This window comes from Melopsittacus undulatus, chromosome 1 (assembly GCF_012275295.1).
Source record: "Melopsittacus undulatus isolate bMelUnd1 chromosome 1, bMelUnd1.mat.Z, whole genome shotgun sequence".
Classification (NCBI taxonomy): Eukaryota; Metazoa; Chordata; class Aves; order Psittaciformes; family Psittaculidae; genus Melopsittacus; species Melopsittacus undulatus.
The window spans coordinates 127834784-127978962 of NC_047527.1; the positions used below are offsets into that span (position 1 = coordinate 127834784).

Here is a 144179-nt window from a genome sequence, read left to right on the forward strand (position 1 = left end):
AGCTTTGTAGAGGAGAAAAAAGGGATACACGCTTTCTCAGGACCGTCATCGACCACATCCCCAGCAGACTTCCCCCCACTGCCCTCATCCGTGGCCGCGCTGCTCCCCTAGCCTGCCATCCACCTCCCTCCGCCAGCACGAAGCTCTATGGTGATTTAAGGCGCAGGCTCGGGCTCCCCGTTCGGTGTTAAAGCAGTGCCGCTGTTTCTGAGTTAGCGCTGGCTCGACACCGTTCCCACCACGCCAGGCCAGACAGCCCTCGGCCACCCCTAACAGGAAACGGGATCCGAAACTGGTGGCGGCCGGCAGCGGAGGCGGGCAGGTGAGCGGAGCTGCCAGAGCCACAGCCGAGACGGGACGGGGCGGGGTGAGGCCGCTGCTGGGTGCAGTCCCTGGCCCGCCGCCTCTGCGCCCGTCCGCCCGCCCTCGCAGAGCCCCAGGCCCGGCCCCACAGGCGGGCGGCGCCGGCTTTGCCCCCTCCCTGTGCGGTGCGGAGCTCGCTGCCGTGCAAGGAGCGGGGCGTGTGGAGGTGATCCCGCGGCGGGGGGAAGGAGCTCGCCTCTCCCGCTCGCCATGGCACAGGGTTGCCCCGGGACATCTCCGGCAGAGGCAGCCGGCTCTGCCTGGGGAGGTCTGGGCCGGGGGAAGCCGCGCACCTGCAGGAACGGCTGCGAGCATTGCCGGAGCCTGGGGCTGCGCGGTGCTGTGGTGGAGGGCTGGGGCTGACTGGGAAGGGTGGGATCGTGAGTAACGGAGTTTGAGAAATAGAGCTGTGGGGTGCAGTCTCCGTGGCTGTCTAACGCAGTACCAGGGATTTCTGTTCTCTGAAGTAGGTGTACGTTCCCTATGGATGCGGCTGGCAGCCCGGTGCCTTTCGCACTCCGAGAGGCGGACTTCAGCACACTTCGGGCTTGTCACACAGATACTGTTATCCAGATAGGACTTCTTGTTCCTTCTGCAGTTTTTTGTCTGGGTAGAAGTTAAAGTACAGCCATTTCTCCCATGTACCTGACAACTGCAGTCAGGCCACTGGTCATACTGAGTGAGTGGCCGCAGTCCCAACATCAGCCCTGTCCCTCTGTTCATGAAGTATCAACAGGTTCAGCACATTTCCAAGTGCACCCGCAGTTATTTTAGGTATATTCAATGTACCCAGAACATTCTGGTGTGATGGGGCAGCCCATACAGGAGCCTCTAGACTGCCCATCATGCTTCCAAGCCGTTTTGTGTTTGTAAAGTATAAATTTTGTGTTTTAAAAAAAGGAAGTTTAGATTGGATATAAGGAAGAAATTCTTTACTGTGAAGGTGGTGAAGCATTGAAATGGGTTGCCCAGGGAGGTTGTGAATGCTCCATCCCTGGCAGTGTTCAAGGCCAGGTTGGACAGAGCCTTGGGTGATATGGTTTAGTGTGAGGTGTCCCTGCCCATGGCAGGTGTGTTGGAACTGGATGATCTTAAGGTCCTTTCCAACCCTAAGTATTCTACGATTCTGTGAACAGTGATCTCAATTATGTTGGGCATAAAAACTTGTGTAATAAAGCCATTGTTTTCTGATAGATGTTTTACTTTCTGTCAACCACTAATAACAGAGTTCCATAATCCTTATTGACTAGGTTTCATTCCTTTTACAAAATACAGCACACCAGTAACATACTGTGAAAATCAAAGTTCAGTCTACATTTTTGAATGTAAAATGTGCAAACAGAGTTTTCTGGATGCATAAGTTTGAAAAGTCATGTGCATGAAGTGAACTTGCATAAAATGAAGTTGCAGCTGTATGCAAGGTAAGCAGTTTTCTCACTGATCACCTGTGCTGGGTTGGCTGACCTGAGTGAGAAAACCGTTCTTCAGTCAATATACATTAATTTTTCATTTCATATGTGTGAACTATGATTCTCCACAGGAGAGGAAAGTTAGTGTAACATAATTGTTGCAGTATTTTGATCAATTTCAAATAGAGACTGCAAATTTAGTATCTATTTCTCTGACTGTGTTACAGTTTTCAAGGTGCTGTGATGCATATATGAATTTTGGTGTGCATATTAATTTAGACACTGAATGTGTATGTGTTGTAATGAGTCTACAGTTATGCAGTGTATTATGCTGACAAATGTACTATATACTGTTAGGCAGTAGGAAAACATCTGAAGAGCTGTGGCTTTAAGAGGACTCTGGATATCTTAGTATTGTACCTGGATGGATAGTGAGTAAATATGTTTCTATGTTTGGCTTTTACTAGAAGAAAAGTGCACAGTAAATGGTAACTTTTCATAGTGATTTTTGTATCAGAGAATCTCTGAATATCATCTGTATGTGAAATACCATGTTGTGAAGGAAGAAGTGGTGAAGAAAGACTGACATACGCATCAGAACTATACTCACAGTGAAACAGTTAACTGCCTCAGCCCTAGATACACAATCCCAGAATTGCTAGAGGGTCCCTAAGTTCAGAGTTGTGCGTGAACTTCTACCGCAGGGAGCAGAGGAGTGAGGTTTAATGGGCTGATCTATGCCTGTTCAAACTGACTCATAAGGCTGGGTGGAAAGAGTATCAAGAAGGCAAATCAAAAAAACACAGGACCTGCCCGATCTAAGAACTGCCAAATTTCTGACCTACCTAAAGAAAATTGTTACTGCAACAGTAAACTTGTTGGTAGCACCTTTGAAATTACCTTAATTTTTACTACTAAGAATTGAAGGAAGGGCACAGCAACATAAAATGAGTATGAGAACACTTGTTTGGGGCTGGCAGTCCTTATCAGAGAACTGATCTCCTCCAAGAGCTTTAAGAAACAGCTTAAGATGTAGAGCAGATGAGGAGAAGAAACCATGGTAAGTGAAAGAAGGCAAAGCTTTCATGACCCTGTGGGTGATCTATGTTGATAGAGGTGTATGTTGTAGGATGAGAGCATGAGAAGAGGCTATCATGGAAAGATGGATACATGACAGGGCAGACTTCAAAGTTTTTGGAAAACATACTTTGAATTTCTGGCCAGGGCATAATTCCAAGTGTTGCATACCTGTCTGAAGCCTCACAACTGCATCTGCTGTTTGTACATTTAATATCATATATAAAGAACTAATGTAGTTTAGTAATCCAGGGACAAGGCTTTCAAGGTTTCTAGGTTCTATGAATAATAAAATAAGGTGGCAAGGGATTTCAGTGTCATATAGTTTGGGTTTAGTGGAAATCAAGTGGTCTTGAAAAATCTGAATGTGTCCACTAGTATCTATAAATTCCTTAGCACATCTTCTGATTTACACAAAGTATCTGATGTTTTCCAAAAAGAAGATGTAAATTGGATAGCTACTGTCAAAATTAGTAAAATACATATTTTATAAAGAAGAAAATATACATAAAATTTAAGGGGGAAGTTTAATTAATGAGTAAATTCTAAACAATGCAAGCATATGTGAGACTCAATTAAGGCTTTGTGTACAGTCTTGATAGGCACGTTTTCTGGTTTTAAACACCTTTATGTGTGCCCTCACTGGCTTTGAGTTATTTCTTTGGTATGGCATAAAAAGAAATGTTCAGATGGCAGATATAGAAGTCATCTGTCTTCCCATGAAACTATTTTGAGAAAGATGATGCAAGCTGGCTTCTTTGATGATTGGAGAGAAGTGAATTACTTTTATTCTATAGCAGTTTATTTAAACCTTGAACCTCAGCCAATCTCTCTATCAGATCATGCCTCCTTAACTGTTGGTTTGACATAATTTTCTGCTGGCTGAAATAAGAAAATGAAAAAAAATTATAATTAAAGTCAATCAAACGGGGGGGAATGGGCTTCTATTTTAAAACTACTACTGTTAAAGGGACATGAAAAAGTGTACTTTTGGACACAGAAAGCTGTCATCCTAGGAAAATTGATTAACTTAGCAGTAGGTAGGAAAAGAGTGCTGCAGGCCAAAACGGATAAGTTTGTAAGAAAGACATGCAGAGTCTGGAAGGCATCTAGAAAGGGACAGGCTCTTTTTAAATGTTAGAGGAATTAAGCTCTACCTGGGGCAAATTAAATGCCTTCATACCAGAAAAAAAAAAAAAACAACAGATCAAGGCTTGGAGATAGTCAAGGCGAGGCTGTTACTAGAGAGGGAATAACACCAATTAAAATGTAAACCTGTAAACTAGGTATGGAACAGGAGCGACAAAGAATATGAGGAAATTTTGGCTTTGCTACCTGTAAAACAGTATTCAGAGGTATACAGGAGAATTAGTAACTCTGTAAGAGCTCTGTATGTCCTGTCAATACTCATCTGCCTGTCTTTGCTACTTGCAGTACTGTATTTTCTGGTTACATGTAACAATGGACATATAAATGTGTATTTGCAGGGTTTGGTTTTATGGCTTATTTGATAAGCCAAATAACGAATTTAACAAAGTACCAGCATGGGATAATCTGATTTTCATCGATACAGGAAAATAAAAATATAGCATCTCAAATTTGTAGGGTTTGGTCTTGACAGATTTTTGTTTTTCAAATGCAAGATAATTGCGGCCGTTCCCCCTTTGTTCGTACCTGGAGGGTTTGTTGAAAACAAAAAATTCATGGGCAATCAGAGGCTAGGCTTCACAGTTAGAAAAGAAGCAGATCATTTTAGGCTGATCATATAAGGTTAATTTTTATCAATCCTGCTAATTCTTTCTGAAACACTGGCTCTAGTCTTGTGAAGTATTAAACTCCCCAAGGAAAGTTTTATTATGTCAATTGAAGTTTGTCAAATAAAGATCATAATTATTCTACTGAAAATCAAGAATGTTTATTTAAAGAATGACAAATGAAGAACAATTAGTGAGGATGACTTAGCAGCTCACTAGTATTCTCTGGTTAGTAGGCAATTTGTTACTGAGGGTACACTGGCAAGCTCAGAGTGCTACATACACAATTAAACGCTAAGCTCCAACTGGACCATTGGAGATAGTTCCAGCCTCAGCAGATGCAGTTTGATTTAAAGCAAGGCTTACTGAATATGAGTGAATACTAAGTCTATCTGAGGACAGGAGAGGAGTGGAAAAAGGGCGAAAGATTTCACAAGATACACTAATATGAAAAATAATAAGAAATGTACATTGATGTGCTTGGCTCCTTTGGCCCTATGGCTGGACAATCCATACCACACCTGCAAAGCAGTTCTCCTTTCAGGTTTGTGTCCCTGGAATGCCAATCTTCTCCTCCTGTGTTCTGAGCAGGATTTCTACTAACTGCTGAGTACATGGGACTCACTTTTCCTGGGAAAAGAAATGCTGTAATGGGTTTAAAATAGTGTATCGCTTAGTTTGTCCCCATTTCTTTGTCACCTGCTGCTTTGTTACACTTTCAGATACATAGAATGTTTACACTATGTCTGGCATCTTTCTCATCTCAGGGTGATAAATGATTTTGATTAGTTTCTGTGATATGTTGAGGAAAACAAATGTTTGAAAGAAACATGAACACCAGAGACAATACAGAAAATAACAAAATATGGGAAACAGAAGAGAAAGTATCATTGGTAGAAGAATATGGATGGGAAATGCTGTTCAGCCTGATGTGGTGTGAGGATGTGAATGCATAGTCTGGGTCAGCCACAACAAAAATTTTTAGTGACTTTAAAATGAATTAATAATGATTTGAAATTAAACTTTTTAATAAGGATTTCTCTATTGCTTTTGGGCAAAGGTAGTATTAGGGATATACTATTGTTTGTGAGGCAAAGGTAATACTAGGTCAGGATAAAAGGAAGTAATTAATTAATCAAGGGTTACTGGGATATAGAAGGAAAGAAGAAGAGAAGATACAGTTGATGCTGATTTGTTGAGGCAAGAGTGATGGGTACCAATGGAAGGAACCAGAGTGAAAAAAGTGTGGCATATGTTTGAAGGATGTGACTAGAAAGATGAAAGCAATATTGAAATCTCCAATAATACTAACTCATTCAAGGTGTTACCAGAAGGCCCACATAGATTGATAACTAGAATATAAAATTCAGTGTGCAGTGTAACAAAATAAACCCTAATAAAGGCAGTCGTGTACGGTGATAATAATTCATTATTTTTCATTTTATTTCAGGTGCTCTGAAATACTTATGTGTGTTACAGGTTCTGTTTCTTCACGACAACCAGTTAAAAAACCTTGGCAAAACGGTGAAGGGATTGAAAGGAATGATAAGCTTGCAGACCCTGAGCAATACCTTGTTTTTATTTTACAGAACAGTGAGCAGTAATTTTTTAGTGTTTCTTATCAGGATGTTCTCTGTTTCTGCATCATTTGCCAATAACGTTTGAAGCTAATTATCAATTTTAGCCAAATTTGACAGAAGAAAGAGATCTGTAAGACATGAAAATTCCACAGGGAGTACCTCAACTAAGAAAAAGCTGCCAAATGAGTTCAGAAGTTAACTCCTTTTGGCTGCTGGCTAGCCAGTCTGCTGGATGAGTAGCTTGGAGGCAGTCAAAGCAGTTTACTGCTGCCTTTTCATCAGAGTAAGTGGGAGCACAATGAGATTATCATAGAGGTGAAGGGAGTTGAGAAATGGGTGTTACTACTGTTGAGAGTATGCATGATAGGTTATAGAACTCAAACTTCTGTCTTAATTCTGTTGCTCACAGAACTTACTTTCTGCATCTTTTTGGCAGATTGGGGATTTCTAGAGTCCAAGAATAAATACACTTTAGATATTGTTATATATTTAGATATATACGATAACAATATCTGTTAAATAATGTACAGGCTGGAAATAAAAATAGCATAGGGTCTGAAGTTTCAAATGAAGTTATACAAGAAAGTGTTGGCTCTGCTAAGTTACAGCATAAGAAGGAGTCTCCAGGGAAAGTAGGATTATATGCTGTAAGCCTATTGAAAGTGAAAATGGAAGCAGTCTTTTTTCCATGGTTCGTGAAAGAATGTCATCATAGGTCATGTCAAATGCTCAGTACTTTGAGAAAACAGGAAGCAAGTTTAGTGGTACAGTTAACAGAGGTGAATGTCATGAAGCCATACCTCCTTATGCATTCAGAAAACAATGTCTGATTGCAGGAAAGGAAAATGTGGCTTGAAGAGTAAACTCAGTCTATTTGAGAATGCAGTTGTTTGAAGTGATTAGGGGAAGTTTGGACAAACATCCATGTATGAATGGTGCAGTCACTTGGATTTAATGTTATAGCCCTACAAATTAATAGGGAGCTTCAACAAGTAACTGGGAGTTTGTCATGCTCGTTGCAACCATTTGTGGGAAGTAAAGACAAATAGCAGATAGTTAAAGCACCACCAAGTTATTGTGAATGACAGTTACAAAGGCATAGTGAAAATTGCATGTTGGACCAGTCACCAGTATAGAAAAGCAAGTGTTTGAGAGAACTATCAAACAGTACATAGAATGTACTAGTCTACTCTGATTGAAAAAAACAGGTTCTTTTGTTCAAAGATCTGAAAGTAAGCACTGATCAGTGGAAGAAACACAGTAACTTTAATAACCTTAACTTTACAGCCCTTCCCTCTGACCTTTTTAGTCAGGAAAAAAACCTGTCAATGGGTTTTGTTTCAGAGATTTCATAATAATGAGTTCTCAAATTAGCAGGACTCTATTGGTTTAATAAAATGTGCTTTCATATTTGAAGCAAATTACAGCAGTAAATTAACAAGATAAAATTTAAGTCATATCCTATATGTCATATCACTATATCATTAATATGCTTACTTGCAATATTAAGTGTGAAATGGGTACAGAACTTGCACTGTGTGCCTTTGAAAACAGCTGCACCCGTAAATCACCTCTGTAGAATAAAAACAGTTTTGGGGATGGAAGAGTTCTCACTGTTGTGAGTGGTTTGTTGTTTTTTTTTACTGCCTGACATTCTGATAAAACAAAACAAAAAAACCACTTGCTGGCCTTCAGCAGAGCTCCTGCTTGCACAATGTGGTTTATTCTTTTGTAGCTCTTGGGGACATTAGAACTATTAAAAAGGGGCTGTCTAATACACTGTTATTGTTCACTTCAGAAGTAGCATCCAGCTGCTAAAATGTTGCATTTCTCTTCCTTAAGGCTCTCTTGTGACTTTATCCACTGCCCTGCACTGGATTTGTAGCAGGACGCCATTCTTCATCAGGCATTTAGGGAAGACACTCAGCTTCTAAAGATTTACTGGATGGATTGCTCACAACTGCAGCCTTTTGGGAGATAGGGAGGGTTTCTTTATGGGCTCACCTTGTGCTCACATCCCCCTTTTGGAATCCAGGAGGTTTGTTATGTACTCTGTAAATTGCCTCAAGTGATTTATTACCCACAGCTGATAACATCTTGCTGCTAGACCTCAGAAAACTTTTTGTTCTTTACTGTTTTTCTACCGCAGTAGTTCCTTTCTGCCCCTTGTGGGATAGGCACACTGTTTTCCTGTACTCCATATAGAGAAAACAGGCAGAACTGTGGAAGAAGAAAGCATTATAACTTATGTGTGGAAGTAAAATTTCATGACCTTGACAAGAAAGCAGATAGCAGAGCCAAGAATTGATCCCAGGTGTTTTGTAAAATAAAACTGACTTGATATATATAATGCTTGGATTTATTGTAAGAACAAGCAGTAGAAAAAAATCAGATGCTCCAAACCAAACCTACAAATCATACTTTATGTAGCATCCAGGTTCAGAAGTACTTAGAATCAACCCCGGTTTGTGCCTTGGAAAAGATCTGTCTTGAATCTTCATTCCATCCCACTACCAAACATACCTGCTTTGGGAAACATTTTCCTCTCTGGAGTGCTATCATGTACTTTCTTGACTCACGGACAGACTATCACATATATACTCAATATTCTTTCTGATCCACACTTCCTAGAAAAAAAATAAGTTTATATTACTTTGTTGGGTAAAAAACAACTTTCTTTTGCTGCCACCTTGTGGGTCTCTCACTACTTCTGAGTACAGTGATCTTTAAAAAGTCTGGTGAAGAATTAAAATATGTGAAGTTCTTTGAAACATGAGCAGGTGTTTTCTGGAAGGAGATACCAACTGCCCATTCCAGCCTTACTGCACCCTTGAAATAACTGCTAAATGACGTCAAGCACTAAGCCCTCTTCAGAAGTCATACTTACCCTGAAGAACATTAAATAATATCTTATAGTTTACAAGCCTGTGTGGAATATTTACAGACATTTTTCTTTCTTCTAGTACCTCTTACGTGCTTCTGTAATGTCATCTTTCCCTCCCAAACTGCTAAATTTACCTATAACAGGATGTTTTTACCCTAGAGTGGATATTAGTCACAGCCTCTCCTCAAAAAGAGAAAACCAGGTCAGTGCAGACCTTGGTAGAAGTCAAAATTATTAATTCAAGATTTTTCTTTCTCTGCTCTGATCTCAAGCTGGCAGCATCCTGATTATTTTTACTGTCTCACAAACAGCATTTGTATAAGAAGAGAAATAGCATTATTATGTTTTTCATGTAGGAAAAAATCCCTCACCCAACACACTTTGTTTGTTAGCTGATCTGGGAAGGAGCAGTTTCTGTTTTAATCAACATTAGAGATCACTCATGAAACAAACTGATCTGGCATGCCAGCTGGGCCAATGTTTCACATCTGGCAAAGCAGCAGCACAGGACTGATGCCTTACAAAGGTTTGGTTGTTCAGGTGATGGGAACCTGAATGTATTTTAGTGAAGTTCCTAACGGGTGTTTGGAGCTTAGTACCTCAAGTCCCTGTGGAAGTTAGCGGGATGCAGGTTCTCAAGAACTTAGGCCCTTTCAAACATTTTACTCTTGGGTTTCTTGAGTTTTCAAACCCATCTGGAAACATCAGGAGACTGGGTTTTTACATTGTATATTGTGTCTGTGGCATGAAAACTTTGTATCAGCTCTGATGAAGTCTTAGGTGACCTAGGGCTCACACGGGGTTGTAAGAGCTCTCTCCCCTTACAAATTTTGTGTCTTACCTTGAAACTGTTACACCTAAAAGACTACTGTTATTTAAAATAGGTATCACCTACAATACATAAGACAATCAAAGGCAGACACTTAGTGGTTTTGTCTCTGTATCATAAAAAAATAGAAAAAACACCTTCAGAGGTTTGGAGTACACGATGGCACCTCTACTCAGTTCTTGCCTGGGGGGCTTTGCATACTCTGAAGTAAGCCAATGCTTGCAGTCCATGTTTAGATGAGGAACTCTGCATGTGTAAAAAGGCTGTGCTTTGTTTACCCAATGTAAGAACAATTTGATTGTTTTGCACAAAATTTCTGGCTAAGAGTGATCTTTAGTTTTCCTGCCTTGTGAAGTTAGTTGTTTTCCTTTCACTGGGTTTGGGTTTTTCTGATGTTGCTTGTTTTTTTTTCTGTATACATTTTGCAGACCTATTCCATAACCACCTGGCACAAGACCCGGGGCTACTGGGTTTATGTGATACATCTCCTTCCTTCAGTACAGCTCCTCGACAGGAAGTATAAGGATTGCTTTCCCCTTATCCCAAAGCATTGACAATTGCTTTTGATTTTAATCAGTTTGGAAGAATAGGTGATTTAATCTTGCCTGATCTTTTGCATGCTTTTGTTGATATAGTAAAAGATCTAGAGGACAAATACCAGTTTGTTTTTTGCAAGATTTGTCAAGGAAATAGGTTTTTCATAGCATAAACAATTTACTTTGCCAAATGCTTGTGATTTATGCCTTTTTAAATTGTGCATGTTTGTCTTGTATCTTGGTCTATATAGTTCTGGGTAAAAGATAAAAGCCTGTGCTTAGAAACATGCACCTACCTTTATGTGTTCAAACTGGTATATGCACATTGGTGAGCATGTTTACTTAGATATGGGTAATATCCTCAACTATCTATGTGTTTCTGTACAGTTCAAATATTTATATCACATTTCTTGGTGAGGTTCGTGCTGACCAAGTTTTCAAATATGTCTTCATAAATCACTAAGAGATCTTTCACAGTTTGTCTACTGTAAAGTTTTGGGGGAGAAAGGGGGGGAAATGTGTTAAGAACAGCCAGATGATAAATCAGACAATCCATAAACATCCCTCAGCGGACCCAGAAAATTGTCTTTGGTGATTTTTTCCTCTGGTGTTTGGAAAGCTGTGTGACTGGCAGGAGGACTGAAAACTACTGGAGAGCTCTGTTTCTCAGTTCCTATCCCAGAACTGCCTTATCAGGAAGTAGCAAGGAAAAACAATGTCATCCTGAAAACCTGCTCCCAGGTCTCTAGGGGAGTCAGGATGCAGGACCTGAGCAAGGCAACCCCAGGACATCTGCAGGTGCTGTCATATTGTGTAGCTTTGTTGTGAAGGAAAGTTGGTGGATGGACCACAGCTGCTGGATCTGACCGTGTGGCCATTTGCTTCCACATTCATTTTGCACTGGTACCTCCATCAGTCTCTTGCATATCTGATGATGTGTTAGACCTGTTCTTAGCAAGTCTGTCAGACTGTTTTACTAATGATTGTTTTTGGCTGGGGAGTGACGACTGAAGCTTAATGTGTTGGAAAATGTGTGTTGCATTTACAGCTCTAGAAACACTTCCGTAAAACTTCCTGGACTTATCCTTCTAAATACATTTATACTGTAATAAGTCCTGCATTAAGACTTGTGGCATTAATTTGCATCAAGCTGTACTTTGGACTTTCTATTTAGTGAGCTATTTCTCTAACATTACAAAGCTACTTCCCCATCTGTGGAATATTACCACAGCATAGTCCTGGCTGTCTCCCTTACTCAAGACATGTGCTCACACTTCTGTTACCTCCAGGCATGACTACTGCAGTTCCTTCCTAATTGGTCCCCTAGACACCATGACTTCAGAACTTCCCTGAATTCAGAATGCTTCTGCCAGAGTTGCTTGTTCTAAACTTTTAGCTCACTTATGTTCCATAGCCGAAGTACTGCATTAGTATGCAGTTTATATCGTTGAAATTAACATCGCCTACTTGACTTAAAGGTTTCAAACTCTTTTTTAAAAATTAAAAATATTTCTGAATTAAATGCAAAACAGGAAAATTCGTAGCTTTTATTTTGATTGCACTCCAATAGTTTTCTCTGTAAATGAGCAATGGAACTGAACTGGCCTTGACATGGGACTTGTTTTTGCTATTTATAACAAAGCTTCCAAATCTTTACTAGCTTCTGCAGTAGATCTCATTTAAGTGGTATGAAAAGTCTTGCTTTTTAGTTTCTTGGTTTAAAACTTCTGATCCTACTGTACTCAAAAGAACAAACATAATTCTATTGGATAGGGCTTCACCCTAAAGCCTTAGGAAGTATCAGTCCATGTTCCAATTTTGAATTGTTGTGGAATTACATAGATTTACATTGCTATTGTTGCAAAAGTCTGCACAAAAAAGAGTGAGTTGCCTTTCGCATTGCAGATGGATAGTGACAGCCTTTTCAGCTGGTAGAGGAAATAAAATGTTTATGTCCCTTTTAACAGCAGTTACACAAAAAGAAAGGGAGTTGGCATTTCATCTTTATCACCACAAAAGGTCTCGTGTCATGCAGTCCATAGCTTTTGGAAAGAGAGTAGATACATCCGTGGAGACTACAGTAGGATCTAGCAGATGCACTCAGCCATCCAGAAGAGTGATGATGCCCTCAGGTATTTATACTAACATAAAGAAAAGCATACATGTTTAGGTGACTGGAACTAGAAAAGGTTCCTCTCCTTCATCTGATAAAAGGTTGTTTGTTCTAGTAATAAAGTACAAATGAAGCAGGAACTCAACCAATTTTTTTTTTTTTTTATGAAGTAAGCAGTAGTAGCAGCAATAGGCAACAAATAAATCCTACTATGAGTATTGTAGCAAATAAGTTCTACTCTCTCGAGTTACAGAATTGTCTTTGAAGGTAGCTGAACAAACAAAATGTCATTGTTTTTCCCAACGTGTGTCTTGTGTTTACTTTTATTTAATTCAAAGCATCTCGATACACTGCTAGGCTCAGTCTCAAACACAGAGTTCTGATGCCCTCTAGTGCTTTTATAGAATAGAAGAAAGCTATTTGCTTCTAAATAATGGTTTTAATTTTACATATCTTGCCTGGTTTTGTAAGCAGATTCCTTTTTATGCTTTCCAAGCTGAGACTATATTAATGATGTCTTATAATAGCCTATAAAGTAATTTTTAAAATTATTAAAATATTTGGATCTGAAAGACAGCATGATCCTGGCACGAGAAAGTAGGTGGATACCACCTGGAACCTTGTGACTTGTACCACAGGAGATACCCAGAATAAACCCTGCAGTCCCATACAATCTTACCTGCTATCATGATGTTTTAAAGATAAGAAAAACAGTAGTGTGCATGGATGACATTTTAAACAGTAGTGTAGATGAAGTCTGGAACAGTAACAAAATACCTGTTTTTTTTTTTTTTTTTTTTTTTTTCCTAATGTATATCTCACAATAATAAACCTGAGAAAAGTGGATTTAATAGTAGTTTTGAGAAGGTTGGGGAAAAAAAGATATTTTAATCATATTGAATAATTGGCTTGTTTTGCTGGTAATTTTCAATGTAGGCGTACAATTCTCTTTATCTCTACCATGCCATCACTCATGCATATAGACAGTGGCATCATCTTTCTGTGAAAGTACAACAACAACAAAAAAGAGGCATGGAAATGTATGTCTGTAGGAAATAAGCCACAAGAACTACATACACTTAAAAAAAAACCAAAACCCTGATAGATACCTGTTTCCATTGCAATTTAATTAAATATGATCTTGAACATTTTACATCATCTGCTAGATTTGGCTCCATTTGAACAAGTACTTTAGGAATAGGATGTCCTAAAATCATAGGAGTCATAATCCTTAGCTAATGAAAATGCTGTACAGCCATTAATGTCTTCATTTGAACTTTTTTGTTACAGGTTCTGAATTCGGAAATCAGAGAAATAAGTAAGTAAATTTTTGTATTTTTTTTCTTTTGCATCTCTGAAGTATTTATTTGATTTCCTTTTCTCATGCCTAAAAAATACCCTCACCAGAGGATACGGCCAGGAAAAAGGAGCTTTTGAACAAATTTCTGGGCTTCGTATGTAATATAGTTGCAACTCTATACTGCTCTGATCAGACAACCTACCCACTGCTGTCTGAAATTTAATATTGAAAGGTATTGCACATTTGGAAATGGGTATATAAAAATGTTATTTATTTATAAGATCAAATCCTGATCACAGGAAAAAGCATACTTTAAGTATTAGAGCATCAGAATAGCTTTCTCCTGACTGGCTGTTCAACATACATACTCTGGAATATATTATGACTTATAGAATGAAACATTTTTAGTCTGTACTTGATGTTACATATATTCTGTTCAGTTTCAAAAGCCTAAAAATAAATGTAAAACTTATCTCTGTGTCTGGATTGAAGCAGCATAAATGTTGCATTTTAATGTGATGACATTTTAGATGCTATGTTTATAAGAGTAAATCTGAAAACTTCAGGTATCAGGCTTGGGTTTACATTCTAGATTTACATATGAACATACTTGAAACATTTATTAAAGGAAATAATAAAGCCTACATGGGATGATGTTCTTTAACAATTTGATTTTATATTGCTGTTCACTTTGAGTACAGCTCTTTACAATCAAGCTACTTAATGTTTACAAATTAATTATTTCCTGCTTCCAGTGGAGTTCGCTGTCCTTATTTATAGAATGGTTATACAGCTTCCTCTCCATCTTAAGTAGACGCTTAGGCTTTTGTCATGGCAAAGAGTGTTACATTCAGTGGAGATAGTTTATATTAGTTGTGTTTTACTACAGGTACATCTTTAAGAAATAAGTTCTTATAACATTGGGTTTTAATATTGCAACATCTGAGTTAAAAGGGTTTTGTCTAACATGGAGTCCTTCTCAATTCTGCATTGATGTTGTGCATTTGCCACTTTTTTTCTCCCAGACTGCAGCTGTGGTAGGATACAGGAACAACACAAGCTCACTGTCATGGATTCAGAGCTTGGAGAATGAATATTTGCATTGTGGATAGTTAAAAGATCCATGGTGAAATAAAAGTGCATTTGCATTAATGGATATCATATTGCTTTGATATAATAAAATTAGTTTTATGATTTCTGTTGAATCAGAGCATTAAAAGTGTACAGCAATTTCATTTTTTTTTGGGGGGGGGAAGAGAGAAAGCAGTGAAAAACAAAATAGCATTTTTAAGTCTACTATAAATGCATTTTAAATAATTAATAGCATGATTTTTTTTGCCCTTAAAATACTGTGATTCTGACCTTTTCTTATTTTGTTTTGCTTTCTTAAATCTGGTAAAAGAAGGAAACCTTCTGAAAATGTAACATTTTCAGATCCTCACAGTTAGGGTCACCATGACTTCTAACTTCACTTTCTACACAGGGAGCATGTAATAAATTAGCTCCAAAGTAGTTCAGAAGCATTAAGAAAATGCACATTTTCTTTGTTCTTTTTGCAGAGAACCATTTGAGAACCCTGAAGATGCCGTTTTACTTCGGGCAATGGCAAGATCTGTAATGGAATTTTCCTATGTTGACTGGAACAATGTAGCCACCTCTCAAGAAAGACGGCTTGAAAACAAAACAGCAGCAGAAGCCTGTAAGAAGCTGACAGTCCGATTTAGATGAGCGTTTGCTTCCTGAAGAAAAAAAAGTCATGCCTCTCTCCAGGGTAGAGATAAGCCCCCTAAGTAAGTTACTGTCTCTATAAAACAAGTACATTAAAACATGCACCTAATTAAATGAACTTCCAACAAAAGAAGTATTAGTGTAACCTTCCTTTTAGCATCAGATATGTAATACAGAGTGGAGAAATTAAGAAAATGAATGATAGTGCAGGTGGCTTGAAATGATATTCTTACCATACTTTTAGTACCAGAAATCATTAAAGCTAAACTGCAAGTTAATTTTTAAGAAACTAAGGTTAAATAATTTCATTCCTTATAGTTTCTACAGAAGAATTTGACTTACTGTGCTCACTAGCAGCAATTTGTCCTCCTCCATTAACATAAAGGTATGAGAAAGCTATTCTCATTTCTGAGAGGGATTAAAGTATCAATTTGTGTGCTGCATGAATGCACTCAAAGCTCTCAGTTTTATGAGGATACTCAGTGCAGTGGAAATGTGATCTCCTGAGTGCTTATACCTGGCTCTAATATTCTCCTAGGGTGCAGGCCTGTGCTTGCTGGTCCTTTTAAGAGAGACAGGGCTTGCCATACGCAATGTGTTGCTCTGAGGCTGCTGATAGGTTTTAATGCTCTTCTTTAATCACATGGGCTATACTGTGCTGTAGCACTATACCTGTCACTTTTGGCTTCTAAAGGTTACCATCACTAGGGAAGCTACTGGGAGATGTGCATGGAGATGGAAAACAATAAATTTCCTCATATATTTCTCCCTCCATTCTGCCAAATGCTTAGAGTCAATGCTATGTAAGGTATCAAAGCCTTTCTTCAGCCTGTGGTTTGTCTTCTGAGTTCCTTCTTTCCTCCCTGAATTAGCACATGACAGTCTATGTTGGCAGGGATCTCTGGAGTTTTATCTAGTCCAACCTTCCTGTTGAAAGCAGGTCTGAGATTAGGTTATCCAGTGCTCTCAAGGGGAGTTATTTCCAGTGCAGGAGGTACCACCACTTCCTGTTTAATTGCACTCCATTTTTCTTATATTTATATGGAACTTCACGTGCAAAGGCTTGGGCCTATTGGCTAATCTCCTGTCACTGTGCATGCCCCATCTTCTTTACAACTACCTCTAGGTGATCAGATCTCCCTAAGTCTTCTTTTCTATGGGCTGAGCAAACCAAATTCCTCCAAACCTCTTATCACCACAGTGGCAGGATCTCTCTTGTTATTTAATATCGCTCTTGAACTCAGCTGATGAAAAGAGGACACCTTTGACCTACTGTCTGTACTATACTTCTGTCTTTGCTGATGCATGGCACCCTTTCCTTTGGTGCTGCTAGGGCATACTCTTAGCTCCAGGTGAGCTTATTGCTCACAGGGGCACTCAGGCCCTTTTCAGCACATTCACTACACAGTATGTAATGCTGCTTGGGATTAACCCCATCCTAGATACAGAACTTCATCTTTGTTAAATCTCATAATTCCTTTCACCTTTTTGATACTGGAGTCCTTCTTTTTGATTTCAACTTCCCTATTTTTCTTGCTTAAAGTTCCATGCATTTTGTAAATGCCATTAAATTAGACTCATCTTTGAGGTTTAAAAGTTAACTGTTAAAGAATTTTACCATGCCTCGTAAACTTTTTGAGCATACAGATGAGTTATTTTATACATATATAATCTTTACTGGCAAAAAGTCCATCAAAATCTTAGTTTTGGCCTTCCCACTGTTGCTCACAAGTGTCCCAGGAATACATAGGCTGAACAGAAAAAAACAAAACAAAACAAAACATACCATGGCATCTAGAAGCTCTTTATGTTTACTACCTGTTTGCACGTGTAGTGTTTAAATGCTGGATATTGTTCAACAAGCCACAAGTCAGTAGAGTCACTGACTGCAAACACATCCACCTTACTTAAAAGGCAATGCTCTCCATATACTCATTCATTTGAGCTTGGTCAATACATACAATCATATAAAGGTTTGGGTTGGAAGGGAACTTAAAGCTCACCCAGTTCCAACCCCCTGCCACGGGCAGGGACACCTTCCACTAGACCAGGTTGCTCAGAGCCCCATCCAACCTGGCCTTGAACACTGCCAGGGATGGGGCAGCCACAGCTTCTCTGGGTAACCTATGCTAGTGTCTTACCACCTTCATAATAAAGCATTTCTTCTCTATATCTGAATCTCCCTTCTGTCAGTTTAAAACCATTCTGCCTTGTCCTGTCCCTACAGGCCCTTGTAAAAAGTTCCTCTCCAGATTTCTTGTCAGCCCCTTTAGATAGTGGAAGACTGTTATAAGGTCTCCCTGGAGCCTTCTCCAGGTTGAACAAGCCTGACCCTCTCAGCCCATCTTTGTATGGTAGGTGCTCAAGCCCTCTGATCATCCTTGTGGCCTCATCTGGACTCACTCCAACAGTTCAATGCCCTTCTCATACTGGAGACCCCAGAGCTGAATGCTGTACTCCAGCTGGGTCTCACAAGAGGAGAGGAGAGGAATCACCTCCTTCAACCTGCTGGTCATGCTTCTTTTGGTGCAGCCCAGGACACAGTTGGCTTTCTGGACTGCAAGCACACGCTGCTCTCTCGTGTTGATCTTCTTGTCAATTAACACTCCCACGTCCTTCTAGGCTGCGTCTATTTTAGAGCCAGCCATTAGTGATCAAATGAATAATATTAGCTATTTATATATGAAGAAATACTCAGATTACAAAAGTCATTTCAAATTTTGCTGAGAATTCCCTTTAGTTAGATGAAAGAACAACTTGAAAATCTACCTGCATAAAAAATCTGAATCTCAACATGCAATTTTTAGTTCATTAGAAGATGCTTTCAGGTAGTTTCAGAAGGTTTTATATATTCTTAATTCAACCAGACATCCTAGGGTGAAAAGAATGTGAAAGACCACTTAGCCTAAAAGTGAACTAGGCAGTGAGAGCCGTGATGAAGCAGGCTGGATGGATTCACAACTGCTATGTTTACATCTAGCCAACAGCAAGGGAGGTGAGAATTCAATTTTTTCTAGTGGGAGGCAGAAAAGCCTTTTGAGTCACAGACCCTTGAAGGTGCAAGAAGGTGCAAGGTCTGTTGGCTCCACTGCTGTCTTGCCATTTAAGAGCTTGCTTAAGGGATAAGTACCCTGCATGTGAACATTCATTCTACTTTCAGTTCCCTGTCATGAGATGTTTCCTCCAACACATGATTATTCCACCCAGGCTGGTGCAGGACCTGTCAACCACGACCCTCCAACAGAAGAGCCGTTACCAGCTCAAGCTGAGGAAGGCAGAGGTAGCTCTGGAGCGTGGATGCACATCAGGACTCCAACCTGGATTGCAATTGCTCTGAGACTCACTGCAAAGAGGGACATATGTCATTCTGCCATTCCAAGCCTCTGCCATTGCAAGCTAGGATGAGAACAAATGCAACTCCATAATCCCACACTTCACACCTACTTTGAGTGTTCATACTTTCTCCTGTCACTTGGGCTTTTCTTCTTCACCAAGAAGAACCACTGGCTGGCAGAATGAAAACAGGATTAGTGCTGTGGATTTTACCACACTGCTAAAGGGCTGGCATTTCAGAGAAACCTTGAAGAGCAACACACACCTGTGAGCCTGTCATGGTTTGAGCATGTTTTGAGGGTGTTTTTTGTTCAAGGTTTTTTTTCCAGCCAGGTGGAGGAGGGGAGTCTGGGAGGAAGGAGAGACAGGACACCTGACCCAGGCTAGCCAATGAGGTATTCCATACCATAGCACGTGATGCCCAGGATGCATTCTGGGAAAGGGAAGGCTGGAGGGGAGAGCTGGGGAGGAAAATGGAGGAGGGAGCACATGGTGCTCGGCCAGGCAGGGTGGAGTGAGTTATGGGTCGGTGGCTGGTGGGGTGTTGTATTCTTTTCATTTGCTGTTTGCTGTATCATTATTATTTGTAGTAGTAAATGGCAGTAGGGGTTTTGTGTTATGCTTTAGCAATTAAACCGTTCTTATCTCAATCCGTGGGGGCTACATTCTTTGGATTCTCCTTCCTAACTCTCCGGGAGTTGGGGGACTTGGTTTAAACCACGACAGAGCCCCAGATGCTCTGTGTAGATCAGGGAACCAGCAGGCCTTCTGCATTCCCAGACCCAAGAGTGGGTGGCAACTACATCACGACCCCATATCTAAGTTCCAGGCCTGCAGCTCTTGCTTGCCAACCATCATGAAATGAAACTTGTACACCCGAGCTACAGGAGGCCTGTGCGTGACCAAGGAGAATGACGCTGTATGTCCCAGCAGGTGTTACAGGTGAACAGAATTGCCAGACAGCTCCCTTCTTTTAAAAACTTTCCCTTTATTATTCACGATTTTCTAATCCTTGAAATTAAAACACAGGTACATTCCCTGCACAGATGCATTTATATATCCTCACTCTCACAGTTTTCAATATATTAAACAGTACAAAATTAATAGCATTTTTTCTCTGCTTGGAGGACAGTCCTTATTCCTATAAATTGAAGAATACTGCCATGTTCAAAATACCAGTTACTCATCCAACAATCAGAGAATCTCAAATTTTGCCATCCTTATGCAAGAAGTGATACTTTCAGTTGTGGCATTCCCACTGATTTCATGTAAGAAGTTTGAGTGAAAACAGCACAGTTAGGGGAAGCTATTTTCTAGAGGCAGTATTTAGTTGAAAGCCTAGGTGAAATCAGTTCTGGTTGTATTGATGCGCACATGAATTTTCCATGTAATTCACTAAGACCAGGTTCAGCATGAACATTATTAAATACTAATATTAAGCATCTTTTGTATTTATGAAATAAGCAACAATTCCAGTGTGCTCTAAGGCATCTTTACCCGAAAGCTGAGACTTAGAAGCCATAATTCTTGTCAGTCAAAACATTTTAAGTCATTCCGGTCTTCCCTTCATTAGACTTTCATAAACTTGGAGTATTTTTGACCAAGCCACTAGTAAAATAATTCTGTTGAAACACACATTTCACAGTCAGCTTGAGATATCTGAAACAGCACTGCCATTTAATAAATTTGCCCTGAAACAGACACTCCTGGTTGTGCACTCACTAGTCAAAAATATTTAAAGTCATGAAAAGTTAGGAATTCAGATGAGCCTCTTAAGAAACTGAACTGCTACTGAATCCTTCAGATAAAGCTTCATGAAGTGGTGTAAAAAAGAAATTTATCAATTGGCTTCCCAATACTTTTAAGTGAAGTTCTGTGTACTTTGAGAAAAATATTTAAATTACAATTAAAATAAATTTTAGTGTCTGAAAACACAAATAATCAAAATCAAATGCTTTTTATTTTTCACTAAGTGGCTGATTAACCACAGATACTCATAGAGTTTTACTATGCTTACTGTTGGTATACACACAGGGAAGGTCTATGCCACTCTAGTTTTCATCAGATAATAAATACCTATTTTGACTATCTACAACAGAGCCTGAAGTATTTATAGACAAATGAGCCAGTATTTCACCTCATGATGAACAGGGACATGCTGTCTTGCAAAGGGAGTCCTGTGTAAGCCATGCTGTAAGAACTCAGACATGGGCAGCGTAATAAATTCCTTCAGACCCTGTGGTGCAGGGTCACAGCCAGAACTTTTAAATCCCTTCCTACCCTCTTCTTACTCCTCAGAACCTTGAATCTTCTGAAGGGCAATGTCAGCTAAGTCAGTCCCACTTTCCAGTGGGCTTTCAGGGGGGAGGGCTGGTGCCTCCATCTCTTTGGTAAATTCAGGTTCTTCTGCTTGGTTAGTAGCGTGATTTGCATCTGCTTTGGTAGTATCTGGACCAGGGTCTGTCTGTTCTTCACTTGTAGAACTACCCTCCACTTCATCTAAACAAAAGAGAAATTGCATCATCACTAAACACTGAACTCATATGCAAACAAACATTTTTATTACTGAAAAAAACGAATTCTAGAAAACTTAGGATCAGCTACAAAAGTGACTAATTTAACCAGGCTTCATCAAAAAAGACCTCACACAAACAGAGCTCTGTTTAAGCTGGTGGAAGATTACTCTGAAAATGACCACATGCAATGCTTTCATTAATTTATCTTCAGTTTTGCTATACTACTAGTGAATACATAGAGGAGCAGAGTAGGACACTACAGTTATTTTAGCTTTCAATTCAAACATGTTTTATTCACACTGTTCACAGAATGGCCGAAACATGGAGTACAGGTAAGGGTTGTTTTTCTTTTAAAAAGACAGGCATGTATGATCATGTAGGAAGCATTTCTGCATATAACAAACTGAAGACATTTCTTGCACACGAACGGTTGACCACAGTGAACTCTGAAGTGAGTCATCCTACAATTTACAACCTGACTGCATGGAACAGCATCAGCTCTTGACTGCACTTTTGCCCTGATTCTACTAATCAGGGGCTGCGTGCTGTGCACTGTGCTAACAGTTCTGAAAAGAAGAAGGGAAGAGCCTAACTGGGGGCCCAGGCACCTTCAGAAGTACTTAATTGTGGTTTCAGCAAACAAACTGTATATCCTCACCTTTCTTTTGCCTTTTTTCTAGTTTCTTTTTTTCTTTGGCAGCTTCTAGTTCTTGCTTCTCATGAATATCCTTCAGGGCCTTGCAGACTTTTTTGTGGGTAAACCAGTGTATTTTCTGGCAGTTCTGGTCACAGTACATCACCTGAAATACACCAGAGCTATCAATTCATCTTCATGTACTATATCAAATGTACAATAGTCTTGCATCTCTTAGTGTACCAAGTTAGATCTCTCCATATATAGTACTTAATGGCATTCTTAAGCAATTTCTAAGGCTACATGGTGTGATTCTAACTTACATACAGATCTAATGAATAGTTTTTGTTAACTCTGAACGTACAGAAATTTTACTCATTCTTCATTCTAAAAACACACACTTGGAAATCCAAGTACTCCTATTAGTGAATTTCAGGCACCTCTCCCAGAAGTAGCTGGCTTGCACATTTTCAGTGTAGGCATACATGCCATTCCCCATAAGTCTACACAGTAAATAGCGAAATATTTGAAATCCTTGGCACCTCATTGGCACTATTCATTGTAACTATGGATTCTTACCATTTTACATACTGAACATCTTTTGTTTGCTCCCTTTCCCCCACAAGTTGTACAGAATTCAGCATCCACAAATCCCACTTGGCCAGTAATAGCTTGTGTAAGTACAGAGAAAGCAGTAGGATCAGAACCCTGAAAGGTAAGACAAGAGGTGGAAATGAGATTAAAAAACAAGACTATCATAGGTGGACATGCAAGGAAAAAACTATTAATGAACTCAGTGTTCTTCACACACTGTCACCTGCTGGTAGATCACATACAGCAGGTTTTTGCAGATGAATGTCTCTGCTGGCACACACATATATTGTGTATAGACAACTATGTACACAACTGTATTGTGTATATACAGCTATTCACTGTTGTGCTCAGGGTACTCCGATGTGACAGACCTAATGGTCAGAACTTGAAATCGAACTGTTTTCATATTAGTATTTAGATGCTATTTGCAGTATTTTTCCCACGCAATACAAGCAGTAAAGTTTAGTGTATTTTACTGGCAACCATAAATTAAGACTGACTTTGTAAGCAATGATGTAAATGCTAGAGGAAAAAAATGCTCCAAGCAGATCCTTAAACTGTTAAGATTACCATGGAATATGCATGATCATAACCACTACATCAATGCTAAGATGCCCAGAATGAATCCAAGTAACTACATGCCAAACTGGATGTCTAAGGCTTCCAGACGGATAATTTACAGCATCTTCTCCTTTGCCTTTCTGTATTACACACAGAAATCCCATGTAACAAACCGTATTTCTTTAAAGGCAGAAAAGACTACAAACTGCTCTAAGAAAAAAGGGGACAGGAAAGAAAATGGTTACTTTAAAGCAAGTCTTAATGCATCATGATGGCTTATGTTTTCACACTGTGTTTATTTTTCTGGCTTAGGCAAACAGTAGGGATTGCATTAAGCCTCAGGATATTTGAGTAGACTTGGAGCCACTTAAGATGGAGGCTATTTTTAATTCACTCAGCATAATCCAAACAAGTCACAAAACTGTTCCACTTCCCCAGTGTTAGTGCATACAACATCAAGCTCTCAGAGACCAGAAAGAACATTCTTAAAAAAGAACAGTAACTCTTGTGTAAGCCTTATTTTGACGTAATTAATAACATTATAATGAAGTGTTAGCAAAGGCATATGAGGAAAACTGAAGTGGGATTTTTTTTTACATGTAATTTTGATTTCCTAATTTAGATACAAATTTTGCTCTACGATGCATCATTGTGTATATTGCATCCCTTGATAAAAGGAGCTTCACAGAATGTTTCTTCTTTTGTGTATTATCAACTTTTTATGTATGCTAGAAATAATGAATGCATGAAATCTGGGAAATTATTAGATCTTAAACTGAATGTAGACATTATGAAAAAAGAGAGTGAAAAATGAGTTTCATCTGTGTCTGAATCTACAATTTGTAAAAGCCAATCCGCAAAGAAAACCTGCACAGATATTCCAGAGCAGGAAAAGAAAACTCTGAGACAAGAAACAAATTGTCTTAGTTTTCTTTACAAGCAGAGGTATATAAGCATTCATGACAGGCACAAGAAAAATTACTAGGTGAAGTATTTTAAAGAACCTGTGTGCAATATGTAAAATAAAACCAGAGTTTGCCAGAGCTGAGGGACATCAAAAACCTTTGTTTAATATAATACACTGCAGAAGAGATAAGCAGAAAGATGGTTTAGCTTAAACTGAATTTACTATGCAAGTTGCTTAGAAAGTGTGTTCTTGATAGAAAAGACTTACTATTTCGACAGGAGCAATACTTCTCACGAGCTGCTGCAGCAGTGTAGCTTCACAGTAAGGAAACTTGCGGATACTTTCTCGAATGAGCTTCTCTTGATAGACAGGGAAACCATCTTTATCTCTCCCTTTCAAGAGACTAAGTTTTTTAAAACCAAAGTCAAATAAGAAATCACACAGTAAATGCTCAAGAGCAAATACACAGAATGCTGTACTCTGCCTTCCTTCAAACTATAGAGAAGAATTATAATTCAAAATAATTCAGCCACTTCATATTGTATGCTCTGAAACCACTACTTATTGATTCAACTATATACAGAAAAATAATCTTCTACAGGTAGACCCTACATGTGACCTAAGTAGCAACGTGCTTTGTTGTGTTTAAAAAGGAGCATTGTAAAAATAAACACGGAAGAATGCATGATACTTTAAAACCACAAATTCTGCTTTATTTATGTTTAGTAATGTGTTATAGTCCTGATGCCTCTGTGTTTATCTGGTTGGTTCCTACCTTTCTATATGTATCACTGATTAACTATTTGATCTCAGTACATGAAAGCTGACTTCATAACTTCAGTATCAGGCAGAAATCCACAGAAGTCTCTGGGGAATGTGATCCTTCTAAAAGCCTGGCAACTACTTTGATACTTAAGAACACGCAGGTGGCTTTGTAAGTCTGAGTAGATACTGAAGATGTGTTTAAGTCTCACCCAGAGCCAGTGAGATTTGCAGTTCTTGGTTGCTTGTTTTTTGGGGGAAAAAAAAAATCTCAACCTGTGTCACTGCTGGAAAGCAAAATGGCAAAAGTAACGTTCCCAAATGATCCATACTGGACACTGAGGAATTCTTTCTTCAAGCCCATCACTCCATTTTTCTGCACCACATGTTGCTCTCTGCCCTTCATGGTGTATGTGTGATTGCCAAGCTCTGAACAGTTCCAGCAGGTAGCTGAAACTCTAGGAGTGTTTCCTTTGTAACCCCAGGAAAAGACAAGGCCACTCAGACAGAAAAAAGGGAGTCAGTGCCACCCTGAGGTGACTGCAGCTGGGAGCATTTCAAAATTCACCTGGCAAATCCCTTATCCAAAACATCCAATCTATTATCACAGTTGTCATTTTCTGCTATTTGTGAAGCTGGTTCACCCTTGTCTTCAGACCTCTGTAGAAACACATACCTTTTGATAAATCCATCTAGTTTATCTTCTCGCTCTTTTAAAAACATGAGACATTTCTGGAAGATACAGCTGATGTAGTGCATTTTCATAGCAAGTACTTCATTCATGTCTTTCTGCTTCATGCATTTCTCACAAATTAGATCCAGAACCCTGTAACATTTCTGCAGTGCTTCTACTTCAGCCAACAGAGGGTTCTCTTTTACCAGCAACACGATCTGTGAGTAAAATTGAAGAAAATGGAATCCAATTAGGAAATGTATTTTTAAGCTTGTGCATTAGCATTAAAGGTTATATAGCTCATTGTAGCTAAATTTCAGTAGTTTCTAATATTCCCTTGCTTTTGTCTTATGCTGTCTTCCCCTTGTAATTCACAGTTCCCATACAAGAAGCAATTAAAATTATGACTGGCACTAAAAATATGGATTTTTTTCAGACTACGAACCTGATCAAAACCCTTTCAAAATAAATAGTTACAGAAATTAGCATCCACTGTCCTAAGATCTCATTCCTTCTGAACACCCAAAATAAACTGTATTTGTACAATTTAAGCAGTTTCGCAGAACACATCAACCTCACATAACCTTGTAGAACTTCAGGAAGACTAGTAAAGCACTGAACTAACCATTTTAAGATGAAACTATATCCTCTGCTCCGAAACTAGCTGCCACCAGTGCATTACTGTTTGTGTGTACTGCAGATACCTAGTTGACAACTGTTGACAAATTCCTAACTTTGCATGGCAAGCCCAAGGAACATGGCTATAAATTTAGCCAAATTCATTTCTCTGAACTATGCTGGAGGAAAAAAACCATAAAAAACATAGTTTTCAGCAAATATACTGGGAAGTAAAAATAAAGGTCTCTTGCCCATACTTTCAGAAACAGCAGCAGCAGTAGATGTTACTACGGTGAACCAGTGATGAAGGTAGGAAGATACATGCAGAGATAAGCACTCAGAGAACAATGAAATTTGTTAAGATAGGAAATTGTTTTGTTTCCACTTCAAGTGGGGCCAGGAAAAAAACAGATGCCAAAAAAGAAAACCATTTATGGTTGCTGATGGGAAAAAAAAATCTCTCTGGTAGGCGTTAGTTAGACTCTGGTGTATATAAACACTGAAATAGCTTCATTTTCTAATCATGTCTAAATGTTGAGCCCAATTCTTTCTCATCTTCAGAAGCACCTGAATTAACAGATGATGCTTTTGATCTCAGCTGGACTCTCAGAAGAGCTGAATGCTTTCTGACATAAAGAAACAGTTCCCACACCAACAAACATGTACAATGTACACATTACTTCACCTTAACAGGATGCATGTTAGTAGTAGTAATAATTTTATGTAGAGGCCCAGCTAGTTTTACTGGCAGTTTTGGTTCTTTATCTAAGCCTTGTGGTTTAGTATAGTAGTCCAGCCTTTCACGAGGAAAGAAGTTGTTGATGACGGTCACACAGTCATGTTGACCTAAAGGCACACAAGGAAAAACAAAATAAAAATAAATCACTAGTGCAATGAAATAATAACAAAAAAAAAAGATCTAAACTGAAATCTAACCTAAGCAATACAGGTGAGAATTACCCATAAAGGAACATGGTGTGATATGCTTTGCACTGGTAATAGGCACCTCTTGCTATTCTTTTGTATGTAACTTTTACGTTCATTAAGGGACTCCCAGCAGGGAATGACTACATGAAGTTTCATTTTGACAGCTCTGTCCCCTTCCTGCATCCTCTTTCATTAGTAAGCCAAATCTAAGAGAACAGGTATTCCTCCCCAAAATTATACTATGCTGGTAGTCTCATACTGGTGTTAACGTTTTCTCAAGAGTTCTCCCCACTTTGTACTTTCAAAAATTAATGACATTTGTATTGAGGCTTGTTAGGTTTTCATACCTGAAACAGATAGGAGTGTATTAACCTAAAGTGAGAGAAATTACAAAAACTGAATATGCTTAAAATTTACCAAAAACCCAAGGACAGTGATGAAAGTAACCAGATGAGAGAAGCTACACCCCCTTCTTGTTTTCTACATCTGACAATATGATGGATTACTTGGGTAAAGTAAAATTTAGCTTCTCTGGCTCAGTACTACATTCATTAAATTGACTGATTTATCTTGGCACTAATCCTATTAATCAGTAGAAGATGACACAGAGAACCACATTCCAGCATTTAAAACCCTCCACTATTTTAGAAGAGACTGTTCTAAGCTAATAGAGCATAGTGTAAGACAAATGACAGGGGAAGAAGTATCCTCACTTCCCACACAGAGACAGCTGAATTAATGTTGATTGGACAGAGAATAAAAAAGAACAGGAATGGATTCCAACATTCAGACTTTTAGAGAGTAGCATATCTCAGTATGCTAAAAAATATTTATTCTATCTTGATGCATTAAGATTTTATACAAGAATTCTCCAAATTTATGAGATAACATTCCCCATTCACCTAATAATTCAATTCAGCATCACATTGGAAAAGACTCTCCAAATCCAAAGAATAATTAATAGGAGCAGACTTCTCTGACATACTAGTGAATGGCTAATGTTTTGCTGTTTGAACCTCAAGTGAGCTATGTCAATCTTCCCCTCTTTGAAAGAACAGAATGAGGTAAGATTGAAATTGGAACTGCACTAACTGCCTATTCAAGGAAATAAATCTAAACGGTAAGGTGGACTCTTGAATCCAGAACACCTAAGTGACTTACAAGGGAGTTCTCAGATGTTTGAACAATATGAGGAGGTTGTGTTCAAGTGAAAATACCGGTCCTCCTTTTGGTTTTTTTTTTTTTTTTTAGAAGGTTACCTGGGCAGCGATAGGCGAGTCATTAAAATTACCCTACTTTTTCTGTTAGCATTTTATCACACCTCCTTGCTAGAAAGAGAGAAGAAGTGGTGTATTTGGGAAAATTAATCATGAAATCTCCCAGCACTGTCAAAGTGGGTAAAGAAGTGTTTAGGAAAAAAAGATAAGAAAAAGAAACATAACATAAAAAAGCCTGGTTGCATGGTTTTGCCCAGGATCACATAGCATACTGGAACCTTTCTCTTGTTCTACTCAAGTTCAGGTCAGTAAGTACTGACTACTTCAGACCAGGTTCTACGCCTTCTCTCTCTTCCAAATGCAGAGAGGAAAGGGCCAGAGGCAACCTTCCTCTAGCACACTGCATGCTAGTGGCAAAGCAGACCAGAGTTCCTGACTCCTAGTGCTGTGCTACGTTTGTTCCTTCCCACAAAAGAAGCTCCAATTACACACTTTGCACTGCACTTCAGACACCTCCAGTGTCATGAACTTCCTCTTACTGTTTGGAAAGTGAAGACATTGAAAAAACTTGCATGCGTGGAGAACAGCAGCATCTATTCCCACAAATAAGATCATTTGTGCTTTTATGAAGCTAAAGCATTGGAATAGGACAAATGTGGTAAAAAAAGCTGCACAACTGACTCACTTCAGAACAGGTCATTAAATAATGCTCCTCCAAGAGAAAAACATCAGAATCTAACATTTTACTTCTTTAGGAATTTAGGAAATAAGACTACTTTCACCTTACCCACAAAAGCAGCCATCTGAGCTGCTGTCCTTCCCACAGAGTTGACAACATCAGTCTCTGCTCCAGCCTCTAACATCATCCAGGTGATTTCTTTGTTTCCTGAATTTGGGTGAAGATATGGGGAATAAGAACTTATAATTTTTTGATGCTGTAGAAAAACAAGTTTATTTCTTAAAGACCAAGAATAATGCTGAGGGAAATAAACATTTTTAATGTCATTATTTTAAGAATGGATTAAGAGAAAGGCACAGTGCTGCCTCCATATTTATGGCTCCAGAGGGTCAAATCAAAGTAAAAACTAAATTCATGCAGGGTGTAACTCTGCTCTCTATAACGCACATTCAGCTCCCTGTGGAGCTTATGGGAATCATAGGCATGTAACTACAAGGAGCTTGATCCCTCCAGATAGCAGTATAGAAGCAAATTCTACTAATATAGCTCGACAGTTCAACTACAACATTTGCTATTCTAAGAAGAAAAACAAATCCAGTACTATTATGTATCAGGAGCATAGAGAAGAGAACAGATTGTTCCTTTCTCCACAGCAGGAACTGGGTGTTCAGACTGGGCTAAATACCAAGTAAAATGAAGCTAAAATTTTATAGGAAAATTAGATGACTTAATTGGTGCCCTTCAGAGACTAATAAGGACACTTGTCACCACTGTGTAGTTCTGCTTTCAAAGGTATTCTGAGAACACTGTCTCCACATCTTACTTTATCAGGTTTTGTGCATATGCTACATACAGAAAAGTGAATATAAAAAAAGGGGTGGTGGATAGAAACGAACATTTCTTATTTAAAAGCAAAGGCATTGTGTCAGTGTATAGTGCTCCTTTTGCACTCACAGATAACAGAACTTAAAGCCAGCTTTCAGGAAGCATTCAAACCTGGGATGACAGGTTAAAAGCTCAGCTGTGAGCAAATTGTAAAAAGCCAGCATTTTCCACAAAGCTGCAGTCATTTAACAGCCTTTGATAGTTTGTTCCCATCTATCTGCTGATATTGCTCAATGTCACAGAATGCTGGAATTTCCCAATCTTTTTACCAAAGCTTTAGGAGAAAAGCAATCTGAAGAGCCAGTTAAGGTTCATAAACACACACTCCCTTCTTTCTTCATACTTATGATGAAGGAAGATGAAAAGGATTAAACTCTACCTGCTAAGAAATTTTAACTTTCCTAGAACCTCTTTTAGGGAAAAAGTGCCTGGCATACTAAGGAAGATACTTAAAATAACCTACTATTCCCAAACCTAATCTTTTTCCCAGAAGGAATTATGTTCTTTATGGAGCATCTTTTTCTCACTGAAGGAAATAATTGTTCCTTTCACTGGGGAAAAAGAACAGCAAAAGGAAAGCTGCAAACCACCACCTGAGAAGGAGAAGATACATACAGCTATACGCAGTCTCATGGGGAAAAAAATGAAAAAAAACCCAATGTAATAGAAGAGGAAAAATTAATGTGATAAAACATGTTTTTTTAAACTTTCTAAACACATTTGTAAAAGCCCAAAAGATAACTGCAAAAATAATGGAGAAAGGCAAAATTTGAAAAATACTTGATTGATTTTATAAGCCTCAAATATTACTAAAAGCTACTTCCTAAAAAAAGCAGTTTGGTGCAGCATCTTTTTCAGTGTAACACAGTGTAATTCAACAGAATGCATCCCGCTGCACAAGAAACTGGCATGTGAGACTGAATTTTGAGGTCTGTAACAAAAAGGACAAGTACAGACAGACTCTATGTCTCAAAACACTGAACAAAATTGAGTTTTATATGAAAAATGATCCCAAGCCTGAGGAGTAGCTCTTCCATTCCCCTGTCCTGATGACTCAGCTGTTCTTGACGTATTTGCATGTTTCACATAAGTAACCGTAAACCTGAATAATAAAAACACGTTAACATTTTCCGTTAAATTATTAATTTATGGCAAATTGTGCCCATCAATGTATCAAAAATCTGTGTTCTAAGTGCAGTAAGAAATTACCTGAAAGTCCAGCAAACATCAAGGCAGTATATCCATGCTCATGTTCATTGCAGTTAACATCAGCTCCATGTCGCAAGAGCAACCTGCACATGTCTACTTTCCCTTTGTAGGCTGCGTGCATTAGAGGGGTCATGCCATGCTGAAAAGAGAAAGAGAAAGAAAGTAGCATACATAAAAGAACTACTTATATCTTTTGATCTTGTACTTGTACATACTTATGTACTTGTACATACTTATGTACTTGTACATACTTATTCAGTACAACTACCAAAGCCTCATGCAGTATTTGTTAGAAACAAAATCTTCATTAAAATAAATGGTTACTAAAAACATGCAGTAGATTGTCCATTTCCATATCATTTGCTCTTACTGTGCTGTGCTCTACTTGAAAACAGACCACTGCTGAATAAATGAAAACCATTTACTCCCAATTTGTCACTAGCCTTTAATGTGTTAGACAACCGATGCTTCTGTTAGCAGGAAAAAGCTTGGTTTAGAGAATTTGTTTTGTTCCTACATGATTTCTTTTCTCTTCTGCATTATATGATAAGCAACAAGAAAATTAGGAATAGGCTCTTGCTGCTTTCGCCATTACAAAGATTTACAGTTTCTGAAACCCATCTTGCTCATTTTTAGTCACAATTACTGGTAATTGTGCTATCCTCCTCTCTCCCATTTATCCACCTTTGTGATCCTACATCAGCCAGAGCTCTGAAAGCCCTTGTGCAGATACGCAGTTCTACCTAGACTTTAACAATGACACCATCTCAAACCTTTCCTTTGATAAACGGCACCAGTGCAAAAAACATTAGCTTCAGCAAGGGAGGCAATGAGTTTTTATCAGAACGCAAACCTGAGCAAACCCTAGGGGAGATTTTCAGAAGCAGGGTGAATTGTTAGTGCAGGTTCTCTCCTCTCAAAGCGCAGGGAGAAGAACATTCCTGTTTGAGGAAACTGCATGACATTCTCATTTTTGAATCCAGTATGCTTTTTCCAGTATGCTGTTTATTTTTACTTAACATCAAGTCAGGATTCATGTTATCAGCCAAGACACAGTAATTGCCCAAGAACGTTCTCCAACAAGGGAGCGTGTTTCAGTTTATCCCTGAAGGAAAAAGAAATGTCATTTTCTTCCTTTTTTGCAGGTTAAGGCTGTATGCATGAATACACTCGGGTACACCATTACTGCAGATCTGTAAACACACAGTAATGGGATACTGTGAAATAATGCAACTGTCAGTTTGAGCCTTAATATATTTCTCGTTTCAATTTATGATAGAATAAAACCCAAGTGAGCTAAATTTAACAGTATAATAAAAAAGCCATCCTAAAGATAATGGAAATTGGGGAAATTAAAACTATAATAACAATTTTTAAGTACTAGATTGTCATTATTGCCCATCCTAACTGAAAGCAATAAAAAAATTATTACTTGATGCATTACATTTTAGTAACTTGAAATGTTATGGTAAACTGCAATAAAAGCTGCCATCAAAGACACAAAACACCTGAAGGGATCACTTCAGAAACACAAAACAGATTTAAGATTAGTTTTGTTAGGTTTCATTTGTGGTCCTACAAAGGTTAAGTAAAGGCTTTCTATCCTAATATTTATACGTTCCATTACATTACATTGACAGCATTCCATTTTTATGGACCCATCCCAGTCTGGAATCATAGTATGGATTCCTCTCCTTTAACAGTGCAGAGAACTGCTGTAAGGGGAGATGAACACTGTAAGGTTTTTGACTGGAGAATGAACTTTAAGAAAACAATGTTTTTACATTTTGTTACTTATGAATTGAATGCCAGTTGTTTCAATTAAAAAACCCACCTGAAGATGGCAGGACAAATGAGAGGGTTGGTTTGCTTTGGGTTTGGCTTTTATTTGTCATCCTGGAAAATGTTCCTTTTTGCCTCCTGGGAAACTTCTTTAAAAGCCTTTGATTAAATTTTAAAAGTGTCAGGCTGTGGTTTGGATTAAAAAAACACACTATTAAGCCAAAAACATACAGACAGTTGTTACGAAGTTGGATGTATAGTTACACTAATATCAGCCTTTCACATTCACAGCCAACAAAAAAGAGGCTAGAAACAAGCTTATCTGGAAAAGCTTGGTGTCCTGTATTATGTCCCTGTGCATAAATCAAAATGACTGCAAATAGTTTTCCCAGGCTGAACATCAAAGACAGGTCAAGCAACAGTTTGTTTTCTGACAGATGACATTTGGATTTTCAAGACAACATACTAAAAAGACTAAACTAGAAGTTTATTAAGCATAGAGATTAAATAAATTAGTATTGTTCCAGTATGGAACATAGGATAAGGAATCAATTTTCTAGCAGCTACTATATAACAATCTTCTGACCAAAAATCCAGTCTTTTAACCTTATTCCCTGGGACAAAACAATTAATCAACCCCAGTTTCTTGTTTATTTTGCAGGGATTGTATGTGGTTTACAAGGAGCAAAACAAACAATTCCCACCTTCTGCAGGGCTGTAAGTATTCCCTGTATGTCTGACTGTACAAGGATAATAGTTTGCAGCACCTCTAGAAATTATCTGTCACCTCCCTTGAAAAAGTTCTTCAGGTCATCAACCAAGAGGGACTCCCTAGCACAATGGGGCTATGTCTCATGGCACAGCCAGCCCAGCCATTACATACAACCCTTCCAGTTCCTGGTGCTGAAAACCTACCAGAAGCAGACTGAGGGATGGGATTCCAAGAGCTAGGGTGACTGACCTAATGCTACCACGGGTGGGGAGCCAACTGAAGAAAAAAAAACAAAAAAAGACCCTACAGGATCAGTGAGCTAAATCAGCCGGATCTAGGGGAAGAAAAGGATTCATAGGGAGGCAGGAGTGGTAGAGGAGTACCAGAACCAGGGACAGGCTGGACTCTGCCACCAGATGTGGGAGAAGCAGCAAGCAGGTCAGCCTATCTCACTCCAGCACTTCAGAGAGATGTGCTTCCACAGGATGAGTAAAAACAGATTTGATTTCTAAAAAGAGAATAACCTGGAAAAGCAACCTTCTGCCTTCTAGGGACTAGAGAGAAAGTTTTCAACAACAGTGTTTCTTTGCCTTCATTGAACAGAGGAATTTGGGAGCAGGGTGGCCAGGGAACAAGAGTTGGGACAAAGGAAGAAAAATACACAGGCATATTCGGAAGAAAAACTGTGTTGCAAGCATTAAAACACTCATACTGACTGTGTAAGAACACGCATGATATATGTGTATTTTTAAAAAACATTGTTTTGTGCATAACATGCCTCTGAGTCCTTACTAAAATAGCCACACTGACTTGTGTTACACAAGAGAAAAGAGGAATCCAAGTGGGTCCACCATTCCCAGTGTTTTACCCTTCTCATGCTCACTTCACCCTTCTTCTCAATCATGGAAGCTTGGCCAAGATGTGGCACATCTTAATAGGCTGGATCACACTGCCGCAGTTCTCTCAGCAGGTATGGGGGTACATCATGACACTGCATGTGTACACACTGCATGCTACCTAAATAAAGCAGGAAAAGGCTGTAAAACCCCTAACTGACAAACTGCTATAGACACTTGTATGCTGACAATGTTCATGCATCCACAGCTCCAATCTCATTTTGCAATGAGGAACCCAACCCCATATTAACATATAAAGTGCCTTGTTTTATTTTTCAGATTCAGGCAACTATACCAATTCTACTCATTCAGGAAATTTCCAACTAAACACCGACTGTCAGTTTGGCTTTTATTTGAGACAATACTTGGGAAGTTACTAAAAAGGGAACAAATGATAAAAAAAGGGCAGGTGGTACAAGTGTTCTTAACTGCACTAGTTAGGAAATCAAAATCAACTCTTCTAAATTGAAAGGAAGAGCACTACTGAAATTAGACCAACTCATCAAGATTGGCTCAGGTAGCCATTTGGAACTGGATTGTAAAAATGCCTCCAACTTTTAAAAGAAATGGCACTGAATGCTGCTCATCTAGAAATATATGACTTAACTTTTCATGGGATGAAAAGCTTCAGAAATGTCACCCTTAAAGCTTTTGAGTAAGATTGCTCTTACCTATCAAACTTACTGAAAGCAAATACATGCACAAATCATTTTAGCTATAGCTAAGTAAGAATTATAACGTGAAATGCTGTTCAATCAGTGCCAATCATAACTAGTTCTCCTTTATAATCATGATGAACTGTAGGCTTCACATATGTAATACATTTGATTCATCTGATGATCCTTCTGTTCATCTGCAGTGATGAAAAGCTAAAGACTGCATCAGTCAGCAACCTGAATTGAAACCAGGTAATTCTTAATAGCTGCTGAATTTTCTTCCGTTTGTGTATTTTGGATTACTATAAAAAAAAACCAAACAACCAAAAGTCAAAAGACAGAATTCCTTCTCTTCCATAAAGACTAAGGATCTGGGCATTTTCTGCTGGCATAGAAGTCCACACTGGAGTAGCAAGATAGATTAACTGAAGAACCCTCCACTGAACATAATGAGTATGAGTAAAACTACACATCTCATACACAAATAAGCAGGCTGCTGCTTCAATTCCCGGGAAGCATTCAGGTCTGTAATAAGCATATAGATGTGGATTGTTTCTACAAGATTTATTTTGCTGCAGAAGTGAACAGCTGAATTACCAAACTAGAGGAAAAAACTAATGCAGCTAATGCCAAATGACAGTTCTATATGTAAGATTATGATGAATGACCCTAACATTATTTTAACTACAGAAAAAACCATGAAGCCTTTTCAGGTCAAGTCTCTCTACCAGATCTGCAGAAAACATGGGACTGTAGCAGTACAGTGCTCCTTTGCAACCTCAACCACCAACAGGACTGAAGGAAACTTCCAGTTTCCACAGAAAAACATGCTTCCTCTAGACTGCCCTTCTGTAATAATCTGAGAGATCTCAGCTTCACCCTGCAAACGGATGGAGTTAAAATCAGCAAAGTGCCCACATGAAGTCACAATGCTATTTACAAGCTCTGTACTCCCAGGGGAAAGAAAATTCCTGAACACATTTTTCCATACTATGTTTCCAAATTAGCAAGCACTCCATCTAAAACAGGACAAAAACCAACTATGCAGTGTACATTTATAAATTAAACACATTTGCATTTGTTTTGCATCCACTTCCATTGCCCACCTACATGTCCATTTTAGGACATCTGAGCTTAAATACCTCTGAAGTTTTAAAGCTGCCAAACTGTTAAGGACAAGCTTTTTGGTAGAGCTATCTACTATGTTATTTCTTTGTTGTCATGAATGCAGTGATTAAGCCTAAAGACCTTTCCTTTCTTCAACTACCTAAAGCCACAAAGAAACATCAACAACAAAAATCTGATTTGGTCAGAAAGACTGCTAGAGAAAAACCAGGACTGTATCTGCTGGATATCTACAATCTTCTGGAAGAGGAGCATCTGTGAAAGTAATTTGAATAAAGGTGTCTTACTTTGCTTCCAGTGGAGCACTGGAGACTAGTGAGTCTGGGCACATGGACAGAAAAGGCAAATACTTTTTTGTTTTCTAGATATATAACAACAGCAGAAGAAATGCTGAAATATGGTATTCAGCTTATGCCTACAGTTTTGAAGGAAAAAAAATGAAACAACTGGAAAGGATTTGGAAAAGAGCCATGATTATAGCTCAGCTGCTAAAGAAACACAACTTTAGTCAAGTTTCTTAAATAGCCAGTGCATTTGGAAGATGTTAAAATGTGACCTGGTCCTTGTCTGAAGGTATGTAGGGAAAAGATTGCTGATTGACAGTAGTGTTCAATCTAGAAGAGGCAGATCTAAGCAGTTCAAATACAGGATCAATCCAAAAATTAAAAGGGCAGCTTTGCATTTACTGTTTAAAATCATCAAGTGCAATATGGAACAGCTTGCTTCTGAGTGCTGTGGATTCTCCAGCCTGTGAAAATTATTAAATTGTGACTGCATGTTTGCTAGAAATAAGACATTAAACCTGTGCTCATTCTGTGGATTCTCTCATGTAAAAAGGACTTGAAGGAAGGAAATGAGTTTTTAGTTCCCAACTGAATTGTGCTCCCATTTCAATATCTAAGCATTCAATTTTCAGCTGTTTCCTGACTTCTTAACATTAATAAAATAAGTAACAGTAGTAATACAAACATTAACGTGAATTTCAGCATAAGCTGCTAAAGCAGCAGAGGAATAAAACCTGATGCATTCAGAGCAGTCTCCAGCTGTGGCAACATTGGAAAAGCAGATGAAGCTAATGTTTAACTGGGGTTTCACACACTCTATTTGCAACTAGATATTAGAATAACACATTAAAGGGAAAATGGCTTACAACAAAAAAATTCTAAAAGTTGATGTGAGATGACTGACGGATTAAGACTCCTAAACAACTCTGAGCCTTTTCCTGTTTAATATGCATCATTACACAGCACTCTTGGGGATAAAAGGAGACTGCAAGAAATCCATTACACCTTATGTGCCTTGGGTCTATTTAGGCAGATGTGAGCATTAGGCAAGTATCATTAATACTATTTCTTCTTTAACAACAGCCTGAGGCATAACTTGGTTATGGTTTCTATTAATAAACCATATCCTCTCAACAGTAATCCTGCACATTGCACTAATCCTTCATCAAGAGTGCAGTCATTCAGCACTAGCCCAGCAATTACACTAAAGGAAAAGCTTTTACAGTCCATACAATAAAGCACACTTGCAAACGTACTTATATTGTATCTCGGGTTCCTTCCTAAAGTTTATTGTAAACTTAGTTTGACTAGCGTGTCAGAAGCTTGTTGAAATTCATACATTAGAAATTAAGGTATAAGTATTTAACTGTATTGAAGAACTATCAGAAAATGAATCTGTTGGCAGCACAAGAAAGGCTATCAATATTCCAGAAAGGAAACCAGATGAAGTGGTAATTTCGGCCCTGTTAAATTTTGGGCCTTCTAGTATGACAACATGGATAAACTGCTTCTATGTTACACTTCATATTAATATTGCATGCTCTAGAAAACACAAACACCACGTAAGGTTCCTTTCTCCATAAACTTCCTCCCATCTTCAGGTAGCACTTTTTATACTACATGTCTACCACATCAGCCTCTGCAAAAGAGAGCATATTTTCCACTTCTGACTCAGTTGCTCACTCTCCAACTATGTTTATGGTTCTGCAAAGACAGGGCTTTGGGTGATAAGATGCAAGCATTAGATGAAGACAGGTATCTTCACCCATGCTGTCTGCTGCTGCCTAAGCACAGAGAACTAAAGTTTCGTGAAGGGGACAACGAGTCAGGGAGCACCCCATCTGTCTTCCTGCAGTGTTCATCTCACATTACAGACACCCAAGTTCATGCTTGAACTTTAGAGATAATACTGCCAGTGTAGTACTTTAAGTCACATTAATCTTTAAAACAATTAGTAACATTTAAACTTTTTTTGGGAAAAAAAAAAGGCGGGAGCTCTTGAAAGGTTCATTATTCAGCTGCAGGCTGGAAGTACCTTCAGGGTAACTCTGATTTCCAGCAGTCTATATAACAATATAATGTAACAATAAGAAGGCCTTCAGACCTAGTATTTTCCTTGCTAAACCCAGCATAATGCCTGTATAGTTTCACTGTACCTCATCCAAGCAATTGACACGGACATTCTTGCTGCCCAGTAGCCTTCCAGCCTCCTCAGTGTTTCCTTCACATAAAAGAAACAGAAAGAAAAAGTGGTGTGAGTAAAGGAATAAAATGAGAATCAAGAGGAAAAAGCTCAGTTCCGTTCCTGATTAAAATCAAGACCTTTGTATATTAATCACCAGTAAATCACATAATAGTTTGGGTTGGAACGGACCTTAAAGATCACTCAGTTCCAACCTCCTGCCACAGGCAGAGACACCTTCCACTAGACCAGGTTGCTCAAAGCCCCATCCAACCTGGTCTTGAACACTGCTAGGGACAGGGCAGCCACAGGTCCTTTGGGCAACCTGTTCCAGTGCCTCACCACCCTCTCAGGGAAGAACTTCTTCCTAAAATCTCATCTAAATCTGTCAGTGTAAAACCATTCTTCTTTATCCTATTCTTACCTGCTCTTGTAAAAAAAAAAAGTCCCTCTCCAGCTTTCCTGTAGGCCCTTTTTAGCTACTGGAAAGCTGCTCTAAGGTCTCCTTGAAATTCTGGTTCGCAGTACATTCATTGCTGACTGTCCTTCACTCACCTCTGACACAGAGGAGCATTTTAATATAATTGAGAGTTAATCTCCAAAACTATAAATAAAATCTTATAGGTTCCAATTGCCTCAAAACTACACATAAAAATGCATGAAGCACATCAGGTGTTTTTAGTTTACCTCCAACTAACTCACTATTTTCAAAACACAGTTTGAAGTGTAGCTATTCAAACAGGGCTGTGAAATTTGTGTTGTTGGACCATGAAACCCAGCTGTTACAGCGAGACAGAAAGCCCCCCAGCAATAAGCATGTGTACCACAGAATATGGTGAAACTGCAACGCTTACACGACATTCAAAATAAAAGAGTGCAAGGTATAAGAGGTGTATAATATCCTGGACAAGCTAAAGTTCTTTTAAATTAATAACATCTTGTCTGCTAGGACATCCTAGTCTGGCAACAGCACATAGGGAAACCTGTAACAGGCTAAAGGACTGCATTATCCCCAAGAAAACATCTTTTTCCAGAACACGTTAATATAAGTCATTAGATAAACTTCAATGTACGTTACTAATACAAATACATGTAAGAAAGATGTAAGCCTTCCTTGGCAGTCAACCACCCCAAGCTGGGCTTCCCCAGCCCTACGCGTGGACACTGCACACCTCCTCCCCTCCAGGCAGGCGGCCCTCTTTGCCCCCCGGATGGCACAGGCCTGCCCCACGTTCAGCGCCGTGAGAAGCTCCCTCGTTACCAGGCGAACAGCCATGCTCCGGGCTGGGGAGCCGAGGGACGAGGCCCACGGGCGGGTGATGGGGGGCTGGCCCTCACCACAGGCCCAGAGGCGCCTCGCCGTGCCCGTGGCCCATGCCTGAGGGGAGCCCACGGCGTGCGACGGTGTGGCCAGTAACAGCCAGAGAGCCCCGCCGAGGGCCGCGGCGCTGCCCTGCGCCCCGCCACCACAAGCCCTCAGGGGTGCTACCGGCGGGGCCACCCGGCCTCTACGAGGCCCGCCGGAGCTACGACGCGGGGCAGAGCATAACCCCCACCCGCAGCCACCTCGCCAGACAGCAACGACGAAGTGAAGGCGGTCAGCCTGGGCCCACCGGGACAGCACTACCGCCGTCAGCCACGGAGGGGCGAAGGCCCTGCTCACCTCTAGCTATCACTCCCAGCAATTCCTTCTCCTCTGGGCTCAAGTCACCTCTCCGGGGGGGAGCCATCGAGCCCCCTTCTTCCACAGGCAGTAAGGCAGACCCGGGGTGGTACAGCCAGGCGACGCGCGCTCGGACGGGTCGAGTGGAGGTTCGGGCCTACAGCACCCCCCTCACACCCCCTCTCTGCCGCCAAGCGGGCAGCGCGCACCCCCACCCCGCTCCTCATGGCGACTTCCTCCCGCGGCTCCGCCCTGCTAGGGGCCGGCCGCGGGGTAAACCATTCCCGTCTAGCGGTGGGGACAATCGGGTGCTGGCTGGCTCTCTTCGGTGGCTTCCCAGCTCGATACTGTTAGGGAGAAGAAGTTTTTTTTCTCTTCTGACCTTTGTTTTGAGTTTAGGAGACAGGATTTGCGTTTATTTTGTCCCCCTTTCTAGCTTTCCTGCGGCTCCTATTTTTTACACCCCCAGGGAGATGCTGGCAGTGGTGCGGGCGGGCGGAGGGGGCGGCCGCAGCGGCGCGCGTGTGTCAATGTGTCTGTCCTTCACTCCTCCATTGTCTGCTGCCTGTGCTGCCGCCGCCGTCGCGCCTGCCCTCCGCTCCCCGGACCGTGCAACCACCCGACAGGTGCGGTGGGCGGTCCTCACTCACGGCCGGGCTGGGGAGAGCGCGGTCACTGTCGGGCGGGAGCAGTGTCTCAGCCCTGAGGCAACGCTGCCCAGGCTAGCGATGTCCGTGGGCTACGGCGGGGCAGCTCCGGGCGGGCGGGCGAGCGAGGAGCGGGGCCTGTGCGCGGCGGCCATGGCGGCAGTGACCGGGTGCCGGCGGGGGAAGCCCGAATGGGTTTGCGCGCCCCGGCCGGCCTCGGCTGCCGGGCCGCTGCGAGGGGTCAAGCGTCCTTCGCCTTAGGTGGGCGCGGGGAGCCCGCTGTGAGTCCCGAGAGTCTTGGGCCGGGGCAGAAGCGGCTGTGCGATGGTCCCCGCGGCAGCCTTGCCCTGGTACTCGGCTGTCGGTCTGTCCGCCCTGCTTCCTTCCACGGGGTCTGCTGTATTGCTTGCTTATGGCTTCGGTTTGTGGGAGTCGTTTTTTCTAGGTAGGAAAAGGTCTTGGTTCGGCCGAAGAGGCCGAATAAAGCCCTGGTTGTGTCGTGGCATCGTGTCTCCGAAACGAAGCTGGCTTCTTTGACTTGGGAAGGAAAGCAACGCGTTTGGGGTGTTCGGAGTGGTGCCTTTTGTTAGCGCCTTTCTAAAATTAAACTGCTGGTGGAAAAATTATCTGTGTTACAGGTCCAACTTTCCACTCCTCCGGCTGCTGCTCGGTAGGCACAGGGAAGAACCTGTAGATAACCCGGCAAGGGACAGAGACCGAGGGTTAACATCCTTGGTTTCCGCGTGCGTTTGTATGAGAGAGAAAAGCATAACCCTAATACTCGGTGCTGACTTTTTACCCTCCTTTGTCCTATTCTTCAATATATGGGTTGGGGTTGTTTTTTTGTTTGGGTTTTTTTTTTCCCCAGTTGTTGTATTCTTTCTTTTAAGGAACCTGGTTTTTCCTGTAACTAATTTTTGAAGGCATAGCTATATCAACAAGCTGATTTTCTTCTTTCCTTAGTATTTGCAGGTCATCTCGTGGCTACTTACACGGAGTCTCTCGCAAATACTAATCTTGTTCTCTTTTTTCACATTTATTGATTGCTTGACTGACTTTCAGGAATGGTAAAGCCCTGTTTGCTTCCTGGTTGGTAGAAGAGTGTGATCTCTGAATCTAGTGTGTCTTTGTAACTACTTGGGTACAATACCAAAATGGGCTACAATTTTAATTTAACAGACAAGCCAAATTGTGTATGTTTTCCTGATTAAAAAAAAAAATCACAGAAATACAGGAGTATATCATCATCTAGTTTTACTTGAATCAACAAGTGTAAGTAAGAGAGGTTGCTTTGGACTTCAGATTATAACAGATTCCCTTGATATTTTTTTTCCTGTGGGAAACCAAAAATGTCTTGAGCAAATGCCATCAAGACAAAAGTGCCTTTTATATTCTGGTCCAGAAAGATATCCCTGTGTAATGCTAAAAGAAGTCTGTGGCTGGCGCAACTGTGAAGGCAGAAATTAGGGTTTAAGTGGTCTTTTGTTGGTTCACTGCAGGGTGTGAATTTTACCTGCTGTGAACAAATTTTCTGATGTTACAGTATGCTGATAATCTCTGTGGCACTATTAAATAATAAGAACTTGCAAGCTTCCTTTCATACTAAAAAAACCTCAACTGTCAGGCATTCAGTGTACAGAAGTATGCTTATTCTTTTTTTCATGTAAGAATCTCAGTACTGTCATTGCACCTTAGGTCACAGTGAACAGGCAAATATAGTTTTTGCTTGGCAGCCTCACTGGAGCTCATTTGGTTACTAAGGCTGCAGGAGTGCAGAGGTAATAAAATACTTTAATGGTAGTTAATAATGTTTCATACTCTTACCTATGGGAGGCTTCTGTGTGACCTTCACTCCCATAGTATGAGACATTTCATAATCTTTGCTTTATTCTTGCGAGATCATTATGAGGTAATGAAGTGACATTCCCTCCATTTTATGTATGGAATTTGAAGCATGGAGGCAGCAAATGATTTTTTCTAAGGTGGCGTAAGGAGCCTGTGTCAGGGCAGGGAACATGAAAATGTACATTCTGTACCTTTGTGTCTTGCCTCTTATTGCATTTTATTTTATCTACTGTATCTCTTTGTTTCACATATTTAAGTTGTGGGTATTACTGTATGGTAATTAATAATTTAAAATGTGGGTGTTACAGTGGGAGAAGGAATTGTTAACCTCAGTGCAACTCAGTATATTATTTAGATTTCAAATCATAAGTATTATATAATAAAAAGTCCGTATTTCCTCATCAGGTGTTGTATCTGATATTTTAGATTTATAAAACAGGTACCAGTGATGCCATTTTTCCCTGTGTTTGGAGGTATGCTTGTGGGAATGTATGATGACTATTGTAATCAATGTGTAGGTGATCCTAAACACCTGATTTTTTCTACAGTTGTTATTGCAATAAAATAACAAGGATTTCCTTACTTGAGTAACACTCACTTTTGGTGAATATACAAAACAATAAGCTTTTTCTTGGCTCAGGCCTAGGGGAGAGGAGACTGCCTTATGCCTTGTAAAGTACACTATGAAACTCTCAGTCTTTGGACATGGAAGAGAAGAAAAGGAGATGCTGAACTGATTTCACTTTTTCAAGCTGGTTTCTGTCAAATGGCTTGGAGAGAAAGAAATGTGAAAGCCTTGCTTGTGTCAAGGCTATATATTATATTGCTCTGCCAATGGTAGCACAGGTCAAAGATCCTGTAGCTTCTTTCTGTGCCTCAGCTTGGCAGGATCATAAACTTGGTCTGGCCCACTATGTTTTATCTAGGGAAAAGAATAGGTAAAACAAGTCCTGTTATTCCTAAGAGTTATTCTTCTAGCTCCCATCTTACTGGTTCACAGCTAACGACTTCTTCAGCTAAGAGTGGTATATTTGTGCTTACATTTGTATGTGATAGCCTGCAGTGGGGTTTTTGAATTTAAGTAAATTTAGTGTCTGTAGCATCCTGTGGTTGTAACTTTCACAGCTGCTTGAAGAATAAACCTCTCTTTATTTCTTTTTGAACCTGCTACTTCATAGTTTCATTTGATCCCTCAGTCCCCAGTTTCTGCTCTGGGAGACAATGAAGAATTGTTCCCTGATCATCCTTGATGTGGAGTCAGGCCTTGACAAACCTGGTTTATCCCCTACCACTCTCTTTTTATTAAGCTGAAGTCTTACGTCTCCTTTGTCTTTCCTGTATGAAAGTAATTTCGCATGGTTCTCAGGTGCCTTTTTGTAAAATGGTTCTGTCCTCTGCAAGGCCTAGGCTTTAGGAAATCTCCTTCACGTGGAGCTGAGCCTTTCAGACAGACCTCCACTGGGTTTTGGTCCTGCTATCTCCAGTCCTTATAGTTAAATCCTGACAAAGTGAAGAGTATCTAAGGGTTATTCATTAGATCAGTTCAAGTTCATAAAAGTTCAAGGGTTTTTTATTGCTAGAAACATTTTCTGTCTTTTACTCTCAGATCTCACAGATACTTGTCTATAGATAGGTTGCTTTTCTCCCTACTGCTTTGCATAACTCTGACTTCTTCAAGTATTTTTATTTTATTGTAAGTGATGGGTTTTTTTAGATTTCATCTGGTTTTGGATCTTGGGACAGCCACTGGATCTTTGATATGATCTGTCAATGTTGTTACGTCTTGCTTTTTACCAGAAAGTAGATTATAAAAAAACTGCAAAAGAGTACCTGAGAGCAGCAAATTACTGGTGAGTAAAATGCATGTTTGAACACAACAGGTATACCTTGGAATGACAAGGTATTCTTATAGCCCAGGCATTCATCTGAGACAGGGATAAAGACCTCTATCTGCTACCAATTCCCAGTGAGACCTTGCAGAAAGTTAGGCTTTTGAATTTAGGAGCAAATCCCAGCATTTGACTTTGGCTGGGTACCAAATCTGGCAGGATGAGTCCTATGCTCACTTCATCTGCTTTTGAATCCTGACGTGAAGCATATGAGACAGAAGGACACCAAAGTATCCTCCAAAAGGTTACCTGGTCTAGACTAGGCAAGCAGGGTTGAGGTGAGCAGCACTCTCCAGTGGGAAATATAAGACAGAGCAGTGGGAAAGTACCAGTCTGGGATCTGAAGGTTCATACAGTCTGATTTAGCACAAATGTTGATGGTTGCTCCTAGACCTAATCTGACTGAGCACAGCCAATTTTGGAATTTCCGCATCCAGATTATAGTCATCATAGCAGCCGTCTGTAGAGCATTTTTTAGAAGAAACTGCTCAAAAGTTTACTCTTACAGGCCACAAAGTACATTTTTTAGTATATGCTTTTATTTCTGTGTATATCTTTTAACTGCTACTCATTCAAGGGCAACCCACATAATCTTCCCACAGATAATGGGGTTAATGGTGCAAAGAAGCAATTTCAAGGCATTCAGGTATTGTGATGGTAAGGGCAATGTGCATTCCTTAGATGAGTATGCACTTGTACTACCTGGTTAAAAGCTTATTTGTTAAAAAAAAAAACACAACTCAAAATATATTACTTTCATAAAAACACTAGGCATGTGTACCCCTTGCTCCATTTATATGCTCAACATTGGATCTGTAGCTCAGGGGAAAAAAAAATAAATTGCTCCTTTGCAGGTTGAGTTTATATTCTCTTGTTTGTGGTAGATGGTCCTAGTATGAACAGCTTGCTCAGAGAATACATCCTTTTTGCTTTTCGTATGATTCTTTTTGATTACGAGAAATCCAAGCTTTAAATAACTTGTTTCATGCATGTCAGTTCCATGTAGGCAGGTACTACAATTTTGTTTTAAGTGTAATGGAAGAACTGGCATACAAGCAGCTTTTGGCTGATCAAGGACTGAGATGTGTTTAGTGACTGTAGAGCCGTATGAGTCAGAGGTCTGGCTGAGCACCTTTGCATGTTTTTTCCACTTAAGTTTTGCAAGTGGTGGCAATGACCCAGTCAAGCATTAGCATGGCTTTTGCAAGAGTTGATTTGCAATGGCTTTCCAGACAGCTGTTACTAAAATAAATTCAGTACTTCAGAGATGTAAAGTAAATAAAATTACATACAACTGCAAAGGAAAGATACCTCTGTGTAGAGGGACATTGAAAAGCTTTATAGCACATATAAAACATGAACCACCTTTGGGAGAATCATTAGTGCAGTACTGGGAAAAATAAAGACCCTGGAGTTGTCAGCAGCACTTAGTGACAACTAAACCTTTTTTTCTGGTGAAGAGTGGTGGAGGCACTTGATTTAAATGTAGCTATGTAATTAGATCTAGTTTATGAGTAATTTTTTAAAGCCAAGACAAGTTTATTTAAACTGCTTACAGTCACTGACAGATCCATGTACCTGTTTTGCAGGCTTAAGGTGATTTTCTAAGAGAGAGGAAGAAGGATATGTGCTATTAACTTCAGGCTGCTTTAAGAGACACCATCTTTAAGTCATCTTATTTTCTGTCCTCATTCTTCCTTTTCAAATTCAAGAATTCTTATATCTGTATTACACACAAGGCAATAGGCTATCACCTGTACCTGTCTTACTGCCTGAGCCTACAGATAAAATAAGTTCATTCTGATACCTTATGTGCAATAAATTTCACCTGTGAACTGCCATGGTTACCTGTTAAGTTGTGCTTGGATTTGATTTCTGATTCTGTCTCTTTTCCTATATGATCCATTGCTGATTAAACAGGACTGATCACCTCAATTGGAGCAGTTCCTGATTGTTAATTTAAAATGGTAATTATCTGTTCAAAGATAACTAAAATACTTAAGATCACTCAGAGGTAATGCTGGTGAGTGAGAAGAAAATTGACAGAAAAAAAATCTATTGCTTTTTCCTAGAGAGAAGTCGTGGAGTGCAGTAATATCCTGCCATGCCTGAAAACTGCTTTGAAGTTGCTGTACTATACTTCTTAAATCTAGCTGTAGATTTTGTAAGAAACTGCAAAAGTCAAAATAAAAGCTATTCCAAAATAAAAGGCAAAATAAAGAGAGTCCAGTGACCAAAAGGATGTGTACAGTGATGTGATGGCCATATTTATGGTAATGTAGTGCTTCTTAAGATTCTTACATGCTATAAAGCTGAGAGGAGAACGGAACACTTGAGTTTCAGAGTTTAACAGCTTTGGCTTTCTGTAAAGTGTGATTGTATAGTGCAAGCACAACGAAGGCAAATCATGTATTTGTAACATTACTTGGAAACCTTCTGACTTGAATCAATTTTGTGATAACGTTGGATAGATGCAAGTCGCTGCTCATGTAAATCAGATTGCAGGACTAGGAAGTCCTCAGTTACTGCTCTGTAGGTAAAGAGAAAGTAGTTAAGAGGTTAGCTGGTCATGAGTTGGTACAGAAACTGAAACCTGGGTAATGGCTGATACCTGTTGTTCAATCATGTTCCCACTCCATCTTTAGATATGCTTTTATCACTAAGTACATTTTAATACAGTAAATAAATTTTCCTCACATGGCCATACATTACTCTTGTTATGTATTTTGGGTTTTAAATTTCTACAAGTTGGGCAAATACTTCTAGGCAGTGAATCAGTAGTAATTCCTACTGTAAAAGGACTTTGTAAAAGCTGTTAGTTGCTCTTCATCTAAGCGCTTTTGAAATGAGAAATACTTTTTTCTTCCTAGTACAGAAACTATAGTTTTCTGAAGGGATTTTAAAAGTCATTGAATACTTGGTATAAAAGCATGTTTTGGAGTCCTGTACAAGTATTTGAGTAGTTCTTAGGTGGTGGGAGAAGTTTTGTACAACGGTTGCTTGCAGTTATTGCAAACTCATGTTAGTGGATAAAGATTATTGCTTTTAGTCATCCTGTGAGAAGGATGGATTACTTCTGGTGAGGATTAGAACTGAGGACAGACAGGTCAGGCAAGGAAAATGCTAGACACAGTCTGGGACAGGGAGGTATGTCAGGGACACAGGAAGTATCTCCTGTGATGTGTTGAATCCCAGTGAGTTACACCCTTCTGCAACTCCTCAGCTACTTTAGGCAGAACAATTGAATAGGGCTTTTGGGGTTATACTTCATTGTAATAACCAATTTCATGTGTTTTCCTTAAATGTGGGGGTTTTTTATGAAAAAAAAAAGGAGTTTAAGCAGTTCAACAGTTTGTAATTTGCAAGCTTAAGTGATCCTTTCCTTTTAGGTTTTGTTTCCATAAATAAAATCATCTACTTCTCTAGCAATGTTTTTAAGAAGGAGAATTCATTCAATATATTGAAGTTACATATTAGTCATTTTTCTTCTGATAAGGCATGGGGTGAAATCTTAGGAGCATGTTACTGAGCAGATATAGGTCTCGTAATTTATTTTCAGTGCTATTTCATGCCTCAAGTGATAGAAAATTAGAAAACTAAAGTATGTTATTTGTTTTAAATACTCAAGGGGAAGTGGAGCCTTTAGAAAGAAGAACGGGCGGTGAGTTTCTTTTCAATATACAACCTTCTCTATATGTGCCAGAATGGATATGAGTTTGGTTAGAGTCTTGTTGCTAGTTTTGTCCTAGGACTCTGCACCTCCCTAAGGTTGCTCCTGAAACTTGTGCTGTTAAGTCTCTTAGGTCTGCTTTGACTATATTATCTTTATGCATGATTTCCTGTGACTCAGACCTAAGAATCCCCAAACCATCAGCCAGTGCTATGGAAGCCCAATATTGAGCTGTTGAATCCCATAGTCTGTCCAGGATGTGTTTTGTGGCAAAAAGAGGCCTCAGTAAGCATGTCCCCAGGGTTGCTTGAGTCCTTTGGCTCTGCCTTTGAGATTCATTGTCCTGCACATTAGTCTCAACTCTCTTCCCAACACCTGTTTTTCCTGTGCTCAAGTATGTGGATGAGGTCTTCTGCCAGATCTTGAATTTAGCTATCTTGTTTTATGGGGCTTTATTTGAACACTTTTCCTTGAATTAGAGAAACAAAAGTATACTCATAATTTACTTTTCCAGAGGAGCCAGGGAAGTGGCTTTATATTTTCAGTAGTTTTATTCCTGTTAAAATGTTTATTGGTTTATGCTGAAAAGTGCCTTCCTCCCAGTATGCCCTGCCGTTGGTATGTCAGTTTGTTTGCATCGCTGAGCCTTCAAGTTCCTTCATTATGATAGTGCACTGACTGGTTGTTTAGTGACCTACACTGCTAAATCATCAAGGTGTCAGACTATCAGGTCTCTCTGATGATGACGTTGTGCAATTCTTGAACTTTCAGCTCTGGGCTGTGGTCCACAGCTCCCTGAAGCCAAATGTGTCAAGCCAAAGCATTTCATGGGTAGCCCATTTGATACTTGGATCAGTTTAATAGCTTAATGCTCTCTCTGAGTTGTTTTTGTTTCCTGGGTACAGGAAGGATTCTTTCTTCATTTTCCTTTGTCTTGTCAGTTTAAACAGTTGTTGACCTTTTCAAGCTGATCTAATGGGTATCAGCGCTGTAAAAGCAGTGTTACGGTATGAGGAGGTAACACAAAAGTCTTTTGAAGCCAAGGGAGAGCAAGATGTGAGTGTTGGGGAAAAGGGCACTATTGTCTTAGTGTGGACTGAGGTGTTCTCTGTTTATTGTTTTTAACATCCCTGTTACTTTTTTGTTGTAATCCCAGTATAAATGACTCAGTTACTGATAATAATGAGGTTATTAGATTACTGAAAAGTTGATTTTAATTGGTGCTCTCAATAATTAACTGGTTAATAAAGATTAATATCAACATAATCTGAAATATCAACTGTTTTTGCAGCATTGTCGAGGATAGTGGTAGAATACCACCTTTTGCAAAGCCTCTGATTAAGAGTCATGTTGAATTTCTGCTTTTTTTTTATTGTAGATTTAAAAAACCCAAACATTGGCACCTCTGCTGCCTTTGCCTTTTATCTTCCATTAGCAAAGAACACATGCCAGGTTTTCTAGTTCTTCAGCTCTACAGAGCGTAGCGAGCTAGGCAGAGAAACATGGAGGTGAGATACAAGTGCATTGGTCTGCCTGGGCTTTAACAATAAGTTAATTGACTCTGTGAGTTTGGCTGTGTTCATGACTGAACAGATGTATATTTTGGAATTTGGCATCAGTTCACTTCTTAAAATTAGAAATAATTCATTTTTTTTCCCTCGTTGTGTGATGCAGTAGCTGTTGTCAGTCTTTTGGCTATTGTACAGTTTCTGTTTCTTTTGAAAGGACAGGAGGTGTAGCACTAAAAGGTACATGTCCTTTTTCACTGAAAGTTAATGCATTTTGTAGAATCCTTTTCTGGATCTACACTGAAGAGCCCTAGGTTAACTGGCATGGCTTTCAGATGTCCTCAGAGAAACCTGCCAAGCCTGTCATTGTGTTTTCTCAGTCCAGAAAAATTCACAAACCAACCCACAATCCTTTAGCTGTCTCATTAGGAAATCTTTAAAATTCTTCATATCTTGCATCCTCCTAAGAAGTGGGTTGCAGAAATCTAATGTAGCTTTATTGTCATTCTTACTCTCTTGTATGTACGTATGTATGTATACACCTACAGATACACATCCTGTTGAACATTTTTTAGGTTCTCTGGAGAAGGAGGTTGCTGACACTGGTTTTTGCAGTGTACAGCAATGATGCTGTAAACAAGAAAATAGATTTCCGTATTAAGAGTGTCAAGTATTGTATTGAGCTGACATTGATACAGCCCAAACACCTGTAAATTGGATGTGTGCTTTTTCTGCCAAAGGAAGACTGGCTGCTGCAGTGATGTTTTGTGCCCGTTTAAAATTATATTAAGCTTATTCCAGTTAGAAATCCATAGCTCCTGCAGTTATGCTTGGCTTCAGAAATTGGGTTGGGTGTGGGTGGGTGGCTGTGGTCTGACACTGAGCCTATTCTCTCAGCATGTTTGTGGTACACTGGATTTTGAAACTTCTCAGCCAATAGTGGAAATTCTGTGAATCATTTCAGAAAGATAAACAAGCAGGTCTACTGAATTAACTATAGAACTGAGTAATACACAGTAATCGTCCTAGTGTTAATTTGGGGTGTGTAATTAAACTCTTACCTCTCTGCCTGAGATGTTTTTATGTATCACTGGGCTATGGATTTTCACACAGATTGCCAATCTGCAGATGTGAATTTATGTGGCTGAAACTGATGAAGGAAGTTTGATCTAGTTCAAATGTCCAAGAAGTGCCTAAAGCTGAAGCTGTGAAGCTGCTCACAACAGATTCCCTTAAGATCTCACCCTAAGATGAGCAAGCAGCATATTTTAGATAAGCTGTTTTCTGGAAATGTTTGCATTTCTCCTTTGATGGTGGAAAGAAGCAAGGATCACAGGGTCAGACTTAGGTGTCTGTTGTTATTAATTTTTAATGTTAGGTTAAATGCACCCCATTTTTGGATTCTGACATTTGGCTGTTTGGTCAAGAAAAGTGGATGATACAGGTTTTGTCTTACTCAGTTCCCTCCTAAAATGATCAGCAGTGAATTAGGTAGTGCTCGTCACAACCAATAGTACCAATTAAACTGTCAGGTTTTGCATTGAACTGAGCTGACTGACAGCTGTCTTGCTACCATTTCCAGTGTGGGGGCATGAAGCGCTTCAGGAGCTGCTGCAGTGTAAATGGTACTGCCCACAAGTGGGGTTTGTTGCCTCTGTGTTGGAGTAGGGTAAAACATTAGATACCTGCTCTGGTGTACATGTGGGTGAAACAGATGTCTCTCAATAGCTTTGACTAGCAATTTGTAATGTGATCATGCTGTTATGCACATGATATTAATGCCCAAAAATAAATAAAAATTAGTAAAGTAACAGGCTAATTATTTTTTTCTAGCTCTGGTGATTTATACTGCTCTTTATTTGACTTCTTTTCATGGCAGTGTTTCTTAATTCTGAGATTCTGGCCACCTGTTCATATATAAATGTATTTTTGAGAATGGTGTTTTCATCTGATTGCAATCACTATCAAAATTGTTTATAAATATATCTTTTTGAGGAGCAAAACCATCAAGATGCATTTATAGCATTTATAATAGCCAGTGCTTGCAGTGCTGCATTTATAGACAGACTGTGAATTCTGTGGGTTAGTTCCATGGACTTCAAAGTCTCCTGAATTTGGATTACCAACAAAGACATATTCTTGGTTTTGTGTGTTTGTTTTCAGGTAAGTATTGCATTTAATGTTGTTTATGTCCAGATGCGGCAGGAAAGAAGATGAAGTAAAGGAAAGCTGAACTGTTGAAACTGGGTGAGGATGTGGTGTTTTGTGCACTTTCTGTGACTGTGCATGATACATTACAATAGAGGAAAACTTGAATTTTTTGGTTACCAGAGACCAACCTCCCAATTTATTCTGATGTGTGAATAGTGTTTGAGTTCAATACTCTCTGACCAGCTTCTTTTAGATATTCTATGGAAGGTGTGATGTTTAATATCTAATTTCCTTAGCTGAAGGTACTTGATGTTACCATGGGATTTCTGGTTTGGCAGAGTGATACAAAATATAATGAAAACACAATATAAATGTAAGTAACACGTAACAAAGTAAAACAGTTGCAATACACAGTTCAGTCTCAGTACCAATGTTGCCAATCTCTACAACATGCTCACCATCATGATGTTGGGCATCCCCAGTCACTGGGAAGAAATACGTGTGTTGAATTACAACATTCTGTACAGACTGCCTCAAAGCTTTTTGTTTTCATCGCTGATGACAGCTAGTTTGAATGTTTTCCCTCATCTTAAAGCCCTTGTACAAAATTAGTAATATTACATGCTGACCCAGGTCAGTCCTCTTGGGTTTTTTGCTTAGTTTTCTCACCTGGCCTTACTGAATTTGCCACCCAGCTGTTGTAGTACTCCCAAGTGAAGTATGATGTCATGGGGGCCTTGTGCATTTGTGGATTTAAGAGATAGCCTCATTTGAAGTACAGAGTGAAAAAGAGCTTTGTTGGGTACATAATTCCTCTAAGTTACCTGACCTCATACCAAAACTTGACTTATTTGGAGAAACTGGCCTTTGGTACAGACTCTGGTGTCTGAAAGCAGCCTGTAGAGTTAGGTAGGTGTAAAAAGGGGGGGATGTAGTGGTATAAAAATATAGATAGATGAGAGTGCTACATTTCTTTCATGCTTGGCATATGTACAGCAAATTTCAGCTTATAAGGTTGTATCATCCATGTGTTTAATAGCCCTTGGTAGACTCTTCCATGAATTCCTCTAAGAGCTTTCAGGCTTCTGCACAGAGGTGGAGAAATGCCTTTCTGAAGTAAGGCTGAGTGTGCCAGTATGTGAGCTGCCAGGCTGTGGGTAGGAGAGCAAGAGTGTGACCCTTCTCTGCATGTTCAGTCTGTGATAGCTATTTTTCTGATTCACCTAGAATCATAGTTGATAGTGTAGGCACTCCACGCCATACGCTCTTCAGTGGGTTTTAGGTTTTGTTTTTTTTCAATGCCAAATTTGTGGATATGAATCAGTATCTATTGCATAGAATTAACTTGGCTTGGTCTGAGAGGAATTGTGTCCATCATTGCCTCAAAAATAACTATTTGCAAGTTGAAGCAATCTGAGCATTGTCTACTTTTATTCCTCGCTCCAGGAATTTGTTTATCAAACCTGGTGTGTTCTGTCAAAATGTTCAACCCACTCGTGAGGAGGAGGAAGCAGCTGCAGGGAACATGAGACTGCTTTTGGAATGCAGAATGATACAAGTCAGTAATGGACTCCTTTTCTGTCCGAGTGAATGCTGCTAACAGCATAATCAGCGTTAGCTGGTATGTTTAGAATAGTTGACATGGTGCAAAGCATTGTGTGTTTCCACTGCTGGCTCTTTGTGCCATGTCCTTTTAGCCAGAAATAATCAGAATTCAGTTATCTGGAAGCTGATTCATTGTCCTGCAGATAAAAAGCCAGGTGTTAACTTGGTAAACGCCTTTCCTTTGAACATGCTTTGAAGAAATAATTAGGGAATTCTAAGGTAAAACTTGCTCTACTGCTTACAGCAGTTGTCATTTCTTAAAGCCAAAGCCTGCACTGCTTGCAACTGTGTAGGAGGTGCTGGCTATTAATACATCACTCCTCCAATTACTGTATTTAGTTCATGAAATAATAAACTGTTAGCAACTGGAAGGCATTGCTTTCTGGGGAATGCACGCTTTGTATTCCTTTATTTTTAAGCTTAGCCCTTTGTAATTCTGAAGGCAATTGATGGGTTTTCAAATGCTACAGCACGCTATCTTGGAGGCACTGGTGATCATGATCAGTGTGTTTGCTGCTGCTCAGAGCCTTAAAGTAGCAATAAAAATGAAAGCAACACATCTGATTTTATTGTTGCGATACTTGAATTGTATGAGTAGGGTCAACACTGTAGAAGCTTCCAGTGGGCTGATACTTTAAAAAAAGAGAAGCAGGATGGACTTGAGCAGAGGAGTGATACTCTACTCAAGAAAGCTGCTCTGCCTGCACTGGCCTTCATGACTGAGCTGTTGTGTTGCTTTGTGTCTGACAGATATCTTGCTAGGATTGAAACCTCTCTGATATCTTTTTAACACATTTTCTTCTAATCCTATTCTGACATCTGCACAGTCTATTGAAAGTGGTGTCTTGTATAAGAACAAAGCATCATTAGCTTTGGAAGAGTACCATCTTCTGCTTGTTTTCCGACTTCACCCGACCCTGATTTCTGCTGATCCTTTTTACCCTCCTCTTTTCCTAAAGAGGTTTTCCTGCTGGGAAGGCATGCAAACTTGGATGACTAGCCATTACCTTAAAATGAATGTTAATTGGGTACAAACCTATATGTAGCAATACACCATCTCCATTATCCTGGGATACTCCAGTGAGGAGCACAGCAGCCTAAAAGAGCTTTTGACAGACAGAGAAAAGGTCCTAATACCTTGTCCTTGAAGAATTATATCTAATTCCTCCTCTTAGTTGCTGAAAGAAACCCTATTACTGAAATACAACTCTTTGTATGTCTCAACCCAAGTGTATAATTTAGTATTCTTGACTTGTATTTTCGTCTGTCAATGATTAAGGATTTTTCCTTTTTTTTTTTTTTTTCCCATTGACTGTGCCATGACTGATGCATTTTTCATATGGTTGCTGATTATGAGACAGAAAACTCCGTTGCCTCTATGATCTGATTTACAGTTCTCTTGACCTTGTAAAGTGCATCTGGAGTGCTTCGGTCATGGGAGGTGTTTGTCTTGCTTTTACTTTGTTATTCGGTTGAGCTGCTTCTGTAGAAACTCTTGGTTGCTGACCTGAGAAACACTCACTCTCCTGAAACACATGCAGTGAGCTGGGTCTCTTAATACAGTGTGTGTGATTGTACATTAATTGGTGGCAGTGGGTGTTTTTTTTTTTTACTGCTTTTCAAGAAACATCTTCCTGTGCATCCCAGTTGAGCAGTTAAGTGATGAGATTTATGATGCAAATTTTGGAGAGCTAAGTCTTGCTGTTTTTTCTGGGATTTCTTATTTCTCAGCTGGATAACTACTCATGAGTTCCATGCCCAGTTGGAGAAGTGCCTGGAGAATTGTGCATGAGCATAGATTTATTTTTTATGTAATGTGTGGTAAGCTTCAATCTCTTTTGGTATTTGTTTGTACTTGCTGCAGGATGAGACCAATTCCACTTGTTTTATCTCTTTTCTCTCTCCCACTAGGCATACTAATAAAGGACAAGTACTTTATTGGAGTGGACACTTTACTGTGGAGAAAGACTGTCCTGTGATTAAAAAAGAAATTGAGGGATGGGTAGAGGGAGGGAGATGAAGTGCCTTAGGAGCTCCAGAAGCTCTTTTGGGAAAGACAGGGTGTTCAGTGTGTGTTGAAAACCAGCTACAACACTCTCTCAAGGTACCACACATTATAGCTACTTGTGACAAGGGCATGTTTCCAAGTATGAAATCAAAGGTTGGTATCTAGTTGCTTCATGTACTGTAATGTCATAAGCAAAATTAATCCATAACAGAAGGTGTATTTTTCAGCAGTAAACATGTGGATTAGTAGTATCCTTTTTGTCATGTAAATGTTAAAGCATAAGGTTGATTATATGTACCCTGTACATTGTTATGTGACTGCTTAGTCACTGCAAGTTGCCATTAAGGTCGTTTGTGCAATAAAATCAATGAAGGGATTTTAATGTGGCAAGAGCCTGGCGCTGGCTTTACTGTTTGGAATGAATTGCACCTTTGGGACAAAGGTTTCGTAAACATAATGCTGCTGTTGGCCTCTGGGGGCAAAATAGCAAGATAAACCTTCTGGCTGCTGGTACTGCCCTTCCTGCTGATTTGTACCATGGCTGAAGTTACAGACCTCCATGTTATTAATCACTTCTTTAAAAACCAGAACCAAACCCTTGTTGGAGCAGAAGGCAAGAGTTGGGAAATGGTGATGAAATAGCACAAATCAACTTGTGTGAAGAAAATCCACTGTGTTGCACTGTCAGGATTTGGTCTTGCCAGCTTCCCAGATGTGCAATAAGGGAGAGATGAGACGTGGCTTCTTAGTGCCTCTCTGGACCCTTTTTCAGCAAGTGGGATCCTGAGCAGTAGCAAAATAGAGCTTCTTATTTCCTTATTTTTCAACAGTATCAAAGCAAGCTTTAGCAGGGGATAGGGAGTGTCACCACTGTTCTTCACATTGCAGTGTAGCCATTGTCCTGCCTCAGGTGTATAAATAAAGCACTTTTCCTTCGCACTGAGCAGACCTGGGAAGTGTTGGCAGCCAAGGTGGATTTCTTAGCCTTACAGGGCTATATAATCTGTGTTAAAGCAAAAAGTGCTTCATAGATGTCATGTTGGTGAATGCTGCAGCAACTGTGCAGGCTGCGTGACAGATGTGCATTGTGGTCACTCAACCCTTGCTGCACCTGGCTGTTGGGAAGTGCCTGCAGAAAAGGAAGAGCTGTGAGAGTGTCCACAGGGACTCAATGTCCAGTTAGAAAATGGGAAGCCTGACGAGGATTTGGCAAGAACCAGCGGCTGCCTTGCATCCACTCTGTCCTGTCATCCCTCTACATCGCTCAGTTCCTCTGTACTGGCAATGATTTATGAGTTTTCCACTTACAGGTTTTGTTAGCTCGTAATCTAGTTGCCTGCTGCCTTCTCGGGGAGCAGAGGCAGCTGCTGGCTCTGTACTGACATGTTTCCTTGCCAGCAGAAGCGCTAGGGCAGCTTTTCCTCCATGATGCTCGAGATTGGTAGGTTGCTTTTAACATAACTCTTTGGCTTGCTGCTGAAAGAAGAGGAAAACCCTCTTTATGTTTTCATCCAAAGCCTGGAACTGCAGCAGTGAGAGGATGAAAATACTTAGTAACATTGCTGGATGAAAATGACTCAATAAAGCCTTTTAATGTCCTTGGATATTCCACTTCTTGGGGGGGTGGGGGGGGAAGAGATCTACCTTGATATGTGGATTGAGGTTTTTCCTTCATAGAAACTCTGCCTTTCTATGCTTTTATTTGATTCTGGGATGAGTACTCCTGTCTTACATGATGTCTGAGCAAGAGAAGGAGATGGAAGTCATGCCTGCCAAGCATCTGTTCCTGTGAAAGCTGGTGGTGCTGTGTTGGTGGTGTTTTGGCAGCTCTCTCCAGCACCCTGTCAATCAAACACCATCTCCACAGCAGCAGTAGCAGCATCCTATGGAATCATGCTGCTGGAGCCCTCCAGTACCCTGCCCAATGGCTCACCTCTTGTCCCCAGGGGCTCCCTCACCATTGTTACAGTGCCCTGCATACATACAGCCATAAAATCTTGGTAGGGAGTTTTATTAAATGGTTGTTCTTTTTGATGTTGTCTGGCATGGATTTCTCTGACTCTATAACTAGCACAGCTGAGTTTCACTGCTGTGAGGCAACTGTTCTTGAATTCATCATGAGCATGTTAATGTTTGAAGAATCTCAGCTAATTCTGAGATTTCAGTTAAAAGAAGTGTAAAAATGATGCTTAGAAAAATAGTATTCGTTTGACTAAAGGGTTTCAGTATTTTAATTTTCAATTTGAGCGATACATTTCCAAGAAGAAATGTTTTCAGTATTTTAGCTTAGTAGGAACTTCAGATTTATCAAGGCTTTAAATAATTTAGGTGTTAATCATCCTAAGAATTTCTTTGTGGTATGGATAAAAGACCGTGGTTTTCTAACTTGTTAATAAGCAAGTTCAAACTTGATGAAGCCCTGAAGTAACTTTTAAATATCTGTTACTTTTTTTAATAAACTAATTGTATTAATTAATGCTGTATTTATTGATTAATTCTGTTACAGTTTTTATTAATTGGGTGAGAAGGGGTGATCGATTACAGAAGCCCTTATATTCTATATGTCTCGATATCTGCAACTGTAGATTTCCCTCAGTTTTGTTTTACCTGCTTAGGGCTTTTAGCATGTAAATGAGAAGCAGCTGTAGAGAAAAGCTGAACATGTGGACTTCAAGCAGTTCCAGGAGAATTTACCAAACCAACAACTGAAGTATTTTTTTAAGTGTGAATCTCTTTTATTGAAGCCTGTTAACAAGAGTGGGAGTGGAATTTGGCAAACTGTTTTAAGTCATTCAGTTTTTAATTTTTTTCTGATGAATGCTGTAGCTGCAAGTTAGTTAGCAGCAGGCTTAGATATTTTGAGGTTGGTGCAGAAAATAAGCCCATTCTGGAGTGTGGTGTCAGGTTATGTATTGTTCTCTGACATGTCTGGTTTCAGTCTGCCCAGCTTCTGACTTACCTCCTTATAAAGTATCTGGGTGTACTAGAATTTGAACACATGAGTTTTCTGCAAGAGGTTTTCTTGATCTTAAATGGAGAAGTAAAGCATCTGTTGCTGAGCCTCTCCCATCTTCTGTAGAAGAGTGACAAGGAGCGTGTTAAGGAGCTATCACGTCCACATCTCTCTCTCTCTTTCCTTCTGTCGATTCTTATGAATCCTGGAGGATGTTGGTCTGCAAGATACAAGTTTGGTGGTTTGGGTTTTCTTTTTGAGGCTGTTTCCTTTCTATCCATATCCATCCTTAAGATCTTTACTTCTTTTAAACCATTGTGACTTCTCTGGCTGGTATTTTAAAATTTGCCTTTGGCTTTGACTTAACTGGAGAATATATGTCATAGTTTAAGGTCCTTTATGATTTCAAGGCTTTATAGCCACTCTGAATTTACAGCCTTCAGCCATCACCATTGTGCTGTTGTTGGTGTGTTCTTGAGTAAAAAAAAAAAATAGTTTTTGGATTACATTCACTTCTGTAAATTTCCAGCTATCCTCTAGCACCTGCTATGGTGACAGCAGTGTTTCACAATCTTATTTGCAGTAGCTAGTGTCACCTGTAGTGTAGATACATCCTGGGCTGTCATATAGATCACTGAATTGGTTTTGCTCAGGCTTATGCTGCAGTTTCTTGAAAGGGCTGTTATGGTTTAAGCCCAGCCTATACACTCCCTGGGCCAGTACTTATGGAACTGCCTTATAAAGCCTGACCCTCACTCCAGCAGTTTAGACTGCAGTGCATTTAAAGCTAAATATAGGAGAAGGCATATCCTGTGTTCCTAGTAATTAACTATTCAAGAGTCTTTTCTGTTGCACCGAACCCTTCAGCATTAAATCTACCACAAGTAGTGAGTCTTACTTTAACTGCTTTTTAAAAGAAAATTTCATTCTCAGCCATCCAAAAGGACATAATTTATATTCACAGGGAGTAGTTTTAAAATCCAATAGTCAAGCTTCAGGTGCAAGCAGCTGTTCTCACAGTTTAAAAAGACACTGCTTCAAAGGAAAAGAGAAGCGTAGTGCTAGAAATTTAGCATATGCGTTTATATCTTTGACAGCAGCTGGAAAATTGTACCAGTATGGCTTGGTTGAAGGTCAGGTGTCATTCAGCTTATAAAGCATCTCCTGTTCCTCTGCCACTGAGACAGCTAAGTAGGGGAAAAAGGCTTTCAAGCTCTGCTGTGAAGGCAGACTTGGATCTTACAGCACTTTAAGGGATCCTGTAATATGAATGATTTGACATTTTAAACTCTTTGCAGATGTGCAAATAGTTTTTCCAGTGTTGTAGTCATTCCAAAATGCTTCTCGGCCTGTTAAAATTGTAGCTTTAAATCTTGATGATGAATGGGAGCCTCTCACTTTAACTGCTTATTGATCTCTGTTTTTATGACTTGTAGGAAGCAAAACCAGTCTTCATTCTGAACTTTACTGGCTATTTCCAGTGCATGTGGGCAGTTTTTGACTGTGGATAAATGGTAGACATAGACTAGGAAGCAGTGGTTTGCCAAGTGTAATGTTTGAAATACTACAGAAGTGGCCAGCTAGTGATGCTGTGACTGGAAGAGGTAGTGTGGTGAAAGGGAAAATATTGCATAGCTGAAGCATTATTAACAGAGTTGTTAAATGAACTGTCAGGGGTAGAGAGAGTACTACTTGGATAGCAATGTGTGATTAATCGCATCTTTCTAGCCATGGAGCTTGAGTTTCTTTTAATTCGTGGTAGGAAGAAGTGTTGGTAAATGTATGTACTTTTAAACTAGATCTGCAGAGTCCGCAATGCCAAAATACAAATAATACAAATTTTTGTAAACCAAAAGCTATAAGAAGAGCATGTCCAAAGGACAACGCTTCTTGCACAGTAAAGCTTTATTCTGGATGAGCAGATCATACATTGCAGTGACCTAATGACGTGCAGTGTGGAATAGGTGGCTTGTAAGTCTCAGTGCTGGCAATTGCTGTTGGCAGGACAGGAGATGACCCGTGATGATTGCCACATGCTGCAAAGCGTCCTTGTATTCACTGCTGTTTGCATGCAGCTGTCAGTGTAGCTGCTCATTGTGCAATCTGCATCTTGTGATTAAACAAATTATATCCAAAGCTGAAAAATAGTTTTGTTTTCTTTAGATAAAATGGCATTAATATATGATTACTTCACTTTTTTAAAAATGTTGAATATTGAGATTTACTGTGAAGTTTTGAAGTAATATAAGCCAAATATTTTTTATTGTTGTTGTATGATATGCCGTGTAGGTCCTTAACTATGTATTTATATGCTGAGTTGATGGGACGTGTTTGGTTATCTTTTATCATTTTTACAATGCCTGTTTTTATGAGCTATAAGTTACTAAAATATAGTGATGCTTGGAATAACCATTTGAGCAGGATTTGATGGTTAAAACATTGCTTTGTGGTTAGACTACGGTCATTTCTGTAGCAGGATGGAATGTAGCCCTTGGAATCCATCTGTCTGGTGAACATCACCATGTGCCCTGCTGAGCCATCCCAGGATGCTTCTGAGTCCTGGTGACTTTTGTGCCCCTGAGCATCCTCGTGAACTGTGTGGACAATGCTGCTGAACTCTTGCCTCAGCAGTAAGGGCAGAAGCTTTATCACCTTCCTGCTTGGTTTTGAACCTTCAGGTTTTTTTATAGCGATGCGAAGAACAAGGTTTAGAGAGAAGCATCTTGTCAGTTGTTCTTGGATTATACTGCTCTTCATCTTTAAGATAATGTGAAATGTTCTTATGTTCTTTGAGTATACATTAAGAACTTTATATCCCTTTCACATGTCAGGATTTTACTACACTGAATGTTTATTTTGCCTTGTCTGTAAATGCCATAGTAAAAGTTTCTTCTCTCCTTCTTTTTTTTTCCCTCCAGAAATTTTATGAATAAGAATCAGAAGCCGGTGCTAACAGGCCAGCGGTTCAAAACTAGGAAGAGGGGTAGGTTATTGTTACATTGTTTTGTTTCATCTTCCTCTTTGTTAAAATTATTAGAAACAGGGCAGGTGGAATAATTGAAAGTTCAATAGGATTAAGGTTTTCCTCTTCTTCAGCCATGCTAAGAGTGCAGATTATGTTTTTAACTAAGCTCTATGAATTCTAGTATTTTTGCTGTATATTTTAGGACTTCCTGTAAAATCTGTATTTATTGGCTATTAAGCCTTCTCTAAACCTCAGTTAAAAAATTAGATTCTAGTATTTGCATACAAGGAAGAAAACTTACTAGATGTTTTTCAGGTGTTTCTTAAAATGTCATTTTCAACTAAGAAAGCAAAATATGAGCTTTTATTTAAAGGTTATGTAAGGAAAATTGTCTGACATTTTTTGCCAAATCGGCACAAGCTCTATAAATGAACCTTTTGCATCTAAAAATTAATTCTCCCACTTTCCTTCTCCAAGAGATTGGCCCTGCTTTCTTTAACAATAGAGATCAGAGAGCTCCTGTTTCACAAATGCTGGATTTGCTGTTAGTGTAGGTTGGTTTTCTTATTGTTAAAATAAAGCAGTTACCATTGCATAAGTCTCATTTTTCTCATTGTGATACCGATTTTCTGTAAAAATGACCATCACTCTCATCATGTACAATATTGCATCAATTTTTAAAGAAAACTGAGAGGTATTAATTATACTGATCATCCAGGTATTTTGTACAGTGAGTGTCATCTTAACATGCTGCTCACACTGTACTCAGAGTTCATTTGTCTGAGGTGAATGCCTGGCACTTTGAGACAGAGAGTAAAAACATGTAATCGTTTTTTTCAGGCGAAAAAAAGTCTGTGAAAAGAGGCTTAGATTTTTTTTGCTGTTGCAGTAGCATGCAAAGGTGGGGTTCCTGTCTGTCATGTAACAGATTTTTTCCATCTTGACTTTACTGTTTCTGATCAAAAACTAACACCTAGTCTTAACATCTTTTGACAAAAAATGTGAATAAGAACATTCTCTCAGTGTGAATGAGAGAAACAAGAAGAGTTCTCAGAAAATGACAAATTCTGACATAAGTCTGAAGAGCTGAGTGAGTGTCTTAAGGTCTAGAATGATCACAAAGCTTGGATGAAAATTGCAGAAACAGTTTGATTTCAGTGATGTTAAAAACCAGTGCCAGCTTTCTCCTGTCTTCCCTCCTTTGCACATATTACTTCTTCAGTTCAACCGGTGCAGTCTCTCAAATGGAAAATGTCCTTACTGTGATGCACATAAAATGTTTGTAGGTATAACTAATTGAAAAAATAAATCTATATTGTTTATGTCTAAATATAATATGCTCCAGTGATAGTGGGATTAATGTTCTATCAGCATGGTCCAGAACACTACGAAGTAGGAGCTGTACACTGCATTAAGCAGCAAAAGCACAGATGTAGCTAGAGGGGTGGAATTAGCAATCTCTGCAGAAATACCTCAGTTAGATCAACTATTAAAAGCAATCAGATATGCATACTGCATACAATGGATTGATCCAGTGTATCAATCACTACGTAAGCTATGGTACATATGTTGCAAAGCCACTGGCCATCATATTTGAAAAATCATGGCAGTCAGGTGAAGTTCCTGACAACTGGAAAAAGGGAAATATAACCCCCATTTTCAAGAAGGGGAAAACGGATGACCCGGGGAATTACAGACCAGTCAGTCTCACCTCTGTGCCTGGCAAAATCTGGGAGCAGATTCTCCTGGTAGGCATGCTAAGGCACATGAAAAACAACAAGGTGCTTGGTGACAGCCAGCATGGCTTCACTAGGGGGAAATCCTGCCTGACCAATTTGGTGGCCTTCTATGACGGGGCTACAAAGATGATGGACAGGGGTGGAGCAGTTGATGTCATCTACCTGGATGAGACCTCACTTGGAGTATTGTGTGCAGTTCTGGTGCCCTGAACATAAAAAGGACATGGAACTGTTGGAACAAGTCCAGAGGAGGGCCACGAGGATGATCAGGAGACAGGAGCACCTTCCATATGAAGACAGGCTGAGAAAGTTGGAGCTGTTCAGCCTGGAGAAGAGAAGGCTGCGTGGGGACCTCATAGCAGCCTTCCAATATTTGAAGGGGGCTTACATCTTTGCTGGGGAGGGACTATTCATTAGGCACTGTAGTGATAGGACAAGGGGTAACGGGTTGAAACTTAAACAGCAGAGGTTTAGATTGGTTCTAAGGAAGAAATTCTTTCCTGTTAGGGTGGTGAGGCACTGGAATGGGTTGCCCAGGGGGGTTGTGAATGCTCCATCCCTTGGCAGTGTTCAAGGCCAGGTTGGATGAAGCCTTGAGTGATATGGTTTAGTGTGAGGTGTCCCTGGAACTACATGATCCTTAAGGTCCTTTCCAATCCTAACTATTCTATGATATAATTGTCTTAGATAATGTTGTCTCTCTCTCATAACAACTTTCTCTTCAGTCCAGGTTTTGCACTGTGTTTGGCACAATGGGCCCTGATACAGATTTAGTCTTTGACTCCTATTTAATGCAAGTAATAATTGGAATAAATAGATTTTACTTGTAATTCTGTGCCTATCTCTTGAATTTCTGTTACAGTGATTGGAAGTGACACTAGATAACTCATTAAGTACATAAAAGAAGGAAAAGACTAGGGGGAGGTCTGGAAGATTAAGTGCAGTGTTTGGGGTTTTTTTTGGGGAGGAGGTTTGAAAGATTGCTTAAATGGGATCAGAATATTAAATGGCTTTACTGTAGAAATTTTAGCATACAGAAACTTCTTTGTGTTCTTGAAGCATAATACCTCTTCCTCAAACGTGATGGGATACTGGTTTCCTTAACATTTGAGGATCTTACTTAGAAAATTGTGGATACCTGTTTTCTTTCTAAAGGGAGGGGGCTTGAGGAAATGTCTTTCTAGCATATTCATCCCCTTCTGTTTGCATATACTTTCTGTATCTTTGAAGTGTCACAAACTGTTATATCTTGGACTTAAAACTATTAGGGTTTTTTTTATGCTGGCTTTCAGTAGATCAGGGAGTCATGAAATTTCCCTCAGGTAGGACACAGTGCGGTGGCTGTGGTCTGACCATAGAGTTTCAGTCAGAGGCTATTCTGTTGTGTGTAACAGGCAGAATGTGTGTGACTTGTGTCCCGTGATAACTCTTCTGCTCTGCAGCTCCCAGAAGCACTGCCTTTGGAGGACACAGTGAGGTGTGACATGGCAGTCAGCCATCTAACAGATGTTCATATGGACTGTTAGCACTGGTCACCTACCTGCAACTTATCTCTGAATGTGAACAATTTTTGAGCTTTCAGAGAACTAAAAATGAAGATTTTTTTCTTTAAAGTTTGAAACTGTGCTTAATGTCTAAAATAATTTTGAGGTAGGACTATGAAATCCTTGGGCAGGGGGGTTGGAAGATCTTCCAACCGAGGGTCCCTACCAACCCAAACCATTCTATGATTCTAATAAGAAGGAGCTTGTAAATCCCACTCCTTCCAGTTCTATTGTTTGACCTAGTAAGAGGTATAAAACCTGCCTCCAGCATACATAGTGACAACCATTAAAATCACTTTAAAAAGACTGGAAGGAAAGGAAATTATGTTGTAAAGGGAAAAACTTTCTGAGGGAAAGGAGGCAGGAGGCATCTCACAGTTCCATATGAATTTTGTAGCAATCTAGGCAGCTTACCAGTTCTTAGTAAAGCCTCTGTATCTATTGAGTACTGCTTTTTGGTGAGGGTTGAAGTAAATGGCATCTGGCCAGTATGTGTGTTTATGGTGTAGTTTTGTGAGGTGTGGGTTGTACCAAACCACATGCATGCAAACTGATGGCTGTGTGTGTTCCTAAATGGAAGAGGAAAAAGTAGGAGTAGTGAAAATGCCAGTAGGTAGTAAAGAAAATGTATATATCCAGACAATTGACAAATCTCTAGAAGAAAAAGCTTTCTGAAGCATTAACAGTAACAGTGTGTATTTGTTTAAGGTAAGTTGACATGCATTACCTGAGACCCAAGTTTGTTCCCATGGTACAGATAACATAGGGTTAATATCAGTTAAAAAATAGGGCAAAAAGGTAAATGGCAGCATAAGAAGAAGCTAAGCAAAACAATGCATATAACATTCAGGAAGAAAATCATCTAGTAAAAAGTCAATACTTTTGTGTTAACATGGAGTCAGAAGAGGGGCCAAACAGGGCATCTCATTTTCCTTTCACAGAAATACACTTGTGGGCCTGCTATTGAGAGGCTAAGATTAATTCTTAAGAATAGGGGTATAAATGTGATTTTCATAGAGCAGAGGACAGGAAATGTTCTGGGAACATGATGAAAATGAGAAGCTCCGTATAGCTGTGCTGCATCGGATATTGTATGCATCACATCTGCAAGCTACACCTGCCTCTGCTAGCCTGTGATTGAAACTGTGCTTGTTTAGTAATTGCGTACTTGACAGCTCAACACACTGTCACCCCTTCTTGATGATGGCTTCTTAATCACCCTGCTGTACTACATCAGCATATTCCTCTTCAGTATATGAGCTTGGTAGGAAAATGTTTCAATAAACTTATAAATAATTTTTTATGCGATGAGTTCACCTCCTCTTCCTGTGTGAATTTTTAGATTGTGATAGACAAGAAAATAGGAGGGTACTCCAGAGGAGAGGAGGACTTCCAGGGCAGGAGAAGAATTGATTTAAAATAACTAAGAAATATTAATCATGGTCTTGTGTTTGCACCAAGCACTGTTTAGCCGGGATACCTTTCAGTTTAGATGCAAACATCGTAAATTTTTATTAAAAATAGATTTGAAAAAGAAAAGTAGGAATTATTTTGTTTAACTCCTCTGATAAGACAGGACTCTCTCTTCTTAATGGTTAATGACTTTTTTTTTAATGATGAAAATACTTATTTGGTAACTCAAAAGAGAATCATTGTGCTCAGAGACTTGTTTATGGGTGGAGCTGGGTTTCTTGGACATGAACAAAACTGCTTGAAGTACACATACTGAAGTACTCCATTAAAAGGCTGGCTTGTCTGTGGGTTGGTTGCTTTGTTGCTTGTTTTGGGTTGTTTTAGTACTTCAAGTTGAAAGGGAGCTCCAACAGTGTATTTAGAAACCAATCTGATAGCTCAGATGGGATTGCAGTAGTATGCTTCTCTGTAGGTGTTTTCCCAGATCAAAGGCATGTTCTTCAGTTTCCCCACTCAATCTCATCTGGTTTGTTCACCATGGGCATGCCCTGCAGATATGAGAGAGTTTCTCAAACAGCAGACTCCAGATCTTCATCACAGCTGAAAGTCAAGGTAACACAGCTGAGAACCCCAACATCTAGGGTGAAGTAAAAAGGCTGGGAAGAAGTCACTTGCAGTCCAGAGAAAGAGCATATCGAGTTCATTGGATGATGAGAGCTAGGTTGAGAGTAACTAGGTTGTCACTATGGTTGCATGCATCAGTTTAGGACTATCTGGGCTTGGGAGCAAGTGGTTTCGTGAGCGTGAGTATCCATGTAGTTGAGTAATCCTCAGCTTTGGTATGAGGAGGTCAGATTTGTGGGATGGGGCAGCAATCCACATGAAGATGGGTAATAAGAGTCAACAAGCCACTAAAAGCTAGGTGTAGTAGGGGATTTCTGGAAAATCAGATGACACTTCATATTTCCAGTGCTTCTGAGCTCTTGACAGACAGCTGTGGAGCTGCTATTGGCTGTATGCTGCCAGACTCCTTGAAAGGATGGGTTGACTAGCAGCCTGGAACACTGAGTGGAAGGGAATGCTTTGTGCTACCTTCCAGATAGGATTATGACAGGTGAGGGGGATGTGCTGGGAAAGAGGGAGAATATGCAAGTGATGTCTGGAAGATGGTAGAATGAGTGCACCCCAGGTGCATACAAGAGAACAAGAAGAGAGAGAAACTTTTCTATATTAGAAATAGTAAAGCTAATAAAAGTAGGCACTGTGTCTAAATTAGTTACTTAATTGCCATAAGACTATTGTGGCAGGAAGAAAGAGACTGGGGGAAGAAAGGCTATCAGAAACCAAGGAGTTTTGGTTAATGACAGGGATAAGAAGCTGCAGGGAAAGGAAACCTGCAGCAAGAGCATGTGTGAAGTCCAGAACCTCTTTTCCCAAAATGTCTGTGAGAGTTACAGCTGGTATATTTCAGGCTGCATTAGCATGTGTTTAAGCAGGAATTTTACTGATCCTCATTCATCTTAGTAACTAAAAAACTCTGGATTTGTCTTCTGGATATAATATGTGCAGGTTTTTTAAGAACTTGTATCAACATTTGTGTCAGCAGGTGATAACAAGTTTTGAGTTTGTTGAGTGCCACAGAACACATTGCAGTTTTGTGTCTGAGGTTATTTGGACAGTAAGAAGCATTTCATATGTGCCTTTATATAAAGCTGGGACTTGTTAAGAAGCTTCAAGTGTCTGTAGTAATCTGTTAGCAGCCTGCAAAAAAAAAAGAAAAAAGCAGCAGGAGATATGGATAAATCTACCTCGCTTTATCTAGAGGTTGAAGTTACATCTGTTGTGGCTAATAGCCTCGCGGTCCTTTCCATCCCTAACTATTCTATGATTTAGACATAGGGATGCTCTCTGGGGGTCAGACTGTACCCTAATTGAAGTTCAATAAGAGATAGTTGTAGAAAATACAATGTGAGCAGTGCATGTCTGTGTTCCTATTACTGCTCAGGGCTGGAAATAGGAAAGATAAAATTTTGGTTACTCAGTGTTGCCTGGTGCTAAGTGTTTACAGAAACCCTTTTTCTTAATACCTTTTTGAAAGTATTTTAGGTATGTGACAGTAATTATTTGAAGAAAAATATCAAGAAATGAAAAATGGAGTGTTCCTATAGTCAGATTGTGTACACATAACTGACATTTCCTTTACTCTGCTGTCAGACTTAGTAAAACATAATGATACAGACATTCAGTAGCTTCAACAAGAAAAGCAAGAGTATGAAATTTGAAAACCATTTCAATAGCTGAATTTCTTCTGCTTTATTTATTTATTCCCGTATGTTTGTATGTGTATTGCTGTTGGGGGAATGAGGAGGAGAGGGAAACGAAGGTAAACACTGAAGAATTTCCAGAGGCAATAAAAGCCAAACAACCAAACTTTTGGTGTGTTGACCAGAATGGGAAGAATATGTTTGGGTGTCAGTCATTTCAATTGCTGGCTGATAAGGGATTTTAGCAGAAAGATTAAATGATGACTCTCTGTCATTTTCTTCTCCTTTATTTCTGTTCCAGATGAAAAGGAGAAGTTTGAACCCACAGTCTTCAGGGATACAATTGTCCAAGGCCTCAATGAAGCTGGGAATGACCTGGAGGCTATAGCCAAGTTTCTGGATGCAACAGGCTCACGACTTGATTACCGCCGCTATGCTGACACACTCTTTGATATTTTGGTAGCTGGCAGCATGCTAGGTAACCTGAAGTGTACTTGATACAGAATTTTGATGATCAGGCCTGCTTCTTTTAAGCTGCTGTCTCCCTTTACAAAGTGGATATTATAAACTGTATTACAGTTTCACTTATCTAGATACCTCTTTATCTTGTATCATAGTGTTGTTTGCAGTGCAGGAATACCGAGGAACATGATGGTGTGAGGCATTCTGCAAACATCACAAAAATGGATACTGTTGAGAAACCTTTGGCCTGAGCTGAGGGGACTTCATTGGCATAAAAAGGTGTAATATAGCACTCCAGGTTATTAGCTGTTGCAAAGCCTTCTTTGTAGATGTTGCACCAAAAGATAACTAAGCCAAGAAGTGAAGGATCACAAGGAGTGCTTTGTGGATGTTCGTGGGGCATTTCTCCCAGGTATCGGTAGCAGCTTGGCAAAACCATCCTGTTCACCTTCCTCTGTATTTTGAATACATTGGCTCTTTTTACTGCTCGCATTGGTTTGATTCCTGATTCCTGCTCTTTGGTATGTAAGAAGAAAAGATGTTTTTGTAGGACACTTAAGGTAATGCAGGAAGCAAAAGACAGTGGAAATATCCAGGAAAAAAACCTCTCAACAAAATAAGCCAGGAGAAAACTTTTGAAGACATGTTTTCAATATTTACATGCACCTGGTAAGCATTAGAGGAGTTAGGAGGATGTTCCAAGTCCTCAAATTAGTAACAGACTGCTAATAGTTTTCTCTTTGGAAAGGGTTTACATTATTGTGGTGTTTAAAGTAGTAGTTAAAATACACGCAAGGGTTATGCTCTTAACCCATTCTTATTTGATCACATTCAGGGCTCTCAAAACTAGCTGAGGTTCCTTAGTGTGAACTGAATCTCTGTCCTGTGAGGTTTGTGTGATCTAAGGTGCAGCATATTGGCCAGCCTGTCCCTTCTGTCAGGTGCCACCACAGCCTTGCAAAACTCAGTTCAGTCTGTTCCACCATTTCCCCTGCTAGCTCTTACCTTTGCCTTTTGCTTTAATGATACTTACATAACATTTAAAAGACATGTAATTACAGATCATTCTCTAAAGTGAGAAATTGTTCCTTGTCTTTTTTTTTTTCTTTTACCTATTTTAGCTCCTGGAGGCACACGCATAGATGACAATGACAAGACCAAGATGACCAACCACTGTGTATTTTTTGCAGATGAAGATCATGATGCCATCCGAAATTATGCTCAGGTCAGTAAAGGCATTTGATTGATTACTGATTTCCATTTCTGTATCAAAGGGGTCACAGTGGAACATCTGCAGACTGTCTAGGCTTCAGTAAGCTAGTTACAGGGGACCTGAAAATCCAGTTAACCAGTAATCTGCCTTAACCTATACATTTTGGGTAAGAAAATAGAATGTCTAAAATAATCTGATCTTAGCTAGCAGTGCTTTATTTACAAAAAGCAGTCTTACTTACTTAGTCTGCTGCTGATTTAGCATAGTTTTAGACACCATCCTTATTATTTTTTGCATTATTGTATATATTATATATAATTTATATATTATATTTAATATAAAATATATCCTTTGCATTTTCAACATCCTTATTATTTTTGTGCATGCAGTCTGAAAGCTTTGTATGAATATATTTTTAGAAACAATTAATTAACAATTAATTAATTGTATTTAAATTTAATTAAATTGTATTAAAAATACAGCGTATATCAGAAATAATGTGGCTAACAGGACTAGGGCAATGAATGTCCTCCTGTCCTTGGCACTGGTGAGGCTGCACCTCAAATGTTGTGTTTGGTTCTGGGCTCTTCACTATGAGAAAGACATTGAGGTGCTGGTGCATGTCCAAAGAAGAGCAATGAAGCTGGTGAAGAGCCTAAAGCACAAGTTGTATGGAGATCAGCTGAGGGCACTGAGGTTGTTCAGTCTTGAATAAAGGAGGCTCAGGGAAGACCTTATTGCTCTTTGCGATTACCTGAAAGGAAGTTGTAGGGAGGTGGGGGTTGGTTTATTCTCCCAGGTAACAAGTGAAAGGACAAGAGGTAATGGCCTCTAGTAGTGCCAGGGGAGGTTTAGATTGGATATTAGGAAAAATCTATTCACTGGAAGTGCTATCAAGCACTGGAACAGCCCAGGGAAGTAATTGAAAGACCTGTACATGTGGCACTAAGGGACAAGGTTTAGTGGTGGACTTCCCAGTGTTTGGTTAATGATTGGACTTGATGATCTTGAAGGTCTTTTCCAACCTAAATGATTCTATCAAGTATATGAATGACAGAAAGTATAAAGCTGATGCCTTCAACCTTTAGTCGTATAGCTAGTTAGGAATTGAACATATATTCCAAGAGCTTTAATTTCTCCTATGGATGTGTTATATTTCTTTTTGCAAGAGTATGGCTTGCACAAATAGGTGTATGTGCAATTAACACAGAAAAAAACAACAGTGAAGCCTAAAACATTATTGAAGAGAAGCTAATGTTGTGTAATTCCTTAATGGAAGATAATTATATGAGAAAATATAGTAAGAATTCTGTTGAAAGTTCAAAGTCACCATGCAGTTTGGATGCAAGTAGGATTGCATAAAAATGCAATCCCATTGAAACTCCTTTATGTCAAAAGTCATTTATTAATTAAAGTAACATATTTATCTTTTTAAGTAACTAATTATTGGGATGCTGGAGACAGTAAGTGAAAATGTAAAAGCCACTGGCCCTCCTAAGGTGTTGAGGGTGGTAAGCTCTTGGAAAGGTGTGTGACTGATTTGAAGGACAGCACATATTTGCTAAATAATAGAAAGCTCCTTTAAAAATACATCTATGATAATCTGAAGAAGTGAAATATACTTATTTCTAGAAAGGGAGCCAATATTTTTGTGTATCAGCTTTACTATCTCTTAAAACCAGGGTATTCTATTTCAGGAAAATCTTTGTTATAGGTAAAAGCATTGATTGTATCTTCTTAAGTTTTAATAGATTGATAATAAAAATTGGTAGTACCAGTCTTCCAAGGAGAAAGTGAGCTTTAAAGTAAAAGGTTTCATGTTGGAAAATGGAAAGGAAGGCTTCAGGATTTGGAGCAGTGGAATTTTCAACGTATTCTCTGCATTTCAAACCAAAAGCCACCAAAATAAGTCAACGTGTTGTAGTTAATGCCTGAAGAGATGTATCTTTTTATAGACCTTGCCATTTATTTTTTTTTTTTCATGCATAGTGGGAAATAGAGCTCTTACTGAATTATGAAAAAGTTGAGTTAGGCTAGAAGAGTATTTAGAGCTTCCTTAACTTCTAGGTAATTTATTCCTCTGGCTCCAAAGTGAATCATAAGTGTGGCTATTTTTTGTGGTTTTAGTCATGGAAACAATTTGGACAGTGAAAGGTCTTCAAGAAAAAAGACTCAAGGCAGATGTTGATGTTTTAGCAGATTATTTCCTTATAAAATATATTTCTATCATTTACAGGGACTTAGAAAAATTATGATGCTTTGTTTGGAAATATGAGCAAGATGCTAGTTTGTATTTTCATCTTACACCTTTTTTATAAGAATTCTGTGTGTCTCTGCCTCTCAGCGTGGCCACAACTTGGTTTTCACTTGTTCTGAGCCAAAATATTACAATTTAGGGTATTTGGATGTATTTTCTGTTCTATGCAAACTTTCTAAACTTTCTCCCACCACTACCATCCAGCCTGACAATAATGTGATTTGTTTCCCATCTAAAACTTCTCACCTGTGATGGTAAGTCATGTATTTTGTGCTCTTAGTACAGGAGTGAGAGCAGTGACTTATTTATTTAATATTTTATCTCTCTGTTCTGTCTCAATACACCCTTCTCCTATGCTGCTTCTGCTTTCATAATCTGTGGTGATACGATGGGAAACACGTGGTGAAAACTGGAGAGCAAGTGTTTCCAACAACATACTTGTAAAAGCTTTGTCAAATTTTCTCCCTCTTTCCATGGCAGCAGTGTGTTTTGTTGTAAGCATTCACGTTAGTGGATTTAACAGAGGTCCTGCATCTACTGAGGTTGCCCAGCAGTGCTACTCACTTCACTGGCTTACACCTAACAGCTTCCTCAGAGGGCTGTGTTACATGGGGAAGGGTGCAGAGTTAACTTCCTGCTCCTTTCCCCTGCTTTTAAACTATGGGTAGGGTGAAGAGTAGAGTAGGAATAAAATTTTGAGAAATGTGAGAAAATAAGATTCTGAAACTGCAGTAAATTCTTTGGTGCAGACATTGCTCTATGAAGCAAGAATTGCAAAACTTGTATTTTTCAACTGGTGAACAAATAAATAGAGAAGGCAACCCAGCAAATAGCTGCAGAAACACCATTCTGCTGGCTTCTTATTTCCTGGAAGCAGTGTCTAAAGGAAAACTGCAGTGGAATATTAAGAGTGTGAGAGGTCAGCAGTGCTTCCTACTTTTTCTTTCCTGCTGTGGAAAAAAATAAAAATACTTCTTTTCATGGATTACTTAATGATATTCTTTATGGATTCAGTAGTGGTAGTCTTGTTTCCCGTTGCATTTTTTATTAAGAAGGATGGCTGCAACTGTTACATTTTTACAGTTAATCTGTGTTTATCTTTAGGTCTTCAATAAACTTATCAGGAGATACAAATACCTGGAGAAAGCATTTGAAGATGAAATCAAAAAGGTAATGTTGGTGGCAGTCTCCTTGAGCATTAGTATTTTTTTTACCCTATGTAATTGTATAATGTGTATTCATACAAATGTGGCACTGTTACGTGTTTTATTTAGCTCTACTAGAAAAGAGGATGGAAGCTACAGGTGACAACTTTAGTCTGCAAAATCAGCTCTGTGGGATTACTGCTGGCTGCACTTGGTGTAGAGTAATTCTGAATTAATGCTTCCTTTAGTTGCTTTGACCAAGCTCACCTTCTTATCTGAGGCTTTTTTATGCAAAACTTTCGATATGCTTTGGGGTGTAGCTGTTAATGAGACGTGGTGTTACTATCCTGCTAATAGAACAGCTCTCTGGGGGTTCTCCACAGAATAAATGCAAATCCGCTGTGCAGAATGGCAGTTGATCTATGACTGTTAAACAACTCCTGCATTGTGGAATGAATCTGAACTGTAAGTTTTTGTATCTGGGGCCATAGAAACGTGCAAGAGAAAGTCATCACCGCTGGCAGAGTGCTCAGGATTTGCCTGTTGAGCTGTAGCAGATATTTGTGGATACTGTTTTGTGATACTGGATTCAAAGGAGGCAGGAAAAACCTGGGTAGAAATTTTTGAAAAACAAAATACAGATTTATTTTGTCTATTTTGAGTTCCTAGTAACAGATGTATTTTGTTTAGTGGCCTGAGTAATAAACACTTGCTGTGCCGTGACAGGTATTATGATAATGGCAAAGCCTGTCCTGTGATTAAAATACAGTGTTTCTTAGAAGAAATACTGTTTCTCCATATTATTTAAACATTAGAAAGATTGCTGCAAGGGTGAAGTGAGGGTAAGTCTGGAACATGGTGCCTCACCACCCCTCTTGTGGCTGAGTAAATTTTGCTCTGATTTATACATTCTTGCTTATATAGGAAATTATTTTTGCACTCTTGGCCAGTATGCCTCTCAACTGATGCTGATTGCTCAATGCATCATTCTAAAGACCTAAATTTACCTCTATCCTCACACAAATCTAATGTTCTTGCTGTTAATTACTATAATCATTGACATGAGAAGCGCTGACTCATAGTATTCAAGTTTCAGAGAGTGTTCAGCATATTAAGCAAATGTCATGTCAATTCAAGCCGCCTCCTCTCTCTTCTGTAACTTGCTTGGTTTGGAATCCTTGAAGTTTCCAAGAATTTACTTTGCACACTTAGCAACAAGATGAGACTGTGGTTAATATATGATAATTTAACTCTTCAGTTGAGAAACAAGTGCCTCCGAAGTGATTTTTAGCCATACTCAAGTTTGAGAGAAAGCAGTAATTTGAGGTACAGTGTGACTGGAGCCATTCTGCTCCTTTAAATCCTTTAGAAGGATCCTAGCCATGGCAGAACAGGGTCAGAGTGGGCTTATCCACCTTGCAGACTGCAAATCTCAGTTTTATGTACATGGGTTTTATATAGTTTTGAGTGTCAGATCACATCTGGTACGGCAAATATCAAGATCAGGTTTGCATGGTGGTCCTAGCCTGAGGGGAATTTTTCCATCTGCCCTTCCACTCTTATTGCTGGTGTGAATCTTGGTGTGGCTCCTGGGGACCTCATCTTTCAGCACTGGGTTCTGGTCGCATTCCCTTACTCAATTAATGCAGTTTATCTGAGAGTTAAAAACTAGGAAGGTGGCTGTGAAGGAGTTTGGGCCTATGTATCTCATCTGCACTGGTATTGCCTTAAAACCCTTGATGACTGTAGATGCCTCTTGCTTACCTTCTCCCTCCGCACAAAGTAGCTGGCTTCTTGCCGATGAGGTTGTTGGGTTTTAACTAATGCTTTAATGTGTGCAGTAACTTGAGTAGCTTCTCATGGAATATCAAAAGATAGATACATTAGTATTTCTAGATGGTATCTGCAAGATTTAGCAGCTCAAATTCTACTACAGGAAGTCCATGATTACAAAAGCAAGAGGGTTATTCCTTGATGTTGTTTCATGGGTCACTGTCCCAGGAATGCAGTTTTTTGGCAGATTCATTAGGCAGCTAGGGTACTGAGGGAAAATTAACTCTTCTCACAGAAAAAGTCATGCTAAAAAACCCAAGGCAATACCACCAGTTACACTCTAAAGAAGCAGATGATATCAGTGGGATTTCTCTTTCAAGAGAGATTGTTTTAAATGGCAGCATTTGTTCAACTATTTGCTTTATCTCTTCTAATTCATAATTTTGTCATTAGGACATTGTTATTTCCAAGAACCTTTCACTTTATTGTCTGTTTCTGTCTTTCAGATGCTTTATTTCTTAAATCTTTCCCCACAAAATTGCCAGTTATTCTTTTGTCTAGTGACATAAACAAACCTTACATCTAAAGTTTTACATCTAAATTATATTGTGCAAGCAATTTCAAAGCAGACAAAGATGTAAGTGCAAAAATGTAAGTGCATTGCTCACCTGCTGGTTTTTGATATAGGCAACTTTAGTCCATAGTACACTAGGCAGTGCCCATGGCATAGACCTTTGACAACATTTTGCAGTAATTTCAGTTCCAAATTCTCAGTTCCAGATTTGTGTTCATCTTTCTTGCATATGTATTTTTGTTCAGGTCAGTGGATGAAGAATGCAATATTAGCTGTATGCATAGTGTATTTGCATGTTTAAGTAGCATCCTATATAGTTGTTTTTATTATCAAAGTTGGGGAAAAACACAGTTAAGTATGCTTTGTCTTAACACTGGTAAATATTACTGAGTCATATGAGGACAGTCTGAAGTACTGGGAAATTTTATGAGGACCTTTGTTCTTGTTCCCATTTTCCTAATGAAAGAACCCTAAGTCAAGCTGGGAATCATGAAATAAGAGGAGAGTAACATTCCAAGATCAAATGGGGAGTAAACAGAGATGCTTTAAGTCAGTTAAATGAAAGACAAGAATCAGTCAGTGGGTATCTGTTATGTTATCTGCCTTCTCCATTGCTGACATTTCAGTGCTGTCTACAGATGTCAGATGATAAAGCAATAGACCAGTTCACATAATGAAGATATAAAAAGGCACCACACTCCCTGTGTGGATAAAATGCCTTAATTTTCACTAATAAGGTTTCTAAATTGCAAGAGGAGAGCAGTAGTACTTGTTTTGCTTATGTGCTTTTTAATGTTGCATTCGTGTCTTTACTTGCACATACCTTTTATGCACAGAACTTGCGCCTAAAAGAAAACTTCTTTAAAGACAAAAATAGGACAGAATGGCACATTAGGTCTGGTCTTGTGCTTATTAGGCATTCTGAACTCCCACTTAAATAGGTGGGAGTTCTTACAGCTATAATAGAAATACAGAATTGTGAGCCAGAACTGCGCATTTTATGCCTGGAATCAGTCTGCCTCTATAACAAAAGCAGTAATGCCAGTGCTTGGCTAACAGCAGGGAGGCATCAGCTTGGAGAACTTTCTGTGGGTGGTTTGATACTGTTCTGAAATGACTTGGACATTTTCTGACTTCCCTGCTGAGGTCTGCAATTGTGATGGTGAAAGAAGAGCTCTTAAAGTAATCAGTAATAAAAAAACTGAAACAACAGCTTTGGACTGAACGTTTTGTTTTTTCTGATGGTTTTTAAGTGGGTTTATTAAAGGCTTTTATTCTTTCTATCACCCAGTCTCCCCCTAAATTAGACTGTTTCACAATTGCTTGAAAGTACAGAATAATATCCTTGAACAGCAGAAAATGACATGTATAAGTTTATTTGAGCTTCTTTTCAGAAATATTAGTAAAACAAAAATTATGCTAGTATCATCGACAATACTTTAAATAATGAGAGACATGCAGAAGGTGAAGTTTCTGCTCAAAACATACTGCAGTGGCATCTAGTTTGAGAACACTATTTCAGATTGATGGTAAGAGACTTGCAAGAAGCATGTTTCAAAAGAAAAGGAAGAGGGCAAGACTGTGAACTTCTTAGATATTATTTCAGACCTTCCAAAACATTTGAACAATTGCAGATTTCTCAAAAGTAGAGTTGGTAAATATTTGGAAGTCCTTCTGTTAGAATCCTTCTCCACCTTGGACTGTGTTACTGGCTTTGCAGCTGGATTTCCTGCCATTGTTGCTTTTGTGACTCGGATCTGAAATGAATGGGTAGAACTCTTCATAACTCATTGCTGACAAAACCCACTGGAGGTTACAGCTCAAAAGTAGGGCAAAACCTGGTCTTCCATGTTTAAGTAGTCAGGCTGTCTACTTTCTAAACAAAATCATCATCTGTTGCTTATATGGGAGCAGGAGGAATAAGGGTTAAGTAGGCTATACAGAGAAATAATTTCTCTAAAGAGAGAAACGTCCAATTCCCATTCCTTTTCTTGTGCAGATCTCATTATGGTACAGTATTGTTGATAAAGCTTGTATGACAGCTTTAAATTCCCAGGACTCCATTTTACTTTAGGCTTCTACTGAAATTCTGTAAAAATGTTTTCAGTCTTCCCATTAAATGTGGCCCTGAAGTTCCTTTTCCTGCTGCATTATATATGCCAGTTAATTGCTGCATTTGGAAATACAGTACACCACTTGTTTTTCGTCCATATATTTAGAAATAATAATTCCATTCATCTGCAGGTTTTTTTTGGTTGTGAGTCAAACTTTGTTGAAATAAAATTGCACTTTGAGATTTGATAGTTTAATAATTTTTCTTTTAAGCTTAAACTGCATGTTACAGTCATTTGGCTGAAGCCCATTAAAAAACAAACCCAAATGATGTGTCTATGGCTGAATCATTCAGGCCTGTGTAAGCTGTAATTTAAAGCTGAGGTTATTATGTAAGTGCTACTGTATGAATGAGGGGTTTTTTTTCAGTTATGTTCACTGATACAGAGCAGAGCTATTCATAAAACACTGCATGAGTTTTATTAACTAACTCTGCTAGCTATCTGGATTTATAAAATGTTACTACATTCAGAAAGCTTTACAGTTTATGGTGAGCTCTTGAAGAGCTCTCACTGTCCATGGTAACAAACAAGCACAGGAACGTGTGTGCTATTCTGTTTGTATGGGTGAGATTTGGTAATTGAGAAATACCGTTAATGTCGAAACTGGGTGGGAATTTTCCATTAGAATGAGTTGTTCTGCTTTGCTTGCATCTGTTGCTCCTTTGGAGAAGGAAGAATGGTGTCATGACAGCAGAAGGTAGATGAGTAAAGCACTAGTAGTTGAAGAAGGAAATGGGAATTCCTTTTAAACTCCAGAAATGGATGTGTGCAGTCTTTCTTTTTTTTTTCTTTTCTTTTCTTGTGGTGACAGTAAATTTGTAAGTGAGCTTCTGGTGGCGTCAGCAGCTTTTTGCAATAAATGGAGCTGCCCTTTGCTGCCTAGCCTCCTTTTATTATTTAACAGTAATGTTACTGACAGTATCTCGTTTTGTGCAACCTTTTCCTTATGTAAGTCAGCTTTAAAGTCATTTGTTTTAACATAGAAAGTTATTTAAAAGAGACCTAATTGCCATTTTTAGACTTCTAAGAGGTAAATACATAGTTTTCTAGCACTTAATTAAGATAGTGAGATTTGTGATTTTTTTTTCTCAAGCTGTTTGTTTCCTCTTGTAATTAGTAGTGGAGATGGTGAGGTCCTAAAGCAGCTTTTGTTCCTGTCTGTCCTTTGTCAGCTTTATCAAGAATGTCTGAACTTGAAATATATTTCTCATTTTAGCCAATAGAAAATTGGTTGTAATTGTTCTGTGTTCTCTTCCCCAAAAGCAAAACAGGAAACTTTCTCATCCTTTTATTGTTTTCATGAGTAAGGATTTTTGTAAGCTAAAAAATGAACTGCAGCTGTGTGGGGTTTAGTCCAAAGTCTGAGCATGTGAATGGGCAGGCTCCTGTCAGTGTAATGAAGTCAGAAGTCAGCAAGTCTGTGGTCCTGTAATTCCTGTGGGTCTCAAGCCTGTAACAAGCACTTTTAGTTTTACACATATATTTGTGTATTTAAAGAAGACAAGCTCTGTCTCCCTGATTAAAGCCATATTCCACATGCTTACGTCCTTACAGAAAATGAAGTTATAAGCACTTAGTGAAATGGCGCTGCCATGCTTCACGCAGACTTTGACATGAGCGCCATTAATTATAGTGAGACTTCTTGAGAAATAAGAAATTAAACTGTCTGCTAAAGTTCATCTCTACTTGTTATCATTGCCTATGGCTCAAATATTAATTTTTTTGATGTTGTTGTCTGGCCCACAGCTTCTGCTGTTTCTTAAAGCCTTTACTGAGACGGAACAGACAAAGCTGGCAATGCTTTCTGGCATCCTGTTAGCCAATGGGACTCTTCCTGCTACAATTTTAACAAGCCTCTTCACTGACAATATAGTCAAAGAAGGTAATTTTCTATATGATCTTTTTTCTTCCATTAGCTTTAATATGGGAAGCGTTTTATTGCAACATACTTTGTACGTTCAAAGGCTGTAACTATACAATGGAAATGGGTATTTTAAAGCAGAAGTGTATACAGACAGAAACAGCCAACATATTTCATGAAATCTAATGTGAGGTTAGTCAAACATAGGAAAAACAGCAACAAAAAGCACAAAGAAACCCCAGAGGATTGATGTTTTCTGGAAGTTATACATGTGTGTAAGAAAAATGTAGAATATATGTATTATTGTGATACTATAAAGTGTAAAGTATAGCATCTATTCCTGAGATTCACCTACTAGCATTTTTTCAAGTATTGCCAGTGTCTTGTGCATGTGAGCATGAAGTGGAACAGAGAACACATGCAAGCCACATGGGTATTGCAGAAGGAAAAAAATAAAATTAAACCCCTTATTTTGCCTTCAAACCAGTAATGATCAGTGATTGATGCACTTTCTTGTGGACTTGTATTTGCCATACAATGAGTAACTATTCTTTCAATCTTAGAATCACAGAATGTTTTGGGTTGTAAAGGACCTTAAGGTCATCTAGTTCCAACCCCCTGCCATGGTCAGAGACACCTCCTGCTAGACCAGGTTGCTCAAGGTCTTAGGGTACAATGACTTTTTGAAATTACTTTTTTTTTTCCCCTTGTTTTTTCTGTTTGGTGGGGGGGGTTGTGTGTGTTTTTTTGGTTGGTTGGTTGGTTTGTGGGGTTTTTTTTGTTTTTCTTTGTTTTGTTTTGTTTTTTAAGGGGTTTTATTTAGCTTTTTTTAGGAATCCACCCTGGGGCCCTGATTTCCCAAATGCTTGCTCAACAGTATGTTTCTCTGCAGTTACTGACTACCTGGAATAATTGTAAATGCAATTGTTCAGTGTTGAACAGTTTTCATAAAAGCTTTTTGGTTTTGTTAAAGAGCTGTATATCAGCTAAAATGTATTCTATCTTCATGTTCTCATTTGCAGCATGCTAACCATTACATTTGTTTTCAACATACTGCAGGATGAAAAGCCACAGCTGCAGCTTTGCTCTGTCATCACCACAGAGTTTGGAATCAGAATTAAACTAGGAGAAAATTCAAACAAAAGCACTAATCCACGTCTTAGGGTGATTGCCTACCATATTTTTAAATCAAAGTCTGTTCCTAGTTATGGGAAGACAAGAGGCATCTGAAAACTCAAATTTTTAAAACTGAAGTAATTTGTTATGTTTCAGACTTAACATTTTAGAAATACAATTTTTATGTACAAATCATAGAACAAATTCAATTTGCGTTATGAGCAAGTTTTCTGATGGCACCAAGCTGTGTGGTTCTGTTGATACGCTAGGGGGAAGGAATGCCATTCAGAGGGACCTTGACACACTTGTGAGGTGGGCTGATGCAAGTGCACAAGTGCAAGGTCCTACACCTGGGTCGGAGCAATCCCAGGCACAGCTACAGGTTGGGCAAAAAGGAAGTTCATTGTAGTCCTGCGGAGAAGGACTCGGGGGTGTTAGTCAATGAGAAAATGAACATAAGCCAGCAGTGTGCACTCACAGCTCAGAAAGCCAACTGTATCCTGGGCTGCATCAAAAGGACCGTGACCAGAAGGTCAAAGGAGGTGATCCTGCCCCTCTACTCTGCTCTCGTGAGACCTCACTTGGAGTATTGTGTGCAGTTCTGGTGTCCTCAACATAAAAAGGACATGGTACTGTTAGAACAAGTCCAGAGGAGGGCCACGAGGATGATCAGGGGACTGGAGCACCTCCCATATGAAGACAGGCTGAGAAAGTTGGAGCTGTTCAGCCTGGAGAAGAGAAGGCTGCATGGAGACCTCATAGCAGCCTTCCAGTATCTGAAGGGGACCTACAGGGATGCTGGGGAGGGACTGTTTGTTAGGGACTGTAGTGATAAGACAAGGGGTAACGGGTTGAAACTTAAACAGCAGGGGTTTAGATTGGATATAAGGAAGAAATTCTTTCCTGTTAGGGTGGTGAGGTACTGGAATGGGTTGCCCAGGGAGGTTATGAATGCTCCGTCCCTGGCAGTGTTCAAGGCCAGGTTGGATGAAGCCTTGAGTGATATGGTTTAGTGTGAGGTGTCCCTGCCCATGGCAGGGAGGTTGGAACTAGATGATCTTAAGGTCCTTTCCAGTCCTAAGTATTCTATGATTCTATGTTTCTAGAAGCCCTAAACTTTTGTTGGAAGCTTACATATGCTTTTGGTTCTTGGTTTATACATACTAAAAATGTACCTGTATCTGCATGTGAGGAAAAGATTGTTCAATCAGCATTCTGGAATAGACCTTTTATTGAAGAATAATTAGAGATGCTAAGACAATTAGGAGAAAAAGGAGAAAAAAAACCCAAAGCAGTAAAAAGAGCAAGGTTTAAAACAGGTAGATAATATAAGAATAAACTTGATACTTTCTTTGATTTACAAAAAACCAGTGCTGTGGGTGAGGTTAAAATACATGAGGAAACAGACGAGCTGAGGGAGTTGTTGATCAGCATGAGTATTGTGACACTGGCAAAGAACTGGCTGTTAATGAGACAAGAGTAGATTATACAAACAGGAGATCTGTCAAATTTGAGGGCAAATACCTAATTCATTATAGGATTACCCTTTTTCAGTGTTGTCTTTTGCTGTGATCTACAGATGGGAAAAAATGTCTTTTAGGGATGGCTGACATATTTCTAGCAGAGAGAGAAGGGTCTGGGTAGTGGTGGAACCTCATCAGGGTTAGGTGTGCCTTTCATTGTCACCCAAGCTAGAAAAACAATGTAAATGCAAAAAAACTAGGTAACAGGTTTAGTCAAGAAAATAATGGCTGAAGTTACTTTCTACAAGTGGAGGAAAAACAGAAAAAGGGATGAGCTATGTAAAGGAAGAGGCAGTGGCAGCACATGAATAGAGTGCAGAAATGGCCAATGTAAATTTGGGATGTACATTAGAAATTAAGTTTGAAAACATGTGGGTAGTGAAACCGTGGAACAACGTCCTTCTAACATGGGTACTGACATAATACTTGGTTTATTTTAAGCCGAAACTAGAAAAAGAGTTTAGGACATGGGTACTGGGACAATGCCTGGTGACAGTACTTTTGGTATTGAACACATAGGCACATTTTGGATATGCTGCACTGTGTTTGCAGATTCAGAAATTACAGGTGGAATTTACACCTAGGTCCTTGTTTGTTGACCAGGCTTCGTGAGTCTTGACTAGTCAGCCTACTATACTTAAGGTTGCTGCATTGTGCTGGTTTCATTTGGAGCCTGCTGTACAACATGTAAACCAAATCCAAAGTAGTTGTTGTAGGCCTTTCTTGTCATGGCTTAGTGCATCCATGGTTCTGTGTATCAGTTCCTAAGGGTTATGCCTTGCAACTAAGGTCTTGAAATAAGGTCACCAAAACTGTCGTAACAGTGCTATTGAAGTTTATGTTGCTGTGGGAATAATCTCTTATGTTCTTGTTTGATGACTCATTTAGTCAATGTATCCTATAAATAAAAAGTGCTATATATAAATGTATATCTATAAAGTGCTAAGGACAACAAAGCAATTTCCTACCAGTAGGTCTCATCTAGCTCTCAGAGATTCAGGACTGTTTGGAGGTGAAACAGACAATTACGACCACTGTAGCATAGTATAAAATTATCATTATCATCCACCCTGAGCAACACTGTAGATGTTGATGTAAATGTAGTGTAGAGAAGCATAACTGGCCTACAGGAAACCTTCCACAAGGATAAGCTGGCTTTCCATCCCTGAGACCTTTCAGCTTCCTTCAGCTCCTTGCACTTGCTGCTCACAGCCAAGAAGCTGGAGCAAACCCATTGGTGTTGCTGCTCTAGAAAATAGGAGAAGGGAAAATAAAGGTGGTGTGGGGCGAATGGTTTGTTAGGTCCTCTGGGAAACCCAAAGCTAATACAGGTAGAGTTCATTTGATTTAATGTTCAAGATACTAAGTCATGCCTTGGGGAAGGAGTTTTTCCACTTAAAATCGTATTTGTGCCTCGTCCTACCAGCTACTATATGCCTTCTACAAGGATGCAATACAATCAGTTACCTCAAAGTTGCAAGGTTATTCCTTGCTAAAAAGTCCTTTAAAGATACAGGGGTTTAGTTCTTATTCCTGACTGTGCTTTATTATTTTATGCCTTCATTTCATAACTGATATAATGTGTATTTTTTCTTTTGCATTGGACTTTATCTGTAAATTGAAGAGCTAGGAAAAATAATTGCAGAGTAGACCTTTGAAAAATTGACTGGAGATGGGTGCTACAGAAAGAAAAGATTTTCAAGCAATCTAGCATATGTCAGGAAATTAATACTTCTTTAAAGAAAAAAACGAGCATTTCAGCTCTATGTGTTTGGTTCCATTGTCATAAAGAAGTATTTTCATTCTACATTCTCATAACCGCTTTCTAACCTTGTAATTCTTATAGCCATCTCTAAATTGTGTTAAAAATTGCTGAAACATGTTTTTTGTTTTTCCTTGAACAGGGATTGCAGCCTCTTTTGCTGTTAAGCTTTTTAAAGCATGGATGGCAGAGAAAGATGCCAATTCTGTTACCTCTGCTTTAAGAAAAGCCAACCTCGATAAAAGATTGCTAGTAAGTACAATATATTTTCAGTAATCCCTTTTTCTCCTTGGGAAAGAGAAGGAAATACAATGCAGATGGGAGTTTGCAGTAAGCATGTTAACTCCCCCTCAGACTCATAATTTTTAAATATTTTGAATCACAGCAATATTGTTATGGCTGTAGCATTGATACAGGTTCAGGAATATTAAATATCACATGATTTTACATTCTGTCTGTTTTTCCTGTAGTCAAATGCCATCTGAAATACTGTAGATGTGGGGCTTGGGAATTAAATGAGTTTTTTCTCTAAGCTCTGCTAACAAAACACACACCACCAGCAACTGTGCATGAAGACATGTACTTTGTTAAAATATGTTTTACTTTTGTAAATAACAAGGTATAAAGGGTTATAAATAAGTTTCCAACGTGACAGTGTTTAAATAGTATAGTGAAAGCACAGCCATCTGGGTAGCATAAATGATCCTGCATTGATCACAGGAGATCTAGCAGGAGCAATGCAGGAAGGCTTTCAGCCTTTGGACTCAAAACCTGTGTTCTGAGTTTGTAGCAATGCCCTGAGGTATTTAGAGTATATATGAATATTTATCAATCATGTGCCTTTCTCTCCCTGTGTCTTTCTGAAGATGTCTTTTTTTTTCTAGTCCTCAAAAATGATTGCTGCTGTGATAATCCAATCAATGCACCACATCCTGTGTAGCACTGCCTGGAGAATTTCAGCAGTATTTCCTGTTTCTACCTCAATAATTTATGACTAAGCAAGAATCTTTCACAAGTGAAGCAGCCTCACACACCCCTTCATCTCTTCAAATTGTATTCGATTTTAAGAGTCCAAGTCATAAATAATTTGACATAAAGCTGGGAAATGGGCTAATTACACTGTTTATTAGAGAGGGGGAGAAAAGCAAACTGCATCTTCTATTTTGAACTTGATTGACTTAAACTTTCAGCTGTTGGCTCTCATGCTGCTATATTAAACAACTATAAAGCATCAGATGATGTTGCCTAGCATAGATGCCTTCATGAAAGTTTCTTCTTACTCTCATTGTCAGTAAGTAAACAGATTAAGGATCTTTAGCTTGTTTGTGAAAAAAAACCAACAACTCTATCCCACAAATCATTGTTAGACACTAAGAACAGGATGGTAAGCAAATGTGATTGAATCCTTGCCAAAATGGGACATTTGCTGTAGCAGTTTTTAAGAGTTTTAGTTTAAGTTTTTAGTTTAGTTTAAGTTTTAACTTTTCTAAGTATCTGAACTTTCGTAAGTCATAGATTGACAATGTCTGAATTAGCAATGCCTATAGGAGTTAATGGTAACAGTACATAGTGGATTTTGTGGCCTTTGTTAAATGATACATTAGTGGTGATCATTGCTCAGCAGGGTAGCAACATCAGGCCAAAGTGCCTGAGCTACTTACCTGTGTGTGTAGCTAAGCGTGTTTGTCCAATAAAGTGGATGCACTGGGCATAACTGGCCATAGTTTTTTCCCTCCACCATAACGAAACACAGCAATATGAATGAAGTGTTGACTTTTCCAGTGTTGAAGCATTGAATTTTTTTAAGTGCATTACCAGGTGATTCCCACTGTTCATTCTTAAAAAATGTTCCTTCAGTTTTGTCAAGAGTTGCATTGCTCATTTATTTAACAGAAAGCATTCCTGTCTTCCTAGGAACTATTTCCAGCCAACCGGCAGAATGTGGACCATTTTGCCAAGTACTTTACTGAAGCAGGTCTAAAAGAGCTCTCAGATTTCCTTAGAGTTCAGCAGTCACTGGGGACTCGTAAAGAACTTCAAAAAGAACTACAAGAACGTCTCTCTCAGGAATGCCCAATTAAAGAGGTAAAGAGTGGGGTTTTCCAGCTTTCTGTTTATATGATCATAGTCAAAACCTTAAATCAACACCAGGTAGAAAGGAACAGATGTGAGCATCTCATAGATTTCCTCTGATTTTCTTTGAATTGTTCTAATGTATTCATCAGTTCGCTCTGCTTATGATTAAAGCAACAAGACATCCTCTGGATTTAGAAGTGCAGCTGACTATGGGGTTTTTGGTTCAGTTATGCTTGATGAGAATGTGTTTCATTTAACTGCATTAACTGTTAGGTTGGAGGGGAGGGACAAAATTTATAGTCAATAGTAATGTTGCCAAAAAAGGCTTGCTAAATGCTTCTTTTTTATTATTATTGTTCCAATGTTGTTTCTTATTACTTCTATACCATGGTATTATTTGTAAATGACTGCGAATATTTGATAAGTCAGCGTTATTTCTGGTTGATTGGAAATGTTGTTTAAGACAGCCGTTTATTTCCTGCTCCAGATAGTGCTTTATGTAAAAGAAGAAATGAAAAGAAATGAGCTGCCAGAGCCAGCGGTGATAGGTCTCCTGTGGACCTGTGTCATGAATGCTGTGGAATGGAACAAGAAGGAAGAGCTGGTTGCAGAGCAAGCCCTCAAACATCTAAAGGTGCGTGTGTGGGTGAAGAGGGGAAGGGCTGCTATGAAGTAACAGAAAACATTCCACTGCTGCCAAGTTTTTACCTGTTTAAATCCAGGAGATTGAGTGTTTTGAGGGCTGACACTGAGCACACCAAGTACTGTGTATAGTCCCTTCTCCTTTAGTCAAATGAATGCAAAATTTAGGTGTTTGAGATTATTGAATACCCCAAGGCATATAGTGCAGAGAAACAGAGCAAACTGACATGATCACAGCCTGAGCACATCTGTGTTGTGCTTTCTTGGTATGTCAGATCCTGAAAAGCTCCTTGCATCGGGGACAGTGCTAAGCAAATGCTGAGACTCAGCCCTGCTCAAACCTTACTAAGGTAAGGCTACAGGAACTGTCTTTGTAATGTCTTTGCCAGAAGCAAATAAGTTTTGGGAGCATGGTGAGGTGGCACCTGTGCTTGTTTTGCACAGAGCTGGTTAGATCCAGGCAGGACTGCTGAGCTCAGAATCTGTGAAATGATTGTTGCCTATGTTGACTGTGGGAGCTGGATACTCAGCAACTTGTAAATAATAAGCCAGGAGGTGGCTTGAGAGCATGTCCATTGTATAGTGTAGTTACTGTCTGATCCCAGGTACTGACCTTGTGGGAGAGAGAACTGAATACATAGAAAGACAGGCTGTAGTTTGCTAAAATGACAGATTGCAGTATCACAGTTAGATCTTGGTACAGAAACTCTAATGACATGGAAGTAGGGGAAAAACCCACCATCCCTAACCTAAAAACAAAGCAGAGGCATTAAAGTCATTGCTATGGTTGGTATTCCTCATCTAAGTCAGAAGGAATTGTGCAGTATAAGACAGTTGAACTGAGAACAGAGGCTTTTCAGCAGAATTACTCTTCTTAAGCTGCTGAACCATGACCAAGAGAATACTCTCATAGTCAAGGCTACAGAAATTTGCCCTAGGACAGAAGCAAGCTGTACTTTATGGTTAAATGAATGTTAATCTTGATTTTGTTTCTTCTTCATATTGGATGCCTCTTCATACTTGGATTTCCCATGTTGGTTTAGCTGCTGTCCTTTCATCTGAGTGGTTTCTCAGTCAATCATCTAAGACATGTAGTCGCTTGGGATCTTGTACAGTCTTTGATGATAAAATTGAATGCCTTGAAGTCTTTTCAAGTGACCCAAATAGCAGTAGAAAGAGGAGATAGTTCCCAGAAGTGGGAGAGACATTGTTTTCCTTGTTCTTTTGATGTAAAAATTGATCATATCTTATTGAGTTGTAATAGAGTATCTGTTGAGATTTATTGTCTAGTACTGCAGGGCAAATCAACAAACACTTTTTGGAGTATTTGAGCATTGGGAAAAGAAACATAGCTGGCTTTGTACAAATATTGTTGACTGGATGATAGTCCTGTGCATCTCACTGACCCAGTGTATGTGTAGCTATGTACATAACCCCCCTAAATGAAGTAAGACATCTTGCCTATATTAGATAGGCATCCTTCCAGCTACAGCCACTTTCCAAAAACAGAAGATGAGTTTGTATGGGGTGTTTTCTATTTGCACTTAGAGGAAACATTTTACAGAAGCAGTAGAAATAGAAATTTAGGCTTTGCTAGTTGCTGGTTTACATTTCAGTGCTCAGAAATTAAGAGCATTTTTTTCACATCCTTCTGTGGCTAGATGGAGACAGATCTTGGATTCCTCAGTTTGAGCTCTCAGCTGACCCAGTGTGTGAGCCAGCTTCAGAAGTCAGTTTAACACTGTTAATGTAACACAGAGCTTAGTGTCTTTGTATGTTGACGTGCCCTGAAACAATTGCGGCATTGTTTCACCCTGGTGGTATGGATCAAGATGCATATAAATACATGGTTGACATGGGATATGCCAGGTGGTGGGATTTATTGTTGCATGGCTGTACCTGGCAGATAACTTTCACAAAGCACAGATTCCAAAGTTTTGACATCTGGGTACCAGGCTCTTTAATTTATTGGATTTCTTTTAATAAGCTCTATACAAGGCACCCCTGAAAAGATGTATAAAGGCACAGAATCACACAATCAACTAGACTGGAAAAGGCCTTTAAAGTCAAGTCTAACCACTACCCCATGGCTGCCAAGTCCCTCACTAAACCATGTCACTGAGGGCCTCATCTACATGGTTTTTGAACGCTTCCAGGGACAGTGATTCCACCACTTCCCTGGCAGCCTGTTCCAATGCCTGATCACCCTTATGGTGAAGAAATTTTTCCTAATATCCAGTCTGTTACCTCTTGTGCTAACACTTGTTACTTGGGAGAAGAGAGCAGCCACCTCTTTGCTCCGTTTTCCTTTCAGGCAGTTGTTGAGAGTGGTAAGGTACTCTCCCAAGCCTTCTCTGTTGACCTACTTCACAGGTCTTAACAAACCTTGCTGAATTGGGTGGCTTCTTAATGCAGATGGTGAGCAGCCATGAACCGGCATACCCAGTGCAGTAAATGTGATGTGTGCCATTCCTATGGCAGGGCTGGTGAGAGCTGAACTGCAGAGGAAATGGGGCAAGCTGTTAAACCCTGAATCTTACAGGGTAAGCTCCTCATTGTCCCAGTAACCTCACTGTGACACTGAGGCTTAGCCCTTGGCCACCTCAGGAGCAGAGAAGGGATATTCCCCGTGGGTGCAGAGAATCCTCCAGACAGTTTGTACTGCAAGGCAGGCTGTGGTGTGAGCTTCATGACCCTGCAGCTGCTGACCTGCTGTTACCTAACCTGGAGCAATGGAAAGTGATGCCACTTAGTTCAGCCAGCAGTGAGAGAAAGCAAATTTTATGGTTCCTGAGTCAGTTAAACGCTTGTGAAACTTACAGTTGTAAGTCTGCACCAGTTGTGGAGTGAGAGGAATGTGAAGGGAGTCAGTTGGATGTGGCAAAATGAAGGTATCTTACATCTAAATTGAAAATACAGGATTTTGATTATTAATTCCTTAGCAATATAGACAGCAGCACTTCACAAACCTGTGGATGGAGTGGGTTATGCTGGGGCTATTAAACAAACAGACTGCAGTATGTATTGTGCTGCCTCCCTGGTGCTTGCCTAGATACTAGCTGGAGACTCCAAGGGCAAAAATGGTCAAAAGAAGGAGTCCTGCAGGAGCCTGCAGAAGTTCTGCAGTGCTTTCACTGAAACAGTAACATTGTTTCTAAAGATGTGGCTATACCTGCCAGATGTGAAAAACTCATCTGTGGTCTTGGCTACATCCAGTCATTTCTCATAGCTACTTTGTAACAGTAGCTACTTTGTAACAGAGTTTCTTCCAAAAGTATTAGTATTATCCACCTACCTAGCTGCTCTTGTTACAGTTGCACTGTGATTCCTTGATCACTCTGTCATAAAATTAATAGCTGATAATTATTTTGTAAAAGACATTCAGGACCAACCTTTCAAATTTCAGTTGATTTTCAGATTTTTTTTAATATTTTTTTCCCTTGGATCATGTTTAGTAAAACTCTCGAGATCTGGCCTCTTGTAGGGAAGTCCTGAAGGATATGTGCTTTTGAATGTGTCCATCAGTGCTGAGGTAGCGAGTGGTTTGTTACCACCACATCCTTCTGCAGCCCTGGTCACACAGGCCACAAAAACATCAAATTGAGAGTGTTATTACAAATCATGGAATCATAGAATGGTTTGGGTTGGAAAGGACCTTAAAATCATCTAGTTCCAACCTTGTGCCACGGGCAGGGGTGCCTCAGCCTAGACCTCTCCAACCTGGCCTTGGAAACAGGCTGAGCTGCTCAGTGCAAGAACAATTTAAATACTAACCTTCATATATGTTTAGCCAGGGGCTCTGCAGACCAAAAGTGATTTGTCTTCCCTTCAGTTCTGAAAAATGCTTTTAATATTACCTTAAATTTAAGACTGTAATCTTAGCTGGACTCGTTACAGGCTAAAAGGAAAGGAAATTGGGGAGATATGGATAGAAATATTGTCATTTTTAAAGAAAGAGTGAACAAGATATGGTCCTTTAATGTAATTTTTATTTTTAAGAGCTGAAATAAGAGGGGGGAAAATTGCATAACAAGAAAGTTTTTTGTTTATCTTTTATCTTAATAAACTCCAGGAAAAGACGATGTACTGCTACTGTCTTGTCAGAAAAACATTAGCAGTTAATGCTGCTAATGTTAACATGTGAAAATGTTTATCAAAGCAAAGGTTGTCATGATATCCTGATGGTGGTAATGAGAAAAAAATCATGACACTTGATCACAGTTAATCTGGAATAATTTAATTTAAGTCAATTTCCTGGGACTTCTGAAACCCCTGTGAAATGAGAGATTTATATTTTCATGCAGTTCATCCTTGGATGTCTTACATTATGAACATCAATAAATATCGCTCTTAGATCAGCAGCATGGTACCTTGTGAAATGTACAAACAGCAGTACTCCAAAATGTGGACTTTATAAATTAGTTTTACAAAATTCAGTATCTGTAAGTGGTACTGAATTTTAGCTCACAGCATGCACATCTTACAAAAGCTCAGGGATATTTATGTATATGCGTTGTATGCATTTAAGTAAATGCAGTTGGCAAGTAAACCTAGGGATTCAGGAATCAAATTGATGCATACATTAAAAATTTGCATTAGTTTATTTCCTTTTTCATTATACTAATGTGCATTTTGTCTTTTACCTTCTCTTCCTTTTAGCAATATGCCCCTCTGCTTGCTGTGTTCAGCACTCAAGGCCAGTCAGAGTTGATTCTTCTCCAGAAGGTGCAAGAGTACTGTTACGACAACATCCACTTCATGAAAGCCTTTCAGAAGATCGTGGTACTCTTCTATAAAGGTAAAAGTCTATCCCCTGTTGTATACTGTATGTAGATTCTCTATGCCAACCACTCACCTATGACATTATAGGCAACCGGCATTCTCTGGGTATTGCATATGAGAAGGTTGTGTTGGAGCTGAGCTCTGGAATAACCTTATTTTTTCATAGTTCAAACAAGTGTGTGGCAGCAGGAAAAGTGAAACAAGCCCTTCTCTCTTTCTTGCACTTATCCCATAGTCAAGAAGCATAAGCAGGATCCACGCACTCTGCACAGTCTGTTGTAGTGCAGCTTAGTCCTTGCAGACAAACAGTTCTAAGAAGACATTTCTATAAATTCCTGGCAGATTTAGAAGTAGATTACAGCTTTGCTTTAAGAAACCTGGAAAGTGCAAACCCTTTTGGCAGGAAGATTTCATGGTTTGGTGTGGCGGGTTGTTTTTTTGTTGTTTTGTTGGGGCTTTTTGTTCCTCCCTCCCCGCCAGAAAAAGCTTTCCTTATTCTTCTTTCCCCTTTCCTTTCCTTACCCATTCCTTGCAGGTGTTGTAGTTTGACAGATTTAATTTTTATTGTGAAGTTGACTTCTTCACAAGTTTATTCTGATCAGGTTGTCATAGAGACTAATGGTCTTGCACTGCATGTGACGGGTGCCAAACAGTTTGTTCTGACATCCTTGCTATAAATAGTTGAAGGAGAAAAATCAGCAGGAGCAGAAACCCAATACTGATCTTTGTTCACCCTGTTGTGTGCAGGTACACGTTCAAGGCAAACAAGTTGAGACTGTTGAAATAATTTCATGGTTTCAGAAGGAAGTGAATTATGTGGGTTTATTTACGTCCTTGTGTCAATATAGCATGGCTTCAGTGATCAAATGAAAAAGCAATACACTTTGTCCCTCTGCCCTCAAATTGTACAATTTATGAACACTGCTAATGACTGAGGACAAACTTGAAACTGAAAACTGCAGCAAGCACTTTATTCAGTTTTCTTTGGATAAGAAAATTCACTGTGGACATGGTGAATGAGCACTATAATTGCTGTGCACTCAAGTGATGGTTAGACCAGGAATAGTCCTGCGTAGGATTCCCATCAAAGTTTTAGTAAATTCATTACTGCCTTAGGCTGCAGGGGTAACCCTGACATTCTAAAGTATTAAAAAAAAAAAGAAAATAAATCACTAAATTGTAAGTTTAACTTACCGTGCTCCCACAACCCAGTTCCCATGTACTCCACTTACCCCATGTGCTCTTGCTCTGACTCTGGAGATGTACTTGGGCAAGCTTGTTAGGGTGAGAAGGCTTTAGCCTCAGCTCTACAGGTGCCACAATATTGTTTAGGTTTTGCATGATATCTAGAAGAGTGTTTGGAGCTACTGTATGGCCTGTGGGTGGAAGCTGTGAGCTTAGCATGTTCAGCATGTGCAATACTTGCTGTCCCCCTGTTCCTGACTGGAATATCTTGGGCAGGTGTGCCAGAGCACCTGCCTCTGCCATCTGATGCAGTCAAGCAGTGGCACAGCTGCCAGCCCTTCTGGGCCATGCGTAGGCTGAAGACAGACTGGCAGACCTGCTGCTGCCTGTTTGGCAGCTGCTTGCCTGGCTGTACAGCCACTAGCTGTAGGTCTCTTCTGAGCTCTGGACACAGTAAAGAAGTTGTCAGCTCTGTCTGCCTAAGGCAACTGTAGATTTAAATAGTGTCTATTAAGTGGGGACATATTATGGCATTAACCAGGGAAGACTGTGCGAGCACCAGTCCTCCATTTTCTGTTTCTCCTACATTATGTTATCTAATTTTAACAGCTCATGGCTTTGTCTTGTCCAGAGCCATGCTGCCCGCCTCCTCTTTGTTTCAGTACTAGTAGATCTCACCGTCTCCTTCTCCCCAGTTTATATCTATCCACTTGAAACAAGCCATAAAGTCTTTAGGGAGACACACTTCATTGTAGATAAGTTGCTGATAACAGCATATCTTCTGTTTCCTAAATCAAGGAAAACAGCCCCCAAATGGTTGTTTGGCTGTGTCAGTGGTGAGGGAATAGCAGACAAATGTGTTTCTCTTTCTGTTGTGCTTCAAGTGTAACCTGCACAGGATCTGGAAAGGTTTCAGGGTACCTGATGTACTTTTTTTTAGTGAGAAATAAAGGCATCTGAAGTGGATGGGCAGACAGAAATGCAGCTATCTACCAGCATAGAATCATAGAATAGTTAGGATTGGAAAGGACCTCAAGATCATCTGGTTCCAACCCCCCTGCCATGGGCAGGGACACCTCACACTAAACCATATCACCCAAGGCTTCATCCAGTCTGGTCTTGAACACTGCCAGGGATGGAGCATTCACAACCTCCCTGGGCAACCCATTCCAGTACCTCACCACCCTAACATGCAGAATATGGTCAGTTTATTGCTTATTACTCATTATGAGGGAGTGCTTCCTGGGCATGAAGTTAGCTATCAATGATGATAGGCACCAAATGCCACTTATGCTTTGACATACCTGATTTTATGACTACTCTCATTAGCATGTCCAACATCTTGCATTTAAATCCTTCCCATGCTTCCATCATAGAATAGCCCTTACTTCTCTGGGAATTACCTGAAAATAGCTAAACATACTAATAGGAATGATGGGGCTTATTAGCACCTAGAAGGTCTTTGAAAGCCTGTGGTGTTGTTCTGGGTTTTTCACAATCCTGTCTCTGAACAAGGAGGAATATCCACTTTTCCCTCAATGAAAGCCCTAGCCCTGTTTTCCTTTATGTGGTAGCAGCTTCTCACTAGCTTGTAAATATTATTTGCAAAAGCAGTTCTCTGGTCAGCTAAAGCTTGTTGACATTATATTAGATCTTTGTGTGCCCAGTACAGTATAGAGAAAAATAAGCTGTCCAGTTCTTTACTGATCTCTGGCTATAATGTTGCTTCTCTGGTCATCACTTAAAGCCAGTGCAATTGTAAATCTGCCAGCTGCATTGTGACCAATAATCTAAAAGCAAGGTGCAGAATAAGAACTGCTGAATTCTCCTGAGTGACACCTAGTATGTTTGCCAGTCTCCTTGCTAGTTATGCTTGTATCATAAGATGTATGTTGGGTTTTAATCCATTCCATGTTGTAGTGTGTCCCTTAATGGTGGTAAAGTAAGTGTTGCTGTTACTGGATTACATTTATCATAGTCACATGCAGAATCACCTTTCTTTTAGTTTGTGTCCAGCCTAGGGATTTCAAATGTGAAATCTTTATGCTGTTGAAATTAATAACCATTCCTTTCATGAGGAAGGAGCAAACACCCTTAGCAGGCACAAAGCCTCTGAGCACTTTTGCGTTAGAATTCAAGACAATGTTTAAAAAATACCAAAGGTTAAAAAAAAATAAGTAAAACCCAAGTACATGTGAAGTAGTTCTCTGGGTTGCAGCAGCATAATTAGGCCTCAGAGGTACTGTCCTGCAGTAGGGAGATGTTGTACCAAACGATGCGGACTGTCTTCTGAAACACTGCAGGAATCGTGCCCAAGAACAAAGTTTTCACATTCCACTTGATACACAGATTTTGGTTTTTGATGGAACACAATTAAATATCTTAATTATTCAAGTACTTTCTTTTAGTACTAGATGCAAAAGTTTGCCAGAAAATAAAACAAAACCTGACCATAAAGACCATAGCTGTACTGTGGGTGACATTCCTTGCATTGTAAGAGCCCTTTCCTTAAGGCTCTGTCCTCCCAACTGGATTAGCTGCAGTAGAGTTGAATACTGCAGATTGACTGCGTTGGCAGCTGACAGGGTGTGTTTTTCCCTTTCCTGCCGTGGCTATGAGGTTTAAGTTGAAAGCAGAAATTCATTCAAACTGGGTGATTTAGTACAAAGCTGAGATCTGAACTTCAAGGAGGTTTCCATTTAATCCTGCAGTAAAGACTCTGGGCTTTGCAGTCTGAGCTCTTCAGCTTCTCCCTGTCATGTGGGACACCCCTGGATCTCTGGCTGTGGGTGGTTTGAAAAGCAGTTGCCTGCACCTGCAGGAAAACCAGCTCTCTGGGGCTGACATCACCTGGGGCTGCAGTGAGAATGATGTGCACACACCCACAGCCACAGCATTCAGCTGGTAAAATATAGCTATAATGAACTTCAATGGGGAACAACTATATATATACAAAATGAATCATTTCCTCCCTCTTCCCGTCCCCCTCAGTGTTCCCATTGCTTCAGAGCAACCTGGAGATATGATTAACTGCACCCTGTCCTGCATGATTGTTTAATTGAGCATCTCTTTGCTGACAGAATATCATCTCTTATGAGCACTGGAGGCATGAATGTATTACAAATAATATTGCTCAGAAATGAAAGGAGAGTTGCAGTTGTCCTTTTTGTAGCTGAATGCATTTTGTTCTTCTCCGTTAGCGTAGGAGGCTTATTGCTATGGAGTTATGCAGGCAAATTTTTCATTCACCTGACTTGGGAATGGCTTAAGCTTCAGGGCAGACAGTGAGATTGCACGCTGTTATTATCAGGTTTAGGGGGAGAGGGAAAAGTTCACCTTTACTCATTGGCAACAAACCCATTGAGATCCACAGTCCACAATCTAAAACTGAACTGAAATCCTCGTACTCTTGGACTGAGGTATGAGCCTACCTGGAGGTAATTCCTTGCATGCTATCATAATATGGGCTGTAATGTAGCAATGGGCTTCTGCAACTGCTTCTGAGCAGCAACTTTGTGTTCTTAAATACCCACAATGCCCAAAAGCCAGCTTGAGCTGGGGTTGCAGGGTTCCCCTGAAATCTCTCCTGATTTTTTTGCCTGTCTCTAAGGATCGTAATATGTGTCACAACCTGAGTAATTCATAATGGTTGGACTTGATCTTAAAGGTCTTTTCCAGCCTAGTTGATTCTATGATTCTGCAGATGTATGTGCCTGAACTGCAGGGCTATGATGAGCATAAGCTTTTTACATGCAGGGATTAAACTACAGTTTCATGAGCATCCATGTGAACTATTTTCAGTTTTGCTAAATGAAAATCCTGATTTGTGAATGCTGTAATTATGCCTTTGAGCTGCTGCTAAAGACTACTGGCCAAGTATTTAATGCAGTGTGTTTGAAACTTCTTTCTTAGTTCCAGTGTTTCTCTTGAATTGGAGAAAAAGTTCATTGTGGTGAGTTGTGATTTCAGGAAGATACGGCTTCATGTGCCACTCGTAGAATTCCAGAAGTGCAACTTTATATATACTGAAAAAAGCCTAGAGCCAGTGCAGTCCTGTCTTCTCTGCATTTTCAGCTCGCTGCTAGTTGCAGCAAACTGCAAAAGAGGTCTTATTTTGGAAAAGTGCTTTAGAGACAAGGTAATTTCCAGTCAAACACTTAAATTCCAGATTTTCAGGGAGAATTTCCATTACTGTTGAGTGTCTTGGGATAGTTTTGATTAAGTTCAAACGTATCCCTGGCTGCTTCCATGTGTTAGTTATTCAACAGCATATGTGAAATGTGTCTGTCTCATTTGATCAGATGCTTTGGAGTTTTGGTGTCATTTATTTCAGTTTGCCTTCTTCCCTTCCCTGTCACAGCTGCTCTAACCTTTAGGCTGAAGCAGGAGGTGATGGTCAGGGTAGGTACCTCTGTAAGTGAACACCCAGTGGGTGGTGGGGGTGGCACCAAAGAGCTCAGGGAAGCAGTGAAGGACTCGACATCAGTGTGCTGATTTTGCGGAACATGAGGGGTAGTTTGTTCAAAGACAGAAGATAAGATGTAGAAAGCTGTCTTTAGTCTTTTTATAGGACAAATAGTTTCTTTTTTTTTATTTTATTTCATTTTTTGTTTGTTCTTGCCTCTTGCATTACATAACTGCCAAAATGCCATTGTGGATCCCAGATTTTTCCTCCACAGCCATCAATTACTGAGATATTTGGCTTGGCTGGACCACAGGAGCTTTGCTCCTGGGGCTGAGGTCTGTTGCTAGACCTAAATTTGCATCTGTTGGAAACAATAAAGTGTCCTTGCTGTTTATTAGGATTTCTTTATTCTGAATCATACTCAGCCTTACATTCCCTCACTGACAGCTATTTTGTTCTTGATGCTTGACATAACAATGTCAGCTGTGCTGTCCATCTGAGCTGGTCCCTAAAAATGGGTGGGCTGAATAGCGACCTTAAAACTTATTAGCTAAAAACAATAGAAAACCTTTAGGGTAAAATGATTGCAAAAATCCTCTACTGGCTGATTTTAACAGTTCAATCAGGAGGTATCTGACTTCAGATTTCTACAGCCATGCACAGTTCTGTGTTCCAGCAGCCAGAAAAAAACATAGGATTTCTTACTGTTGTAACTTCCAAGATGTGCAAACTGGTCTATTTATTTATTTTTTTATTAACCCAGCCATCTCACATGGTGTATTTAAATCAGATGAATAGAAAACTCTTTTACAGAAGCACAATATTTGGCACTTTATTTCAAGCCTAATGTATTACACATTTTATTACATCTGGAATCCCTTATATGTATCATATTCTATAGTTGTAGCCCAATACAGTTCACACATAGTTTGTGCCACTGTGATCATACCAATTTCTGTTATGCTGCCTTTAAAATATATTTTTCTTCTCTTGTGTTAAAAATCTTCTGACCTCTGAAAAATTACATTTTTTTTTACAAACACTGCTCTGTGTTTTAGCTGATGTCCTGAGTGAAGAAGCTATCCTCAAGTGGTATAAAGAAGCGCATGTTGCTAAAGGCAAAAGTGTTTTTCTTGACCAGATGAAGAAATTTGTGGAGTGGCTGCAAAACGCTGAAGAAGGTACAGGTTAATTTACAGAATGGTGGTAGTCTGTTCACAGATTAAATATATTGTTTCAAGTTCTGTTGTACCAGCCCTATGAAGTATACAGACTTAGAACAGGAAACTGCAGGCACCAATGCTCCAAATTGTTTCCAGTCATGCTTGAGCCTAACAACACTTGCTGATTTTTAATGCTTACAGTGACTTTGTGAAGTCCTTAAGTCATTTGGTACCACTTGTCTGTAGATAAATTCTTGAAGCTTCTGCAGGGAGGAGCACTGATGACACCATAAAGCACCTTGATGTTAGCACATGTAACCAAATAGCTTTCTGCATCAGTGCCTTTTCTGCTATTATCATCTCTGCTGGCAATGTGAACATATCATAAGCCTGTGCCACTGCAGTTGAAATTACTTTTAGCTGAGTGGTCAGGCTAAGATAATGCAGGCTGGTTTTGGTGCTTTACAGTGGTTACTGGGGAGGGAAACTAGTTTCTTTAGTCTTTAACACTGCTTTTCTCATGTTCTGCATAGGAAAATATGTTGGTTTGTACTGAATAAGTTACATTTTTTGCATGGAAAAGGAATTCCACATTTATTGGGAAGATCAATCCATGTGTAATAGATAAGGATATAATTAATAGTGTTCTTTGCAACTATTTAATGTAATTAGTTTTAGAAACTTGGATGGAATATGTTGCAATGCCAAGGAGCAGATAAAACTTTGCAGCAATTCACATATGCAGGTAACAGTATGAAAATAGTAACTCCTTTCACACTTAAGACTTTGGACTACAAATCTTGGGCTAATTGAACATTTTTTCCCCCTTTTAATCATCTTCTTGTATGCCTTAATGCTGCTCTTTATTTTTATCCTTTCCTGCATGTCCCCTCTGCCAGATGTCCTGAATTACAAAGTCCAGTACAAACGAAGACAAAATGCTGCTGTGAGAACATGCAAACCATGTTTGCTCTGAGCACTCTGATCCAACATGTAGTATTTATTGTCAGGAAGCCCCTTCCTGCCAGGTGAACACAGACAGAAATACAATATGATGCAGAGTAGCTTTATGTGAGAAAAACACCATATATGTTCTGACTTCTAAATTCTATTCCTGTTTCTACTTCTAAATTATTTTTATGCTATAGAAATCAGAAGTTTTGTTCGTACAGATTTCCTACCTGCTGTAGCGTGACACCACATATGCCTTTCTAGATAAGCTGTATGATGACAATTGATATTTGCAGAGCAAACAGTTTAATGAGTGGTTCCTGGATGATAGCAATACAGCCTGCTCAGAGATTAGAAGAGCAAGAAAATAAGGCTGATCCCTTATTAAACTCAGCTCAGATATACACTGCATGACTCTGCAGATGAGGACCAGAATAATGGCAGTGATCTGGTTAAAATTTAGTGTTAGATCTATGAATGAAGAGGTCCACTGTAGCGGGTTAGCAGAGTAGATCTTGGTCTTCTGAAGCTGTGCGTTTCTTTCTGGCTTACTTGGTCTGCCAGTATTTCCTAGGAAGTACTAGGTGTGATGAAGATTTTGGAAGGCTATCTTGTTATAAAATCAGTAATATCACTGACCTTGTGCAACCTATGTGAAGTGTCTTACTTTCTTCTCTTCTAGAGTCGGAGTCTGAAGGGGAGGAGAACTGAGACGGTTCAACGAAGCACAGTCTCAATCTAGGTTAATGCCAAATGCGCTTGGGAATGCCATATGTTCAAGCAAAGAGGCTTTACTTCAGTGTCATACAGAAAACTATAGGCTAGGCTCTCCTTTTGTTTAGAAGAATAAAGGCTTTTAATGGAGCCCTGAGGCATTAGATGCTTTACTTGGGACTCTACCTCTGGCTCATTGTACACTAACTTAGGCAAAGACATTCAGCAAGGAGCCATATAGAAAAAGTGGAAATGAAATACTTATGGACTCCTTTTTATTAACGGTCTTTTTCAGGTACTATGGTATATGAACACTCCAATTTTTGTTTATAGAACTGTTTGGTCTGTGTTTGTAGCTCAATATTGGCTTGTGTATGTGATTTGACACCACCACATTTTTTTGAATAAATGGCTTTTATATCTTAGTTTTGTGGTGTTAATGTGTGTGCTTTCTAAATGTGGCTTGGCAAACTTCTTATGATTCTTCAAGTGAAAATTACACAAGAATGGCAAGAGACTGTTTGCATACTTCTTACCCCAAAAAATTGCATCTGTAGTTAATTTGTATCATTAGCTAATCTTTATTCCCATGTTATGTTTAATATATTTCCATAACATGATTATATTCTCATATAGTTTTGAGCAGATTAACCAAACTCCATAGCAAATGTTGATCCATTCCATTAATTAATTCAAAGAAAATATATAGGAACAAATCTGTGGAGTCCCAATTTCTCATGTACAGAATTTATGCAAATGATAGCTAGAATAAAATGCTGTTCTCAGTTATTGGCAATAGCTAAATCTTGCAAGAAAACGTCTCATTTTAGAAGTATTATCTTCAAAACATCTAGAAGTCGTCACATATGAAATCTGAAATTTGTTTACATAGCATGATGTTACAATCAGGCATATGACTGAAATACATAAATGAATGTGTAAACTTCTCAAGATCCATCCTACTTTCTTTAATATTTGCCTTATGCCTTGATCTGATGCCACTTACAATTCCAGTGCCTGGGACCTGGCAAGGATTTTGCATAAACAGAGCCAATGAACAGGTTTGTACATGCATGAAAGCCTCAAAACCCAAGCCCAGAGCTAGAGGTCTGACACTGTGGGAACAGCATTCAGGATTAGAGTCCCTGGAATCCTGTGTTACGCCTTGTGGATGTGAATTCAGCAGCAAAGGTACCGTGCAGTACTATCTCCTGACTTGCACTGTTTTCCACCCAGCAGCTGATCAAGTAACAGTTGCTAACATTTTGTTCCTCACCAGTACAGTTTCATTGGAAGTAGTCTTCTCCTGCCACATGCCCTACTTTGCTGTCCATGCCTCTAAACATGCTGATGGCACAGAATGACTAAGGCAGCAGGTTGCACCCTTCCAGTTCATCTTCTCTTTAAGAATGTGACTTAAAACACTGTGTATCCTTCCCTTTAAACATAGAGTTAAATCCACATGAAGTATGAGTGATTGGAGGATTAGTAAGGTTTAGAAAAGACACACTTGTATTCTTATGAAATAACATAATTAACTAATGAAATGCTGTATTTTGTCATTAGAAACCAATAACCTAAGAGATAGTACAGATTTTTCTATAGAGAAGCCAATGCTTCATATAAACCAGTTGTAATGGGGTTGTAAATGTCTCAGTATGCATCTAGCTTTATTGGAAGCAGCAAATAGCAAGTGGAAATCCAGTGCCTTTGAATGCCAGCTTTCCCTAGAACAGCATTTATTTTGGAAGGGGAAATATGTCATGGGGGTATTTCCAGTAACTTAGAGGAGACAGTAAGACAGTCATTAAAAAGCAGAATTGATGCTGTGGCTGCATGCTTTCCATTTCAGTCTTTGTTATTATAGAAAATAAATCTGCCAAGCACTCCTGACCTGGTGAATTGTTACTGATAAAGAACCACTACTGCTAAAGCCATTTCAAATTCAGAACTGCAGTTTTCTGAGGTACTTACAAGTATTCACTTGGGTGTATGTAAAACTGGTTTTCAGTATATTCTAAAACTCAGCCTTATTCCCAAGGTGTGAATCTGGAAGGAGGTGCAGAGGACACCAAGGCTGGCTGTGGGCTGGCTGGGCCATCTGCTGGAGAAGAGACATCATTGTCTGCAGGAGGCACTTGCAAAAGGCAGCAGGTATGGGATGCCTGCTTGTGTCTGTGCCCTCAGCTTGCAGTGGCTATAATCAAAGCTCGCTCTCATGCTCAGTGGGATATACTTCACTGAAGTTCAGTTACCTAAAGGCCAGGCACCCATTTGGGTTGCACTTGATCCTTACGGGTCCCTTCCGACTTGAGATAAGTCTATGCTTGCTGGCACAGTCTCCCCAGGCTCCATTTGAAATTGTGTTGGAGAGAAACAGGTGATGTAGGACAGAGCCCCACTGGCAAAGTTGTAACCTGTGATTTAGAGCAGAGTGAGGAGTTGCACTCTGGACTGATAGTATTTGCCCAGTTTTCAGTTCCACAATTCCCAAAGATTCCTAAATGCTGTTATTTTGCTTAGACACCAAGTGTTTCTATTTTTCAGGAAATTTCCTCAATCTGAGATTATGAACGGTGATGATCCCTGAATGGTGGGGATTTTTCACACATATGTTTTCACCCATTTCACATTCATGCTGGTAACTGAACCAGGTAGGGGCACGAATATAAACAGATCTGGGTTTCACCAGACTGAAATTCAGTAAACTCATGGAATGATCAAGCTTTTCAAGAAACATGATTTATAAGATGCTTTGATGTGACACTCTTCAGGCAAAGCACCCTTCCCTGGAAACCTTCACAGAGTCTGCATTTCAGTTAAAAATATCCCCAACCCAAAGCATTTCTTTAACACAAACCTTAAATTAGTATTTCTCTGCTAAAGAAATGAAAGATACAGTCAAGACCAAATATATTCTTCAAATATGGAATCAGTTGTCTTATAAAAATATAAAGATACTTCACAGAAAATGTGCTTCACATAATATATTGGATTTAATTTTGAAACATCAGTGGAATCTACATGTTGGAATTATATCTATCTCTTACTCAACAATAGATTGCAACAGGATGCCCTTTAAAATGGGGATTATTCAATTTGAAGGTGATTCTTCCCTTTGGACCTCTCCCTTCTGAAATCATGCAGAGGTTTTAACTAGGAGAGCCCATTTATATAATTTTAAAACATTCTTCTAGCATGCAGATGCTCTTTAGAAGGGACTGCATCTTCCTTGGGATGCAATAGTGAGTTGGGTTTTATGGTCTCCTTGGTTAATGCCCTGGCTAGAAGTCTGAAAGATGTTGTTGATACGGTTACCATCTTACTGCTTCAACTACTTAACTGCATTTCAGGCTTGTCTGACTGTCTCAGGCCCTGTACAAAGGGGGCTCAAACCAGAGCAGTTTGGAGTCCCACAGATCACAAATGATTACTGAGTTGACACTCCCTTCAGCATTTTCAGCAGCAATTCTGCTTTAGCCCATACCATGTTTTGGCTGATAGGTATGTACCCAGAGGACATGTGGTAATGACCTTTCGTGCCAGCATCCCTCCTACCTGCTTGGCCAGCACATCCCAAACCCAATGGTCAGACCTGTGCCAAAAGGAGTGGTGGAGAAAATTCACAACACCAGTACTTGGAAGGTTTGTTTATAATATAAATAATACGATACTTTTAGCCTGAACACAATCACTTGCTGCTTGGAATTTATCCTACTCTATGAGTAACTGAGGTGACAAGCAGAGAAACAAGTGATTCAGCCTTCTCCCTTCCTGTGCTGTAAGAAGTAGTTGGGCAACTAAGATTGTTTAAGAAAACGCACAATTGATTATTTAGGTGTTAGAATTGCTTTCCGTTTCCTTTTAATATGTCTTAACTATGCATTTCTTTTTTAAATAAAACTTTCTTTTTTAAATAAAAAATCTTCAGTGGGGGTTCAGTGGGGTTGCTGAACTCTGGCTTCTGTTTGGAACACCTTCCTCAAATTGTGAGCTTTGGGATCCAGCGGGGTCAGCCCTGGGGTGGTGGCGGAACAGAACCTGTTGCTCTCAAACATGCTCTTACCGAGGCACTGGTAAATGGCCCGGTAATGGGTCTCCTCTGCCACCTCAAAGGTTTTGCTTTAAGTTCCCAACATGTTCATGGACAAGAATAACTACCTTTAAAATCACATTTGCATTTAAAAATGGGACTTCCCATTATCTAAAATAAGGCTTGTGAGCTAAAACAAACCAGCCCTTTCTCAAAAAGAGCCACAAATAATATTACATGGATTAACTGTGGAGAACCATTCAGTGCTGGCTGAGCTGTGCTGGTTCAAAATGAGAACAAATTATGTCAGTGTATCTTTTCCCAAAAAAGCCACATCTTTTGATTTTGGAGGGGAAAAAGGCAAATCTTGAGGGCTGGCTGCTTCCACGTCTCCACTATTCTTTTGGGTTTGTGCTGTGATATTTAAGGAAAAGTTAATTCCTGGTCCTTTCCAGCCTCATGGGACTTTAGAGCTTTAAACAGATCCTGGGAGGGGAAGTTATGACAACGCCTGCAGAAGATGTGATTCAGGCAGGCAAACACACCCAGGCTGTGTGTGTAACCTGTATTTGGTCTGTGGGATGGAACTAGCTGCGCTGGTGTCCCCAGTGACCTACCCACTTGCTATTTTTTTCCTGGCAGGAATCATGTCACCCCACACGGAGGCAGGGGTTTCAGATACAGAGCAGTGTCCTTAGTACCCAGAGAAGAAGTGCAGTGAAGAGTATATGCTTGCTCCCCTGCTGCCCCTCCCATGAGGGATGCAAGAGAACAATGTAGTTATCAGCCTCAGCCATAGCTGAGCAGGGTCATCTGTTTTCAGACATACACAGGATGTGTTCCCTATATGCAGGAGAGGCATTGATGGACTGCATGTGCCACAATCCACCAGCTTCTCCCAGTCAGCAAGAGGCCAGTGCTGGAACTGCTGATGTGACACAGCTGCAGACTGACAGGTAACATTTTGGTACTTGGATATGTCACACAGCTGCTGGCTGCCAGAAACTCAATTACCTCAGCCCCAGTGTCTCATTTAGCAGTTCAACGTTAATGACTGCCTCTGTGTCCTGCACTCATCACTAGTACTGCTATTGATGGTGTTACAAGACTCAAGTGTCTCTTCTGTACTGCCCAGCACCCTTCACCCAATGGGACTCCAGGTGTTGTGGTTTAAGCCCTGTCGGCAAGCCAGCCACACAATTTCTCCCCCCCACCTTTCTTCCCTTCCCTCCCCTAGCAGGGAAAACTCCGCTAGCAGGGAAAAACACCCCTGTGAACATCAAATTTCTGATTTAGTAACACACGGGGATAAAAATAGTAAAGATTCAACCCAGAATGAACAAATGACCATACAGAGATGCTGGTGAGGGACTATTCATTAGGGACTGTAGTAATAGGAGAAAGGGGTAACAGGTTGAAACTTTAACAGCAGAGGTTTAGACTGGATATAAGGAAGAAATTCTTTACTGTTAGGGTGATGAGGTGCTGGAATGGGTTGCCCAGGGAGGTTGTGAATGCTCCATCCCTGGTAGTGTTCAAGACCAGGTTGGATGAAGCCTTGGGTGATATGGTTTAGTGTGAGGTGTCCCTGCCCATGGCAGGGGGGTTGGAACTAAATGATCTTGAGGTCCTTTCCAACCCTAACTATTCTATGATTCTATCATGGCAACTTCACAGTGATGATTAAGATGCATTTGCATTGCAGTCTCTTCTAGTGCATCAGCTGCCTGAGATTTTTCTGTTTATTTCCCCCTGATGAGGTTTAGGAACATTGCCGACAGGCCAGCATAACTCTCTCCATATCATTACTGTTATTGCTGGGATATTTGCATAACACTGACAGCCATAAATTATGCCAGAAGAAATAACAAAATGGTATTGTTGATGTATCCAAGGATATGACCAAAATAAGGTTTGCAGCCAGACCTATGTTATTAGACCCACTGGTCTAGCTGAGAAAAATCAATAAGCTTTCAAGTATATCAGTGCTTCTCCAGGTCCAAAATAGAAGTAGCAGCCTTGGAACAAAAACCAATTGAGAACAACTGCTGTTAAATTCAGTTAGATTTTTATCAACAAGACCACCTGAGAGAAAATAGATGGGATCTGTGACACTGAAGGGTATCTGTGACACTGAAGGATATTCTACAGGCAGATAATTTATAGGTTGTGTAATAAAGAAGACACGTTGGTGGAAGAAAAGGTTAAAAGAAGTCACAGAATCTCTCTTTTACTCTGTTGATGACAAAAAGAAGTTCAAATACAGGAGACTCAGACTTATCCATCTTTGCTTAAGGGTCATAGATAGCAATGCACCAACTGGGAAAGTGTGGTATTTAGCACGTGGCTGGGTGCCCTCCCTGCATCAAATCTGTCCCTTTCTGCCCCTACGATCTAGGCCCTTGGGATAACACCAATGCAAAGAGATGTTCTGGAAGAGCCTGGTGATGAGACTATACTTCCACAACCAGAAATTTCTCTGGTGTCAAGAGACAGGAGCATTTGCATGGACAGACCTGCATTTTAACAAAAACATTTTTCTTGGTTTTGTCAAGACAGTGGGATTCTGGGGTTAACAGATGACACTGTGTTTTTTTTTTTCTTGCTATCACACACTTCACATCTTCTGTGTTTTGGTGTCAGCTTAAGACATTAGTGAATTCAAAAACCTCTGAACCTGTAAAGCTGTTCCAGAAATAATCATTAGGGATGATTTCTAATCAAAGTGTTTCTTATCCTCTTCCCAGCTGAGAACGTGCTGAATTCTCTCTCCCCTCACAAAACATATCATTCAGTAAATCCAGCATGGAGAAACCTTCAACTCACAGACGGATCCTTCTCACTCAGTGTGATGTCTCACCTTCCTCTCCCTCCCAGGCTGGCCCAGGCTTCCAAAAAAGTCTGGGAAAACATTGTGTCATTCCCAGCTCAGCTGCTATGCCTGCAATGAGCACCACGTGCCCCCCTGCTGGCTGTCGAAGTACCTGTGCAGCGGCAGCTCCTGCAGCCCCTCATCTGGGGAAGGAATGAAGGAAGGGAGATGTTTCTTACTCAGGGGCTGGGGCACGTTCCCAGCATTGCTGGTTCTGACCCCCCATGGTGCCCTTCCAGCCTCCCTGCCAGGCCCAGGGGAGGCACAGCACATGAACCACATCTGCTGGCACAATTCCACTGTTCCTCAGCTAATCTGTGCCGAGCACGAAAATAATCACAGCAGCCAGATTCTTAGGGATGCAGTCTCCAGAGACCCCAAATAGGCCAGTAGTTTGTCAGGGGAAATGGCAGCACCCGGCAAAACTGCAAAGACAGAGAGAGAACTAGCAGTCATGAGAGAAGTACAGGATACAAAAAAACAGGACAGGAAGATAATACAGAGCAAATGCATAAAAACCAAGGTTACGTGCTGCCACTTCTGCACCAAACAGCTTGTATGTACTGCTCTCCCTCATGCTGCTTCTGTCACAGGTGCACCCAGGTCCCTCTTACCAGTGAGCAGATTACTTTATCTCATTTTTTTTTCCATTTATTTCAGCTTTCAACTGCATTTTGTGCATAATCACATTCAATTTTTGTCAAGGTTTTCTTGGTTTTGTTTCTGTGAGTTTTAATATTTTTATAAATAGCTATATTTAAGTCATTTATGTAGCATCTATGTCATTATATTTCTGTTACAATTTAGTGGCTGTTACAGCAACTGAAATGGCTTGTTTTTCAAAGAAACCTTCCTGAAACAGCAGCTGATGGTGCTCCTTTAACCGAAGAATTCTCAGGGCAAAATGCAGCTCAAATGATGCAGGCACCCATCTGAATGATTTATTTAAACCTGAATAACACAATCCTCCCTTCAAGGACTAGAAAAGCAATTAGCCACTTGTTTATGCTCTGCCTGTGTGCAAACTCACTTTTACACATTACTAAAGCTGAGTAGCTTAGACGAGATTCAAGAATCAGATGCAAGCAAGAAGAATCAGCATGGATACATCAAATATATATATGAATACATTTACTAAAGAAGTCCTAAAGCAACTGCTTCTCATGATCCTAAACTCAAAATGGTTTCCACAGGGTGTGAGAGACGTCTGAAAGTTGTGAGCAGATACGGACAACCGACTGAATAGAACACATGGTGGTGCTGATGCTGCAAAGCAACCCTGTTTTTTAACATGAAAAAAGGAGAGAGGAAGCACAGATGACAAGTATGGTCTTCTTGGGAATCCTAATCCTCAGAGAGGAAAAAAAAAAAGGACAACTTATTCCCATATTAAGGGAAGAATCCACTAGGGACAACTGTAACTGTAATAGTATAGATGGGAAGTTAAAATAAACTAGAGGAAAAGTACAAAAGCACTGCCTTTCTGCAAACCTAAACAAGAGAGTGACAGCAGAGCCACAACCTGCCAATTGAAGTCCTGCAACAGTGGGAGAGTCTGAACCATGCAATAGGTGACATTTAAACTGGAATTTTGTTTCCATAATGAAATTCACAGTAACTCTTCTCACAGGAAGTCACCTAAAACATCAGGAACCCGGAGATTTTCTGGAATTCCCAAGGGTTCTTATTCCACCCCATAAAATGGGAATGCTGGAAATCCAGACATTCCCCCAAGGTGCTGGCATCAGAACCAGAAACTTCTTCCAGTTCTGGAGAAGGTATCTGCAGAAAGTATGTTACTGATCTACCCTCTCACCAGACACCTTTCAGTGCTGTGCTCGCCTATAACATGCAGAAATATATCTTCTTCAGAGGCAAACAAGAAAACAGAAATCACCCAGCTCAGTAAAATAATATTAAACACACCTGATGTGAAGCACTGTGAGAAAAACCTGACTACTGAATAAAAATATCAATGTGCTCTACTCCCCAAAGCCAGAGGTGAGTACAGTATTTGTGCAGTGCAGGGAGCAAACCTGTGAAGGAATGTCAAATAAAACAAGCATGCAATTTAAAGGAAGACATGTTTTAACAGCTTCTGCAGTTAAGGATTTACTCAGTGTTTGGAGTATATGCTGTACTTTTGAGGGATCTTCTGCACTGTTCCATCAGACCTCTGACCTACCTGTCGTTTGGTTCAGAGATGGAGATGACACTCCAGACAGGCATCAAGACGCGTAGAAATACTACATGAATTCAGACAGCAGAGACTTCTGGAGATGGGCACTGGAGTCTCAGCCACAGCACAGATATAGCTAGCAATAAGATGAAACATAGTTAAGTCCACTTCTGCCAATCATGTCAGAGAAAAGCTTCTTAGCACTACTGTCCAAATGGAGGCTGGAAACAAACTGGCCTGCTGGTGACAACGAGAGTGCCATAAAGCCCATCTGGCTTCTGCTGGCCTGCTTCTATCTTGATTTCGCTTGTAATACCTGATAGCACTCATCTATTATCACCCACACCAGCATTCCCACTGAATGGCTACAAAGAAGAAAAACAGTTCACTCACAGCTGACCAGTGCTCCAGATCTGTCTGCTCCTAACACAACTGATTTCTTGCTCTATCCAAATTGCATGAAGAAATATTTCCTGGGGAAAGGCAGCCTCCACAAGCACTTTATTTGGAGTATGTCACATTCATTTAAGACTGGAGCCTTTAAAAAATAGGTTCCTGTTTAAAATGGTTTGCTACTGCTGAAGCAGCCTTGTTTTTCAACGGCATCCCAGTTATTCCTTTGTCAGCTGCTGTGTTTCAGTGGCATCAATAAGGCACACAGCAACAAGTATGCTGTGAGCTGTCATAGCTTGTGCTATCAAGTTTCAATACATTTCCAGAAGAAAAGGCACTCCTGCAGTGACAGGCTGGCAGTTTCCAGAGCAGACATTTCTCACTCATACATAGAAGGTGGAAATGAAACACAAGATGGTGTCAAAAACACTTTCAAGCTTATACTTGGAAGAAAATTATTTTTAACTTGAAAATCCACCAACATTTAAAATTCTCTGCAGAATTTAGTTTAGATTTACCTTTATGTTTACTTGGAATTCAGTGTAGTTTCTGTAAAGCACAGTAACTGCAAACTTCTCTCATTTTTGGGATTCTTCACTTATTTAAACAAAAAAACAGAGAGACTAGAACAGTATAAACCCTGCTGTGTCCTTCCTTCAGCCCTCATTGTTTGCTTCTCTGACTGTCTTGCACAAGAGCTCTTGTGGAGTTCCTCACGGGTCGGTGCTGGGACCATTGCTGTTTAGTATTTTCATCAACGACCTGGATGAGGGAACTGAGTGTACCCTCAGCAAGTTTGCTGATGACACTAGATTGGGAGGAGTGGCTGACACACCAGAAGGCTGTGTTGCCATTCAGCAAGACCTGGACAGGCTGGAGAGTTGGGCGGGGAGAAACTTGATGAAATTCAACAAGGGCAAGTGTAGAGTCTTGCATCTGGGGAAGAACAATCCCATGTACCAGTACAGGTTGGGGGTTGACCTGCTGGAAAGGAGTGAAAGGGACCTGGGGGTCCTGGTGGATAGGAGGATGACCATGAGCCAGCAATGTGCCCTTGTGGCCAAGAAGGCCAATGGCATCCTAGGGTGCATTAGAAAGGGTGTGGTTAGTAGGGCAAGAGAGGTTCTCCTCCCCCTCTACTCTGCCTTGGTGAGGCCGCATCTGGAATATTGCATCCAGTTCTGGGCCCCTCAGTTCAAGAAGGACAGGGAATTGTTTGAAAGAGTCCAGCACAGAGCCACAAAGATGATGGAGTGGAACACCTCCCTTATGAGGAGAGGCTGAGGGAGCTGGGTCTCTTTAGCTTGGAGAAGAGGAGACTGAGGGGTGACCTCATCAGTGTTTACACAAATATGTAAAGGGTGGGTGTCAGGATGATGGAGCTAAGCTTTTTTTCAGTGATATCCAGTGATTGGACAAGGGGCAATGGGTGTAAACTGGAGCATAGGAGGTTCCACGTTAACATCAGGAAGAACTTCTTTACTGTAAGAGTGACAGAGCACTGGAACAGGTTGCCCAGGGGGGTTGTGGAGTCTCCTAGGTTGGAGATATTCAAGGCCTGCCCGGACAAGTTCCTGTGTGATATACTCTAGGTTACCCTGCTCTTGCAGGGGGGCTGGACTAGATGATCTTTCGAGGCCCCTTCCAACCCTTGGGATTCTGTGATTCTGTGACCTACGTGAAAGTACATAACTAAATGGAAACTGCATTAGCACGCTGGCAGAACACTCTTTTCTTTGACCACATAAACTATACAGAAAAAAAGGAACAAACCAGGGTTAACAGCAGGCTAATTCGTATCAACCTATCTTCAACTGATGCCTGCCCCTACCAGCATCAACTAGAAACACGGAAAACCACAGCTTCAAAAGGGCTAACCCTAAATTGGGAATGCAGGCTGGCAAGCCAGGCAACAGAAAGAGGCAAGTCTTGGGACTCTGAGAAGAAACTTCAGTGAAAGATAAACATGCCCTATCACCTTTGTCTTTCTTTTAGGGAAACTGTACCAAGCAAATTCAACTGACACAAAATTCCTATGTGCTTAAGGGATTAATTACTTATTGCAGATACCAGTATCTGGCTGTCAGCTCATGTAATGTCCATAATGCAGACTTTTAGGCACTGACAGCAGAAAGCACTGACAATAGAATCCATAAGCAGCTAACCTGTAGCATAAAATATGAGGCTAAGTTTAAATAAATTATAAGCCTATATATTGCTTATCTTCCATAAAGTCAGAAATGCACTCCACAGCAAGGCACAGGCTGATTTTCAGTGTGACATGTCTGCTACTGTGCTAGAGCTGGATGTACAGCTCAAGAGCAAAGCAGTAAATTTAGAACAAGCATGAGACTTTAGGGTTTTGCTGTCAAATTCTGGGTATCACCTGACACTCCAAGTAACAAACAAGGTTTGTTTCCTCTATTTCACAGTTAGTAGGTACCTATTCCACTTAGTGGCATCTGCTTGCAAGACTACTGGAAAATAAAGATCTCACACGGGAACATACTCATGAACACTGTTGCTTTACATTTTTATGTGAGGGCCTGATAATCCTTTCATGCTTTCAATGGAGAAGACCAGATGATGAAACTGCTTTCCATCTTGTGTGCAGATGATGATGGTGATGCATCAGAACTGGCTGGCAGTGGCAGGTTGTTTTCCTAACTAGAGGATAGAGTCATAGCTTTTTCTCTAGGTTTTAGGTTAAGTCTAGAAGAGGAAAAGGCATAGTTTTAGATTTAGGTAGTGAAATGTTCTAATGCTTCCTGCAGCCAAATCCAAACTTGTGCTGTTATGTGGAAGGGAGTTGCCCCTAGCAATTAGTCTTTCTTTAAAATACTCATTATTAGCATAACCTAGTTTCTTTGCTTGCAAATAGAAGGCCTACAGCCATGAGCTGCTAGAAATGTGAATGCAGTACTTTTGAGCATGTGTGAGGAACATCCCCAAATCCTGGTCTCGAACAGAAGGGCTGGGCTTCGCCTAAAACCTTTCATGTGCTACTATTCAAAATATCATTAGGCTGCTGTTTTCAGACTCCAGTTTTTTCTTTAACACATTAGATGTGACAAACTCTCCTTAATCCTCTATCAGCTTAACTCAAAATGGATTTTAAATGTGCCAAAAGGAGATCCTTACAATAAAGATCTTCAGAAAATCCAAGGAACTAGCTTCTGAACCTATAAAATGAGTACTTGCTGGTTTTACTTTTTTTAGAAGGCTGATTCTGAAATACACTTCCCTTTATAACTAGTGCCCTGGTGCTATTTCGGGTTTTTATTGTTTCCCCCCCACCCCCCCCCCCACCCCTTGCCTGCCTATAAGCATGGGAGGGACAAACTTCACCACGCCTATCTTTTGTCTGGCAAGTGCTACTCATGAAATGATTCAAAACAGGCATCAACTCAGCTCACAAGCAGACATGCTATTGTTAAACTCCGGTGCTATTTTCACCCCTTTCTCCTGTGGAAATAATAAAGAATGGCTTAAAAAGCTGCTCCATCCAGAACACATGCTTGCCTGCAGCTGCTTTTGTTTGAAAAGAGTCTCTCTTCTTCTAGGTAGTTTTCTAATAGTGATTTAATTTTCCAGGCTTCATCTGGGAACTTTATGCCATTTTGATTTTGGACAGAAAGTTATATTGGTCAGAATATAAAAAATTTGGGAAGTTATATTTGGTCAGAAATATATTAAGGATTATATCTTTCCAAAAGCAGAGATGAACAAGCCATTATTTCTTCAGTTGTCATTTGTAACTTGTTACATTTATTAAACTGAACATTTGTTATGTCATTGTGATTTTGGAGGAGCTAACTTCTGACCTAGCTGAGGGTTGCTCTAGCCACTGTACTGAAATGGCCTATTTTCTTGTCCTTATTTCCCCTTCTCAATCTACAGTGCTCCACTTCACTAAAAAATAATAAAAAAGCCAGACAGTTGTGCATATTTTTTTCTTCTCTGCAGAGAATAACCTCTGATCCAAACACCATAAGCAAATTTATTCTGCATGCTAGAATCATCTCGCCCTCATGTCTGGCTTGTAGTGATCATCAAATGAAACACCAGCACATCACCTTGCATGTCTACCCATAAGCCATCAAAGATCCATGCAACAGCTATGCCTACCTGTGTTACTCCCCACTGCCTGGTGACAACAAACACTTCTTTAAGGTTGGGGTAGAATGACAGGAGTACAATAGCACTGCCAGGGAACTGATTTTGTTCCAGAAAGTGAAGAGAATTAATCTGTATGCAAGAACCGTGGCACAGCCAAATGGTTACTAAAGTCAGTAAATAACTGGGTTATGTCCACAGTTTGTTTGCACTGAATTAAGCTTAAAAAAAATACAATCTTGATTGTTACTGCAGATAACATTGTAAGTGCATGTTTTCTTGACTCCATATATTGTACCTGCTGCATTACTGATAACTAAGTTGACTACCTGACATGACTGAATAACTGAGGCAGTTCAGGTGACCGAGATGACTCAGATTTCCCTTCCCAGTGACACCAGAAATGACTGGACACTGGAACCCCTCCTTTCTGTAGAGAGACATGGTTGGTCATAAACAGCATTTTACTTCACAGACTTCGCTGACCTTAACACGGATCCTACAGCCATTATCAAACTTCAGACATGCTTACTGTTCCAAGCACAGGAACATGGTTTAATGGTCAACTGCCAAAGTAGGATAAGCCCTTTATTTACTCCAAGCTAAGCCAGCTGAAACCCTGTTCCCTTCTTTATATACACTATTCACCTCAACAGTAACAACTAAAAATGTCAACTGTACACAATAAATGCCTTGAAAACAATTTTGACAAACAGCAAATGCTTGGCTTGTTTTTAGGGCTGATGCAGTAAGCTTTATAAACAATGCTACAGGACCTTTTTCAGATATAAAAGGAAAATGAGAAATTCCCTAGATGCTGCATCTTCATAGCAACAAGTACAAAAATACTGATTTTAACAGTTGTTTGCCATTTTCCTTTAGTGTCTTAAAAGAAGCAAAAAAAACAGATGCCAGCCTTTGAAAAAAACAAAAACAAAACAAATACCAAGACAAATTAGCCAGAGAAGAAACTGTGCAAGGTGCGCTACAAGCTTCTTTAAAATCCTAATGGAATTAGCACTGATTTTAACATGTCTGATTGTCTTACAACAGAATGTATAAAATTTAGACTACTATTTTTATTTTTCCTACTATCACAAGTATTTTGCTTATACATTTAAAAAAGAGAAAGTCAAATTAAAGTCTAAATTTAATAATTACAAGTACAGAGATTGCACTAGACATTCCTGCTCCTGGAAACAACTGGTGCTTTTTAACTCTGTTTTTTCCCCTCCCCAATTTTTATGTGCATGAGCAACTTTACACAAACAGGGAAAGAAAAATGACTTTACAAGACAAAGAGTGAAATGAAATACACAAAGTGCTGTCAGCAGCTCCTTGTAAACCTGGGAAAAAGTAAGCTATAAAAATCAATTTCCGCATACAATGTTTCACTCGTAATGTTTTAGATTCTCTGTAAGCAAGAAAAAAGGTCACACTGTCTTAATGTTAAGACAGTAGTATACACTTTAAGAGAACTTCATATGCTTGAGCCTCCATATTTCAAATTTGTGCCTCAGGAATGACACAGACCTTTGGATTTCAGGCACATAAATAACATAAACTAGCAGTAATGATGTGAGATCACAGCCTACAGAAGCGGAAGAGTTTACATTCGGTGTTTCAGCAGAAAGCCCCATACAGAAATCCTCCTGAGAACAACCCAGCTGATGTGAGCTTTACAGGGAAATAAAGAGTAAACTACCCAAACAGCTCCATTTGATGCTCTTTTGACTAGTAAGAACTGGGATAGCACCAAGTCCCAATAACTGTGTTTTCACTCCCCTCTCTCCGCACAGGAGCATTTTCTTGCACACTTTTGTGCAGTCTGGAACTGCACGTCAGCAGCATTACAAGTGACCAGTGTACTCCCCCCATTGCCATTTCCCATGAAAGAACAATTAATTCATGCTGTTCATAGCTTCCCCTGTTGCCAGCAATTCCATTGAAAGACACCAAAGAAGGGCAAGAGAACAAAGACTGTGCAAGAGAGCAGAGAATGAGCATCAGAAAAAAGTGATGGAAGTAAATGTCTGGCTTGGTTATGTCTGGCAGCTCTGGATTCATGTAACAGATGAGAGTGCAGAATCTGTCCCTACAGAAACAAAGGGTGAGGAAACAAATACTGAGGATCCTCACTTGGACCAGTTATTTAAATAACCTTCAATAAAAAATAATCAAACACTATCTATGCTTTTCCTACAGAGAAGCAAAGATCCCCCTCCAACTTGCAGTTGAGAGCCTTTTTATAACTAACAATTTGTAATTATCCACTTAAAAGAGCTATTTAGTTCTGCAGCCTGATGGAGAATAGGAGCACCGCCGTAGTCTTGAACTATGAACTATCTGAAACTGTAGCAGTCAGAATAGCCAAACGCTGTAACAGCAGAATTATTATCCTAAATCAAAACCACATTATTCTAAGTTTGTACTATAACTTGTGAACAAAACTGGAAAGGCCGGGAGGGAACAACTGGATTAATTTGTCATAGTTCTATTTACTTAAGTGGAGCCTCTGATTATTTATACCAGCTGAACACTGTGCCCCAGAATTTATGGTCATGGGCAAAATCCAAGTTGCATTAGACACAGTTAGATGCCTGCCTGAAGAAGTAAACTTGTAATAGTTGTAAGTAGTAAACTTGTAATAGCCCCCACAAAGGGCTGTAGGAGCTACGTCCCTTAATATGTAACACCAGCATTAATTAAGAAAGCGCAGGTACACCTTTTAATAATTAATAGTGAAGGAGATCTAAGAAGGGTAGCAGACAATAATATTGAATAATTCAGCACTATAACCAAAGGAACAATGGCACAGTAACTTTAGATGTGAGCATTTGCAACAAAATCCAACAAAAACATTTGATATGCTGACAGCTTCTTCTGTTCAGGAAAGGGTATACATCCAAGATAGTGTTTCGTACTGAGTGGGCATCAAACAATTTCTGAAACCAGTCTTTATAACAAAATCAAAAGCAGCTGGTAAAACTGCACCAGGCAAGTGACTTTATATTGGGCTGTGCCAGATTTGGGCTCAAAAGATCAAAGGCATCATCCAGTAGAGGCAGTAGTTCATCAGTAAATCGGGATTCTCAACAGGGCAAATTAGCCACAACAGCAACTCAGTTTAATTAGCAAGGGAAAAAAAGAAGCACAACAGATTTTTCACTCATCCTGTTACTTCACAAAGTTCCAGCAGCAGTGACAGCCTATGTCTGTCAAGTCTAGAAACAAACAGAAAGCTTCAGCAGCTGCTGAGCAGTCAGATTTAATTTGCAGTCACAAATACTGGAGAATTTTAGTTTGTTGCCTGGTTAGCAACTGAGAGGTAGATATATATCAGTAAAAAAATAATGAGCCTTTGTTACTGGATGAGAAAAAAACATATTTAATAGCAGAAGTCTGGCAAAATATCAGAACATAAGATTTTTTTTTTTTCTTAAAAAGAAAAAGAGACCTGAGTGACAGACCAGGAAAGACAAAGCCTGCTGCTACTCAGCTTTTCTGTCTCACTGCTAGTAAGGATTATTAGCCTGCTGTGGCTTCCGTTAGCAAACGAAGGGCAGCCAAATTGCATAAACCAAAATGTTTTTGGAATTTCCTTTTTAAATTGTTTTGATGACAGGTTCCTGTTAAGAACTGTTGTGAATTCAACAAAAAGTAGACACAGCTTCTTCTGTTTACTAGGAACTGATCATAATAACTTCTCTGGCACTGAACCCCAATAAAGCAAAATTTCCATGCTATGTATCCTTACAGACATCCTGAAGGAGGAACATATGTCTCCTTGTCTTTTTGAAGCGAGCAAAAAGATAGGAAAACATCTTGGACACTAATCCTGCAACACATGTATGCACTGAAGTAGCTGCCAGTTATTAGATTTACTGTGTTTGTTATAAATGTCTGGCCCACAGCAGCTGGGGAGAAAGGATTCACAAGATACTACGGAATGGGCACACCACTCAAGCCAACTAGAAACAGTGACAAAAATTTGGTACTGACTAGTAGGAAACTACTGGTAGAGATGGAGGATTTCATTTCACTACCTACAAGTAAAAACATTTAACCCTCAAACTAAGAAAACACACAGATGTAAATATAGAACAGGTGGCACAGTGAAAATAAAGTTGCAGAATCCTAGAATAGTTTGGGTTGGAAGGGACTTTCAAAGGTCATCTAATCCAACCCTCTACAATGACCATGGACATCTTCAACTATGTCAGGTTGCTCAGAACCACATCCACCCTGGCCTGTAACATCACCAGGGATGGAGCATCCAACACCTTTCTGGGCAACCTCTGCCAGTGTTTTACCACCCTAATTGTAAAGAATCATTTCCTCACATCTAGGCTGAATCACTCTTCTGTTTAAAATCATCACCCCTCATCCTGCCACAACAGACCCTACTAAAAAAAGCCTCTCCCCCTTTTTTTATAACCCCTCTTTAGGTATTGGAAGGCTGCAATAGGGTCTACCTGAAGCCTTCTCTTCTCCAGGCTGAACAAGACAAGGTCTCTCAGCCGTTCCTCACAGGAGAGCTGCTCCATCAAATATGACTGGTGAAAAAAATTATATATATTTAAAAATTGTAGAGAAACAAATATACAGCTAGCAAAACTGCACAGCACTCCAAACGCTTTACTGTTCTGGAAAAGTAAGCTCCTGGATGTTTCCTTTCGGCTACACGGGCTGCTGGATCACCCGCTACAGAAGTGTGTATCACAGCTAGCGCACACAGCCAACCCTGCCTCCCTACACAACAAAATGGATGACGAACCCACGGATCAAAAAGAATGGAAAGCACCGGAAAGAGATGACGAGGAAGCCGGTCCCGGCACCGCCCCGGGGGGCGGGCCCCGCGGTGCCGGCATATAACGGCTGACCACAAGCCCTCCCAGCGCCACTTGCGCCTCTTATTTGCATACCCTCACCTTTGAGCCCGGGAGCAGCCAATCATCTGGCGCGGTGGCGCCGTGCGAGTGCCGCTCACCTGCTGCGGCCGCGCCGGCCCGACAGCTGATTGACAGGCGAGGGGCGGAGCGGCGGCCTTCTGCTGAGCGGTTCCCGGCGGCGGCGGTTTGCTGGCGGCAGCGGCGCGATGGTGTGCGGGGGGTTCGCCTGTTCCAAGAATTGCCTGTGCGCACTCAACCTGCTCTACACGGTGCGTGGCCCCGCGGGAGGAGTGCGGGCTGCTCAGCGGGGCCTCTCCTCCCGAGTCCTCCCCGCCTTGCGGGTTCCGCTGCCGAGAGGAGAGGGAAGGGGAGGAGGGCGGCGGGGTCGCTGCGGCCTGTGGCGGCCTCCTCTTAGCGAGCTGGTGCTGAGGGTCTGGCAAGTCTCTGAGCAGGGAACGCCGAACGGTTGCTGTCTCTGGCTCGGGGGTGGGGAAGGTGGCACTGATCAGACCTGGGTTTGTCACCGTGGGGACGTGGCTCGTCTGGATCAAAATCCAGGGTGGATCGGGAGCGGGCGGCATGGCTAGTGCTGCCTGCTCGGGGGGCGGTGGGGGGGGTGGTGTTACATCTCCAGCCCCCTTCCCGGCGGGGCCACGGGACCACCCGTTAGTCAGCCCTCCCGAGCCCGACCCACCGGTGCCCTTTTTTCATGTCTGGAAAGGTCGCTCCACCAACGCAGGCGTGAATGAATTATTTTGGTTTTCCTCAGCCAAAGCCTAGCGCCGAAATAAGGCAGTTCGGTGAGTGAGAAGGGCCCTGGGGAAAAAGGAGTATGCTACACTGAAATAACTGACTTGCTGGGGAGCTCCAGGCAGGTGCCTGGTTTTGTTTGGGCAAGTTGGAGGACCTGTTTTCAACAGATAACAATAAAATTGTAAAATGGTTTGGGCTGGGAGGGATGTTAAAGGTCACCTGATTCTAACCCCCTGCCATGTACAGGGACACCTGATCTTAATCTCTAGCTGTGGTATAGCTGTGAATTTTTTTTCTGATTATAAATTTTAAAATTACTCATAAATAGCAAGAAACAGGGGTGTGTGTAATGGCTTCCTCTTGTAGCACATTTGGAAAGGTAGTATGTCCTCTGATGTTCCATGTTAACAGCCGTGTTTGGGGGTGACTTTATGCAGACTGCAGTTGGGGTCAGCCAATGCTTGCAGGCAATTGTATCAGTGTTTTTCTGAAAGCACTGCCTGATCTCGAGCAAAGGTAAGAGAACAAATGGGTCTAATGCTGTTCATAAGGACAAACAGTTCTCGTAGATAGCAGTTATTGGACCTGATGATACTCTCCAGGACAGAACACGAATGGATGTAGAAGTGCCTCTGTTTAAGCCAGTGTTTGTTATTATATTTTTTGGTGCATGAGGTGACTCTCATTCCTTCAGGAAAGGGCAAAACAAAAACCTTGGTGTGGGAGAAGTGGACTGTGTCCCTGGAAAATGCCTCTGGAGTATGCTTAGGGATACTCACTGCCCACTGTGGAAGTCACTTTGGATCCCTGTGATGCTATGGGTTGCCCCTAGCCAGAACAGAGGGGAGCAGGTAGGCATTATGTGTTTTTTTTGACATCTGTAGTTGGAGGTAAGTTTAGTCTGTGTAGACTGGCATGGTGAAGTAATTAAAATCATAGAATAGCCCAGGTGGGAAGGGACCTCAGAAGATCGTGCTGGCCAACTTCCTGTGGGATAACCTCATCCCAGTGGATTGTTATAGGGGAATTGTCCCATTCCAGTTTTGCTTTTTGGTAAACCAGAGGTTAATGCAAGACTTCATGTTTATTCTTTTTTTTAATCATTGTTGGTTTTATTTCTGAAGTGAAAGAGGAGTGAGAAATCTGGCTCTTTCTACCATAATACAGGCAGAAATCTCATTTTGATGTCATGTGAACAGCAGATGTTTTTCTGAAGACAGGATCAGTTATTCTTAAAGTCATTTATTGACCAGGTGTAAGGGGTCTGGTACATCTTTTAATTGCATTTGGCTACGGCAGAAATGGGTTGATTCTGGGGACCTCTGTAGTTCTTTCTGCAATACCTGTAAAAGGACCTATGACCTTAATCTTGTTCTGATGTCTCCCTAACTAGGATTTACTTTGTGGGTGTCACTTGATATTCTTTCATTTGACCTATGCTGAACATATGTTTCTGCTGAAGAGAAGGAATGTCTTTGAATTACAGGAACTGGAAGTACTGCTTGTGTTGCTTATTAATTATTAAGTTACAAGACTAATGCTTTCAAATTCAGAGTTTCCGGAATAAAGAGCATTTAAGGTTTTTAGTTGGCCTGGTGGAGTTGATCCAGCAAAAATGTGGGGGCTTCTCTGTTCTTTGGTTAGACAAAATCGTCACAATACAAGACTTTGGTTGCAAGTGAATGATGGGCTTATTTTTTCCTAGCTGGGAAAAAAAAATCACAGAAGACAACTAGAGCAAGAACCTCATCATCTTCTTAAACAACATCAGTTCACTGTGATAATTGATGAGAGGGGAGTAGTAGGAGTGAGAAGGGATATTAGCTCAAACAGATAACACTTGTTTTTCTAGCTATTGTTGGTGTGCCTGGATCACATGCTGGGAATTAATTAACCCTCAGAACTGCATATTGGGGTTACAATTTACAGTCATCTTTTCTTTAAAAGACTTCTGGAAAAGGATATTGGAGCTTGATTATTTTATTTTTAATTTCTTTTCATTCTTTTTATAGTAAGTAGTACACTAAGGAAAATAGATGTCCTGACAGTAATAAATCTGGCTTAAGGCAAGAATCCAGAAACCCACTAACCTAATTGCTTGCTTAATGTTCTTTTCAAATGGTACTTTGCTGATGACTTTTGGTTTTTCTCTGTACTAAGTTAATGTCCTTAGGCCCTGATTCTATTTTAAAATTAATTTTATGTGAGTAACTCTGGCATCTGTGCTGAGTTGCTGAGTTCAGTATGGTTCCTTATGGGTACAGGAAGAGTAGAGAAAAAGAGGCTGTTGACTCTGTAATGGCGTGCGTTGCTGGAATAGTCTTACATGGAAGAACTGCCTGTATTGAAGGACCTTTAAAATACTAGTTTTGGGTACCTGACCAGTGTTTTTTTTACTAAATCATATTTACATTTCCTGCTGAATGGCAAATCATACAAACTGTTTAGAAGGTTTGTCCGTGGAATTCAGCCAAATTCAAGGATGTGTGGCAAAATCTGCCAGGTATGAGAACAGTTGATGCTGGCTCGACCAATATTTGCTCACTTTAACAAGATAAGGATTTCCTTAGGTAGACAGTGATCCTTCCAAGGAAGCCTTGAGTAATTGTGTTGAAGTGGGAACAGTTTATGTATTATTTCAGATCAAGATTTTCAGAAAGGAAAAGGAAATTCCTTATTCCTAGCTAGTGGTGAAAGATTGAAGTGGTAGCTGTGTCACAAGATTAAATATTTAAATTAAAAATTAAAGTACTGACCATCAGTTCATTTGGATCATGTGTGCTGGGTTTGTCACCCAAGCAGCTACTTAATTGCTGATGCAACATTGTGAGGTTGTCAGTATGTAAACATCACGCTTTTACTTTAATGAACAGGTTTTCAGTTTCTTTACACCTAGAGAGACTGTTTGGTTTCTAATAAAACATATGGTACCTTTAACATTAGAAGTTTTTATTTCTTAGTAGCGTAGAATTTGTTCCCCAAAAGCATCCATATTTCCTCTTACCACTAGGAAGTACTTTATCAAAGCAATTTAGTTTTTATATTACTTTGCTCTCCGAACCTGAGTTTTTTTGATTGCCTATTAGGCATCCTGGGTTTTATATTCATTTTCAAGGCATTATATTTAAAAGGTGGTGGTTTGATACTTTTCCCCTATCACTGGCGTTTCGCTGGGGGCAGTAATTATTGTCAATATAACTCGTTGCGTTTGTGCTTTCTGCAGTCTTTATCAAAGTTGCTTTGCCTGTATTATGGAAATACGCAAAGATGAGTACAGAAATTCTCAGATTTGAACAGCGTGTGCTTAGCGTCATAGGGACTTTAATAATGTCTGTCTTAAATGCAGAGTTCCTCATGGAGAGGAGTTGAGCATGTTGTATCTTCCATGCAGATTTGCTACCTCAATCTATTTTTTTGCTGCATAGGGAGAACCTGGTGATAGAGAGGGGGTGAACATCTGGATTTTCCAAGGGAAAGCAGATGTAACTGTTTTCTATGTTACTTGATGATACACGACTGCTGTAGTGGCTGTGTATCATCCAAACTGGACGCTCAGTAGTTTCCTTCGAGCTATTTCTGTCATTCTTGAGGACATTTTGAATGCAGTAGTACAAACTGTGCTATCTAGCCTTGATGTGCAGATCAAACAGTGGTACAGAAGCTCCCAGGTATGTGGCAGGGAAGGTTAACATTTGTCATATCAATGTAGTCTTGGTTGGATTTGTTTGGTTTTTTTTTGACTGGCTTTTGGGAAAGGTTTCTACACTCATGCTTGAGAATGCAGAGTGACTACAGCATATAAATATAGATACATATTTGAAGACTTTTTGTCAGTGTTGGGAATGCCTTCCCAAAAAAAAGTAGTGTATCTGCTGTGTCAGCTTATAGTCAAAGTGCAGAGGCTTGTGATAGCAGGTCAGCATTGAGATACGTGCTGGGCCAGTATGCCAGATATGAGTGGGTTTTGGTTTTTCACATGTCTTGCACAGAGTGTGTAGTGGCATTTAGAGCTAGGAAGGCAGACTGTGTTTAGTGAAAGAACTGGGGAATGGCAGGACCTAGAAGAAGAAGGCTATGTGGCGCATAGTATGTTCTGATAACGATGTTTTTCAGCCATCACACCAGTGCAGATGAACACTTTAAATCCAGCACAGTTATTGCGAGGCCCTTGGAATGCCTTGTGGCTGGAGTGTTCTTCACTATTCTAGTAGAAAGTGTTCTTTCTACTATTATTTTTGTGTTGAGGGAGATGTATGAGTGGAAGCAGGATCTGTGGAATCACTAGGCTTCCTGAAAGCGTTTTGCAGCTTCTTAAAAAACAAGAACAAGCAAGCAAAAGTAAACATGTCAGAACATAGTTATTCCTGCTACACAACAGAAAGTGCTTGTTTCTCAAGACCAGGGGGGTATAAAACAGGTTAAATGTCACTGTCATTTTAACATTAAAGAAGCTTGTTACATGGTCAAAACCAATTAGATCCTAATTATTGGCCAATAACTTGAACAACTAGGCCTGAAACCGAAAGAACTGCCTTTCATGATGACACAGGAATGCTGTCTTTCACATAAATTGCTTATTCCACATCATGTGTCTCAAGGCACCAGACTACTGATCACTGTTCATTTACATTAGTCACTTAAAGGTGGATGATTTTGCTTTCTTGGAGGTACCCAGAGCTTTCCTTACTGCTCCACCCTTACTTTGCTTTCAGTAAAACTGAAGGAGTACTGTAAAGAGATAAAGTTGCTTACAGCTGTGATAGCAACCAATTTAGCTTAGTCTTAACTTGTACCATTATATACTGTCCATACTTTTAATGTGGTGTTTTTAGATGAAGTTCAGGGAATCAAAAGAATTGCCTCCTAGATTCTCTGTGGCTGTGCAGGATTGGCCAAGTTGAAGTTAAGGGTGGTGGGAAACCTCTTCCTTCAAAATACAAACCATTTGAGTTTTAAACTTTAAAGTCACTTTTAAAGAAGTGGAATATTAACTTACATGTGAAGAGAGAGGTTAGGAAGGATGTGTTTCATCATGTGTGTAACCTGGCTTTAGTTCCTATTCCACGTCCAGCTTGAAAGCTATTCTGTAAGTATTTCCTATGCTGATACCAGTGTAAACACTATATAGTCTCTTTAAGTGGGAATGGTGAGGATTTATTTCTTGAAATTTGAGTTCAGAAATGCAGTTTTTAAAAACAGCTTTTGGGGCTGAGTTTAGAAGGAAGCAGTGGGAACATTGACTTCTGCATATGACTTCCTTCCTAGTGAGCAGTCCAAGCTAGCTGAAATAATGAAAAGTTGCTAGATAGTCTGAACAGCAGATTTGTTTGTGGCTTGTTGTTGAAGGAAGGAGGAAGTGGCTTTGGCATTTGAATAGTTTCTCAGTTGTGTTGTCTAGAGAAATCATTTGTCAGTATCTTGGTTTCTTTTTGTAATGTAGAATGTAAGCCTGTGGGTAAGCACACAAGGGGTAAATGTGAAGAGAAGTATGTTTTTCCAGTACAGGAGTGAAGGAAATGAGCAGCTGTGTATACAGGAGAACTTGGATTTGAAGAACAGAGCAAATTAGGAGTTGTTTTTTTTTTTTTTTTAAATAGAATTTATGCAGCACTAAGGGGAAAATGAACCCCATCAAGTGCTGTAAAGGCTAATGCTGTAGTAAAGTTAATAAGTGAACCAGAGAACAGGACAAACTTGTGATGACTTTACCTATGTGGTAAAGAAATTCATCTTTGTCTACAAATCTCTATTTTTGAAAGAGCTCTGTGGTTGAAGTGTGTGTCTGAAAAATAGAATGGAAATCACTTGAAGTCTGATCTGCTGATCTTGGAGTCCCTAAGAACTTTCCTGTTACAGATGGAGTAACATTCTGTCTATTGACAATATGCTTTATTTTTTTTCTTTTTCTCCCCCCTCATAGGGAAAAAGAGTTGATCTTCACTTAGGATTTGTGCTACCCATAGGTTTGTTCCAGTAAAGCATTTGCTTCATTTCAAATTGATGAGTTTAAATACTGGGTTCTGCTAAACCTATGTTTGCCTGTGTGCTTTTTAAATAAGGTTGCTAGGGTTTGTATTGATGGAGAGGATAGTATACAGTAAATAAGGATAGTATATTCAAAATGCTACCTGTCAGTCCCCCACATGCACACACTTCCCATGGCTCTGTGTTGCTTATTTGTGGACAGTTTGTAGCATCTGTGTGAGAGATGAATTGCTCCAACTTGAGATTGTAATAAATACTTTTGCTCCTAATGCCTGTTGGTTTTCTGTGTAAACATGCCTAAAATGAATGGAACCTTCTAAGACAAAGATTAGTACTTGTGTATTTTAATCTATGTAAGCACTTCTGAAGACTAATTCATGGCTCTTTTAGTGAGAGACCTTGGTGCTTGTAAGAAGGTGTTCTGTTGATACAGGGTTTAGGAGTTATTTAATGAGCTAGATGGTACAGAAGAGTCCTTGGCTAGTGATAAACCTGCCACTTATCTGCCTATTAAACTTTGATTTTTGGTGTGGAGAGCTCTTCCATGGTGGAAGAGCTGGCAGTGGTGTGTGGGGTGGTTGGTTGGGGGGAACTTCTGGGGCTCATCTATACAGGCTCCTGCTCAGACAGGATCACAAATACCACTTTTTTGACAGCTGTGGCTTTGTCTACTGAGTCTTGAAAACTTCTGAGAACAAAGTTTATCACCTCTGAGTATGGCACCAAACCACCCCCCTGTGTGCTTTATCTAATGTCCATTCTGAACCTCCTAAACGTTTGCTTGTGATACTGTGAGGAATTTTTCTCTATTTGTTTTGTAATGCACTTTCAGCTTCAGTTACTATAAGATTATCCCTTGGCTACCTTTGATGCACTGAACAAACCCAGCTCCATCACCTGTTTCTCAAACATCATCCTCAAGGCTCCAGGCCATTTTGATGACTCTTTCCAGGTTCTCAAATTCCTTTTCAATCTGGGGGGCTTGAAATAGGACACAGCATTTGAGCTACAAGTCTCACCAGAATTTGGTTTCCTTTGATTTCACTCCTTTGGCTTTTCCTGTTTGCAGTGGAAGTGGACTTGGCACGTATTCAATCTGTATATCAGTGTCATCTTGAGATCTATCTCAGTAAGGTTGTTGCTCAACTGGTCTGTTCCTGAGTTCCACTGAAGCACCTCAGGAGCAGGTTTTTCACTTCATGAAGTTCCTGTTGGCTATTCTTCAAGTTTATCAAAGGCCATCTGAGTTGAGTCTGTATTTGAAGAGTCAGTTGCTCTTCCTTGTTTAGTATCATACACAAATTTTCTGAGGATTCATTCTGTCTTAATCACCCAGGTTGTTGATGGAAGGTACTGTGGCCCCAGTATCAGCTCTCGTGGTGCTCCTCAGGTACTACCAGCTGGATGCTGAGCCATTGATTACTACTGTTTAAGCTAAGGGATCCAACCTGTTACTTAGTCTAACAGCCCATTTCTCTAACCCGTGTCTCTTCAGTTTACTAATAAGGCTATTGTGGGAAACTGAATCAGTCTTAATAATTGAAAACTGGATTGCGATTTAATATATTTCTGGTAGGTTTCTCAAGCAAATATTTGAAGTGTTACAACCAAGGCCAGCTTTATATAAGTAAAGTGGAGTTTCACTTGTATGTCAGTCTTCCAAGGATGGCGCTGTTTTCTTTCGGGAATTCTGGTGCTCTGAAGTGTGGTTTCAGTAAAATGAAATGTGACATTCAGAAGCTCCATAGGGGGTCCTTTTTCCCTTTTTCAACACAAGTGACTTTTAGGGTTTTTTATTATTATAAGTAAATAAAGCTTGCATGGTTAGGATGTGCATATTACTTATTTAAAAGGAGTTAAGGTCTCTAAGTAATTTTGTTTCAAGTACATTTTACTACAAAGTCTTGGGAGCTTCACTTTTAGAAATACTGCTTTTTAATCCTTGTGTTTAAAACACTGGAGTAAGCCCTGTTGAGCAGCCATTTTTAGTGGCTAAACAGTGCCTAATACTAATACTATTGTTTTACAGACTTTGTAAAACCTCTTCCCAAAACAACTTTTTTTTTTCCTGTTAGTAGTTGTGTGCATTTACTTTAGTTTTCACATTATGGCACTATAAGTCTATATATAGAGAGAGTTTTATTGCACAACATGCAGAGAATCTAATCCAAACCTGAAAATGAAGGAATAACTGTGATTTAATCTTTCCCTCAAAATACAGAAGAGTCAAGAACTTAATACTAAATCTGTTTCTGAAATATTTTGTAAGCCTGCAGTCTCCATTTCAATTTTGAAACACAGTTTTCCACAATTTTTAAGTGGCCAAAATTAGAGTAGCCCATTAGTTAGTTTGATCCAAATCATGTGTCTGCCTGTCTGGATCCAGTATTTTCATGTAGCTTGCCAGCCAGAGCCCAGTTGCATGGATAATACTAAATTGCCAGATGTTTTAAGGAACTGGACAATGGACAGTTTTCTTATGTGAAAGAAGAGAAAATATAGCTTTATTATTACAGAGGTAATGCTTGAATATGAGACTAATGGCTCTAAAGGTAGAATGTGATCAAAACAGATACTGAACAGTTTTATGCTATTTTTCAAAGCTGATCACCCAATTCCTGAACCTCTGGGGTTCAGTAAAGCATTTTTCCCACTGGAAAACCATAACGGTTCTAGATTCAGTATGTGTCTGTTTCTGTTGGAAAAACTTTTTGGGCCAAGGGGGGGTTGTGGTAATAACTTTTGTTGTGGTAATAACTTTTAGTGTTATACTCACTGATTTCATTTACATATCATCAGTATAATGGAAGCTGAGGTGAGTAACAGCAGCAAGAAGTAACCACTACCCTGCAGCTCATGCACTGTAGGTATCCAGTAGTTATTAGGCACAGAATTTGTTTAGGCTTCTCCTTTTAATTTTGATACTTTAACAATAAAACTCATTTAATCAAATTGTTTTAGCCCTCTTATGAAATGAACAGTGCACTAAACAAATACACATTTTGGTGTCCTGGTAAAAATAAAGATCTGCAGCCATAGCTCAGGTGGAACAAAGAAGTATTGGGGAAAATCACTAAAAGCAGTTTCTTCTGCCTTTTTTTTATAGACAGAAACTTAACATTGCCTTTGAGATTTTTTTTTTAATGAGAGATTGCTTTGAAGAGCTGTGTAGTGGCAGTGTGAGTTCAGTGCTTGGAAGTTCTTGCAGAACATGTGATGTCAGCCAGCACTTTCTGACTGGAAATTGTGTTATAAGATTTCTTTTGTTGTTCACTTCTGATGCTTACATGGAAAAATAAACCCAGTGGTATGAGACAATGAAATGAAGTGAATGGGTATACCTCAGAACAGGTAGGTCTTGCACTTAATTGTCTGATTAGCAAGGCTAATTTTTAACATAATAAAGTTTACAGCCTTGTGCAGCATGCATTGAGAAAATCTGTCTGTAGCAGAGTCAAGGGTTTTGGCTTTATTTTATTCCCCTTTCACTCCCCCCTGCTCTTTCATTTATATTTACTTGTTCTGGTGTTTTGGTTTTAGATAAACATTGTGGTTAAAGCATATTCTTTAATTTACTGGTATTGAGCAATTGTTTTGAAATTATATTGTTCTTTTGTCTCTTCATGTGGTAAGAGAAGTGTAGTTACGACAAACATCCTTTTCTTCTTGCAGACTTTCTAAGTTTCTTGTGGGGATTACTGGCTTTTGGCTAAAATGGTTTTGACATACGTTCCTGTGTGAGCACATGAGAAAAAACTACCTGTGTGTGTTGATCTTGTTAAGCATCACTACTTGCTTTGCTAGCTTTCTTGATGTTATCTTAGATTTCAATGTTTCAAAACCAGCATTAGATAGGTCACTCTTCTAAAAGGTACTTAAAAAAAAACCAAATGCAGACATTCGGTAAAGTGGAGGCAAAAATGCTCTGATGTAGGGTAAGTACACTGAAATGACAAGTTGGACATTCTTTCCCCTTACCACCCCTGCCCCTTTGAATAAGCTGTAAAATGCCAAGAGATTGTCCTGTTTGAGTGGAAACTGGTGAGCAAGTGTAATTTCTTATTCTATATTTGTTGTGAAATAAAGCCAATTACTTAAACTAGACCAAGTGCTTATTGTTCTGTTTTCTTCTGTTGTTGTTTGTTTATTTATATATATTTTAATAATGATACAGCTTCTGGGTATTTTTTTGGTGAGGTCAGGGTTTTGGAAAGTTAAAACTTGCATGTTGAATTGGTGTTATTTAACAGAACGTAATGAGTGATATGTTACACATAGATCTAACTCTGTTTCAAACATGAGAGTGTTAGGCATCTTGTGTATTGGACATCTGGGTTGATTTTCCTGATGCTTTCTCCTGCTGTACCTCATTACAGATTTCTTTGCAGCTTTTCATGATGGAATTTTTGTTTTCTCCCCCCCAGTTTTGGCATAGAAACAGGAAAGGCTGGAGCTTCCTGCTCATATAAACAGTAAATCCCAGTAAATTAACTGGGATGGATTCTGCCTGCCTTCCCTGAATACCATCTCTGAATTAAAGCTGATGTTTAGCTTATTTGTCAATTCCATTATAATGTACACTTGAGTTTAGTGTCTCTAGTCAGTCACAGAGAGTGCAACATGACTTGACTTGTAGATGGATTAAGTTGCAACAACTTCACATTAACAGAGTTGAAGAATAAAAGTGTGTGCCTTAAAACATCAGGAATTGAACTTCTGTGATGAAGTGGAAGATAGATTTGTTTATGTTTGTACTTCCCTTTGCCCTGGAAATTATAATTGTACCTTTCTAATAACTTTAATATAAGAAATGTGGCTGTTTATAGGTTAAGCCCCTATTAATGTGCAGACTAACTCTTTGTTTTCTTTTTCCTCCAGCTGGTAAGCCTGCTACTGATTGGAATTGCGGCATGGGGAATCGGCTTTGGCCTCATCTCTAGTTTCAGAGTTGTTGGAGTAGCAATTGCAGTAGGAATCTTCCTCTTCTTTATTGCCTTAGTGGGATTGATTGGTGCCGTGAAACATCATCAAGTATTGCTGTTCTTTGTATCCTTCTCATGAACTGCAGCTTGGTTCTAGCAGTATTAACAACCTGCTCTGTCAGCTGAGACTGATGTGGAAGGTGCTTCCAAAACAGAACAGAAATTCACAATCTTATTTTGGTCAAGTGCAGTCCAATTAAACTTTCTTCCCATTTAAACTTATTCCAGCTTCTTTCTTTTCCCTCTTAGAAGTATCCATGTCTCCTTTTGAAAAATTAAAATATTTCAATTTTTGGAGAGCTTTTTATGGTGGCTCACTGTGTGACAGGTGCTTTGTATTGTGTGCTCAACCCTGCACAAAGCTGGAGTATATGCATTAGTGATGTTTAACAGTAGAGAAAGGTGATACTTCCAGATAGTGAGCTGGTTGTAGCCGCAGGGGAACATGTTGGTAATACAGACTGTCAAGAAGCACTTTATTTTCATACCTTGGCTTTAATTGCAAACCCAGACTAGAAATGAGCACAGGCCTTCTCAGTGTGCTTTGCTGCTCCTTCCTGCATACTGACTCTAAACAGTCTGTTGTGCTGCCTTGCACAAGAAGATTGATCTGTTTGAATAAGAAAAGAGGTTTATCAGATAACTGATTTTTCTGGTTGTGCTCTATGAGTAAGTAGTGATCTCCACTTTACAAACAGTTGAAGTGCATGAGGTATCTGCCTCTGAACACAGCAGCCAAATTATGAAGACAGTGCCTGACTTTCAAAGCATGATCTTTAGTATCAAATTCTGTTCTTTATTTTGAACTGGTTTTAGGTGCATTAGTCCAAAAGTATGTGAAGTTGTGTTCTAAAAGCAGCTCACTTTTTTTTTTAACCTAAGCTAAACTTATCTTTTGTAATTAATTACAAGACTCTGTCATTGAAGAAAAAAACCCCAACATATTCTGAGTATGAAATACCTAGAAAAGTATTTTCTTTACTGCTGTAAGTATTTCAAAATGACAACATGAGTACCTAAAACTGAAGAAACTGGCTGTAGATTTGTCTCTCTCAGAGCTACTTTTACTAACATCTCTGCTCATGTTGTCTTGTTAGGCAAGAAACACCTAACCCAGAAATACCAGCTATGTATAGTTGTAGTCAAAAAGAGAGAATATATGGTGATTGAGTCCTGGGAACATACTTGGGTCATCTTTTCCTCATCCAGACAGAATTTACTTCCATAATTCTTTGTTTCAAAGGACTTCTTGTTTCATTGGATAATAATACCACTAGGCCTGTGTGTTTATAAAAGCAAAATGAATTAAGAGAGTATATCCTTAACTACTGTTCCCAGTACATGATTATTCTTTTGCTAGTCTTTATTGTCCAGTTTTCTGTCTCCTGTGCCTGTTTGGCACTAAACAAGGAGCAGCAGGTAAGAAAAGTTTCCTAACTTCTAGGTTATCTGTAGCATAATACTATAAACATACATGTGAACATACACACATTATGTAGGCTTCAGAAAATGGGGAGAGCATATTTTAAGAAAAAACAGAATTATCCTTTTAAGGACTAAACTTTAGGCAGCATTTGGATCTGGAAGCTAGAAGGAAATATATCTGGGTCCTAAAATGACTTCCAGCTGACTTCTTTTATTAAAACAATTTATTTTTTATTAAAACAATTCTATTATTTAAACAATAAAATAAGAAAACAAACCCAAACAAGCCTTTCTGTGTGGGTTTATGGTCACAGGTGTAGCAGTGTGATGTTTTGACTGTATCATGTGTTTAGCAATTCCAGATAAACTGATGAAATCTACAGTAATCATAAACTAGAGAAGATAAAGCTATTGAATTGTTCTTGTGTAATTGAAAAGTTTGTAACTATATTAAGAACTGAGGTGACCCTGAGGTCAAAGTAAAGTCAAGTGATATCAAAATGATAAGATCAAAGTGTCAAGGTAAAACCAGCTTCCATGGGGTGTGGACACAAATTCTTACCTTGGAAGTAGCAAGCAAGTGTACAGTGACTAAATAATCAGCTTTGTAAGTGCATTCTTTGTTTAAAGTCTGAGCAGACCCGGTTAGATTAGTTACATGTCCCATTACTAGTGCACTTGTTGGGTTGGGGGCGGGGGGGGAAGGGAAGAAAATTCATTAAAACCATGCGTGTGCTACTGCTACGTGCTGCTGTTTCATTAGCTAAACAGGCTGTTTGAACATTCAAGTAATTCTTTATTATCCTGTTAGACTTCAGGCTCTGAAGGTTTTAGGGAATTATCAGCCTGGCCTATTATATTGGTTTCTAGTGAAATGTGAAACAGTTCAATTAATATTTATTTGCTTATGCCTTCTAGACTCAGCTTCTAGAGGTGGGATGGAATAACACTAACAGCGCAAGAACAGATATTGAGAGAAATCTGAATTGTTGTGGATTCAGAGTTTTTGATCTGAATGAAACCTGCTTCTCTGTAAGTTCTCCAAAAACAACTGTGAAAAAACAACTTTTATTGTGTTTGTTCAGAAATGTAGAACGCTTTCAACAGTTGCAGAAAGCAGAGATTTTCAGCATGTAAGGTAGCTGTTACAATGACACCAAGCTCTTTTATTAATTATTGGAAACATAATCACAGAGCACCCTGCAAAGGTACCCCACTGTCATTTATATACTGGCTCTTTTGGAGTCTTCTAAAGCTGCTGGAGTTTTGTTTGTGGGTGGCAGTCTTCTCTAGAGCTAACTGGATGCTTTCAATCAATGAAGTGTTGTCAGAAAATGGAGTACAGTTCTCTATCTGCTACAGGATTGCTTTAGAAGTCACCACTGTCAACCATGTGCACCGATAATAGAAGAATATTCTGGAATGGTTCTCAGATTTGTTGGAGGCATAGGACTCTTCTTCAGTTTCACAGAGGTGAGCAGAACATTAGAAAATGTGTGCTTTTCCTCCACCTCTAAGACTTAATTTTGTGAAACAATTTTAGGGTGTGTATTGCAGGAACTCCCAGTACCATCTTGAGAGTCAAATAATTAGGTCAGATTTTACTAGGCTGTCAGCTGGGTGGAGGGTTTGTCTTTTGCAAAAGTGTTGAATACTTTGTTATTTATCTACAAAGCATGATTAGGAACCACATTAAAATGTGCTGCTGTAAAGTTTAGGTTTTGCAGACAGTTGCCTAATCAGGTTTACCATTCTCCAAAACTAGTCATTGTCTTAACTTGTGCCCCTGTTCTTCCCACCTTCTGGCACCTTTACACACACAGGTCTCTTTTTGGGGGATTTATTTATTTTTTGTATCTCCTGTAGTGCAAAGACACAGTTTCATGAGTGAACTGTATTTAAAATGTCACATTAAAAGGTCTGACTCTTTGCTTTAGTGATGATACATACTGATCAGTAGATAAAAATCCTCAGAGTAGTTATTTTGTAGAGCATGTCAGAATACTCCTTGTGCTGCTTAGTACAGTTTTAAGAAGGTTTATAGAAAATTACAGCAACCAGGGGAGAGAGAGTAACTAAAACAGAATCACTCTTGACATCTGCCCTCGATTTCACTACTAAAAATGTGAAGCAGCTGGGAGCTGCAGTGGTAGCTGGGGGGGATGACAAGATTTGAAAATATACTAGAAAAATAGCCTTGTAGTTAAGTGGTAACTGTAGAATGAAACAACTTGGAGGATTTATTTACACTAAAAACAGGGTTATGAACATGTATCATGGGAGGGAGAAGAGAATAGTGGAATGCTAGACATGCCTATGGGAGATACTTTGCACTGCATTGCATATATACTTTTTGCGTTTTGTTTTGTTGTTCTCTCTGTTGCTGGGTGTGGATTCTTTGTGAGAAGGTTCATTCTTTTTTCTAATTAAAAACGCTGGTGTGTGGTTGTGCAGTTTTACCAATAGTAAAATATCCTAAACTTGTATGCTGAAAATTCATTGTCAGGTTTCTAAGTTTTAAACAGATTTTGTAAAAATGGGAGAAGATGGGGTGGAGACTCTCTGCTTAATAATATCTTTGGTTTTTGTTTTCAGATTCTGGGAGTCTGGCTGACATACAGATACAGGAACCAAAAGGATCCCCGTGCAAACCCTAGTGCATTTCTTTGAGGTTTATAAAGGACTGAATCTTCTCTCTGTACTTTCTACTTCAAAATAGTGATTCTCTATAGGTATTTCTCCATAGTATGGATTCTGTATATTCCCAAAAGAAACCTGTTGTTTCCATAAGAAATTTGTAGTTTTCGTATTTAATTTTCCATTATTTTCATTCTAAGAATCTCTATCTTGAAGTAGACTAGTGTATTCAGTAGCTGGGCAGAGTTAAATTGCTGCTCTGAGCTGGTTAAATAGCTCTGTTAAGGCTTTGGTGTGATGGATCCGGTGAACTCTATACAGTGAGTTTTGCATCACTACTGGCTTCTCTGGCGTCTCAAAAACCCCAGAAGTGTTTCCTGCTGTATTTATTGATTACAGAAATTCACATGACTTCTCATTAAAGTGATAAAAAATATGTGGTGGATGGTTGGACTGTATGATTTGATTAAGCTTTAGGATGAACCATAGTCAACTTTTTTTTGTCTACTGCTTTCCAATTAAGGTAAGAAAAGAAGCTAAAGATGTTATTTTCTGTAGTGCACGTAAGTGTATGTTAATGACTACTGTAGTCTTCACCCCACCCCTTTCCTGTATGTTTTGGCTTTCTGGTAGCTTTAGAATTTTGTTGAGAATAAAAAGAATTCTTTACTTTTTAATGAATATCTTCACTATGAGAACAATGAATGAAGAAAACCAGAAGAGTATAATCTGCAGCTGATTAACTTGAAACTTTTTTTTTTTTCTCCTTTCCAACAAGTGAATGAAGTTTGGTATTTGCACAACATCAGAATCAATAGTGATCTGTCATCTTTACTGTAAGAAACTTGATGTCTGGAAAAGTTGTTGTACAGCTATTTTTTTCAGGTGGTGTAAAATTATTGTTGTAATATCTCAGCAGTGTATATTCCTCTGTCATCCAGCTGGCAGTCTTGATTTCATGAGAGATTGAATGGTGTGTAAAAAAAAAAAAAAGTAAAAAAAAAAAAAGAATTTTATGGTTTCCAGTAGTCTAATTCTTTTCTTTGTTTTAAACAAAGTTAGAATGGTGTGTTATCAATGTAGTAAGTGTTGTCTGAGCAGAAGGAAAGCATAGTCCTTCCACCCTTTGATAGAAGCGATGCGTCATCTGAACACCTGAGATACACAATATTCCATTTGTTTTTAATCATGCTGAATTGCAGACCTCCACTGCACCTTTTTCTTCATTCAGTTGCTGCCTCTGGTGTGGTAGACGGCTGCTGTAGCCTGAAAGAGAGCTCTGGGGGAAGAAAAGGGGAAGAGTATTAAGGCCATCTGCCAAGGAATAGAACAACTGTATGGGGTGAAAAGGAAAATAGGGCAGATGGAAGTGGATTGTCTGCTCCAACAGTGGAGATGCCTGCTTCTGCAGGGGAGGAAAAGGAAGTTGAAATACATGCCCATCAGAATGCTATCAGACTTTTATGTGCCCAGTGCTCCCAAAGAAGAAATTGTCTGCAGGTTTCAAAGGGGAAGTGTCGAACCTGAATGCAGAGGAATTTCAGAAGCTGTTAAAACCAGCTTCTCTTCAGGTGTAGCTGATTCTTCAACACCTGCTGCCAGCGCCATCTCTTGGTGCTTGATCTGTGAATTACTGCTTTATATGCCATGTTGGTTGCTGTTTCAAGCACATACTTGAAAGTTTGATGTAAGTGCCCACTCATGTACTAAAAAAAGACCTTAAAAGACTTCAGAATATTACTGAAGTATAATGTAAATGTATGCAGCTTTCTCCTGCTTGTCAATGCTGTCCTGGTTAAGTAATTAACCAGCAGTTCTCAATATGTGTCAAGAGGATGGTGGTCATCTGCTTAATTTTCTGGTCTAGAAAGGCTCTATATTCTGCACATTCCTATAATAAATTAAAGGAGTCTTAGGGAGAGGGTTTATGAAGCTTAAAATAATACCACATTGCCGCTTCAATTTTGACTTTCTTATAATTGTTTTTAGTGCTTAGTTTTGGGTTGTTCTGGTGTCATAAATACAGTAGGTGGTACTGGAGAGTAAATGTGTATCACTGAGAAAATACTGAAAATGTTACTGCTTCAGAAGCTTTCAAGCCCTCCTAACATGCATTTGGTTGAGTAGTCAAAAGACAGATCAGGAGATCATATGGTTTGATTAAAGTTATTTTTTATCATATCAATACTTTAATAATCTATTGAAGATTGTGCTTTAGGGAAAAATACCAACAAAACAAAATAGAAAACAACCAATACAAACCTTGACACTCACATGAGAGGTGTAGATTGACTTTCAGAACCTGATTCTTAAGGGTGGTGATAAAACATACTGAGTCTGACTTTGGTTTTGGGGGTGAAAATTGTAGTCTCTCTTAGGGGAGATCTGACTTGTACATGAGTATACAAGAAATGCTGGACTTTTCTGATCTGTTGAAATGGAGCATTTAAAAAATTATATCTATTCTTGATATGATTTTGTCTTTGAAGTTTTGTTGTTCATTGTCTTAAGAAAATAGTTTTGATCATATAAAGACTTTTTTATTGTTTGGTTTCTAGAGAGTGATTTTAATTTTCATCTGAGTGCTTGAGAATTGGGCTAAATTGTAACCAGATTTTCTAGAAGCTATTTACAGCAGTAGAGTATCAAAACATTCAAGTGGTTTAACTTGGAGCATTCTTATTGCTTACATTAGATTTCTTTTGACCTTAGTTATGTCAAAATGCTTTCTTAAAGTTGGTTATTCTGGTAGAAAGCTGTCCTGACTTCCACATATAATCAGTTCTGCATCTGTGTGAGAAAGTGAATCTAGATCTTAACATACTGATATTAGTACACAGTATCTTCCTCCTTTCAAACTGAAAATAACTACTACAAAAAGCTTGCATAACTTGAACTGGTAGCTGTAAAATGCATCAAAAGAAGCGTGACCAGCAGGGCAAAGGAGGTGATCCTGCCCTTCTACTCTGCTCTTGTGAGACCTCACTTGGAGTATTGTGTGCAGTTCTGGTGCCCTGAACATAAAAAGGACATGGAACTGTTGGAACAAGTCCAGAGGAGGGCCACGAGGATGATAAGGGGACTGGAGCACCTCCTGTATGAAGACAGGCTGAGAAAGTTGGGGCTGTTCAGCCTGGAGAAGAGAAGGCTGCGTGCAGACCTCATAGCAGCCTTCCAGTATCTGAAGGGGGCCTACAGGGATGCTGGGGAGGGACTCTTCATTAGGGACTGTAGTGATAGGACAAGGGGTAATGGGTTGAAACTTAAACAGCAGAGGTTTAGATTGGATATAAGAAATTCTTTACTGTTGGGGTGGTGAGGCACTGGAATGGGTTGCCCAGGCAGGTTGTGAATGCTCCATCCCTGGCAGTGTTCAAGATCAGGTTGGATGAAGCCTTGAGTGATACGGTTTAGTGTGAGGTGTCCCTGCCCATGGCAGGGGGGTTAGAGCTAGATGATCTTAAGGTCCTTTCCAACCCCAACTATTCTATGATTCTATGTACCTTAAAACTTCTAGCTGACAAATGAATGGGAATATACTAGTGTTGTTAACTTGCTATATATTTTTAAGCCTAATTATTTAAAGATTGTCAAAATGCCAGCAGAATTCTGTAAAACCCACCCGTCCTGTATACTTTAGTTTACCGGCAATATGTCCTTCAGCAATGATTCCCCAGGTTTTCCAAAGAAATAGAAATTTTATTAGATATCTCAGCTTGGCTTCATGCCTCTGTAAACCTAAGTAACTTAGAGGAGTAGATGAAAAGAGCAGGATTAAGCGGACCATTTATATATCAAGGATCGTTAAAATTTGGCTAAGACAAATAGCCAAAGCATAGCCTTGAGTGCAAAAAAAAATTAATTTCAATTTCAAAACTTAAATTTCTTGATACCTGCAGCTGAACTAGCTTGTGTGTTTGCATCTATAGCATGTAGACTGCTAAACTGCTGTAGGTTATGCCTTATATCTATTTGTATTATCCAGAGCATCTGTACATCTGCTACAGAAAATGCTACTTCAGTAGTGTTACAAGAACAGACTCATAAAACATAATGGCACAACTAGCTTTTGTTTTATGTCAGACACATGGCTCCACACATTGAGTTTTGTGGATAAAGATGATTCTGATAACCAGTTCCTCCAGCAGCCCCTTATGCTGTCCCTCTGTGAAGTGGCGTAACCACATTTTTTGCCCTTTGTGGCTGATGGTCCGTTCTAGAGAATATTTGTGCCCCACTGCATCTTTTTTTCCTCTGTCTTTTGGCAGCTGCAATAGGACATCTTACTGAACTGCTGAAGGAATACTGAATTGCATGTCTGGACCATTTCCAGGCACCACTTGATATTTTCTGGTTGGTAAGGGTTCACATGGCTTGCCAAAGCCATATTAGCAGGTGCCTTGCTTCTAATTTTGCTGAGCAATTCTGCTGAGCTGAAACCCTTGCTTTTCTTGCCTGTCCTACCATCCCTAGTGTCTTCCTCCCTAGTGGTTTTCATTATGGCTGGTAGTGGTGATGATGGCTGACCAGCAAAAAGCTGAGAAGATAGTGGCCAGTTTTTCTCACTAGAGCTGCTACTGATTTCTTAGGTATTTGAAATTAGGAAGTCTCCTTTTGGCTTGAGTCTTAAGGTGGTGTGTACTCCTGTGGTATTAAGATGCAGTGTTTCTTTTAGTTCTGACTTCTCTTATCCCTTTTGGGCTTGTAAATAGCAATGACAAGCCATAATGCAGTCATGAAACCAACCATGTACTCACTACAGTATCACTTCTATTAATCGTGCCAAGGCTTTACTGAAATCTGATGTGAGCAGACATCTTTTGTGAGAAGTGGTTTTTATCTTTTTTTAAAAAATAATCTTTGACTAGCTAAGGTGATCCTTGGATCATTTCAGAATGCAGCCAGCTTAAAAAAAGAAACAAAAACGCCTTATGTGTAAACAGTCCAATCCTCTAGTCTCAAGTATTTTTCTGTAAAAGGTTTGCACTTGTTATCTAACTGTAAGGAAAGGGCTGATACTGAGAGCTCGGCATAGCTTGGTGCTGCAAGAAAATAAATGGAGACAAGGTAGGCTGAGCAATACAGATCTTAAATAGCTGCTGAAATGAGATTAAAAAAAGCTGCTTTCCTCTGCTGGGTTTGGCTGGGTAGAGTTAATTTTCTACATAGTAGCTGTTGTGATACTGTGCTCTGGATTTCTGACCAAATTGGTGGTGTTAACACAGATGTTTTCTGTGTTAACAGCAGGAAGAGCTTCTTTACTGTAAGAGTGACAGAGCACTGGAACAGGTTGCCCAGGGGGGTTGTGGAGTCTCCTACATTGTAGATATTCAAGGCCCACCTGGACAAGTTCCTGTGTGATGTACTCTAGGTTACCCTGTTCTTGCAGGGGGGTTGGACTAGATGATCTTTCGAGGTCCCTTCCAACCCTTGGGATTCTGTGATTGCTGCTGTTTACACAGAGTCGAGGCCTTTTCTGCACACACCTCCCCACCAGTGAGTAAGCTGGGGATACAGAAGCTAGGAGGGGATACAGCCCAGAACAGCTGACCCCAACTGACCAAAGGATATCCCGTACCATACAGTGTCATTGTTCAGCATATAAAGCTGGGTAAAGGAGAAAGAAGGAGGAGGGATGTTTGAAATGATGGCATTTGTCTTCCCAAGTCATTACATGTAATGGAGCCCTGCTCTCCTGAAGATGGCTGAACACCTGCCTGACCATGGGAGGTGGTGAATGAATTCCTTTTTCTGCTTTGGTTGTACACACAGGTTTTGCTTTACCTGTTAAACTGCCTTTATCTCAGCCCATGATTTTCTCACTTATACCCTTGCAGTTCTCTTACCCTATCCCACCATGAGGGGAGTGAGTAGTGGCTGTGTGGGTTGGAGCTGCTAGCCCACAACAGCAGTTACCACTTCCAAAGTCCTTAGATGTGAAAAGGCAAGCTGTGGTCTTATGTAACACAGTAGTTTTATTCTTTCTAGTAGTAGTAAATGATAACAAGTCAAGAAAACCCAAAACACAGCGAAGTCTTGTATGTAAACACTTGAAACAGTTTTATTTTTTAAAAAATCATTTGTACAGCTGTATCATACAGTGTTCTGTACACCTTAAATTGAAAGCCTCCAGCTTTTAAAAATGCCACCCAGTACAAAAGTGCTAATGTAAAACTGTAGTGTTTATGCATATAAACCAGCTCTACACATCGCTAAATATCACTCCAAATAGTCTCTTCACCAGTGTCAATGAGTGGAGAAGAGGTGGAAGATCAGGCTGCATGGTGCTGAAGGGCTTCCTTCTTCCCCTTACAGTTCAGTCTTCAGGAGCTTCAGTGCTTTCTGCATATTTGAATACACTAGAAATTAAATATTCATAGATGTTATTTTTGTTGCAACTTCCTCTGCCAGCAACTACAAATACTGTAGAGAAATGTCACTGTTAACCAAAGCTTTTGATCACATGCATATTGCTATACAGATTCTGATGCACTGTGCTCTTCCAAGCATTTTGTGAATGTCATCTGTTTAATTTTAACGGTGAGAATATACATCTGTTAATGCAAATACACAGGCGTTTGCAGGGCTGAGGTGGGAGCTGTGCAGCAGTGAGGGAGGGCTGTAGCTAACAGCTATTCCCTGTTCCCAGAAGGTTTCCTGGCCTGGCAAGTCTTCTGTGCCAGGGTTCTCACTGTTGCTTACAGTGAGCGCTGCTGAATTATGCAAGTTCCGACTGACGTATGCTTGCTTTCAAAACAGATGGATGTTTAAGGCTCTGGGGCTCTGCCATCATTCTCTTCACCTCACTGAGTTTAAGTCTAGCACCCTGTTTAATTTTAATCCTAGTTAGCTGTCATTCAGCAAGTGCTGATTGCGAGAGTCTGTGATGCCTGGTGTTATTCCATGTCGCATGAAAAGTGTGACTGCTTTCAGCACATCTCGGAGTGTTTCAGAATATGTCAGAATACACTACTTACACAATGAAATGTCAGAGGGCTCATATGCATAAAGACGGTTTGAGTATCTCCCAGTAATATCTGCTCTCACAGTCAGGGAAGGATCTGGAAAATAAGGATGAGAGAGGCTGCAGAGGACAAACTAGCTTCCAAGCAGAAGATAAACCTTTCTGTGCTTCTGCTTGCTTCCTAAACATTTCTGCAGGACCCATCTGCTTCCACTAGCAACCAAGAGGTCATTCTACAAAGTCACTGACACTTCTGTTTTAAATGTTTGCAGGTTGATTAAGAAGGGAATAGATTCAATTCTGATCAAGTTGTCAGCATGGCACCCTGTGCTACTGCATAGAACCTGGAGTAAATGCAAACTGAGGCTGCTTTCAGGCTACAAATGTTACTAAAAAAGAAATAATTAAGGAAGAGATAATGTGACGGTTGCTTTGGTCTGTTGAAAAGGGGCATCATGACCTAGGTTTATAAAGGTACGTGTTAATGATGTATGTGTGCAGTATGGGAGGCTGCAGACCTGTTCTGGAGGAGGTTGTACTTGGATGCATGCATGGCCTCTAACATGCTTTGGGGAGTTCTGTGCATGTTAGGGGAGCTTAGAACTGAGTACTGAGCTTTGAAAATCAGCCCCTGAAGCACTGCTGTTCCTGCAGTGTCCAAGGTTGTGTTGCAAACCACAACCCGGCAGGTTTACAGTATTTCTAGATACAGGAGGGTGAGCAAGGCTGAGCCGGTGCCCATTCTATAGCATCATGTCATTTCGATGGAAGGAATTACGTCCATGGAATCCCTGAGGGAGGAATGTTGGAACTGTGAAGCTAATGACCCAGCTGTGTTGCTTTGAAGTCTCATGCAACAAAACCAACCAGAAAATTCATATTTCCCATGGAATAAATTAATAAGACTGTGGGTTTGAGATGGATGGCACAGCAGGGGCTTTGACCTCAGATAAACTTTGATGCTTGAGGTACTCACCTATGAACAAAATCCGAGGGACATACTGGCCATCAGGTGAAAGATTCTTGTCTGTGGTTTCATACTTGAGGAAAACAGGGAGAAGGTTCCCAGTCAAGGAGGGCATAAATACTTTTTTCCTTCATTGTACTTTGTCTTATGAAATACACCCCAAATAATTTTGCAGTTTAAGACATTCACTGTCTGAATGCAGTCTTTTAACAGCTGGAGTTGCAAACTGGTAACAACAGCTCATGTTATTAGGAAACTTTAAATTACCTCATATTTTTAGTTTATGATAGCTACAGGTGAAAGAGATTTGCTACTAAATCTGTTATGCTTCAGCAATGGCCATTTTCCTAGCCATTAAACCGACTAATTATAGCTATAATTAAAATTAGAACTTTATTGCATTCACTTACTGCAGTGTAACTGGGAAACTTACCACAAGGTTCAGGAGAATGAATTTTTCAGCCAGTTTCTGTATATCTTTATGTTCAGCAAAGACCTTCTTGAGGGCTAGAATGGAAACAAATGGGAATAAAAATGAAAAATATGCCCCTGAGATCTATTCTCTTTGAAAAAGAAATTCAAACAAACTGATAGAATCAAAGTGAGAATTCCTAGTTTACAATTACAGCAAAACATTCCACTGGAAGATGATCAACTCATTCACATTCTGTGATAAAGAGTAATTATAATGGTACAAAATGTCTCTTTTTCCTTCAGATAGTGCAGCTCACTCCTAAATTTGTCTGCTTAAGTTTGAATTTGAGCATTTGACCCTCTAAGTGCTATTCTACTATTGCAATTTCTGGCTCCAGTTCTGAAGGCGCTACCAATACAGTGTGTAGGACTGGAGCCTGAAATGCTTGAAAGGATTTTAATTCCTTCTGCATCTATGGCAAAGGTCTTGCCTTGTGGATCAGCTTGCTGGAAGAAGGGCCCTCAGGTAAATTCAGAAACACTGGGAAAAGAGCAGTCCCAGTTACCAGAAATCACACAAGAACTCAGTGTCCAGCCTAGTATGGTTTAGCTCCTGGCCAGATTCAGTTTCAGTCATCAGTAATCTTGAGACCTGAATATGTCCTTTCCAATACGTTTGTTTTTGCTACTGGTCTTGTTACTGGTTTTGGCTGATTGTGGCACCAACCAAAACCACATTTGTCACAGGTCAAAACCTGCTGATTTCTGCTTGTTTCTGTATCCATTCTGTATCACATAACACTGAATTACCATTCTTATTTTACTTCTGGACATCAGAAAAATACCTGTGTGGGACAGTGTCTTGAAGAACACTCTAAGTTAGTATTTCACTAAGCCACCAGAATGCTGGCTGCTGATATTTTTTTAAGCAGCATTTATCCAGAAACCAAAAACCTGATGATTTTATTATTCTTTTTCTGTGCAAAGGGATTACCTTGGCTGTGTGGGCAGTCATCCAGGTGGTGGATAATCATCAGGGGTTTGTTGCTGGAAAAAAAGAGTCCTCATTAGGATGGGGAGGTGGAAGGGAGTTCAGGGGGATGTGGGGTGTGGAGTGGGGCACAGTACCCGTGCTTGGCACGGAAGAGGGCTTCCTCATAAGTCTGTGTCCAGATGAGCTGGTCTCCCCAGCCTGCAGGGAAAGAAAAAACATCATGTTTTAAGCAGGGCCACAGATTCAAAATGAATAAAGGGGGAAGG

At 39.8% G+C, this 144179-nt stretch overlaps 5 protein-coding genes across 5 annotated transcripts in view; 3 read left to right on the top strand and 2 right to left on the bottom strand.

Moving 5' to 3' along the window:
- Positions 1–1761: 1761 nt before the first annotated feature.
- LRRC72 (leucine rich repeat containing 72) lies at positions 1762–18843 on the top strand. The gene is given in 11 exon segments (XM_031052478.2): positions 1762–1784; positions 1852–1918; positions 2130–2203; positions 6049–6167; positions 10325–10356; positions 10358–10413; positions 10482–10486; positions 12403–12564; positions 13836–13863; positions 15405–15635; positions 18781–18843. Coding segments are annotated over 10 exon segments (735 nt in total). The 3' UTR covers positions 15574–15635; positions 18781–18843.
- Positions 18844–19874: 1031 nt separating this feature from the next.
- On the bottom strand, positions 19875–40577 carry ANKMY2 (ankyrin repeat and MYND domain containing 2). The gene is made up of 10 exons (XM_005152877.4): positions 40389–40577; positions 38700–38764; positions 31089–31227; positions 29103–29201; positions 26857–27017; positions 25557–25771; positions 24386–24521; positions 22636–22764; positions 22081–22222; positions 19875–21405 (listed from the first exon to the last, which is right to left on the bottom strand). Exons 1-10 carry the CDS (start codon positions 40453–40455, stop codon positions 21194–21196), a joined length of 1365 nt encoding a protein of 454 aa, XP_005152934.2. The 5' UTR covers positions 40456–40577; the 3' UTR covers positions 19875–21193.
- A 331-nt stretch (positions 40578–40908) lies between these two features.
- Positions 40909–100732, top strand: BZW2 (basic leucine zipper and W2 domains 2). Its single transcript, XM_005152874.4, has 12 exons — positions 40909–41014; positions 61583–61647; positions 68891–69067; positions 70173–70276; positions 73626–73691; positions 79874–80009; positions 84532–84641; positions 86304–86474; positions 86953–87099; positions 91767–91905; positions 98538–98660; positions 100276–100732. Exons 2-12 carry the CDS (start codon positions 61590–61592, stop codon positions 100302–100304), a joined length of 1260 nt encoding a protein of 419 aa, XP_005152931.2. The 5' UTR covers positions 40909–41014; positions 61583–61589; the 3' UTR covers positions 100305–100732.
- An 18111-nt stretch (positions 100733–118843) lies between these two features.
- TSPAN13 (tetraspanin 13) lies at positions 118844–135343 on the top strand. Its single transcript, XM_005152873.3, has 6 exons — positions 118844–119061; positions 130409–130576; positions 131851–131931; positions 132856–132969; positions 133300–133410; positions 134533–135343. The coding sequence occupies exons 1-6, from the start codon at positions 118999–119001 to the stop codon at positions 134605–134607; spliced, it is 612 nt and encodes a 203-aa protein (XP_005152930.1). The 5' UTR covers positions 118844–118998; the 3' UTR covers positions 134608–135343.
- A 5267-nt stretch (positions 135344–140610) lies between these two features.
- AGR2 (anterior gradient 2, protein disulphide isomerase family member) overlaps positions 140611–144179 on the bottom strand; it is a 5553-nt gene continuing 1984 nt past the window's right edge. The window contains exons 3-8 of the mRNA XM_005152871.2: positions 144048–144111; positions 143914–143966; positions 142939–143012; positions 142515–142578; positions 141552–141635; positions 140611–140933 (exon numbers count right to left, since the gene is read on the bottom strand). Coding sequence (XP_005152928.2) covers positions 140884–140933; positions 141552–141635; positions 142515–142578; positions 142939–143012; positions 143914–143966; positions 144048–144111 — 389 coding nt within the window. The 3' untranslated portion in view covers positions 140611–140883. The remainder of the gene's footprint in view (positions 140934–141551; positions 141636–142514; positions 142579–142938; positions 143013–143913; positions 143967–144047; positions 144112–144179) is intronic.

Bases quoted from the DNA above. Each gene is read 5' to 3' on its own strand.
- ANKMY2 (XM_005152877.4), bottom strand. From the start codon at position 40,455: ATGGCTCCCCCCCGGAGAGGTGACTTGAGCCCAGAGGAGAAGGAATTG. The intron at 31,228-38,699 runs GTACAGTGAAAC...TTCTCTTTTCAG, and splicing joins GTGTCAATTGCTTGGATGAG to CATGGCATGACCCCTCTAAT. The intron at 25,772-26,856 runs GTGAAGTAATGT...TTTTACTCACAG, and splicing joins CTAACATGCATCCTGTTAAG to ATCGTGTTGCTGGTAAAAGA.
- BZW2 (XM_005152874.4), top strand. From the start codon at position 61,590: ATGAATAAGAATCAGAAGCCGGTGCTAACAGGCCAGCGGTTCAAAACT. The intron at 69,068-70,172 runs GTAACCTGAAGT...TACCTATTTTAG, and splicing joins GGTAGCTGGCAGCATGCTAG to CTCCTGGAGGCACACGCATA. The intron at 98,661-100,275 runs GTACAGGTTAAT...CTTCTCTTCTAG, and splicing joins GCTGCAAAACGCTGAAGAAG to AGTCGGAGTCTGAAGGGGAG.
- TSPAN13 (XM_005152873.3), top strand. From the start codon at position 118,999: ATGGTGTGCGGGGGGTTCGCCTGTTCCAAGAATTGCCTGTGCGCACTC. The intron at 132,970-133,299 runs GTAAGTTCTCCA...TATCTGCTACAG, and splicing joins TGAATGAAACCTGCTTCTCT to GATTGCTTTAGAAGTCACCA. The intron at 133,411-134,532 runs GTGAGCAGAACA...TTTTGTTTTCAG, and splicing joins TCTTCTTCAGTTTCACAGAG to ATTCTGGGAGTCTGGCTGAC.